We start from the raw sequence: 140,000 nt of genomic DNA, 5'->3' as shown, positions 1-140,000 counted from the left end.
AACATATTCATCCTACTAACTCACTGTCATAGTGATGGTTCTATAATACAATACAACATATTCATCCTACTAACTCACTGTCATAGTGATGGTTCTATATTACAATACAACATATTCATCCTACTAACTCACTGTCATAGTGATGGTTCTATATTACAACATATTCATCCTACTAACTCACTGTCATAGTGATGGTTCTATATTACAACATATTCATCCTACTAACTCACTGTCATAGTGATGGTTCTATATTACAATACAACATATTCATCCTACTAACTCACTGTCATAGTGATGGTTCTATAATACAATACAACATATTCATCCTACTAACTCACTGTCATAGTGATGGTTCTATATTACAACATATTCATCCTACTAACTCACTGTCATAGTGATGGTTCTATATTACAACATATTCATCCTACTAACTCACTGTCATAGTGATGGTTCTATAATACAACATATTCATCCTACTAACTCACTGTCATAGTGATGGTTCTATATTACAACATATTCATCCTACTAACTCACTGTCATAGTGATGGTTCTATATTACAACATATTCATCCTACTAACTCACTGTCATAGTGATGGTTCTATAATACAACATATTCATCCTACTAACTCACTGTCATAGTGATGGTTCTATATTACAACATATTCATCCTACTAACTCACTGTCATAGTGATGGTTCTATATTACAACATATTCATCCTACTAACTCACTGTCATAGTGATGGTTCTATATTACAACATATTCATCCTACTAACTCACTGTCATAGTGATGGTTCTATATTACAACATATTCATCCTACTAACTCACTGTCATAGTGATGGTTCTATATTACAACATATTCATCCTACTAACTCACTGTCATAGTGATGGTTCTATATTACAATACAACATATTCATCCTACTAACTCACTGTCATAGTGATGGTTCTATAATACAACATATTCATCCTACTAACTCACTGTCATAGTGATGGTTCTATATTACAACATATTCATCCTACTAACTCACTGTCATAGTGATGGTTCTATATTACAACATATTCATCCTACTAACTCACTGTCATAGTGATGGTTCTATATTACAATACAACATATTCATCCTACTAACTCACTGTCATAGTGATGGTTCTATAATACAACATATTCATCCTACTAACTCACTGTCATAGTGATGGTTCTATATTACAACATATTCATCCTACTAACTCACTGTCATAGTGATGGTTCTATATTACAACATATTCATCCTACTAACTCACTGTCATAGTGATGGTTCTATAATACAACATATTCATCCTACTAACTCACTGTCATAGTGATGGTTCTATATTACAATACAACATATTCATCCTACTAACTCACTGTCATAGTGATGGTTCTATAATACAACATATTCATCCTACTAACTCACTGTCATAGTGATGGTTCTATATTACAACATATTCATCCTACTAACTCACTGTCATAGTGATGGTTCTATATTACAACATATTCATCCTACTAACTCACTGTCATAGTGATGGTTCTATATTACAACATATTCATCCTACTAACTCACTGTCATAGTGATGGTTCTATATTACAATACAACATATTCATCCTACTAACTCACTGTCATAGTGAGGGTTCTATATTACAATACAACATATTCATCCTACTAACTCACTGTCATAGTGATGGTTCTATATTACAACATATTCATCCTACTAACTCACTGTCATAGTGATGGTTCTATATTACAACATATTCATCCTACTAACTCACTGTCATAGTGATGGTTCTATATTACAACATATTCATCCTACTAACTCACTGTCATAGTGATGGTTCTATATTACAATACAACATATTCATCCTACTAACTCACTGTCATAGTGATGGTTCTATATTACAATACAACATATTCATCCTACTAACTCACTGTCATAGTGATGGTTCTATATTACAATACAACATATTCATCCTACTAACTCACTGTCATAGTGATGGTTCTATATTACAACATATTCATCCTACTAACTCACTGTCATAGTGATGGTTCTATATTACAATACAACATATTCATCCTACTAACTCACTGTCATAGTGATGGTTCTATATTACAACATATTCATCCTACTAACTCACTGTCATAGTGATGGTTCTATATTACAACATATTCATCCTACTAACTCACTGGCATAGTGATGGTTCTATATTACAACATATTCATCCTACTAACTCACTGTCATAGTGATGGTTCTATATTACAATACAACATATTCATCCTACTAACTCACTGTCATAGTGATGGTTCTATATTACAACATATTCATCCTACTAACTCACTGTCATAGTGATGGTTCTATAATACAACATATTCATCCTACTAACTCACTGTCATAGTGAGGGTTCTATATTACAATACAACATATTCATCCTACTAACTCACTGTCATAGTGATGGTTCTATATTACAACATATTCATCCTACTAACTCACTGTCATAGTGATGGTTCTATATTACAATACAACATATTCATCCTACTAACTCACTGTCATAGTGATGGTTCTATATTACAACATATTCATCCTACTAACTCACTGTCATAGTGATGGTTCTATATTACAATACAACATATTCATCCTACTAACTCACTGTCATAGTCATGGTTCTATATTACAACATATTCATCCTACTAACTCACTGTCATAGTGATGGTTCTATATTACAACATATTCATCCTACTAACTCACTGTCATAGTGATGGTTCTATATTACAATACAACATATTCATCCTACTAACTCACTGTCATAGTGATGGTTCTATATTACAACATATTCATCCTACTAACTCACTGTCATAGTGATGGTTCTATATTACAATACAACATATTCATCCTACTAACTCACTGTCATAGTGATGGTTCTATATTACAATACAACATATTCATCCTACTAACTCACTGTCATAGTGATGGTTCTATATTACAATACAACATATTCATCCTACTAACTCACTGTCATAGTGATGGTTCTATATTACAACCTATTCATCCTACTAACTCACTGTCATAGTGATGGTTCTATATTACAATACAACATATTCATCCTACTAACTCACTGTCATAGTGATGGTTCTATATTACAACATATTCATCCTACTAACTCACTGTCATAGTGATGGTTCTATATTACAACATATTCATCCAACTAACTCACTGTCATAGTGATGGTTCTATATTACAACATATTCATCCTACTAACTCACTGTCATAGTGATGGTTCTATATTACAACATATTCATCCTACTAACTCACTGTCATAGTGATGATTCTATAACACAATACAACATATTCATCCTACTAACTCACTGTCATAGTGATGGTTCTATATTACAACATATTCATCCTACTAACTCACTGTCATAGTGATGGTTCTATATTACAACATATTCATCCTACTAACTCACTGTCATAGTGATGGTTCTATATTACAATACAACATATTCATCCTACTAACTCACTGTCATAGTGATGGTTCTATAATACAACATATTCATCCTACTAACTCACTGTCATAGTGATGGTTCTATATTACAACATATTCATCCTACTAACTCACTGTCATAGTGATGGTTCTATATTACAACACAACATATTCATCCTACTAACTCACTGTCATAGTGATGATTCTATAACACAACACAACATATTCATCCTACTAACTCACTGTCATAGTGATGGTTCTATATTACAATACAACATATTCATCCTACTAACTCACTGTCATAGTGATGGTTCTATATTACAATACAACATATTCATCCTACTAACTCACTGTCATAGTGATGGTTCTATAATACAACATATTCATCCTACTAACTCACTGTCATAGTGATGGTTCTATATTACAATACAACATATTCATCCTACTAACTCACTGTCATAGTGATGGTTCTATAATACAACATATTCATCCTACTAACTCACTGTCATAGTGATGGTTCTATATTACAACATATTCATCCTACTAACTCACTGTCATAGTGATGGTTCTATATTACAACACAACATATTCATCCTACTAACTCACTGTCATAGTGATGATTCTATAACACAACACAACATATTCATCCTACTAACTCACTGTCATAGTGATGGTTCTATATTACAATACAACATATTCATCCTACTAACTCACTGTCATAGTGATGGTTCTATATTACAATACAACATATTCATCCTACTAACTCACTGTCATAGTGATGGTTCTATAATACAACATATTCATCCTACTAACTCACTGTCATAGTGATGGTTCTATATTACAATACAACATATTCATCCTACTAACTCACTGTCATAGTGATGGTTCTATATTACAACATATTCATCCTACTAACTCACTGTCATAGTGATGGTTCTATATTACAACATATTCATCCTACTAACTCACTGTCATAGTGATGGTTCTATATTACAACATATTCATCCTACTAACTCACTGTCATAGTGATGGTTCTATAATACAACATATTCATCCTACTAACTCACTGTCATAGTGATGGTTCTATATTACAATACAACATATTCATCCTACTAACTCACTGTCATAGTGATGGTTCTATATTACAATACACCATATTCATCCTACTAACTCACTGTCATAGTGATGGTTCTATATTACAATACAACATATTCATCCTACTAACTCACTGGCATAGTGATGGTTCTATATTACAACATATTCATCCTACTAACTCACTGTCATAGTGATGGTTCTATAATACAATACAACATATTCATCCTACTAACTCACTGTCATAGTGATGGTTCTATATTACAACATATTCATCCTACTAACTCACTGTCATAGTGATGGTTATATAATACAACATATTCATCCTACTAACTCACTGTCATAGTGATGGTTCTATATTACAATACAACATATTCATCCTACTAACTCACTGTCATAGTGATGGTTCTATAATACAACATATTCATCCTACTAACTCACTGTCATAGTGATGGTTCTATATTACAATACAACATATTCATCCTACTAACTCACTGTCATAGTGATGGTTCTATATTACAACATATTCATCCTACTAACTCACTGTCATAGTGATGGTTCTATATTACAACATATTCATCCTACTAACTCACTGTCATAGTGATGGTTCTATATTACAACATATTCATCCTACTAACTCACTGTCATAGTGATGGTTCTATAATACAACATATTCATCCTACTAACTCACTGTCATAGTGATGGTTCTATATTACAATACAACATATTCATCCTACTAACTCACTGTCATAGTGATGGTTCTATATTACAATACACCATATTCATCCTACTAACTCACTGTCATAGTGATGGTTCTATATTACAATACAACATATTCATCCTACTAACTCACTGTCATAGTGATGGTTCTATATTACAATACAACATATACATCCTACTAACTCACTGTCATAGTGATGGTTCTATATTACAATACAACATATTCATCCTACTAACTCACTGTCATAGTGATGGTTCTATAATACAACATATTCATCCTACTAACTCACTGTCATAGTGATGGTTCTATATTACAACATATTCATCCTACTAACTCACTGTCATAGTGATGGTTCTATAATACAACATATTCATCCTACTAACTCACTGTCATAGTGATGGTTCTATAATACAACATATTCATCCTACTAACTCACTGTCATAGTGATGGTTCTATATTACAACATATTCATCCTACTAACTCACTGTCATAGTGATGGTTCTATATTACAACATATTCATCCTACTAACTCACTGGCATAGTGATGGTTCTATATTACAACATATTCATCCTACTAACTCACTGTCATAGTGATGGTTCTATATTACAATACAACATATTCATCCTACTAACTCACTGTCATAGGGATGGTTCTATATTACAATACAACATATTCATCCTACTAACTCACTGGCATAGTGATGGTTCTATATTACAACATATTCATCCTACTAACTCACTGTCATAGTGATGGTTCTATATTACAATACAACATATTCATCCTACTAACTCACTGTCATAGTGATGGTTCTATAATACAACATATTCATCCTACTAACTCACTGTCATAGTGATGGTTCTATATTACAACATATTCATCCTACTAACTCACTGGCATAGTGATGGTTCTATATTACAACATATTCATCCTACTAACTCACTGTCATAGTGATGGTTCTATAATACAACATATTCATCCTACTAACTCACTGTCATAGTGATGGTTCTATATTACAATACAACATATTCATCCTACTAACTCACTGTCATAGTGATGGTTCTATATTACAATACAACATATTCATCCTACGAACTCACTGTCATAGTGATGGTTCTATATTACAATACAACATATTCATCCTACTAACTCACTGTCATAGTGATGGTTCTATATTACAATACAACATATTCATCCTACTAACTCACTGTCATAGTGATGGTTCTATATTACAACATATTCATCCTACTAACTCACTGTCATAGTGATGGTTCTATATTACAACATATTCATCCTACTAACTCACTGTCATAGTGATGGTTCTATATTACAACATATTCATCCTACTAACTCACTGTCATAGTGATGGTTCTATATTACAATACAACATATTTATCCTACTAACTCACTGTCATAGTGATGGTTCTATAATACAACATATTCATCCTACTAACTCACTGTCATAGTGATGGTTCTATATTACAATACAACATATTCATCCTACTAACTCACTGTCATAGTGATGGTTCTATAATACAACATATTCATCCTACGAACTCACTGTCATAGTGATGGTTCTATATTACAACATATTCATCCTACTAACTCACTGTCATAGTGATGGTTCTATATTACAACATATTCATCCTACTAACTCACTGTCATAGTGATGGTTCTATATTACAATACAACATATTCATCCTACTAACTCACTGTCATAGTGATGGTTCTATATTACAATACAACATATTCATCCTACTAACTCACTGGCATAGTGATGGTTCTATATTACAACATATTCATCCTACTAACTCACTGTCATAGTGATGGTTCTATAATACAACATATTCATCCTACTAACTCACTGTCATAGTGATGGTTCTATATCACAACATATTCATCCTACTAACTCACTGTCATAGTGATGGTTCTATAATACAATACAACATATTCATCCTACTAACTCACTGGCATAGTGATGGTTCTATAATACAATACAACATATTCATCCTACTAACTCACTGTCATAGTGATGGTTCTATAATACAACATATTCATCCTACTAACTCACTGTCATAGTGATGGTTCTATAATACAACATATTCATCCTACTAACTCACTGTCATAGTGATGGTTCTATATTACAACATATTCATCGTACTAACTCACTGTCATAGTGATGGTTATATATTACAACATATTCATCCTACTAACTCACTGGCATAGTGATGGTTCTATATTACAATACAACATATTCATCCTACTAACTCACTGTCATAGTGATGGTTCTATATTACAACATATTCATCCTACTAACTCACTGTCATAGTGATGGTTCTATATTACAACATATTCATCCTACTAACTCACTGTCATAGTGATGGTTCTATATTACAATACAACATATTCATCCTACTAACTCACTGTCATAGTGATGGTTCTATATTACAATACAACATATTCATCCTACTAACTCACTGTCATAGTGATGGTTCTATAATACAATACAACATATTCATCCTACTAACTCACTGTCATAGTGATGGTTCTCTATTACAACATATTCGTCCTACTAACTCACTGTCATAGTGATGGTTCTATATTACAACATATTCATCCTACTAACTCACTGTCATAGTGATGGTTCTATATTACATCATATTCGTCCTAGGATGTGTAAAAAGCCTCAATGTGTTGGTGTCAATGTGCTTGTTGTGTGTCTGTGTGTATTTGAATTGGGTAGGATTTGTGTGTTTTTTTGTCTTGTGTTAGTGTGTTGTGTTGCAGCTTTATTTTGTGCTTACATGATGGTGTGAATATGCAGTGTTTGTGGTTGATTGTGTTTGTGGTAATTGCGCCGGTTGAAGCTGGTTTAGCGTGAATTGGTTTGTCTTAAATGTGCAGCAGGCTCTGTATTAATGTGTTGATGTTTTCCTGGTCAAGTCAAAGTCCTAGAATGTAGAGACTCTGTATTAATTTTACCTGGTCAGGTTGAACCCCAGAATGTAGAGACTGTATTAATGTGTTGATGTTACCTGGTCAGGTTGAACCCCAGAATGTGGAGACTGTATTAATGTGTTGATGTTACCTGGTCAGGTTGAACCCCAGAATGTAGAGACTGTATTCATGTGTCGATGTTACCTAGTCAGGTTGAACCCCAGAATGTGGAGACTGTATTAATGTGTTGATGTTACCTGGTCAGGTTGAACCCCAGAATGTAGAGACTGTATTCATGTGTCGATGTTACCTAGTCAGGTTGAACCCCAGAATGTGGAGACTGTATTAATGTGTTGATGTTACCTGGTCAGGTTGAACCCCAGAATGTAGAGACTGTATTAATGTTACCTGGTCAGGTTGAACCCCAGAATGTGGAGACTGTATTAATGTGTTGATGTTACCTGGTCAGGTTGAACCCCAGAATGTGGAGACTGTATTAATGTGTTGATGTTACCTGGTCAGGTTGAACCCCAGAATGTAGAGACTGTATTCATGTGTCGATGTTACCTAGTCAGGTTGAACCCCAGAATGTGGAGACTGTATTCATGTGTTGATGTTACCTAGTCAGGTTGAACCCCAGAATGTAGAGACTGTATTAATGTGTTGATGTTACCTGGTCAGGTTGAACCCCAGAATGTAGAGACTGTATTAATGTTACCTGGTCAGGTTGAACCCCAGAATGTGGAGACTGTATTAATGTGTTGATGTTACCTGGTCAGGTTGAACCCCAGAATGTAGAGACTGTATTAATGTGTTGATGTTACCTGGTCAGGTTGAACCCCAGAATGTAGAGACTGTATTAATGTTAACTGGTCAGGTTGAAGCCCAGAATGTGGAGACTGTATTAATGTGTTGATGTTACCTGGTCAGGTTGAACCCCAGAATGTAGAGACTGTATTAATGTGTTGATGTTACCTGGTCAGGTTGAACCCCAGAATGTGGAGACTGTATTAATGTGTTGATGTTACCTGGTCAGGTTGAAGCCCAGAATGTAGAGACTGTATTAATGTGTTGATGTTACCTGGTCAGGTTGAACCCCAGAACGTGGAGACTGTATTAATGTGTTGATGTTACCTAGTCAGGTTGAAGCCCAGAATGTAGAGACTGTATTCATGTGTTGATGTTACCTGGTCAGGTTGAACCCCAGAATGTAGAGACTGTATTAATGTGTTGATGTTACCTGGTCAGGTTGAACCCCAGAACATGGAGACTGTATTAATGTGTTGATGTTACCTGGTCAGGTTGAACCCCAGAATGTAGAGACTGTATTAATGTTACCTGGTCAGGTTGAAGCCCAGAATGTGGAGACTGTATTAATGTGTTGATGTTACCTGGTCAGGTTGAACCCCAGAATGTGGAGACTGTATTAATGTGTTGATGTTACCTGGTCAGGTTGAACCCCAGAATGTGGAGACTGTATTAATGTGTTGATGTTACCTGGTCAGGTTGAACCCCAGAATGTAGAGACTGTATTAATGTGTTGATGTTACCTGGTCAGGTTGAAGCCCAGAATGTAGAGACTGTATTAATGTGTTGATGTTACCTGGTCAGGTTGAACCCCAGAATGTGGAGACTGTATTAATGTGTTGATGTTACCTGGTCAGGTTGAACCCCAGAATGTAGAGACTGTATTAATGTTACCTGGTCAGGTTGAAGCCCCAGAATGTAGAGACTGTATTAATGTGTTGATGTTACCTGGTCAGGTTGAACCCCAGAATGTGGAGACTGTATTAATGTGTTGATGTTACCTGGTCAGGTTGAAGCCCCAGAACGTAGAGAAGGTACTGCAGGAGTTTGGTAACAGAGCCAGGAAGATGGAGGGAGAGAAGCTGGGTCTGGAAGACTTTGCCCACTACCTTGATGTCCCTGTGTCAGACATGCTCAGAGACATCTTCTCCCTCTTCAACGAGGTAAGGAAACACTGAATATAATATCATCCCATTAGGACATTTGAAGGCCTAAATTACAAGTATCTCAACTTCCTGTTTTCCCTATATTGTGTATTTTAATATTGAAATACAGATTTCGATATTAGATTTCGATATTAGACATAGATTTCAATATTATATACTAGATTTAGATATAGGCATTAGATTTAGACATTCGATTTAGACATTAGATTTAGGCATTAGATTTAGACATTAGATTTAGACATTAGATTTAGATATTAGATTTAGACATTAGATTTAGACATTAGATTTAGACATTAGATTTAGATATTAGATTTAGATATTAGATTTAGACATTAGATTTAGACATTAGATTTAGACATTAGATTTAGATATTAGATTTAGACATTAGATATTAGATTTAGACATTAGATTTAGATATTAGATTTAGACATTAGATTTAGATTTAGACATTAGATTTAGATATTAGATTTAGACATTAGATTTAGATATTAGATTTAAATATAAGATATTAGATTTAGATATTAGATTTAGTCATTAGATTTAAATGTAAGATTAAATTTAGACATTAGATTTAGATATAAGATTTAGACATTAGATTTAGATATTAGATTTAGACATTAGATTTAGATATTAGATTTAGACATTAGATTTAGATATTAGATTTAAATGTAATATTAAATGTAGACTTTAGATTTAGACATTAGATTTAGACATTAGATTTAAATGTAAGAAATTAGATTTAGACATTAGATTTAGATGTTAGATTTAAATGTAAGATATTAGATTTAGACATTAGATTTAGATGTTAGATTTAAATGTAAGATTCTAGATTTAGACATTAGATTTAGATATTAGATTTAAATGTAAGATTTAGACATTAGATTTAGACATTAGATTTAGACATTAGACTTTAGACATTAGATTTAGACATTAGATTTAGACATTAGATTTAGACATTAGATTTAGACATGTGCTTTGCCAGATTCCTTCTAACCGGTAACTCTTCACTCTGTTCTTCTCTCTTCTCCTCCAGCAGGAAGACAACATGATAGACATCAGAGAATATGTCATCGCCTTATCGGTGGTATGCAGACCTGCTAAAACACTGGAGACCATGAAACTGGCCTTCAAGGTACGTTCTGCTCCAGCTCTGGTTTCACGCTCTTGTCAAGGTGTCTTTCAGAGGGCCTACGACCACTGATATTTCAGCCATTTTCCATCTGAGAGGATGTACTAATGACCTACGGTGTGAGTTGTAGAGTGTGTGTAGATATGAACAGATGGTCTGTGCGCCAGCCGGCTCAGTGGCTGTGAGTGAGATATGAAGGGCTCAGGGTCATCTAATGTGTGTTGGTTATTATTTGCATATATCCCAGATGTTTGAGGCGGAGGAGGACGGTGCGATCACAGTGGCTGAGTTGGCCTGCATCCTAAAGACGGAGTTAGGAGTAGCTGACCTCAACGTCTCGCGTCTCTTCGCTGCTATCGACACAGAGGACACAGGGAAACTCACCTTCGGTAAGAAACGACATGTCTTAGCTTGTACTGGGCCATCCTTCTGTTTAGCTGTTGTGGTGGCTAATTTCTGCATTACCAAATGAGGAGAGTTACAAACTTCACACACCAGTCAGAGTTATACTTAAACTACATCTTTAATAATTAAGAGCTTTGCAAAAGCACTTTGACTTTTAATGATGCGCTATCTCTAATGCAACCATTGAAAAGTGATTACACAAAAGTACAAAGATCTTTTATAGCCAAGATACACCCCTCTCAACGTACATGACGAACCACAGATCTTAGAGACAGTTCACAAAGGGACTTTATATTTGAGAAAGGAGTATCCCTTAGCCAGATAACATTCGCTATAAATGATCATTCAGTTTGGTCTCTAAGACGAGGTTCTAAACTCGTTCCTGGTACTTCATAGTACAAAAACACCAACTCATCCAATGGCATATATCAATTGTCAACTCTAGATACTCCCATCTCAAGTAAACCCCCTCTTGACCCCACTCCTGGACAAGCTCACTGAGGGGAGTGACTTGCGCACAGACATTGTGGAGACAAATAATTGGTTCCACATTAATCACGCCATCCCTTCACATGGTTTAAGAATAGTTAAAGACACATTCACATATGTAGACAATGTTCCATTCTGTCCTCTTCCCTTTCTGATATTCTGCATAGCACCAGAGACATGTAAAAGACAAGCCTGACCTCTCCCCTCTCTGGGCCCCAAGTGACTGAGCCCCAGCTAAGGGAAAAGTGCAACTGCCAACATTCATTATCCAAAGGGATACATTCTAATGACAAGTATCTCACATAAGCATATTATGCAAATAAAACATCTTAATTATCTATGTTACCCAACTAATTCTGATTCATCCGCCACACTGTTCTTGGGAGTATACGCCTGGGATGATTTTAGAACGCAACAAAGAATATGTCAAAGTTATGTTGTGTCTGTAATCTCTAGTTCATTTGTAAATATTAGGAGTGTGCCCATCTTTGTAAACATGTACTTGTTTCCAAGTGTGTTAATGGTAGGTTACTGTATTTAACTTGCTTGGAATAACCTTACCTTTGTGTCTGGCGCCCTCCTGTGGTGGTAACAGACAAGTTCAGGAGCTTTGCAGAGCAGCACCCAAACTTCAGTGAGGACTACCTGTCCACAGACAATACAGGCCGTAACGGCTGTCCTCACCAGCCCAGCGCCACGCCCAACGCCAAGCCTCAGACCAATGGCTTCTGCCCTGACTTCAGCCCGCGAGTCAACCACCACGACACAACGACGGACGGCTCAGTGAAGAAACACAACTGAGTCTGATCGCCACCTCAGGATCCACCTCTCCTGGTGAGAGAGTGGTGGTGGTGGGGGTTGTTAATGGGCTATATGTATGGTCAGTCAGATACACACACACACACACACACACACACACACACACACACACACACACACACACACACACACCCCCCCTGAGAAATGTAACCCTTATTAACCGTATTCATAATGTTTATACAGTTCATTTGATCTTGGTGATCTGACGTTGTTGTTTTAGCTGAGTTTTTCTGTATTTGTTCTGAGGAAGGAACATGCATTTCAATGCCAAAAAGATGGCTAATGACGATCGAGGAGAAATGAAGCGTGAAACACTTGAAGGGCAACACTTATTACGTTTCCTCCATGTTGGGGTTTGGGAGTGGTCGAGAGAAAACACCCCAGCCAGGGAAGGGACAACACCCCAGCCAGGGAAGGGACAACACCCCAGCCAGTGAAGGGACAACACCCCAGCCAGGGAAGGGACAACACCCCAGCCAGTGAAGGGACAACACCCCAGCCAGGGAAGGGACAACACCCCAGCCAGTGAAGGGACAACACCCCAGCCAGGGAAGGGACAACACCCCAGCCAGTGAAGGGACAACACCCTAGCTAGTGAAGGGACAACACCCCAGCCAGTGAAGGGACAACACCCCAGCCAGTGAAGGGACAACACCCCAGCCAGGGAAGGGACAACACCCCAGCCAGTGAAGGGACAACACCCCAGCCAGGGAAGGGACAACACCCCAGCCAGTGAAGGGACAACACCCCAGCCAGGGAAGGGACAACACCCCAGCCAGTGAAGGGACAACACCCCAGCCAGTGAAGGGATAACACCCCAGCCAGTGAAGGGACAACACCCCAGCCAGTGAAGGGATAACACCCCAGCCAGTGAAGGGACAACACCCCAGCCAGGGAAGGGAACTATAGTTTTGAGTGAATTCAGTGTTTCTATTTGTTTTATCTTCTTCTATCTAATAGAAGTGGCCATTTTAAATGGAAGGTTTGAGTCTGCATGGTGCTTTACTGTCAGTGAGCAGTATTGAGGGAGTGTGACTGAATAGAACAGCCTTGAAGCACCAGTGACATTGTCTTCGGCCACTTTGGCTTTGATTGAACTTTTGAGGTGCAATATGGCTGATGTAAGATGTAGGATCTTAATTTGAGCCAGTTTGCTACAGCAGGAAAATAATCCTGTAGCAACAGGAAATGTGAATTATTATATGGATTATAATTAATGGTAATTGTTGGGAAGGTTAATACATCAATATATAAAATAAGGGAAAATAAAGTCTAACATTTCTAAGTGGAAATTACAAACTTCAAAAGCCATTTTAAACCTAAAATACACTATACATTTTAAATGCAGGAAAGTTCTCCTGAAACAGGGTGATCAAAGGAAGATCCTACACCTGTAAAATGGGTCAGATTTAAGGTGTGATATGGCTGATATCAGAGGGGTCAGATTTAAGGTGTGATATGGCTGATATCAGAGGGGTCAGATTTAAGGTGTGATATGGCTGATATCAGAGGGGTCAGATTTAAGGTGTGATATGGCTGATATCAGAGGGTCAGATATAAGGTGTGATATGGCTGATATCAGAGGAGTCAGATTTAAGGTGTGATATGGCTGATATCAGAGGAGTCAGATTTAAGGTGTGATATGGCTGATATCAGAGGGTCAGATATAAGGTGTGATATGGCTGATATCAGAGGAGTCAGATTTAAGGTGTGATATGGCTGATATCAGAGGAGTCAGATTTAAGGTGTGATATGGCTGATATCAGAGGGGTCAGATTTGACCAGAGACCCCTAAGGGCCCTATGTAGGGAACAGGGTGTCATTAGACACTGACCCATGGTTCCTCTCTCCTCCCTGGCCATTAGAGACTGACCCATGGTTCCTCTCTCCTCCCTGGCCATTAGAGACTGACCCATGGTTCCTCTCTCCTCCCTGGCCATTAGAGACTGACCCATGGTTCCTCTCTCCTCCCTGGCCATTAGAGACTAACCCATGGTTCCTCTCTCCTCCCTGGCCATTAGAGACTGACCCATGGTTCCTCTCTCCTCCCTGGCCATTAGAGACTGACCCATGGTTCCTCTCTCCACCCTGGCCATTAGAGACTGACCCATGGTTCCTCTCTCCTCCCTGGCCATTAGAGACTAACCCATGGTTCCTCTCTCCTCCCTGGCCATTAGAGACTGACCCATGGTTCCTCTCTCCTCCCTGGCCATTAGAGACTGACCCATGGTTCCTCTCTCCTCCCTGGCCATTAGAGACTGACCCATGGTTCCTCTCTCCTCCCTGGCCATTAGAGACTGACCCATGGTTCCTCTCTGGACACATCTGTTTTCATCTTCACACGACCCTCACAGCTCTATTTCTCCAGTGAGATATACAGAGCTATTTTTCAATGTCAAAATGTACTAATATACTGTTACAGACCAAAAACGTTGGGAGTTAGTGTGCTGTTAACTGGTGGTAGTAGTGCCCAGAATAGAACCAGAGGTGGTTAAGACTTTAAGGGAAAACAGAATAGAACCAGCAGTGGTTAAGGCTTTAAGGGAAAACAGAATAGAACCAGCAGTGGTTAAGGCTTTAAGGGAAAACAGAATAGAACCAGCAGTGGTTAAGGCTTTAAGGGAAAACAGAATAGAACCAGCAGTGGTTAAGGCTTTAAGGGAAAACAGAATAGAACCAGCAGTGGTTAAGGCTTTAAGGGAAAACAGAATAGAACCAGCAGTGGTTAAGGCTTTAAGGGAAAACAGAATAGAACCAGCAGTGGTTAAGGCTTTAAGGGAAAACAGAATAGAACCAGCAGTGGTTAAGGCTTTAAGGGAAAACAGAATAGAACCAGCAGTGGTTAAGACTTTAAGGGAAAACAGAATAGAACCAGCAGTGGTTAAGGCTTTAAGGGAAAACAGAATAGATCCAGTGGTTAAGGCTTTAAACCAGAGGTTATATCATCTTTTTGCTGAATGTGTACCTTTTATGGTGCATTTCCTCAACAATGCATTTAGTTTTTAGCATACAGTGGCCAAAAGTTGTATTTTCTCCAGAGAAACCTCCTCATGCCTTCCATTGTAATAGAGCATGTTGATAGGTTATTATGTTAGCCCACTCTAACCCATACACGCTCCCATTTCAACCTGGTAACGTTGTGATGAGGTTATTATGTTAGCCCACTCTAACCCATACACACTCCCATTTCAACCTGGCAACGCTGTGATGAGGTTATTATGTTAGCCCACTCTAACCCATACACACTCCTATTTCAACCTGGTAACGTTGTGATGAGGCTAAGCGTACTACTACTACTTGGGGGCTGGATAGATTAAATATGACTTTCAGCATCACTGCTGTTAATTATTTCTCCTTATTTTATCTCATGTACTGCGCCTTCGGAAAGTATTCACACCCCTTGACTTTTTCCACATTTTGTTAAGTTACAGCCTTATTCTAAAATTGATAAAATTGTTTTTTTCCCCTCATCAATCTACACACAATACCCCCCCATAATGACAAAGCAAAAACAGGTTTTTAGAAATGTTTGCAAATTTATATAATTTTTTTTAACTGAAATATCACATTTACATAAGTATTCAGACCCTTTACTCAGTACTTTGTTGAAGCACCTTTGGCAGCGATTACAGACTCAAGTCTTCTTGGGTGTGACGCTACAAGCTTGGCACACCTGTATTTGGGGAGTTTCTCCCATTCTTCTCTGCAGATCCTCTCAAGCTCTGTCAGGTTGGATGGGGAGCATCGCTGCACAGCTATTTTCATGTCTCTCCAGAGATGTTTGATCGGGTTCAAGTCCGGGCTCTGGCTGGCCGACTCAAGGACATTCAGAGACTTGTCTCGAAGCCACTCCTGCGTTGTCTTGGGGTCGTTGTCCTGTTGGAAGATGAACCGTCACCCCAGTCTGAGGTCCTCAGCGCTCTGGAGCAGGTTTTCATCAAGGATCTCTCTGTACTTTGCTCCATTCATCTTCCCCTCAATCCCGACTAGTCTCCCAGTCCCTGCCGCTGAAAAACATCCTCACAGCATGATGCTGCCACCACCATGCTTCACCGTAGGGATGGTGCCAGGTTTATTCCAGACGTGATAATAGTACGGAGAAGAAATGTATGAAATGTATGCACTCGCTACTGTAAGTCGCTGTAAGGGTTGTCGTACGGAGTAGACCAAGGTGCAGCGGGAACGTGTATACTCATCTTCTTTTTTATTAGTGAAGAAGGAAAAACAAACAGCGTATACAAAAACAAACGAACGACACTAAACAGTCCCGTCAGGTGCAACATACACTAAACAGGAAGAAACTACCCACAATTCCCATTACAAAAAAAACCCCTATACATAGGACCTTCAATCAGAGGCAACGAGGAAAAGCTGCCTCCAATTGAAGGCCAAATCAATAAACTAAACATAGAACTAGAAAGACTAGACTAGAACATAGAAATATACTAACATAGAACATAGCCCAAAACCCCCGGAATAATCTAAACAAACACCCCTCTACATAAACACGTACCCCGACACCACACAAAACAAACACCACCCTGCCACGTCCTGACCAAACTACAATAACAAATAGCCCCTTCACTGGTCAGAACGTGACAGTCGCTCTGGATAAGAGCGTCTGCTAAATGACTAAAATGTAATATGTAAATGTCATTCAGGCCAAAGAGTTCAATCTTGGTTTCATCAGACCAGAGAATCTTGTTTCTCATGGTCTGCGAGTCCTTTTTGGGGCCTTTTGGCAAACTCCAAGCGGGCTGTCATGTACCTTTAACTGAGGAGTTTCGTCCGTCTGGCCATTCTACCATAAAGGCCTGATTGGTGGAGTGCTGCAGAGATGGTTGTCCTTCTGGAAGGTTCTCCCATCTCCACAGAGGAACTCTGGAGCTCTGTCAGAGTGACCATCGGGTTCTTGGTCACCTCCCTGACCAAGGCTCTTCTCCCCCGGTTGCTCAGTTTGGCCGGGCGGCCAGCTCTAGGAAGAGTCTTGGTGGTTCCAAACTTCTTCCATTTAAGAATGATGGAGGCCATGGTGTTCTTGGGAACCTTCAATGCTGCGGAAATGTTTTGGTACCCTTCCCCAGATCTGTACCTTGATACAATCATGTCTCTGAGCTCTACAGACAATTCCTTCGACCTCATGGCTTGGTTTTTGCTCTGACATGCTCTGTCAACTGCGTGACCATGTATAGACAGGTGTGTGCCTTTCCAAATCATGTCCAATCAATTGAATTTACCACAGGTGGACTCCAGTCAAGTTGTAGAAACATCTCAAGGATGATCAATGGAAACAGGATGCACCTGAGCTCAATTTAAAGTCTCATAGCAAAGGGTCTGAATACTTATGTAAATAAGGTTTTTGTGTTTTTTTATTTTGAATAAATTAGCAAACATTTCTAAAAACCTGTTTTCTCTTTGTCATTATGGGGGGTATTGTGATGTCATTATGGGGTATTGTGATGTCATTATGTCAGTGAGCAGTATTGAGGGAGTGTGACTGAATAGAACAGCCTTGAAGCACCAGTGACATTGTCTTCGGCCACTTTGGCTTTCATTGAACTTTTGAGGTGCAATATGGCTGATGTAAGATGTAGGATCTTAATTTGAGACAGTTTGCTACAGCAGGAAAATAATCCTGTAGCAACAGGAAATGTGAATTATTATATGGATTATAATTAATGGTAATTGTTGGGAAGGTTAATACATCAATATATAAAATAAGGGAAAATAAAGTCTAACATTTCTAAATGGAAATTACAAACTTCAAAAGCCATTTTAAACCTAAAATACACTATAATTTTAAATGCAGGAAAGTTCTCCTGAAACAGGGTGATCAAAGGAAGATCCTACACCTGTAAAATGGGTCAGATTTAAGGTGTGATATGGCTGATAGAGGGGTCAGATTTAAGGTGTGATATGGCTGATATCAGAGGGGTCAGATTTAAGGTGTGATATGGCTGATATCAGAGGGGTCAGATTTAAGGTGTGATATGGCTGATATCAGAGGAGTCAGATTTAAGGTGTGATATGGCTGATATCAGAGGGGTCAGATTTGACCAGAGACCCCTAAGGGCCCTATGTAGGGAACAGGGTGTCATTAGACACTGACCCATGGTTCCTCTCTCCTCCCTGGCCATTAGAGACTGACCCATGGTTCCTCTCTCCTCCCTGGCCATTAGAGACTGACCCATGGTTCCTCTCTCCACCCTGGCCATTAGAGACTGACCCATGGTTCCTCTCTCCTCCCTGGCCATTAGAGACTGACCCATGGTTCCTCTCTCCTCCCTGGCCATTAGAGACTGACCCATGGTTCCTCTCTCCTCCCTGGCCATTAGAGACTGACCCATGGTTCCTCTCTCCTCCCTGGCCATTAGAGACTAACCCATGGTTCCTCTCTCCACCCTGGCCATTAGAGACTGACCCATGGTTCCTCTCTCCTCCCTGGCCATTAGAGACTGACCCATGGTTCCTCTCTCCTCCCTGGCCATTAGAGACTGACCCATGGTTCCTCTCTCCTCCCTGGCCATTAGAGACTAACCCATGGTTCCTCTCTCCTCCCTGGCCATTAGAGACTGACCCATGGTTCCTCTCTCCACCCTGGCCATTAGAGACTGACCCATGGTTCCTCTCTCCTCCCTGGCCATTAGAGACTAACCCATGGTTCCTCTCTCCTCCCTGGCCATTAGACACTGACCCATGGTTCCTCTCTGGACACATCTGTTTTCATCTTCACACGACCCTCACAGCTCTATTTCTCCAGTGAGATATACAGAGCTATTTTTCAATGTCAAAATGTACTAATATACTGTTACAGACCAAAAACGTTGGGAGTTAGTGTGCTGTTAACTGGTGGTAGTAGTGCCCAGAATAGAACCAGAGGTGGTTAAGACTTTAAGGGAAAACAGAATAGAACCAGCAGTGGTTAAGGCTTTAAGGGAAAACAGAATATAACCAGCAGTGGTTAAGGCTTTAAGGGAAAACAGAATAGAACCAGCAGTGGTTAAGGCTTTAAGGGAAAACAGAATAGAACCAGCAGTGGTTAAGGCTTTAAGGGAAAACAGAATAGAACCAGCAGTGGTTAAGGCTTTAAGGGAAAACAGAATAGAACCAGCAGTGGTTAAGGCTTTAAGGGAAAACAGAATAGAACCAGCAGTGGTTAAGACTTTAAGGGAAAACAGAATAGAACCAGCAGTGGTTAAGGCTTTAAGGGAAAACAGAATAGATCCAGTGGTTAAGGCTTTAAACCAGAGGTTATATCATCTTTTTGCTGAATGTGTACCTTTTATGGTGCATTTCCTCAACAATGCATTTAGTTTTTAGCATACAGTGGCCAAAAGTTGTATTTTCTCCAGAGAAACCTCCTCATGCCTTCCATTGTAATAGAGCATGTTGATAGGTTATTATGTTAGCCCACTCTAACCCATACACGCTCCCATTTCAACCTGGTAACGTTGTGATGAGGTTATTATGTTAGCCCACTCTAACCCATACAGGCTCCCATTTCAACCTGGTAACGTTGTGATGAGGTTATTATGTTAGCCCACTCTAACCCATACACACTCCCATTTCAACCTGGCAACGCTGTGATGAGGTTATTATGTTAGCCCACTCTAACCCATACACACTCCCATTTCAACCTGGCAACGCTGTGATGAGGTTATTATGTTAGCCCACTCTAACCCATACACACTCCTATTTCAACCTGGTAACGTTGTGATGAGGCTAAGCGTACTACTACTACTTGGGGGCTGGATAGATTAAATATGACTTTCAGCATCACTGCTGTTAATTATTTCTCCTTATTTTATCTCATGTACTGCGCCTTCGGAAAGTATTCACACCCCTTGACTTTTTCCACATTTTGTTAAGTTACAGCCTTATTCTAAAATTGATAAAATTGTTTTTTTCCCCTCATCAATCTACACACAATACCCCCCCATAATGACAAAGCAAAAACAGGTTTTTAGAAATGTTTGCAAATTTATATAATTTTTTTTAACTGAAATATCACATTTACATAAGTATTCAGACCCTTTACTCAGTACTTTGTTGAAGCACCTTTGGCAGCGATTACAGACTCAAGTCTTCTTGGGTGTGACGCTACAAGCTTGGCACACCTGTATTTGGGGAGTTTCTCCCATTCTTCTCTGCAGATCCTCTCAAGCTCTGTCAGGTTGGATGGGGAGCATCGCTGCACAGCTATTTTCATGTCTCTCCAGAGATGTTTGATCGGGTTCAAGTCCGGGCTCTGGCTGGCCGACTCAAGGACATTCAGAGACTTGTCTCGAAGCCACTCCTGCGTTGTCTTGGGGTCGTTGTCCTGTTGGAAGATGAACCGTCACCCCAGTCTGAGGTCCTCAGCGCTCTGGAGCAGGTTTTCATCAAGGATCTCTCTGTACTTTGCTCCATTCATCTTCCCCTCAATCCCGACTAGTCTCCCAGTCCCTGCCGCTGAAAAACATCCTCACAGCATGATGCTGCCACCACCATGCTTCACCGTAGGGATGGTGCCAGGTTTATTCCAGACGTGATAATAGTACGGAGAAGAAATGTATGAAATGTATGCACTCGCTACTGTAAGTCGCTGTAAGGGTTGTCGTACGGAGTAGACCAAGGTGCAGCGGGAACGTGTATACTCATCTTCTTTTTTATTAGTGAAGAAGGAAAAACAAACAGCGTATACAAAAACAAACGAACGACACTAAACAGTCCCGTCAGGTGCAACATACACTAAACAGGAAGAAACTACCCACAATTCCCATTACAAAAAAAACCCCTATACATAGGACCTTCAATCAGAGGCAACGAGGAAAAGCTGCCTCCAATTGAAGGCCAAATCAATAAACTAAACATAGAACTAGAAAGACTAGACTAGAACATAGAAATATACTAACATAGAACATAGCCCAAAACCCCCGGAATAATCTAAACAAACACCCCTCTACATAAACACGTACCCCGACACCACACAAAACAAACACCACCCTGCCACGTCCTGACCAAACTACAATAACAAATAGCCCCTTCACTGGTCAGAACGTGACAGTCGCTCTGGATAAGAGCGTCTGCTAAATGACTAAAATGTAATATGTAAATGTCATTCAGGCCAAAGAGTTCAATCTTGGTTTCATCAGACCAGAGAATCTTGTTTCTCATGGTCTGCGAGTCCTTTTTGGGGCCTTTTGGCAAACTCCAAGCGGGCTGTCATGTACCTTTAACTGAGGAGTTTCGTCCGTCTGGCCATTCTACCATAAAGGCCTGATTGGTGGAGTGCTGCAGAGATGGTTGTCCTTCTGGAAGGTTCTCCCATCTCCACAGAGGAACTCTGGAGCTCTGTCAGAGTGACCATCGGGTTCTTGGTCACCTCCCTGACCAAGGCTCTTCTCCCCCGGTTGCTCAGTTTGGCCGGGCGGCCAGCTCTAGGAAGAGTCTTGGTGGTTCCAAACTTCTTCCATTTAAGAATGATGGAGGCCATGGTGTTCTTGGGAACCTTCAATGCTGCGGAAATGTTTTGGTACCCTTCCCCAGATCTGTACCTTGATACAATCATGTCTCTGAGCTCTACAGACAATTCCTTCGACCTCATGGCTTGGTTTTTGCTCTGACATGCTCTGTCAACTGCGTGACCATGTATAGACAGGTGTGTGCCTTTCCAAATCATGTCCAATCAATTGAATTTACCACAGGTGGACTCCAGTCAAGTTGTAGAAACATCTCAAGGATGATCAATGGAAACAGGATGCACCTGAGCTCAATTTAAAGTCTCATAGCAAAGGGTCTGAATACTTATGTAAATAAGGTTTTTGTGTTTTTTTATTTTGAATAAATTAGCAAACATTTCTAAAAACCTGTTTTCTCTTTGTCATTATGGGGGGTATTGTGATGTCATTATGGGGTATTGTGATGTCATTATGGGGTATTGTGGTGTCATTATGGGGTATTGTGTGTAGATTGATGAGGAAAACATTTTATTTAATCAGTTTTAGAATATGGCTGTAACGTAACGAAATGTGGAAAAAGTCAAGGGGTCTGAATACTTTCCGAATGCCACTGTATATCTTCTGTATCTATCTATCATCTATCTATCTCCCCTGTCATCTTTCATGTGTGACTAAATGTTTGTCACGTCATGAAGCCAACTGTATCCTGTATCAGAGTAAATAACCCACGAACACTAGAGAAGCTTTAACCAAGTTTAATTCTTCCCAAAGGTTCTGTACAGCTGGAATCATCCAGATATTTATATCCCACTTAAGACCCTCCCTCTGTCCAATCCTTACAGTTTAGGCCCAACAGGAAGAAGGTAACCAGATACTAAACCCTGATTACTCCCTTAAGGGGAACTGACCTCACCCTTCATTTGCTGACTTCAACCCCTCCTTCACCTAATCCACAGATGTCCATCTGTCTTCCCTGTATCAAAACATCGCTCTCCTCTCCTCCATCAAACACATTCCAAAGCCTTCTGGCTTTCTACAGAGAACCCTTAACTTTCTCCTTTGATTCTATGCTTCTTCTCTATCATTTATTTAATATCTCAATGTTGAAAATGTCGAACCCAACAATACATTAGTTCATCTGGCGCTGAAGGACAAGTATTTACACAGTGTCCGCACCTTTTTAAGTCTGCACCTTGATTAATGCACTATCAACAACTAGTAAAGGTCCAAATAGCTTGTGGGGGATCAATTTATTTCTCCGTTGGAGGTACACCGCCCAAACTTATTCTGGGCCGAAATTATAAATACTCTCATTAAGGAGTATTTAAATGTTAAGACATTACATTTTGTATAATGGGACGTTTTATTTTATGCTCTCCACGTATTATCGTCCTCCGACACCGCGTGACATTCGATGTTTCCTCTTCTGTGGTTGTTAATTTTGCCCTGTGGATTAACATAATCACTTATTCTAGGTGTTTTAACTCACCGAGTCATGTATTTTATATAAAAGCTGTTTTAATTCTAACTTTCTCTGAAATGTGTTGCTCTTTTCAATCAGTTGTGGACAATTGAGGGGAATCTTTTTTTGAGGGTAAATACTACTGTAGGTAGACTAGACTTGCTGGTAGAAATGTATGCTGGGTGGGAAGACCAAGGAAGATGCTGTAAACTGTATTTCTCCTTAGTTAGTATGTTGTCTTCCGACAGATGGCGTCATTGTAACGCGACTGCACTGAATGTAGTGCACTATGTAGGGAATAGGGCCCTGTCCTAATGTAGTGCACTATGTAGGGAATAGGGCCCTGTCCTAATGTAGTGCACTATGTAGGGAATAGGGCCCTGTCCTAATGTAGTGCACTATGTAGGGAATAGGGCCCTGGTCTAATGTAGTGCACTATGTAGGGAATAGGGCCCTGGTTTAATGTAGTGCACTATATAGGGAATAGGGCCCTGTCCTAATGTAGTGCACTATATAGGGAATAGGGCCCTGTCCTAATGTAGTGCACTATATAGGGAATAGGGCCCTGTCCTAATGTAGTGCACTATATAGGGAATAGGGCCCTGTCCTAATGTAGTGCACTATATAGGGAATAGGGCCCTATCCTAATGTAGTGCACTATGTAGGGAATAGGGCCCTGTCCTAATGTAGTGCACTATATAGGGAATAGGGTCTTGTCCTAATGTAGTGCACTATATAGGGAATAGGGTCTTGTCCTAATGTAGTGCACTATATAGGGAATAGGGTCTTGTCCTAATGTAGTGCACTATATAGGGAATAGGGCCCTGTCCTAATGTAGTGCACTATATAGGGAATAGGGCCCTGTCCTAATGTAGTGCACTATATAGGGAATAGGGCCCTGGTCTAATGTAGTGCACTATATAGGGAATAGGGTGCCATCCGGTACATAGCCTGTCTATCTATCCACTGTTAATAACCTGAATGTTACTATAGAGGTCTATTGGACTGGTGACTGTTTCTATAGAGAAGGGGTTTGCCATCTAAAAGAGCCATGGATTCGGAATACAAGTTTCTATAACACATTCTTATACCATGTCTATCGCTTACATAACCATACCCCCCCACCCCCAACGAAGGCTTTATAATGGAAGCAATATTTGACATCATTCACCGTCTCTCAACTTCTTCTCCTTGTGAAGAGTTCAAATGATATGTATTTTTGAATATTCCAAATGCGGGCATTTTGTGAATTTCTGGTAATACGTAAATGATTTTTATTTTTTAATTTCCCTGCCTGCCGTGAGCAAAATGTGATCTTTTATCCTGTGGATTGTGCTGATGCTCAAAGTAAGCCTGTTCTTGTTCCTTTGTATAATGAACGGAATAGATTTGTGTTGTATTACTCAAACATAGCCTCAAAATCAATTGTTAATATAACTGTTGTTGTTCTTATTATTATTATTGACTGCTTTAGACACAAAATGCATATTTTAAAAAACCAATAGCCTTGAATCTATTTATTTATCTATCTATGGTTTTCATGATTATAAAAAGAGAATGTATAGACAATCTGTCATCATTAAAAAAGCTACTAAAATCGCTGATATAACAAATGTACTTAAATCATGATTTCCATAACAATATTGTGTTATTAGTGCTCCTATAACAAGCTGTGACCCTGGTCAAAGTGTACAAGGTTGAACAATAGTTGTGTGTGTTAAGCCTTGAGGTGCAGATCCCCTGCCATATGACAGGCCTACGCACCAACCTAGCCAGACTGGATCCACACATTTTTAATGGGACTTTTTGTTGTTATTGTTGTTGCTAGAATTCACCACCACAGTTACTTTATCTGTTCTCCGTGAATATGTTTATACCGGTTTGTTTTATAATGTATTTGTGTTTACACTTTAGATTGGATTCTCTCTCTTTTTTTTCTCTTTTTTTTCCTCCTGAAGAAATGTGACTGTTGCTTCTCATTTCATGGTATATATTACTGTGGCCATGCTTGTATTATCTTTCATATTTGTTATTAAATGGAACACATAACAACAGAGATCTGTAATTCCAGTTGGGGGGCTTGTATCCCCACGTTCACCTCCCCCATTTATTTTTTTGTAAAGAAAGAGATCTGTGTACTATATTTAGCTCAGTTTTGTAGAACTGTGTCGTCTCAGGATCTTTGACGTGTTCTAACACAAGCTTGGTAACTGTTTAACTGTTTAACGGTTTAACGGTTTAACGGACCAGGAAGAGGAAGCTTCTGAATGGCTTATTCAAGGAAAAGTCAACACAGATGTTTTCGTTTGGATTCTTTAGGTAGCTGTGAAATTAAGACTCTCTGACTGAAACGTCAAAAAGGTTGTTGTTTAAAACAAAAGTTGGTCCACCTAGTTCGCCTACTATTGATTCATTCAATCATGTTGTCTGTCTATTGTTTTAAATATCTCACAACATACAAGAATCATTCTGTTTCTATCGTTTTTTTAAATGGTTCCCGAAGACAAACCGTAAGAGCTGATATCTTATTTATGCTACTACTACTGCTGCCTGCTTCTTCTGTGTCCCACACTGAACTGAAGACGAAACATCTACCTGTGTAATGTCGGTCCCACACTGAACTGAAGACGAAACATCTACTTGCGTAATGTGTGTCCCTCTGGACTGATTCCTAGCTAGCTAGCTTTCTGATGGTTCCTCTGGACTGATTCCTAGCTAGCTAGCTTTCTGATGGTTCCTCTGGACTGATTCCTAGCTAGCTGGCTTTCTGATGGTTCCTCTGGACTGATTCCTAGCTAGCTAGCTTTCTGATGGTTCCTCTGGACTGATTCCTAGCTAGCTAGCTTTCTGATGGTTCCTCTGGACTGATATCTAGCTAGCTAGCTTTCTGATGGTTCCTCTGGACTGATTCCTAGCTAGCTAGCTTTCTGATGGTTCCTCTGGACTGATTCCTAGCTAGCTGGCTTTCTGATGGTTCCTCTGGACTGATTCCTAGCTAGCTAGCTTTCTGATGGTTCCTCTGGACTGATTCCTAGCTAGCTAGCTTTCTGATGGTTCCTCTGGACTGATTCCTAGCTAGCTAGCTAGCTTTCTGATGGTTCCTCTGGACTGATATCTAGCTAGCTGGCTTTCTGATGGTTCCTCTGGACTGATTCCTAGCTAGCTAGCTTTCTGATGGTTCCTCTGGACTGATACCTAGCTAGCTAGCTGGCTTTCTGATGGTTCCTCTGGACTGATTCCTAGCTAGCTGGCTTTCTGATGGTTCCTCTGGACTGATTCCTAGCTAGCTAGCTTTCTGATGGTTCCTCTGGACTGATTCCTAGCTAGCTGGCTTTCTGATGGTTCCTCTGGACTGATACCTAGCTAGCTAGCTTTCTGATGGTTCCTCTGGACTGATTCCTAGCTAGCTAGCTTTCTGATGGTTCCTCTGGACTGATTCCTAGCTAGCTAGCTTTCTGATGGTTCCTCCGGACTGATTCCTAGCTAGCTAGCTAGCTTTCTGATGGTTCCTCTGGACTGATTCCTAGCTAGCTAGCTTTCTGATGGTTCCTCTGGACTGATTCCTAGCTAGCTGGCTTTCTGATGGTTCCTCTGGACTGATTCCTAGCTAGCTAGCTAGCTTTCTGATGGTTCCTCTGGACTGATTCCTAGCTAGCTAGCTTTCTGATGGTTTCTCTGGACTGATACCTAGCATGCTAGCTTTCTGATGGTTTTGCTGTGTGGACCAGGATCATGCTGAATTTGCTGTTCTTTCTCTCTACATATTTCTCTTTTCTCTTGAGTTTTATTTGTAATGTACTTAAACAGTCATTTACTGCAAGATACTTTGAAATGTCTGTTTGGGACAGCTATGATGATATAACTTGTCAATGTGACTCTTTAATAAAACATTTAAAAACATTTAACACCAGGTTTCTGTGTTCTGGTTGTTAATTCTGTGTTTCTTAATGTAATGCCGTTAGTCTGGGTTCTATGTAGACTGGTGTTCTATGTAGACTGGTGTTCTATGTAGTCTGGGTTCTCTACAGACTGGTGTTCTATGTAGACTGGTGTTCTATGTAGTCTGGGTTCTATGCAGACTGGTGTTCTATGTAGTCTGGGTTCTATGCAGACTGGTGTTCTATGAGGTTGAAAACAGTTGTTGACAAACGGCACACGTCTGTCTCCCTCTTGAGGCCACAACTAACCACAGATGGGGGGGTGTCTGTTCATTACCACCTTGAATGGCCGCTCTCCTCTGTTGAACTACAATAACACCGAATTATATCATAGATTATGTTTATTTAATCCAATAACAGGGAACTCCCTTTTTTTATTGTGTCCTGAGGAAACAACCTGGTCTCAGGGCAATATGTAGGATTTGGTACGTACATTTGTTTCCCTCCATTTAGTATGATACGTTACGTTAGGTTACGTTATGAATGGAATAGCAGTTGTACAATACCATATAAATTAGATGATGTATAGTATTATACGTCTTTCTCTGAGACCAGGCTGCTTGTTGCATCATAACAACAAAGAAGAATTACTTGAAAATGTACGTTGCTGATTAGAAGGGCTAACAACAAAGGTTAGGAGAATTTACATATCAGGTTAGGTGAATTAGATTAGGGGGAATGGGTTCGCTAAAATGTTACTGTTGTTTGTAATGATGTAACATACAGTATCACACTTAGTGGAGGCGCACAAATGTACTTCAGATGGCCAATGTGAGTCCAGTCTGGAGGACTGTATCAACAGCACCATAACCCCCAGTCATTTCAGATCAACCTATTGTTGATCAGAGCTCCCCAACCTCTGCCCAGAACTTTGAAATGATGTCAATATTTCCCATTTCTACTACGGTTCATGATGACATATATATATATATATATATATATATATATATATATACGCACATATATATATATATATATATATATATATATATATATATATATATATATATATATATATACACACCACCCTTCATTTGGACAGCCATTGATCACAGCTCATTTACTGATGCAGGTTGTCCTCCACTGACAACATGCTAACAGCTGAGGACGTGAGGTTGATGTGTTGTTGTTGACGTGTTGTTGTTGACGTGTTGTGGTTGACGTGTTGTTGTTGACGTGTTGTTGTTGACGTGTTGTAGACGTGTTGTTGTTGACGTGTTGTTGTTGACGTGTTGTTGTTGACGTGTTGTTGTTGTTGACGTGTTGTTGTTGACGTGTTGTGGTTGACGTGTTGTTGTTGTTGACGTGTTGTTGTTGACGTGTTGTTGTTGACGTGTTGTTGTTGACGTGTTGTCCCTCTGTGTCATAGAAAAGCCCAAACAGGGAACCTCAACAGGGTTATGTACAACGCCGTAACTCAACGGTTAAGACAGTGATTTAACGATTGTTACCGTTGATATATCTCCCAACTCACTCCGTAATATCCATCACCATATCCACCACTGTTACAGGGCCTGAGTGGGATCTCATTAGAGCAGGCACAGCAGCTCCGTTCCAACTGCCATCCTCATTCCCTATATAGTGCACTAGAAAAGAAATGCACTAGGAAATAGGATGCCATTTGAGACTTACCCAAGTATCATTAGATCTCAGAGAAAATAAATAGCTTGGTGGTGTTTGGCTGAAAACAAAAGCTGGGAGAAACCAGTAGCTTTCAGCATGTGTAACCTGGTTCATGCCCCGGCGTTCTCATGGTGGGAGAGGAAACGCCATCTCAAGGGGAACACTTACTGGACGGAGGCTTTTTATAGTTTTATTTATTTATTTCTTTATTTTAACCCTTTTTTCGTGGGATCCAATTGGTAGTTACAGTCTTGTCTCATCGCTTTAACTCCCGTACGGACTCAGGAGAGGAGAAGATGGAGAGCCGTGCGTCCTCCGAAACACGACCCAACCTGCTTCTTCTGCCGGCCAAACCCTCCCCTAACCCGGACGACGCTGGGACAATTGTACGCCGCCCCATGGGTTTCCCGGTTGCGGCCCGGCTGCGACAGAATCTCTAGTGGCACAGCTAGCAGTGAGATGCAGTGCCTTGTGGGGCAGTGGTCTATCTTTATATAGTTCACTCTATTATAACATCATTCACTACTGTAATTTACTGGGAATTATAACATCATTCACTACTGTAATTTACTGGGAATTATAACATCATTCACTACTGTAATTTACTGGGAATTATAACATCATTCACTACTGTAATTTACTGGGAATTATAAAATCATTCACTACTGTAATTTACTGGGAATTATAACATCATTCACTACTGTAATTTACTGGGAATTATAAAATCATTCACTACTGTAATTTACTGGGAATTATAACATCATTCACTACTGTAATTTACTGGGAATTATAACATCATTCACTACTGTAATTTACTGGGAATTATAACATCATTCACTACTGTAATTTACTGGGAATTATAACATCCTTCACTACTGTAATTTACTGGGAATTATAACATCCTTCACTACTGTAATTTACTGGGAATTATAACATCCTTCACTACTGTAATTTACTGGGAATTATAACATCATTCACTACTGTAATTTACTGGGAATTATAACATCATTCACTACTGTAATTTTTTTATCTGCACTACTGACTTTAACTGTATGTCATAGATTTTACTTGAAGAATTGACATACTCTAGATACTTAATTGAGGATATTTTGTGAAAGACCAATGGCGTGGAGTTACTCTTGTTAAAATGTCTCATTCATTTCTCAACCAAGTCTTTTTCATGTCTATTTTCTGGACAGAAACCAGGTCAGTAGCAGTCAGTCAGTGTCCCGGACAATAGAACCACCTCCAGGACTGTCTGGGACCACTGGCTTTAGCCATGACTCCACGGAGAAAGAATGTACATTGTTTCCCTGCATGTCAAGCTGTCGCAAACACACACACGCGCACATACACAGACGCACACGCCCACACACACACAGACACACCACTGTCAACAACAACTATAGAATATATGCTAGCAGCAACACGAGCTACGCCACAACATAATAATCACACGTTTCTATGTCGTTCTCATGGAGAACACTTGCAGCGTGCTTGGTCAACAGCAACTGAATGAATGGACCTCTGGCCCTTGTTTCCCCGTGTTCCTGTTGTTGCCTAGAGAGATCCCATCAGTGACAACATGATACAGAATGGAACCATCCATCAGGTTGTGTCACAAATGACCCCCCCCCCCCCCCCCTATTTCCCATAGGGTTCTGGTCTAAATTAGTGCACTACATAGGGAATAGGGTGCTGTTGGGAACACGGTACCTGTCTGTTAGTAGCATGATGAGATGGTAATAGTTATGTATCACGTTGGGACAGGATCCTCGTCTCAGTCCTCTGGACCACAGCTGTTGTGTTACGGAGACAGTGGGCCGCATATCAAATGGTTCTGGTCTAAAGTAGTGCACTATGTAGGGAATAGGGTGCCATTTTGGGATGCACATAGGGAAACAGCCCACTGGATTACTGTTCTGTCCTGGCCTGTTCCTGTCCAGTCTTACATGTCATACCACATCTATCCAATCATATAGCTCAATATGAAACCATTTGTGATTGGATGTGGTGTGTTGATTGATCAGGTTTTTAAGAGAATGATTGTGTGTTTTTTGGTTGTAATGTGAAATGTTTATCATACCTGGTAGTTCATTACAGCCGTGGTTCTCTGATCCTGAGTCATAAATATCAGCCTTGGAAGGTGTGTTATTACTGTGCTGTTTGATGCCCCTGTTTGGAGACGACGGGGGAACTTAGTGTCGACACTGATTGTATTAGAGGACTATCAGACATTATAATGGAATGAGATGTACTTTCCTAATGACACAGGGGCCCCCCAGGGCTGTGTCCTCAGCCCTCTGCTGTACTCCCTGTTCACCCACAAACTGACTCAACACAGAGGCCCCCCAGGGCTGTGTCCTCAGCCCTCTGCTGTACTCCCTGTTCACCCACAAACTGACTCAACACAGGGGCCCCCAGGGCTGTGTCCTCAGCCCTCTGCTGTGCTCCCTGTTCACCCACACCTGACTCAACACAGAGGCCCCCCAGGGCTGTGTCCTCAGCCCTCTGCTGTGCTCCCTGTTCACCTGCGTAGCTTTGTACAACACCAACTTCATCATCAAGTTTTCTGACGACACCACAGTTGTAAGCTTGATAACCAACAACAACGAGTCAGCCTGTAGGGAGGAGGTAAGTAAACTGGCATTGTGGTGCCAGGACAACAACATCTCCCTAAACGTCAGAAAAACAATGAATTTATTCTAATGAGACATTTCCTTTATGTTAATACTATTTTTTATTAGTTCTTATTGTTTTAGTTGTCCAGAAGGAACCTGCAGTAATCATTTAGTTGTCCAGTAGGAACCTGCAGTAATCATTTAGTTGTCCAGTAGGAACCTGCAGTAATCATTTAGTTGTCCAGTAGGAACCTGCAGTAATCATTTAGTTGTCCAGTAGGAACCTGCAGTAATCATTTAGTTGTCCAGTAGGAACCTGCAGTAATCATTTAGTTGTCCAGTAGGAACCTGCTGTAATCATTTAGTTGTCCAGTAGGAACCTGCAGTAATCATTTAGTTGTCCAGTAGGAACCTGCAGTAATCATTTAGTTGTCCAGTAGGAACCTGCAGTAATCATTTAGTTGTCCAGTAGGAACCTGCAGTAATCATTTAGTTGTACAGTAGGAACCTGCAGTAATCATTTAGTTGTCCAGAAGGAACCTGCAGTAATCATTTAGTTGTCCAGTAGGAACCTGCAGTAATCATTTAGTTGTCCAGTAGGAACCTGCAGTAATCATTTAGTTGTCCAGTAGGAACCTGCAGTAATCATTTAGTTGTCCAGTAGGAACCTGCAGTAATCATTTAGTTGTCCAGTAGAAACCTGCAGTAATCATTTAGTTGTCCAGAAGGAACCTGCAGTAATCATTTAGTTGTCCAGTAGGAACCTGCAGTAATCATTTAGTTGTCCAGTAGGAACCTGCAGTAATCATTTAGTTGTCCAGTAGGAACCTGCTGTAATCATTTAGTTGTCCAGTAGGAACCTGCAGTAATCATTTAGTTGTCCAGTAGGAAGCTGCAGTAATCATTTAGTTGTCCAGTAGGAACCTGCAGTAATCATTTAGTTGTCCAGTAGGAACCTGCAGTAATCATTTAGTTGTCCAGTAGGAACCTGCAGTAATCATTTAGTTGTCCAGTAGGAACCTGCAGTAATCATTTAGTTGTCCAGTAGGAACCTGCAGTAATCATTTAGTTGTCCAGTAGGAACCTGCTGTAATCATTTAGTTGTCCAGTAGGAACCTGCAGTAATCATTTAGTTGTCCAGTCGGAACCTGCAGTAATCATTTAGTTGTCCAGTAGGAACCTGCTGTAATCATTTAGTTGTCCAGTAGGAACCTGCAGTAATCATTTAGTTGTCCAGTAGGAACCTGCAGTAATCATTTAGTTGTCCAGTAGGAACCTGCTGTAATCATTTAGTTGTCCAGTAGGAACCTGCAGTAATCATTTAGTTGTCCAGTAGGAACCTGCAGTAATCATTTAGTTGTCCAGTAGGAACCTGCTGTAATCATTTAGTTGTCCAGTAGGAACCTGCAGTAATCATTTAGTTGTCCAGTAGGAACCTGCAGTAATCATTTAGTTGTCCAGTAGGAACCTGCAGTAATCATTTAGTTGTCCAGTAGGAACCTGCAGTAATCATTTAGTTGTCCAGTAGGAACCTGCAGTAATCATTTAGTTGTACAGTAGGAACCTGCAGTAATCATTTAGTTGTCCAGTAGGAACCTGCAGTAATCATTTAGTTGTCCAGTAGGAACCTGCAGTAATCATTTAGTTGTCCAGTAGGAACCTGCAGTAATCATTTAGTTGTCCAGTAGGAACCTGCAGTAATCATTTAGTTGTCCAGTAGGAACCTGCAGTAATCATTTAGTTGTCCAGTAGGAACCTGCAGTAATCATTTAGTTGTCCAGTAGGAACCTGCAGTAATCATTTAGTTGTCCAGTAGGAACCTGCAGTAATCATTTAGTTGTCCAGTAGGAACCTGCAGTAATCATTTAGTTGTCCAGTAGGAACCTGCAGTAATCATTTAGTTGTCCAGTAGGAACCTGCAGTAATCATTTAGTTGTCCAGTAGGAACCTGCAGTAATCATTTAGTTGTCCAGTAGGAACCTGCAGTAATCATTTAGTTGTCCAGTAGGAACCTGCAGTAATCATTTAGTTGGACGGTGTATGCCATGTGTATCCTGTACATAGGACTAATAAAAGTCTAGAAAAGGATGATATGTTTTGAAGACTACAGTGATCAACCACAAAGAGCAACGTCCTATAGAGCTGGAATAGCCTGCTGTTTCATCACTAATTGTACTTAATTGTCCAGCTTTTCTTCTTTCTCTGTGTGTGTGTGTGTGTGTGTGTGTGTGTGTGTGTGTGTGTGTGTGTGTGTGTGTGTGTGTGTGTGTGTGTGTGTGTGTGTGTGTGTGTGTGTGTGTGTGTGTGTGTGTTAGAGAGAGAATCAGAATGATGTGTGTGTAAATGTTTTCTTTCTATATTTGCACACAGCAACAGGTGGCAGTGTGTTGCACAGAAGATATACTGACGATCAGAAAAGGGAAAACATGACAATAAGCAAGAAGGAAGGACAGAGGACAGAGGAGAGAGAGAGAGATAGAGAGAGAGAGAGGGAGAGAGAGAGAGAGAGAGAGAGAAAGAAAGAGAGAGAGAGAAAGAGAGAGAGCGAGAAAGAGAGAGAGCGATAGAGAAAGAGAGAAAAGAAAGAGAGAGAGAGAAAGAGGAGAGCGATAGAGAGAGAGAAAGAGGGAGAGAGAGAGAGAAAGAAAGAAAGAGAGCAATAGAGAGAGAAAGAGGGAGAGAGAGAGAGAAAGAGGGAGAGAGAGAGAGAAAGAGGGAGAGCGATAGAGAGAGAGAGAAAGAGGGAGAGAGAGAGAGAGAGAAAGAAAGAGAGAGAGAGAGAGAGAAAGATGGAGAGAGAGAGAGAGAAAGAGGGAGAGCGATAGAGAGAGAAAGAAAGAGAGAGAAAGAGGGAGAGAGAGAGAAAGAAAGGGAGAGAGAGAAAGAGGGAGAGCGATAGAGAGAGAGAAAGAGGGAGAGCGATAGAGAGAGAGAAAGAGGGAGAGAAAGAAAGAGAGAGAGAGAAAGAGGGAGAGAGAGAGAGAGAGAGAAAGAGGGAGAGCAATAGAGAGAGAGAGAGAGAGAGAGAGAAAGGGGAGGGGGTTGTTGGGTTGGTCTGTCATATTTCTAGTGGTCCCACAGATCCCTCCTTACAGACTTACAGAACAACAGGTGAAACGGACCCTACAGGGCAGTCTAGTCCCCAACCCAGGGTTCCACACACCTCCGAACCCCAGATATCTCTTTCTCCTTCTCTATTCCTCTCTCTGTCTCCTCATTTGCCTCCTTGGATTCCAGGTCTGAGTTCCAACCATCCGAGGTCTTCAGTTATGTTCATCAGTAACAGAGTGTGGATGGAGGAAGAGCATCAACGCAGTAGGAATTAAATCTGGTTGAAGCTACTATTTGGAAAAGCCCACAAGGTTTTATTCCTCGTCATCTAGAAAGGTGAGTTTTTTTTGTTAACAGTTTTTTATTTATGTTTTTTATTAATTTTGTATGAATTTGTCAATATATTCTTATATTTAATATCAACAAATGAATTTACATCAATTCATGTTTTTTTTGTTTTTTCCCCAAATGATTGGCTTGGAAAATACATCCAGTAAAATATTAGTTTGTATGGATTTGAATTTCAGTGTAACGCAATTTATAGATAATGATTTGTTACAATGATGTAAAAATTTGGATTTTCAATGTGAACATTTATTTACTCAATCGTGCGTAGTGTTTTTTATTTTTAGAATTTAAACTTTGAAAATATGCAAACAATTACAGAAGGAAAACAATATTATCAACATTGTTTTCAAATGTAAATGGGTTTATTTCTATTATTATTATTATTATTATTATTGTGATGTTGGTGTCACTATCGGGGATCATTTTGACGTTAGTGTCACTACTAGTCATAATCTACTAAATTCTTCCATTTTATATTTGAGACATTTTCCTTTTATGAAAATATGGAAACGTCTCAAAGCGTTCCTGGAACAAATGAGAGTTCAGTGCCTTGCTCAGGGGCACACTGACAGATTTTTATACCTTGTCGTCTCTAACCTCTAGGCTACGTAAAAACAAAAAATGATTTGGCAACAAAAATGTTTGGACCAGTTGCTGTTAATTGATATAAAGATATGAATCCATATATGGGGATTTTGGTTGAGCACCTGGTGTTTTAGAGCCTGAACTGGCTGAGACTGCTCCGAACCAGAACAGGCTCCTGTTCACTAGGCACACAACGTGGATGGATGGGGAGGGACTACCTGTGTCCTGGGCCAATAAGAAACAAGTATTTTCACTTTCTGTTGCAACACGTTTCAAAACACTTTGCAATCGTTGTATGAGACTCAGAGGACCTCAGGAGTCTGATCACCTCCCTCTCTCTCTCCTATAAGGTGTAGGATAGAGACTGAGGCTGGTTGTATATCTGTAATGTATCTAGGGTTCCTCCTAGGCGTGTCTAAGGTCTGTCTGTGTCTGTAGCTGAATCCCTCTGCAGCCATGGAGCAGCCCGTGCTGAAAGCCAGATCGCCAGTGGGTCAGATGTGTTCCGTGGTGGCTCCCGCCTCGGCCAAGCAGCCATCCTCCGCCCCCTCTCCCTCCAACACCATGGGCCCCAAGGAGGTGAGAGACAGAGTCCCACATGGAGCCCTATTCCCTACAGTATATAGTGGTCATAGGAGGTTCCACATGGAGCCCTATTCCCTACAGTATATAGTGGTCATAGGAGGTTCCACATGGAGCCCTATTCCCTACAGTATATAGTGGTCATAGGAGGTTCCACATGGAGCCCTATTCCCTACAGTATATAGTGGTCATAGAAGGTTCCACATGGAGCCCTATTCCCTACAGTATATAGTGGTCATAGAAGGTTCCACATGGAGCCCTATTCCCTACAGTATATAGTGGTCATAGGAGGTTCCACATGGAGTCCTATTCCCTACAGTATATAGTGGCCATAGGAGGTTAAACATGGAGCCCTATTCCCTACTGATATATTAGGTGGAGTGGTTGTAGATGACATAGCTACATGACATATATTCTGATATATTAGGTAGAGTGGTTGTAGATGACATAGCTACATGACATATATTCTGATATATTAGGTGGAGTGGTTGTAGATAACAGTGACATAGCTACATGACATATATTCTGATATATTAGGTGGAATGGTTGTAGATGACATAGCTACATGACATATATTCTGATATATTAGGTGGAATGGTTGTAGATGACATAGCTACATGACATATATTCTGATATATTAGGTAGAGTGGTTGTAGATAACAGTGACATAGCTACATGACATATATTCTGATATATTAGGTGGAGTGGTTGTAGATAACAGTGACATAGCTACATGACATATACTCTGATATATTAGGTGGAATGGTTGTAGATGACATAGCTACATGACATATGTTCTGATATATTAGGTGGAGTGGTTGTAGATGACATAGCTACATGATATATATTCTGATATATTAGGTGGAGTGGTTGTAGATAACAGTGACATAGCTACATGACAAATATTCTGATATATTAGGTGGAGTGGTTGTAGATAACAGTGACATAGCTATATGACATATATTCTGATATATTAGGTGGAGTGGTTGTAGATAACAGTGACATAGCTACATGACATATATTCTGATATATTAGGTGGAGTGGTTGTAGATAACAGTGACATAGCTACATGACATATATTCTGATATATTAGGTGGAGTGGTTGTAGATGACATAGCTACATGACATATATTCTGATATATTAGGTGGAGTGGTTGTAGATAACAGTGACATAGCTACATGACATATATTCTGATATATTAGGTGGAGTGGTTGTAGATGACAGTGACATAGCTACATGACATATATTCTGATATATTAGGTGGAGTGGTTGTAGATAACAGTGACATAGCTACATGACATATATTCTGATATAATAGGTGGAGTGGTTGTAGATAACAGTGACATAGCTAAATGACATATATTCTGATATATTAGGTGGAGTGGTTGTAGATAACAGTGACATAGCTACATGACATATATTCTGATATATTAGGTAGAGTTGTTGTAGATAACAGTGACATAGCTACATGACATATATTCTGATATATTAGGTGGAGTGGTTGTAGATAACAGTGACATAGCTACATGACATATACTCTGATATATTAGGTGGAATGGTTGTAGATGACATAGCTACATGACATATATTCTGATATATTAGGTGGAGTGGTTGTAGATAACAGTGACATAGCTACATGACATATATTCTGATATATTAGGTGGAGTGGTTGTAGATAACAGTGACATAGCTACATGACATATATTCTGATATATTAGGTGGAGTGGTTGTAGATAACAGTGACATAGATACATGACATATATTCTGATATATTAGGTGGAGTGGTTGTAGATAACAGTGACATAGCTACATGACATATATTCTGATATATTAGGTGGAGTGGTTGTAGATAACAGTGACATAGCTACATGACATATATTCTGATATATTAGGTGGAGTGGTTGTAGATAACAGTGACATAGCTACATGACATATATTCTGATATATTAGGTGGAGTGGTTGTAGATAACAGTGACATAGATACATTACATATATTCTGATATATTAGGTGGAGTGGTTGTAGATAACAGTGACATAGCTACATGACATATATTCTGATATATTAGGTGGAGTGGTTGTAGATAACAGTGACATAGCTACATGACATATATTCTGATATATTAGGTGGAGTGGTTGTAGATGACATAGCTACATGACATATATTCTGATATATTAGGTGGAGTGGTTGTAGATAACAGTGACATAGCTACATGACATATATTCTGATATATTAGGTGGAGTGGTTGTAGATGGCAGTGACATAGCTACATGACATATATTCTGATATATTAGGTGGAGTGGTTGTAGATAACAGTGACATAGCTACATGACATATATTCTGATATATTAGGTGGAGTGGTTGTAGATGACATAGCTACATGACATATATTCTGATATATTAGGTGGAGTGGTTGTAGATGACATAGCTACATGACATATATTCTGATATATTAGGTGGAGTGGTTGTAGATAACAGTGACATAGCTACATGACATATATTCTGATATATTAGGTGGAGTGGTTGTAGATGACATAGCTACATGACATATATTCTGATATATTAGGTGGAGTGGTTGTAGATGACATAGCTACATGACATATATTCTGATATATTAGGTGGAGTGGTTGTAGATGACATAGCTACATGACATATATTCTGATATATTAGGTGGTGTGGTTGTAGATGACATAGCTACATGACATATATTCTGATATATTAGGTGGAGTGGTTGTAGATGACATAGCTACATTACATATATTCTGATATATTAGGTGGAGTGGTTGTAGATAACAGTGACATAGCTACATGACATATATTCTGATATATTAGGTGGAGTGGTTGTAGATAACAGTGACATAGCTACATGACATATATTCTGATATATTAGGTGGAGTGGTTGTAGATGACAGTGACATAGCTACATGACATATATTCTGATATATTAGGTGGAGTGGTTGTAGATAACAGTGACATAGCTACATGACATATATTCTGATATATTCGGTGGAGTGGTTGTAGATGACATAGCTACATGACATATATTCTGATATATTAGGTGGAGTGGTTGTAGATAACAGTGACATAGCTACATGACATATATTCTGATATATTAGGTAGAGTGGTTGTAGATAACAGTGACATAGCTACATGACATATATTCTGATATATTAGGTGGAGTGGTTGTAGATGACATAGCTACATGACATATATTCTGATATATTAGGAGGAGTGGTTGTAGATGACATAGCTACATGACATATATTCTGATATATTAGGTGGAGTGGTTGTAGATAACAGTGACATAGCTACATGACATATATTCTGATATATTAGGTGGAGTGGTTGTAGATGACATAGCTACATGACATATATTCTGATATATTAGGTGGAGTGGTTGTAGATAACAGTGACATAGCTACATGACATATATTCTGATATATTAGGTGGAGTGGTTGTAGATAACAGTGACATAGCTACATGACATATATTCTGATATATTAGGTGGAGTGGTTGTAGATGACAGTGACATAGCTACATGACATATATTCTGATATATTAGGTGGAGTGGTTGTAGATAACAGTGACATAGCTACATGACATATATTCTGATATATTCGGTGGAGTGGTTGTAGATGACATAGCTACATGACATATATTCTGATATATTAGGTGGAGTGGTTGTAGATAACAGTGACATAGCTACATGACATATATTCTGATATATTAGGTAGAGTGGTTGTAGATAACAGTGACATAGCTACATGACATATATTCTGATATATTAGGTGGAGTGGTTGTAGATGACATAGCTACATGACATATATTCTGATATATTAGGAGGAGTGGTTGTAGATGACATAGCTACATGACATATATTCTGATATATTAGGTGGAGTGGTTGTAGATAACAGTGACATAGCTACATGACATATATTCTGATATATTAGGTGGAGTGGTTGTAGATGACATAGCTACATGACATATATTCTGATATATTAGGTGGAGTGGTTGTAGATAACAGTGACATAGCTACATGACATATATTCTGATATATTAGGTGGAGTGGTTGTAGATGACAGTGACATAGCTACATGACATATATTCTGATATATTAGGTGGAGTGGTTGTAGATGACATAGCTACATGACATATATTCTGATATATTAGGTGGTGTGGTTGTAGATGACATAGCTACATGACATATATTCTGATATATTAGGTGGAGTGGTTGTAGATGACATAGCTACATGACATATATTCTGATATATTAGGTGGAGTGGTTGTAGATAACAGTGACATAGCTACATGACATATATTCTGATATATTAGGTGGAGTGGTTGTAGATGACATAGCTACATGACATATATTCTGATATATTAGGTGGAGTGGTTGTAGATGACATAGCTACATGACATATATTCTGATATATTAGGTGGAGTGGTTGTAGATAACAGTGACATAGCTACATGACATATATTCTGATATATTAGGTAGAGTGGTTGTAGATAACAGTGACATAGCTACATGACATATATTCTGATATATTAGGTGGAGTGGTTGTAGATGACAGTGACATGACATATATTCTGATATATTAGGTGGAGTGGTTGTAGATAACAGTGACATAGCTACATGACATATATTCTGATATATTAGGTGGAGTGGTTGTAGATGACATAGCTACATGACATATATTCTGATATATTAGGAGGAGTGGTTGTAGATGACATAGCTACATGACATATATTCTGATATATTAGGTGGAGTGGTTGTAGATAACAGTGACATAGCTACATGACATATATTCTGATATATTAGGTGGAGTGGTTGTAGATGACATAGCTACATGACATATATTCAGACATATTAGGTGGAGTGGTTGTAGATGACATAGCTACATGACATATATTCTGATATATTAGGTGGAGTGGTTGTAGATGACATAGCTACATGACATATATTCTGATATATTAGGTGGAGTGGTTGTAGATAACAGTGACATAGCTACATGACATATATTCTGATATATTAGGTGGAGTGGTTGTAGATGACATAGCTACATGACATATATTCTGATATATTAGGTGGAGTGGTTGTAGATGACATAGCTACATGACATATATTCAGACATATTAGGTGGAGTGGTTGTAGATGACATAGCTACATGACATATATTCTGATATATTAGGTGGAGTGGTTGTAGATAACAGTGACATAGCTACATGACATATATTCTGATATATTAGGTGGAGTGATTGTAGATGACATAGCTACATGACATATATTCTGATATATTAGGTGGAGTGGTTGTAGATGACATAGCTACATTACATATATTCTGATATATTAGGTGGAGTGGTTGTAGATAACAGTGACATAGCTACATGACATATATTCTGATATATTAGGTGGAGTGGTTGTAGATGGCAGTGACATAGCTACATGACATATATTCTGATATATTAGGTGGAGTGGTTGTAGATAACAGTGACATAGCTACATGACATATATTCTGATATATTAGGTGGAGTGGTTGTAGATGACATAGCTACATGACATATATTCTGATATATTAGGTGGAGTGGTTGTAGATGACATAGCTACATGACATATATTCTGATATATTAGGTGGAGTGGTTGTAGATAACAGTGACATAGCTACATGACATATATTCTGATATATTAGGTGGAGTGGTTGTAGATGACATAGCTACATGACATATATTCTGATATATTAGGTGGAGTGGTTGTAGATGACATAGCTACATGACATATATTCTGATATATTAGGTGGAGTGGTTGTAGATGACATAGCTACATGACATATATTCTGATATATTAGGTGGTGTGGTTGTAGATGACATAGCTACATGACATATATTCTGATATATTAGGTGGAGTGGTTGTAGATGACATAGCTACATTACATATATTCTGATATATTAGGTGGAGTGGTTGTAGATAACAGTGACATAGCTACATGACATATATTCTGATATATTAGGTGGAGTGGTTGTAGATAACAGTGACATAGCTACATGACATATATTCTGATATATTAGGTGGAGTGGTTGTAGATGACAGTGACATAGCTACATGACATATATTCTGATATATTAGGTGGAGTGGTTGTAGATAACAGTGACATAGCTACATGACATATATTCTGATATATTCGGTGGAGTGGTTGTAGATGACATAGCTACATGACATATATTCTGATATATTAGGTGGAGTGGTTGTAGATAACAGTGACATAGCTACATGACATATATTCTGATATATTAGGTAGAGTGGTTGTAGATAACAGTGACATAGCTACATGACATATATTCTGATATATTAGGTGGAGTGGTTGTAGATGACATAGCTACATGACATATATTCTGATATATTAGGAGGAGTGGTTGTAGATGACATAGCTACATGACATATATTCTGATATATTAGGTGGAGTGGTTGTAGATAACAGTGACATAGCTACATGACATATATTCTGATATATTAGGTGGAGTGGTTGTAGATGACATAGCTACATGACATATATTCTGATATATTAGGTGGAGTGGTTGTAGATAACAGTGACATAGCTACATGACATATATTCTGATATATTAGGTGGAGTGGTTGTAGATAACAGTGACATAGCTACATGACATATATTCTGATATATTAGGTGGAGTGGTTGTAGATGACAGTGACATAGCTACATGACATATATTCTGATATATTAGGTGGAGTGGTTGTAGATAACAGTGACATAGCTACATGACATATATTCTGATATATTCGGTGGAGTGGTTGTAGATGACATAGCTACATGACATATATTCTGATATATTAGGTGGAGTGGTTGTAGATAACAGTGACATAGCTACATGACATATATTCTGATATATTAGGTAGAGTGGTTGTAGATAACAGTGACATAGCTACATGACATATATTCTGATATATTAGGTGGAGTGGTTGTAGATGACATAGCTACATGACATATATTCTGATATATTAGGAGGAGTGGTTGTAGATGACATAGCTACATGACATATATTCTGATATATTAGGTGGAGTGGTTGTAGATAACAGTGACATAGCTACATGACATATATTCTGATATATTAGGTGGAGTGGTTGTAGATGACATAGCTACATGACATATATTCTGATATATTAGGTGGAGTGGTTGTAGATAACAGTGACATAGCTACATGACATATATTCTGATATATTAGGTGGAGTGGTTGTAGATGACAGTGACATAGCTACATGACATATATTCTGATATATTAGGTGGAGTGGTTGTAGATGACATAGCTACATGACATATATTCTGATATATTAGGTGGTGTGGTTGTAGATGACATAGCTACATGACATATATTCTGATATATTAGGTGGAGTGGTTGTAGATGACATAGCTACATGACATATATTCTGATATATTAGGTGGAGTGGTTGTAGATAACAGTGACATAGCTACATGACATATATTCTGATATATTAGGTGGAGTGGTTGTAGATGACATAGCTACATGACATATATTCTGATATATTAGGTGGAGTGGTTGTAGATGACATAGCTACATGACATATATTCTGATATATTAGGTGGAGTGGTTGTAGATAACAGTGACATAGCTACATGACATATATTCTGATATATTAGGTAGAGTGGTTGTAGCTAACAGTGACATAGCTACATGACATATATTCTGATATATTAGGTGGAGTGGTTGTAGATGACAGTGACATGACATATATTCTGATATATTAGGTGGAGTGGTTGTAGATAACAGTGACATAGCTACATGACATATATTCTGATATATTAGGTGGAGTGGTTGTAGATGACATAGCTACATGACATATATTCTGATATATTAGGAGGAGTGGTTGTAGATGACATAGCTACATGACATATATTCTGATATATTAGGTGGAGTGGTTGTAGATAACAGTGACATAGCTACATGACATATATTCTGATATATTAGGTGGAGTGGTTGTAGATGACATAGCTACATGACATATATTCAGACATATTAGGTGGAGTGGTTGTAGATGACATAGCTACATGACATATATTCTGATATATTAGGTGGAGTGGTTGTAGATGACATAGCTACATGACATATATTCTGATATATTAGGTGGAGTGGTTGTAGATAACAGTGACATAGCTACATGACATATATTCTGATATATTAGGTGGAGTGGTTGTAGATGACATAGCTACATGACATATATTCTGATATATTAGGTGGAGTGGTTGTAGATGACATAGCTACATGACATATATTCAGACATATTAGGTGGAGTGGTTGTAGATGACATAGCTACATGACATATATTCTGATATATTAGGTGGAGTGGTTGTAGATAACAGTGACATAGCTACATGACATATATTCTGATATATTAGGTGGAGTGATTGTAGATGACATAGCTACATGACATATATTCTGATATATTAGGTGGAGTGGTTGTAGATGACATAGCTACATTACATATATTCTGATATATTAGGTGGAGTGGTTGTAGATAACAGTGACATAGCTACATGACATATATTCTGATATATTAGGTGGAGTGGTTGTAGATAACAGTGACATAGCTACATGACATATATTCTGATATATTAGGTGGAGTGGTTGTAGATGACAGTGACATAGCTACATGACATATATTCTGATATATTAGGTGGAGTGGTTGTAGATAACAGTGACATAGCTACATGACATATATTCTGATATATTCGGTGGAGTGGTTGTAGATGACATAGTTACATGACATATATTCTGATATATTAGGTGGAGTGGTTGTGGATAAGAGTTACATAGCTACATGACATATATTCTGATATATTAGGTGGAGTGGTTGTAGATGACATAGCTACATGACATATATTGTGATATATTAGGTGGAGTGGTTGTAGATAACAGTGACATAGCTACATGACATATATTCTGATATATTAGGTGGAGTGGTTGTAGATGACAGTGACATAGCTACATGACATATATTCTGATATATGAGGTGGAGTGGTTGTAGATGACATAGCTACATGACATATATTCTGATATATTAGGTGGAGTGGTTGTAGATAAGAGTGACATAGCTACATGACATATATTCTGATATATTAGGTGGAGTGGTTGTAGATGACAGTGACATAGCTACATGACATATATTCTGATATATTAGGTGGAGTGGTTGTAGATGACATAGCTACATGACATATATTCTGATATATTAGGTGGAGTGGTTGTAGATAACAGTGACATAGCTACATGACATATATTCTGATATATTAGGTAGAGTGGTTGTAGATAACAGTGACATAGCTACATGACATATATTCTGATATATTAGGTGGAGTGGTTGTAGATGACATAGCTACATGACATATATTCTGATATATTAGGAGGAGTGGTTGTAGATGACATAGCTACATGACATATATTCTGATATATTAGGTGGAGTGGTTGTAGATAACAGTGACATAGCTACATGACATATATTCTGATATATTAGGTGGAGTGGTTGTAGATGACATAGCTACATGACATATATTCTGATATATTAGGTGGAGTGGTTGTAGATAACAGTGACATAGCTACATGACATATATTCTGATATATTAGGTGGAGTGGTTGTAGATGACAGTGACATAGCTACATGACATATATTCTGATATATTAGGTGGAGTGGTTGTAGATGACATAGCTACATGACATATATTCTGATATATTAGGTGGTGTGGTTGTAGATGACATAGCTACATGACATATATTCTGATATATTAGGTGGAGTGGTTGTAGATGACATAGCTACATGACATATATTCTGATATATTAGGTGGAGTGGTTGTAGATGACATAGCTACATGACATATATTCTGATATATTAGGTGGAGTGGTTGTAGATGACATAGCTACATGACATATATTCTGATATATTAGGTGGAGTGGTTGTAGATAACAGTGACATAGCTACATGACATATATTCTGATATATTAGGTAGAGTGGTTGTAGATAACAGTGACATAGCTACATGACATATATTCTGATATATTAGGTGGAGTGGTTGTAGATGACAGTGACATGACATATATTCTGATATATTAGGTGGAGTGGTTGTAGATAACAGTGACATAGCTACATGACATATATTCTGATATATTAGGTGGAGTGGTTGTAGATGACATAGCTACATGACATATATTCTGATATATTAGGAGGAGTGGTTGTAGATGACATAGCTACATGACATATATTCTGATATATTAGGTGGAGTGGTTGTAGATAACAGTGACATAGCTACATGACATATATTCTGATATATTAGGTGGAGTGGTTGTAGATGACATAGCTACATGACATATATTCAGACATATTAGGTGGAGTGGTTGTAGATGACATAGCTACATGACATATATTCTGATATATTAGGTGGAGTGGTTGTAGATGACATAGCTACATGACATATATTCTGATATATTAGGTGGAGTGGTTGTAGATAACAGTGACATAGCTACATGACATATATTCTGATATATTAGGTGGAGTGGTTGTAGATGACATAGCTACATGACATATATTCTGATATATTAGGTGGAGTGGTTGTAGATGACATAGCTACATGACATATATTCAGACATATTAGGTGGAGTGGTTGTAGATGACATAGCTACATGACATATATTCTGATATATTAGGTGGAGTGGTTGTAGATAACAGTGACATAGCTACATGACATATATTCTGATATATTAGGTGGAGTGGTTGTAGATAACAGTGACATAGCTACATGACATATATTCTGATATATTAGGTGGAGTGGTTGTAGATGACATAGCTACATGACATATATTCTGATATATTAGGTGGTGTGGTTGTAGATGACATAGCTACATGACATATATTCTGATATATTAGGTGGAGTGGTTGTAGATGACATAGCTACATGACATATATTCTGATATATTAGGTGGAGTGGTTGTAGATAACAGTGACATAGCTACATGACATATATTCTGATATATTAGGTGGAGTGGTTGTAGATGACATAGCTACATGACATATATTCTGATATATTAGGTGGAGTGGTTGTAGATGACATAGCTACATGACATATATTCTGATATATTAGGTGGAGTGGTTGTAGATAACAGTGACATAGCTACATGACATATATTCTGATATATTAGGTAGAGTGGTTGTAGATAACAGTGACATAGCTACATGACATATATTCTGATATATTAGGTGGAGTGGTTGTAGATGACAGTGACATGACATATATTCTGATATATTAGGTGGAGTGGTTGTAGATAACAGTGACATAGCTACATGACATATATTCTGATATATTAGGTGGAGTGGTTGTAGATGACATAGCTACATGACATATATTCTGATATATTAGGAGGAGTGGTTGTAGATGACATAGCTACATGACATATATTCTGATATATTAGGTGGAGTGGTTGTAGATGACATAGCTACATGACATATATTCTGATATATTAGGTGGAGTGGTTGTAGATGACATAGCTACATGACATATATTCAGACATATTAGGTGGAGTGGTTGTAGATGACATAGCTACATGACATATATTCTGATATATTAGGTGGAGTGGTTGTAGATAACAGTGACATAGCTACATGACATATATTCTGATATATTAGGTGGAGTGGTTGTAGATGACATAGCTACATGACATATATTCTGATATATTAGGTGGAGTGGTTGTAGATGACATAGCTACATGACATATATTCTGATATATTAGGTGGAGTGGTTGTAGATAACAGTGACATAGCTACATGACATATATTCTGATATATTAGGTGGAGTGGTTGTAGATGACATAGCTACATGACATATATTCTGATATATTAGGTGGAGTGGTTGTAGATGACATAGCTACATGACATATATTCTGATATATTAGGTGGAGTGGTTGTAGATGACATAGCTACATGACATATATTCTGATATATTAGGTGGAGTGGTTGTAGATGACATAGCTACATGACATATATTCTGATATATTAGGTGGAGTGGTTGTAGATAACAGTGACATAGCTACATGACATATATTCTGATATATTAGGTGGAGTGGTTGTAGATGACATAGCTACATGACATATATTCTGATATATTAGGTGGAGTGGTTGTAGATGACATAGCTACATGACATATATTCTGATATATTAGGTGGAGTGGTTGTAGATGACATAAGCTACATGACATATATTCTGATATATTAGGTGGTGGGGTTGTAGATGACATAGCTACATGACATATATTCTGATATATTAGGTGGAGTGGTTGTAGATGACATAGCTACATTACATATATTCTGATATATTATGTGGAGTGGTTGTAGATAACAGTGACATAGCTACATGACATATATTCTGATATATTAGGTGGAGTGGTTGTAGATAACAGTGACATAGCTACATGACATATATTCTGATATATTAGGTGGAGTGGTTGTAGATGACAGTGACATAGCTACATGACATATATTCTGATATAATAGGTGGAGTGGTTGTAGATAACAGTGACATAGCTACATGACATATATTCTGATATATTAGGTGGAGTGGTTGTAGATAACAGTGACATAGCTACATGACATATATTCTGATATATTAGGTGGAGTGGTTGTAGATGACAGTGACATAGCTATATGACATATATTCTGATATAATAGGTGGAGTGGTTGTAGATAACAGTGACATAGCTACATGACATATATTCTGATATATTAGGTGGAGTGGTTGTAGATGACATAGCTACATGTCATATATTCAGACATATTAGGTGGAGTGGTTGTAGATGACATAGCTACATGACATATATTCTGATATATTAGGTGGGGTGGTTGTAGATGACAGTGACATAGCTACATGAAATATATTCTGATATATTAGGTGGAGTGGTTGTAGATGACATAGCAACATGACATATATTCTGATATATTAGGAGGAGTGGTTGTAGATGACATAGCTACATGACATATATTCTGATATATTAGGTGGAGTGGTTGTAGATAACAGTGACATAGCTACATGACATATATTCTGATATATTAGTTGGAGTGGTTGTAGATAACAGTGACATAGCTACATGACGTATATTCTGATATATTAGGTGGAGTCGTTGTAGATGACAGTGACATAGCTACATGACATATATTCTGATATATTAGGTGGAGTGGTTGTAGATGACATAGCTACATGACATATATTCTGATATATTAGGTGGAGTGGTTGTAGATGACATAGCTACATGACATATATTCTGATATATTAGGTGGTGTGGTTGTAGATGACAGTGACATAGCTACATGACATATATTCTGATATATTAGGTGGAGTGGTTGTAGATGACATAGCTACATGACATATATTGTGATATATTAGGTGGAGTGGTTGTAGATGACATAGCTACATGACATATATTCTGATATATTAGGTGGAGTGGTTGTAGATAACAGTGACATAGCTACATGACATATATTCTGATATATTAGGTGGAGTGGTTGTAGATGACATACCTCCATGACATATATTCTGATATATTAGGTGGAGTGGTTGTAGATGACATAGCTACATGACATATATTCTGATATATTAGGTGGAGTGGTTGTAGATAACAGTGACATAGCTACATGACATATATTCTGATATATTAGGTGGAGTGGTTGTAGATGACAGTGACATAGCTACATGACATATATTCTGATATATTAGGTGGAGTGGTTGTAGATGCATAGCTACATGACATATATTCTGATATATTAGGTGGAGTGGTTGTAGATGACATAGCTACATGACATATATTCTGATATATTAGGTGGAGTGGTTGTAGATAACAGTGACATAGCTACATGACATATATTCTGATATATTAGGTGGAGTGGTTGTAGAAAAAAGTGACATAGCTACATTACATATATTCTGATATATTAGGTGGAGTGGTTGTAGATGACAGTGACATAGCTACATGACATATATTCTGATATATTAGGTGGAGTGGTTGTAGATGACATAGCTACATGACATATATTCTGATATATTAGGTGGAGTGGTTGTAGTTGACATATCTACATGACATATATTCTGATATATTAGGTGGAGTGGTTGTAGATGACATAGCTACATGACATATATTCTGATATATTAGGTGGAGTGGTTGTAGATAACAGTGACATAGCTACATGACATATATTCTGATATATTAGGTGGAGTGGTTGTAGAAAAAAGTGACATAGCTACATTACATATATTCTGATATATTAGGTGGAGTGGTTGTAGATGACAGTGACATAGCTACATGACATATATTCTGATATATTAGGTGGAGTGGTTGTAGATGACATAGCTACATGACATATATTCTGATATATTAGGTGGAGTGGTTGTAGTTGACATATCTACATGACATATATTCTGATATATTAGGTGGAGTGGTTGTAGATAACAGTGACATAGCTACATGACATATATTCTGATATATTAGGTGGAGTGGTTGTAGATCACAGTGACATAGCTACATGACATATATTCTGATATATTAGGTGGAGTGGTTGTAGATAACAGTGACATAGCTACATGACATATATTCTGATATATTAGGTGGAGTGGTTGTAGATGACATAGCTACATGACATATATTCTGATATATTAGGTGGAGTGGTTGTAGATGACATAGCTACATGACATATATTCTGATATATTAGGTGGAGTGGTTGTAGATGACATAACTACATGACATATATTCTGATATATTAGGTGGAGTGGTTGTAGATGACATAGCTACATGACATATATTCTGATATATTAGGTGGAGTGGTTGTAGATAACAGTGACATAGCTACATGACATATATTCTGATATATTAGGTGGAGTGGTTGTAGATAACAGTGACATAGCTACATGACATATATTCTGATATATTAGGTGGAGTGGTTGTAGATCACAGTGACATAGCTACATGACATATATTCTGATATATTAGGTGGAGTGGTTGTAGATAACAGTGACATAGCTACATGACATATATTCTGATATATTAGGTGGAGTGGTTGTAGATGACATAGCTACATGACATATATTCTGATATATTAGGTGGAGTGGTTGTAGATGACATAGCTACATGACATATATTCTGATATATTAGGTGGAGTGGTTGTAGATGACATAACTACATGACATATATTCTGATATATTAGGTGGAGTGGTTGTAGATGACATAGCTACATGACATATATTCTGATATATTAGGTGGAGTGGTTGTAGATGACATAGCTACATGACATATATTCTGATATATTAGGTGGAGTGGTTGTAGATAACAGTGACATAGCTACATGACATATATTCTGATATATTAGGTGGAGTGGTTGTAGATGACATAGCTACATGACATATATTCTGATATATTAGGTGGAGTGGTTGTAGATGACATAGCTACATGACATATATTCTGATATATTAGGTGGAGTGGTTGTAGATGACATAAGCTACATGACATATATTCTGATATATTAGGTGGTGTGGTTGTAGATGACATAGCTACATGACATATATTCTGATATATTAGGTGGAGTGGTTGTAGATGACATAGCTACATTACATATATTCTGATATATTAGGTGGAGTGGTTGTAGATAACAGTGACATAGCTACATGACATATATTCTGATATATTAGGTGGAGTGGTTGTAGATAACAGTGACATAGCTACATGACATATATTCTGATATATTAGGTGGAGTGGTTGTAGATGACAGTGACATAGCTACATGACATATATTCTGATATAATAGGTGGAGTGGTTGTAGATAACAGTGACATAGCTACATGACATATATTCTGATATATTAGGTGGAGTGGTTGTAGATGACATAGCTACATGACATATATTCAGACATATTAGGTGGAGTGGTTGTAGATGACATAGCTACATGACATATATTCTGATATATTAGGTGGGGTGGTTGTAGATGACAGTGACATAGCTACATGAAATATATTCTGATATATTAGGTGGAGTGGTTGTAGATGACATAGCAACATGACATATATTCTGATATATTAGGAGGAGTGGTTGTAGATGACATAGCTACATGACATATATTCTGATATATTAGGTGGAGTGGTTGTAGATAACAGTGACATAGCTACATGACATATATTCTGATATATTAGTTGGAGTGGTTGTAGATAACAGTGACATAGCTACATGACGTATATTCTGATATATTAGGTGGAGTCGTTGTAGATGAAAGTGACATAGCTACATGACATATATTCTGATATATTAGGTGGAGTGGTTGTAGATGACATAGCTACATGACATATATTCTGATATATTAGGTGGAGTGGTTGTAGATGACATAGCTACATGACATATATTCTGATATATTAGGTGGAGTGGTTGTAGATGACATAGCTACATGACATATATTCTGATATATTAGGTGGATTGGTTGTAGATAACAGTGACATAGCTACATGACATATATTCTGATATATTAGGTTGGATTGGTTGTAGATGACAGTTACATAGATATATGACATATATTCTGATATATTACGTGGAGTGGTTGTAGATGACATAGCTACATGACATATATTCTGATATATTAGGTGGAGTGGTTGTAGATGACATAGCTACATGACATATATTCTGATATATTAGGTGGAGTGGTTGTAGATGACAGTGACATAGCTACATGACATATATTCTGATATATTAGGTGGAGTGGTTGTAGATGACATAGCTACATGACATATATTCTGATATATTAGGTGGAGTGGTTGTAGATGACATAGCTACATGACATATATTCTGATATATTAGGTGGAGTGGTTGTAGATAACAGTGACATAGCTACATGACATATATTCTGATATATTAGGTGGAGTGGTTGTAGATGACATAGCTACATGACATATATTCTGATATATTAGGTGGAGTGGTTGTAGATGACAGTGACATAGCTACATGACATATATTCTGATATATTAGGTGGAGTGGTTGTAGATGACATAGCTACATGACATATATTCTGATATATTAGGTGGAGTGGTTGTAGATGACATAGCTACATGACATATATTCTGATATATTAGGTGGAGTGGTTGTAGATGACATAGCTACATGACATATATTCTGATATATTAGGTGGAGTGGTTGTAGATGACATAAGCTACATGACATATATTCTGATATATTAGGTGGTGTGGTTGTAGATGACATAGCTACATGACATATATTCTGATATATTAGGTGGAGTGGTTGTAGATGACATAGCTACATTACATATATTCTGATATATTAGGTGGAGTGGTTGTAGATAACAGTGACATAGCTACATGACATATATTCTGATATATTAGGTGGAGTGGTTGTAGATAACAGTGACATAGCTACATGACATATATTCTGATATATTAGGTGGAGTGGTTGTAGATGACAGTGACATAGCTACATGACATATATTCTGATATAATAGGTGGAGTGGTTGTAGATAACAGTGACATAGCTACATGACATATATTCTGATATATTAGGTGGAGTGGTTGTAGATGACATAGCTACATGACATATATTCAGACATATTAGGTGGAGTGGTTGTAGATGACATAGCTACATGACATATATTCTGATATATTAGGTGGGGTGGTTGTAGATGACAGTGACATAGCTACATGAAATATATTCTTATATATTAGGTGGGGTGGTTGTAGATGACATAGCAACATGACATATATTCTGATATATTAGGAGGAGTGGTTGTAGATGACATAGCTACATGACATATATTCTGATATATTAGGTGGAGTGGTTGTAGATAACAGTGACATAGCTACATGACATATATTCTGATATATTAGTTGGAGTGGTTGTAGATAACAGTGACATAGCTACATGACGTATATTCTGATATATTAGGTGGAGTCGTTGTAGATGACAGTGACATAGCTACATGACATATATTCTGATATATTAGGTGGAGTGGTTGTAGATGACATAGCTACATGACATATATTCTGATATATTAGGTGGAGTGGTTGTAGATGACATAGCTACATGACATATATTGTGATATATTAGGTGGAGTGGTTGTAGATGACATAGCTACATGACATATATTCTGATATATTAGGTGGAGTGGTTGTAGATAACAGTGACATAGCTACATGACATATATTCTGATATATTAGGTGGAGTGGTTGTAGATGACATAGCTCCATGACATATATTCTGATATATTAGGTGGAGTGGTTGTAGATGACATAGCTACATGACATATATTCTGATATATTAGGTGGAGTGGTTGTAGATAACAGTGACATAGCTACATGACATATATTCTGATATATTAGGTGGAGTGGTTGTAGATGACAGTGACATAGCTACATGACATATATTCTGATATATTAGGTGGAGTGGTTGTAGATGCATAGCTACATGACATATATTCTGATATATTAGGTGGAGTGGTTGTAGATGACATAGCTACATGACATATATTCTGATATATTAGGTGGAGTGGTTGTAGATAACAGTGACATAGCTACATGACATATATTCTGATATATTAGGTGGAGTGGTTGTAGAAAAAAGTGACATAGCTACATTACATATATTCTGATATATTAGGTGGAGTGGTTGTAGATGACAGTGACATAGCTACATGACATATATTCTGATATATTAGGTGGAGTGGTTGTAGATGACATAGCTACATGACATATATTCTGATATATTAGGTGGAGTGGTTGTAGTTGACATATCTACATGACATATATTCTGATATATTAGGTGGAGTGGTTGTAGATAACAGTGACATAGCTACATTACATATATTCTGATATATTAGGTGGAGTGGTTGTAGATCACAGTGACATAGCTACATGACATATATTCTGATATATTAGGTGGAGTGGTTGTAGATAACAGTGACATAGCTACATGACATATATTCTGATATATTAGGTGGAGTGGTTGTAGATGACATAGCTACATGACATATATTCTGATATATTAGGTGGAGTGGTTGTAGATGACATAGCTACATGACATATATTCTGATATATTAGGTGGAGTGGTTGTAGATGACATAGCTACATGACATATATTCTGATATATTAGGTGGAGTGGTTGTAGATGACAGTGACATAGCTACATGAAATATATTCTTATATATTAGGTGGAGTGGTTGTAGATGACATAGCAACATGACATATATTCTGATATTTTAGGAGGAGTGGTTGTAGATGACATAGCTACATGACATATATTCTGATATATTAGGTGGAGTGGTTGTAGATAACAGTGACATAGCTACATGACATATATTCTGATATATTAGTTGGAGTGGTTGTAGATAACAGTGACATAGCTACATGACGTATATTCTGATATATTAGGTGGAGTCGTTGTAGATGACAGTGACATAGCTACATGACATATATTCTGATATATTAGGTGGAGTGGTTGTAGATGACATAGCTACATGACATATATTCTGATATATTAGGTGGAGTGGTTGTAGATGACATAGCTACATGACATATATTCTGATATATTAGGTGGTGTGGTTGTAGATGACAGTGACATAGCTACATGACATATATTCTGATATATTAGGTGGAGTGGTTGTAGATGACATAGCTACATGACATATATTGTGATATATTAGGTGGAGTGGTTGTAGATGACATAGCTACATGACATATTTTCTGATATATTAGGTGGAGTGGTTGTAGATAACAGTGACATAGCTACATGACATATATTCTGATATATTAGGTGGAGTGGTTGTAGATGACATAGCTCCATGACATATATTCTGATATATTAGGTGGAGTGGTTGTAGATGACATAGCTACATGACATATATTCTGATATATTAGGTGGAGTGGTTGTAGATAACAGTGACATAGCTACATGACATATATTCTGATATATTAGGTGGAGTGGTTGTAGATGACAGTGACATAGCTACATGACATATATTCTGATATATTAGGTGGAGTGGTTGTAGATGCTTAGCTACATGACATATATTCTGATATATTAGGTGGAGTGGTTGTAGATGACATAGCTACATGACATATATTCTGATATATTAGGTGGAGTGGTTGTAGATAACAGTGACATAGCTACATGACATATATTCTGATATATTAGGTGGAGTGGTTGTAGAAAAAAGTGACATAGCTACATGACATATATTCTGATATATTAGGTGGAGTGGTTGTAGATGACAGTGACATAGCTACATGACATATATTCTGATATATTAGGTGGAGTGGTTGTAGATGACATAGCTACATGACATATATTCTGATATATTAGGTGGAGTGGTTGTAGTTGACATATCTACATGACATATATTCTGATATATTAGGTGGAGTGGTTGTAGATAACAGTGACATAGCTACATGACATATATTCTGATATATTAGGTGGAGTGGTTGTAGATCACAGTGACATAGCTACATGACATATATTCTGATATATTAGGTGGAGTGGTTGTAGATAACAGTGACATAGCTACATGACATATATTCTGATATATTAGGTGGAGTGGTTGTAGATGACATAGCTACATGACATATATTCTGATATATTAGGTGGAGTGGTTGTAGATGACATAGCTACATGACATATATTCTGATATATTAGGTGGAGTGGTTGTAGATGACATAGCTACATGACATATATTCTGATATATTAGGTGGAGTGGTTGTAGATGACATAGCTACATGACATATATTCTGATATATTAGGTGGATTGGTTGTACATAACAGTGACATAGCTACATGACATATATTCTGATATATTAGGTTGGATTGGTTGTAGATGACAGTTACATAGCTATATGACATATATTCTGATATATTACGTGGAGTGGTTGTAGATGACATAGCTACATGACATATATTCTGATATATTAGGTGGAGTGGTTGTAGATGACATAGCTACATGACATATATTCTGATATATTAGGTGGAGTGGTTGTAGATGACAGTGACATAGCTACATGACATATATTCTGATATATTAGGTGGAGTGGTTGTAGATGACATAGCTACATGACATATATTCTGATATATTAGGTGGAGTGGTTGTAGATGACATAGCTACATGACATATATTCTGATATATTAGGTGGAGTGGTTGTAGATAACAGTGACATAGCTACATGACATATATTCTGATATATTAGGTGGAGTGGTTGTAGATGACATAGCTACATGACATATATTCTGATATATTAGGTGGAGTGGTTGTAGATGACAGTGACATAGCTACATGACATATATTCTGATATATTAGGTGGAGTGGTTGTAGATGACATAGCTACATGACATATATTCTGATATATTAGGTGGAGTGGTTGTAGATGACATAGCTACATGACATATATTCTGATATATTAGGTGGAGTGGTTGTAGATAACAGTGACATAGCTACATGACATATATTCTGATATATTAGGTGGAGTGGTTGTAGATGACAGTGACATAGCTACATGACATATATTCTGATATATTAGGTGGAGTGGTTGTAGATGACATAGCTACATGACATATATTCTGATATATTAGGTGGAGTGGTTGTAGATGACATAGCTACATGACATATATTCTGATATATTAGGTGGAGTGGTTGTAGATGACATAGCTACATGACATATATTCTGATATATTAGGTGGATTGGTTGTAGATAACAGTGACATAGCTACATGACATATATTCTGATATATTAGGTTGGATTGGTTGTAGATGACAGTTACATAGATATATGACATATATTCTGATATATTACGTGGAGTGGTTGTAGATGACATAGCTACATGACATATATTCTGATATATTAGGTGGAGTGGTTGTAGATGACATAGCTACATGACATATATTCTGATATATTAGGTGGAGTGGTTGTAGATGACAGTGACATAGCTACATGACATATATTCTGATATATTAGGTGGAGTGGTTGTAGATGACATAGCTACATGACATATATTCTGATATATTAGGTGGAGTGGTTGTAGATGACATAGCTACATGACATATATTCTGATATATTAGGTGGAGTGGTTGTAGATAACAGTGACATAGCTACATGACATATATTCTGATATATTAGGTGGAGTGGTTGTAGATGACATAGCTACATGACATATATTCTGATATATTAGGTGGAGTGGTTGTAGATGACAGTGACATAGCTACATGACATATATTCTGATATATTAGGTGGAGTGGTTGTAGATGACATAGCTACATGACATATATTCTGATATATTAGGTGGAGTGGTTGTAGATGACATAGCTACATGACATATATTCTGATATATTAGGTGGAGTGGTTGTAGATGACATAGCTACATGACATATATTCTGATATATTAGGTGGAGTGGTTGTAGATGACATAAGCTACATGACATATATTCTGATATATTAGGTGGTGTGGTTGTAGATGACATAGCTACATGACATATATTCTGATATATTAGGTGGAGTGGTTGTAGATGACATAGCTACATTACATATATTCTGATATATTAGGTGGAGTGGTTGTAGATAACAGTGACATAGCTACATGACATATATTCTGATATATTAGGTGGAGTGGTTGTAGATAACAGTGACATAGCTACATGACATATATTCTGATATATTAGGTGGAGTGGTTGTAGATGACAGTGACATAGCTACATGACATATATTCTGATATAATAGGTGGAGTGGTTGTAGATAACAGTGACATAGCTACATGACATATATTCTGATATATTAGGTGGAGTGGTTGTAGATGACATAGCTACATGACATATATTCAGACATATTAGGTGGAGTGGTTGTAGATGACATAGCTACATGACATATATTCTGATATATTAGGTGGGGTGGTTGTAGATGACAGTGACATAGCTACATGAAATATATTCTTATATATTAGGTGGGGTGGTTGTAGATGACATAGCAACATGACATATATTCTGATATATTAGGAGGAGTGGTTGTAGATGACATAGCTACATGACATATATTCTGATATATTAGGTGGAGTGGTTGTAGATAACAGTGACATAGCTACATGACATATATTCTGATATATTAGTTGGAGTGGTTGTAGATAACAGTGACATAGCTACATGACGTATATTCTGATATATTAGGTGGAGTCGTTGTAGATGACAGTGACATAGCTACATGACATATATTCTGATATATTAGGTGGAGTGGTTGTAGATGACATAGCTACATGACATATATTCTGATATATTAGGTGGAGTGGTTGTAGATGACATAGCTACATGACATATATTGTGATATATTAGGTGGAGTGGTTGTAGATGACATAGCTACATGACATATATTCTGATATATTAGGTGGAGTGGTTGTAGATAACAGTGACATAGCTACATGACATATATTCTGATATATTAGGTGGAGTGGTTGTAGATGACATAGCTCCATGACATATATTCTGATATATTAGGTGGAGTGGTTGTAGATGACATAGCTACATGACATATATTCTGATATATTAGGTGGAGTGGTTGTAGATAACAGTGACATAGCTACATGACATATATTCTGATATATTAGGTGGAGTGGTTGTAGATGACAGTGACATAGCTACATGACATATATTCTGATATATTAGGTGGAGTGGTTGTAGATGCATAGCTACATGACATATATTCTGATATATTAGGTGGAGTGGTTGTAGATGACATAGCTACATGACATATATTCTGATATATTAGGTGGAGTGGTTGTAGATAACAGTGACATAGCTACATGACATATATTCTGATATATTAGGTGGAGTGGTTGTAGAAAAAAGTGACATAGCTACATTACATATATTCTGATATATTAGGTGGAGTGGTTGTAGATGACAGTGACATAGCTACATGACATATATTCTGATATATTAGGTGGAGTGGTTGTAGATGACATAGCTACATGACATATATTCTGATATATTAGGTGGAGTGGTTGTAGTTGACATATCTACATGACATATATTCTGATATATTAGGTGGAGTGGTTGTAGATAACAGTGACATAGCTACATTACATATATTCTGATATATTAGGTGGAGTGGTTGTAGATCACAGTGACATAGCTACATGACATATATTCTGATATATTAGGTGGAGTGGTTGTAGATAACAGTGACATAGCTACATGACATATATTCTGATATATTAGGTGGAGTGGTTGTAGATGACATAGCTACATGACATATATTCTGATATATTAGGTGGAGTGGTTGTAGATGACATAGCTACATGACATATATTCTGATATATTAGGTGGAGTGGTTGTAGATGACATAGCTACATGACATATATTCTGATATATTAGGTGGAGTGGTTGTAGATGACAGTGACATAGCTACATGAAATATATTCTTATATATTAGGTGGAGTGGTTGTAGATGACATAGCAACATGACATATATTCTGATATTTTAGGAGGAGTGGTTGTAGATGACATAGCTACATGACATATATTCTGATATATTAGGTGGAGTGGTTGTAGATAACAGTGACATAGCTACATGACATATATTCTGATATATTAGTTGGAGTGGTTGTAGATAACAGTGACATAGCTACATGACGTATATTCTGATATATTAGGTGGAGTCGTTGTAGATGACAGTGACATAGCTACATGACATATATTCTGATATATTAGGTGGAGTGGTTGTAGATGACATAGCTACATGACATATATTCTGATATATTAGGTGGAGTGGTTGTAGATGACATAGCTACATGACATATATTCTGATATATTAGGTGGTGTGGTTGTAGATGACAGTGACATAGCTACATGACATATATTCTGATATATTAGGTGGAGTGGTTGTAGATGACATAGCTACATGACATATATTGTGATATATTAGGTGGAGTGGTTGTAGATGACATAGCTACATGACATATTTTCTGATATATTAGGTGGAGTGGTTGTAGATAACAGTGACATAGCTACATGACATATATTCTGATATATTAGGTGGAGTGGTTGTAGATGACATAGCTCCATGACATATATTCTGATATATTAGGTGGAGTGGTTGTAGATGACATAGCTACATGACATATATTCTGATATATTAGGTGGAGTGGTTGTAGATAACAGTGACATAGCTACATGACATATATTCTGATATATTAGGTGGAGTGGTTGTAGATGACAGTGACATAGCTACATGACATATATTCTGATATATTAGGTGGAGTGGTTGTAGATGCTTAGCTACATGACATATATTCTGATATATTAGGTGGAGTGGTTGTAGATGACATAGCTACATGACATATATTCTGATATATTAGGTGGAGTGGTTGTAGATAACAGTGACATAGCTACATGACATATATTCTGATATATTAGGTGGAGTGGTTGTAGAAAAAAGTGACATAGCTACATGACATATATTCTGATATATTAGGTGGAGTGGTTGTAGATGACAGTGACATAGCTACATGACATATATTCTGATATATTAGGTGGAGTGGTTGTAGATGACATAGCTACATGACATATATTCTGATATATTAGGTGGAGTGGTTGTAGTTGACATATCTACATGACATATATTCTGATATATTAGGTGGAGTGGTTGTAGATAACAGTGACATAGCTACATGACATATATTCTGATATATTAGGTGGAGTGGTTGTAGATCACAGTGACATAGCTACATGACATATATTCTGATATATTAGGTGGAGTGGTTGTAGATAACAGTGACATAGCTACATGACATATATTCTGATATATTAGGTGGAGTGGTTGTAGATGACATAGCTACATGACATATATTCTGATATATTAGGTGGAGTGGTTGTAGATGACATAGCTACATGACATATATTCTGATATATTAGGTGGAGTGGTTGTAGATGACATAGCTACATGACATATATTCTGATATATTAGGTGGAGTGGTTGTAGATGACATAGCTACATGACATATATTCTGATATATTAGGTGGATTGGTTGTACATAACAGTGACATAGCTACATGACATATATTCTGATATATTAGGTTGGATTGGTTGTAGATGACAGTTACATAGCTATATGACATATATTCTGATATATTACGTGGAGTGGTTGTAGATGACATAGCTACATGACATATATTCTGATATATTAGGTGGAGTGGTTGTAGATGACATAGCTACATGACATATATTCTGATATATTAGGTGGAGTGGTTGTAGATGACAGTGACATAGCTACATGACATATATTCTGATATATTAGGTGGAGTGGTTGTAGATGACATAGCTACATGACATATATTCTGATATATTAGGTGGAGTGGTTGTAGATGACATAGCTACATGACATATATTCTGATATATTAGGTGGAGTGGTTGTAGATAACAGTGACATAGCTACATGACATATATTCTGATATATTAGGTGGAGTGGTTGTAGATGACATAGCTACATGACATATATTCTGATATATTAGGTGGAGTGGTTGTAGATGACAGTGACATAGCTACATGACATATATTCTGATATATTAGGTGGAGTGGTTGTAGATGACATAGCTACATGACATATATTCTGATATATTAGGTGGAGTGGTTGTAGATGACATAGCTACATGACATATATTCTGATATATTAGGTGGAGTGGTTGTAGATAACAGTGACATAGCTACATGACATATATTCTGATATATTAGGTGGAGTGGTTGTAGATGACAGTGACATAGCTACATGACATATATTCTGATATATTAGGTGGAGTGGTATAGAAAAAAGTGACATAGCTACATGACATATATTCTGATATATTAGGTGGAGTGGTTGTAGATGACAGTGACATAGCTACATGACATATATTCTGATATATTAGGTGGAGTGGTTGTAGTTGACATATCTACATGACATATATTCTGATATATTAGGTGGAGTGGTTGTAGATAACAGTGACATAGGTACATGACATATATTCTGATATATTAGGTGGAGTGGTTGTAGATCACAGTGACATAGCTACATGACATATATTCTGATATATTAGGTGGAGTGGTTGTAGATAACAGTGACATAGCTACATGACATATATTCTGATATATTAGGTGGAGTGGTTGTAGATGACATAGCTACATGACATATATTCTGATATATTAGGTGGAGTGGTTGTAGATGACATAGCTACATGACATATATTCTGATATATTAGGTGGAGTGGTTGTAGATGACATAGCTACATGACATATATTCTGATATATTAGGTGGAGTGGTTGTAGATGACATAGCTACATGACATATATTCTGACATATTAGGTGGAGTGGTTGTAGATGACATAGCTACATGACATATATTCTGATATATTAGGTGGAGTGGTTGTAGATGACATAGCTACATGACATATATTCTGATATATTAGGTGGAGTGGTTGTAGATAACAGTGACATAGCTACATGACATATATTCTGATATATTAGGTTGGATTGGTTATAGATGACAGTTACATAGCTATATGACATATATTCTGATATATTACGTGGAGTGGTTGTAGATGACATAGCTACATGACATATATTCTGATATATTAGGTGGAGTGGTTGTAGATGACATAGCTACATGACATATATTCTGATATATTAGGTGGAGTGGTTGTAGATGACATAGCTACATGACATATATTCTGATATATTAGGTGGAGTGGTTGTAGATGACATAGCTACATGACATATATTCTGATATATTAGGTGGAGTGGTTGTAGATAACAGTGACATAGCTACATGACATATATTCTGATATATTAGGTGGAGTGGTTGTAGATGACATAGCTACATGACATATATTCTGATATATTAGGTGGAGTGGTTGTAGATAACAGTGACATAGCTACATGACATATATTCTGATATATTAGGTGGAGTGGTTGTAGATGACATAGCTACATGACATATATTCTGATATATTAGGTGGAGTGGTTGTAGATGACATAGCTACATGACATATATTCTGATATATTAGGTGGAGTGGTTGTAGATGACATAGCTACATGACATATATTCTGATATATTAGGTGGAGTGGTTGTAGATAACAGTGACATAGCTACATGACATATATTCTGATATATTAGGTGGAGTGGTTGTAGATGACATAGCTACATGACATATATTCTGATATATTAGGTGGAGTGGTTGTAGATAACAGTGACATAGCTACATGACATATATTCTGATATATTAGGTGGAGTGGTTGTAGATGACATAGCTACATGACATATATTCTGATATATTAGGTGGAGTGGTTGTAGATGACATAGCTACATGACATATATTCTGATATATTAGGTGGAGTGGTTGTAGATGACATAGCTACATGACATATATTCAGATATATTAGGTGGTGTAGTTGTAGATGACATAGCTACATGACATATATTCTGATATATTAGGTGGAGTGGTTGTAGATGACATAGCTACATTACATATATTCTGATATATTAGGTGGAGTGGTTGTAGATAACAGTGACATAGCTACATGACATATATTCTGATATATTAGGTGGAGTGGTTGTAGATAACAGTGACATAGCTACATGACATATATTCTGATATATTAGGTGGAGTGGTTGTAGATGACAGTGACATAGCTACATTACATATATTCTGATATATTAGGTGGAGTGGTTGTAGATGACAGTGACATAGCTACATGACATATATTCTGATATATTACGTGGAGTGGTTGTAGATGACATAGCTACATGACATATATTCTGATATATTAGGTGGAGTGGTTGTAGATGACATAGCTACATGACATATATTCTGATATATTAGGTGGAGTGGTTGTAGATGACATAGCTACATGACATATATTCTGATATATTAGGTGGAGTGGTTGTAGATGACATAGCTACATGACATATATTCTGATATATTAGGTGGAGTGGTTGTAGATAACAGTGACATAGCTACATGACATATATTCTGATATATTAGGTGGAGTGGTTGTAGATGACATAGCTACATGACATATATTCTGATATATTAGGTGGAGTGGTTGTAGATAACAGTGACATAGCTACATGACATATATTCTGATATATTAGGTGGAGTGGTTGTAGATGACATAGCTACATGACATATATTCTGATATATTAGGTGGAGTGGTTGTAGATGACATAGCTACATGACATATATTCTGATATATTAGGTGGAGTGGTTGTAGATAACAGTGACATAGCTACATGACATATATTCTGATATATTAGGTGGAGTGGTTGTAGATGACATAGCTACATGACATATATTCTGATATATTAGGTGGAGTGGTTGTAGATGACATAGCTACATGACATATATTCTGATATATTAGGTGGAGTGGTTGTAGATGACATAGCTACATGACATATATTCTGATATATTAGGTGGTGTGGTTGTAGATGACATAGCTACATGACATATATTCTGATATATTAGGTGGAGTGGTTGTAGATGACATAGCTACATTACATATATTCTGATATATTAGGTGGAGTGGTTGTAGATAACAGTGACATAGCTACATGACATATATTCTGATATATTAGGTGGAGTGGTTGTAGATAACAGTGACATAGCTACATGACATATATTCTGATATATTAGGTGGAGTGGTTGTAGATGACAGTGACATAGCTACATGACATATATTCTGATATAATAGGTGGAGTGGTTGTAGATAACAGTGACATAGCTACATGACATATATTCTGATATATTCGGTGGAGTGGTTGTAGATGACATAGCTACATGACATATATTCTGATATATTAGGTGGAGTGGTTGTGGATAAGAGTTACATAGCTACATGACATATATTCTGATATATTAGGTGGAGTGGTTGTAGATGACATAGCTACATGACATATATTGTGATATATTAGGTGGAGTGGTTGTAGATAACAGTGACATAGCTACATGACATATATTCTGATATATTAGGTGGAGTGGTTGTAGATGACAGTGACATAGCTACATGACATATATTCTGATATATGAGGTGGAGTGGTTGTAGATGACATAGCTACATGACATATATTCTGATATATTAGGTGGAGTGGTTGTAGATAAGAGTGACATAGCTACATGACATATATTCTGATATATTAGGTGGAGTGGTTGTAGATGACAGTGACATAGCTACATGACATATATTCTGATATATTAGGTGGAGTGGTTGTAGATGACATAGCTACATGACATATATTCTGATATATTAGGTGGAGTGGTTGTAGATAACAGTGACATAGCTACATGACATATATTCTGATATATTAGGTAGAGTGGTTGTAGATAACAGTGACATAGCTACATGACGTATATTCTGATATATTAGGTGGAGTGGTTGTAGATGACAGTGACATGACATATATTCTGATATATTAGGTGGAGTGGTTGTAGATAACAGTGACATAGCTACATGACATATATTCTGATATATTAGGTGGAGTGGTTGTAGATGACATAGCTACATGACATATATTCTGATATATTAGGTGGAGTGGTTGTAGATAACAGTGACATAGCTACATGACATATATTCTGATATATTAGGTGGAGTGGTTGTAGATGACAGTGACATAGCTACATGACATATATTCTGATATATTAGGTGGAGTGGTTGTAGATGACATAGCTACATGACATATATTCTGATATATTAGGTGGTGTGGTTGTAGATGACATAGCTACATGACATATATTCTGATATATTAGGTGGAGTGGTTGTAGATGACATAGCTACATGACATATATTCTGATATATTAGGTGGAGTGGTTGTAGATAACAGTGACATAGCTACATGACATATATTCTGATATATTAGGTGGAGTGGTTGTAGATGACATAGCTACATGACATATATTCTGATATATTAGGTGGAGTGGTTGTAGATGACATAGCTACATGACATATATTCTGATATATTAGGTGGAGTGGTTGTAGATGACATAGCTACATGACATATATTCTGATATATTAGGTGGAGTGGTTGTAGATAACAGTGACATAGCTACATGACATATATTCTGATATATTAGGTAGAGTGGTTGTAGATAACAGTGACATAGCTACATGACATATATTCTGATATATTAGGTGGAGTGGTTGTAGATGACAGTGACATGACATATATTCTGATATATTAGGTGGAGTGGTTGTAGATAACAGTGACATAGCTACATGACATATATTCTGATATATTAGGTGGAGTGGTTGTAGATGACATAGCTACATGACATATATTCTGATATATTAGGAGGAGTGGTTGTAGATGACATAGCTACATGACATATATTCTGATATATTAGGTGGAGTGGTTGTAGATAACAGTGACATAGCTACATGACATATATTCTGATATATTAGGTGGAGTGGTTGTAGATGACATAGCTACATGACATATATTCTGATATATTAGGTGGAGTGGTTGTAGATAACAGTGACATAGCTACATGACATATATTCTGATATATTAGGTGGAGTGGTTGTAGATGACATAGCTACATGACATATATTCTGATATATTAGGTGGAGTGGTTGTAGATGACATAGCTACATGACATATATTCAGACATATTAGGTGGAGTGGTTGTAGATGACATAGCTACATGACATATATTCTGATATATTAGGTGGAGTGGTTGTAGATAACAGTGACATAGCTACATGACATATATTCTGATATATTAGGTGGAGTGGTTGTAGATGACATAGCTACATGACATATATTCTGATATAATAGGTGGAGTGGTTGTAGATGACATAGCTACATGACATATATTCTGATATATTAGGTGGAGTGGTTGTAGATAACAGTGACATAGCTACATGACATATATTCTGATATATTAGGTGGAGTGGTTGTAGATGACATAGCTACATGACATATATTCTGATATATTAGGTGGAGTGGTTGTAGATGACATAGCTACATGACATATATTCTGATATATTAGGTGGAGTGGTTGTAGATGACATAAGCTACATGACATATATTCTGATATATTAGGTGGTGTGGTTGTAGATGACATAGCTACATGACATATATTCTGATATATTAGGTGGAGTGGTTGTAGATGACATAGCTACATTACATATATTCTGATATATTAGGTGGAGTGGTTGTAGATAACAGTGACATAGCTACATGACATATATTCTGATATATTAGGTGGAGTGGTTGTAGATAACAGTGACATAGCTACATGACATATATTCTGATATATTAGGTGGAGTGGTTGTAGATGACATAAGCTACATGACATATATTCTGATATATTAGGTGGTGTGGTTGTAGATGACATAGCTACATGACATATATTCTGATATATTAGGTGGAGTGGTTGTAGATGACATAGCTACATGACATATATTCAGACATATTAGGTGGAGTGGTTGTAGATGACATAGCTACATGACATATATTCTGATATATTAGGTGGGGTGGTTGTAGATGACAGTGACATAGCTACATGAAATATATTCTGATATATTAGGTGGAGTGGTTGTAGATGACATAGCAACATGACATATATTCTGATATATTAGGAGGAGTGGTTGTAGATGACATAGCTACATGACATATATTCTGATATATTAGGTGGAGTGGTTGTAGATAACAGTGACATAGCTACATGACATATATTCTGATATATTAGTTGGAGTGGTTGTAGATAACAGTGACATAGCTACATGACGTATATTCTGATATATTAGGTGGAGTCGTTGTAGATGACAGTGACATAGCTACATGACATATATTCTGATATATTAGGTGGAGTGGTTGTAGATGACATAGCTACATGACATATATTCTGATATATTAGGTGGAGTGGTTGTAGATGACATAGCTACATGACATATATTCTGATATATTAGGTGGTGTGGTTGTAGATGACAGTGACATAGCTACATGACATATATTCTGATATATTAGGTGGAGTGGTTGTAGATGACATAGCTACATGACATATATTGTGATATATTAGGTGGAGTGGTTGTAGATGACATAGCTACATGACATATATTCTGATATATTAGGTGGAGTGGTTGTAGATAACAGTGACATAGCTACATGACATATATTCTGATATATTAGGTGGAGTGGTTGTAGATGACATAGCTCCATGACATATATTCTGATATATTAGGTGGAGTGGTTGTAGATGACATAGCTACATGACATATATTCAGATATATTAGGTGGAGTGGTTGTAGATAACAGTGACATAGCTACATGACATATATTCTGATATATTAGGTGGAGTGGTTGTAGAAAAAAGTGACATAGCTACATTACATATATTCTGATATATTAGGTGGAGTGGTTGTAGATGACAGTGACATAGCTACATGACATATATTCTGATATATCAGGTGGAGTGGTTGTAGATGACATAGCTACATGACATATATTCTGATATATTAGGTGGAGTGGTTGTAGTTGACATATCTACATGACATATATTCTGATATATTAGTTGGAGTGGTTGTAGATAACAGTGACATAGCTACATGACGTATATTCTGATATATTAGGTGGAGTCGTTGTAGATGACAGTGACATAGCTACATGACATATATTCTGATATATTAGGTGGAGTGGTTGTAGATGACATAGCTACATGACATATATTCTGATATATTAGGTGGAGTGGTTGTAGATGACATAGCTACATGACATATATTCTGATATATTAGGTGGTGTGGTTGTAGATGACAGTGACATAGCTACATGACATATATTCTGATATATTAGGTGGAGTGGTTGTAGATGACATAGCTACATGACATATATTGTGATATATTAGGTGGAGTGGTTGTAGATGACATAGCTACATGACATATATTCTGATATATTAGGTGGAGTGGTTGTAGATAACAGTGACATAGCTACATGACATATATTCTGATATATTAGGTGGAGTGGTTGTAGATGACATAGCTCCATGACATATATTCTGATATATTAGGTGGAGTGGTTGTAGATGACATAGCTACATGACATATATTCAGATATATTAGGTGGAGTGGTTGTAGATAACAGTGACATAGCTACATGACATATATTCTGATATATTAGGTGGAGTGGTTGTAGAAAAAAGTGACATAGCTACATTACATATATTCTGATATATTAGGTGGAGTGGTTGTAGATGACAGTGACATAGCTACATGACATATATTCTGATATATTAGGTGGAGTGGTTGTAGATGACATAGCTACATGACATATATTCTGATATATTAGGTGGAGTGGTTGTAGTTGACATATCTACATGACATATATTCTGATATATTAGGTGGAGTGGTTGTAGATAACAGTGACATAGCTACATGACATATATTCTGATATATTAGGTGGAGTGGTTGTAGATCACAGTGACATAGCTACATGACATATATTCTGATATATTAGGTGGAGTGGTTGTAGATAACAGTGACATAGCTACATGACATATATTCTGATATATTAGGTGGAGTGGTTGTAGATGACATAGCTACATGACATATATTCTGATATATTAGGTGGAGTGGTTGTAGATGACATAGCTACATGACATATATTCTGATATATTAGGTGGAGTGGTTGTAGATGACATAGCTACATGACATATATTCTGATATATTAGGTGGAGTGGTTGTAGATAACAGTGACATAGCTACATGACATATATTCTGATATATTAGGTTGGATTGGTTGTAGATGACAGTTACATAGCTATATGACATATATTCTGATATATTATGTGGAGTGGTTGTAGATGACATAGCTACATGACATATATTCTGATATATTAGGTGGAGTGGTTGTAGATGACATAGCTACATGACATATATTCTGATATATTAGGTGGAGTGGTTGTAGATGACAGTGACATAGCTACATGACATATATTCTGATATATTAGGTGGAGTGGTTGTAGATGACATAGCTACATGACATATATTCTGATATATTAGGTGGAGTGGTTGTAGATGACATAGCTACATGACATATATTCTGATATATTAGGTGGAGTGGTTGTAGATAACAGTGACATAGGTACATGACATATATTCTGATATATTAGGTGGAGTGTTTGTAGATCACAGTGACATAGCTACATGACATATATTCTGATATATTAGGTGGAGTGGTTGTAGATAACAGTGACATAGCTACATGACATATATTCTGATATATTAGGTGGAGTGGTTGTAGATGACATAGCTACATGACATATATTCTGATATATTAGGTGGAGTGGTTGTAGATGACATAGCTACATGACATATATTCTGATATATTAGGTGGAGTGGTTGTAGATGACATAGCTACATGACATATATTCTGATATATTAGGTGGAGTGGTTGTAGATGACATAGCTACGTGACATATATTGTGATATATTAGGTGGAGTGGTTGTAGATGACATAGCTACATGACATATATTCTGATATATTAGGTGGAGTGGTTGTAGATAACAGTGACATAGCTACATGACATATATTCTGATATATTAGGTGGAGTGGTTGTAGATGACATAGCTACATGACATATATTGTGATATATTAGGTGGAGTGGTTGTAGATGACATAGCTACATGACATATATTCTGATATATTAGGTGGAGTGGTTGTAGATAACAGTGACATAGCTACATGACATATATTCTGATATATTAGGTGGAGTGGTTGTAGATGACATAGCTCCATGACATATATTCTGATATATTAGGTGGAGTGGTTGTAGATGACATAGCTACATGACATATATTCAGATATATTAGGTGGAGTGGTTGTAGATAACAGTGACATAGCTACATGACATATATTCTGATATATTAGGTGGAGTGGTTGTAGAAAAAAGTGACATAGCTACATTACATATATTCTGATATATTAGGTGGAGTGGTTGTAGATGACAGTGACATAGCTACATGACATATATTCTGATATATTAGGTGGAGTGGTTGTAGATGACATAGCTACATGACATATATTCTGATATATTAGGTGGAGTGGTTGTAGTTGACATATCTACATGACATATATTCTGATATATTAGGTGGAGTGGTTGTAGATAACAGTGACATAGCTACATGACATATATTCTGATATATTAGGTGGAGTGGTTGTAGATCACAGTGACATAGCTACATGACATATATTCTGATATATTAGGTGGAGTGGTTGTAGATAACAGTGACATAGCTACATGACATATATTCTGATATATTAGGTGGAGTGGTTGTAGATGACATAGCTACATGACATATATTCTGATATATTAGGTGGAGTGGTTGTAGATGACATAGCTACATGACATATATTCTGATATATTAGGTGGAGTGGTTGTAGATGACATAGCTACATGACATATATTCTGATATATTAGGTGGAGTGGTTGTAGATGACATAGCTACATGACATATATTCTGATATATTAGGTGGAGTGGTTGTAGATAACAGTGACATAGCTACATGACATATATTCTGATATATTAGGTTGGATTGGTTGTAGATGACAGTTACATAGCTATATGACATATATTCTGATATATTATGTGGAGTGGTTGTAGATGACATAGCTACATGACATATATTCTGATATATTAGGTGGAGTGGTTGTAGATGACATAGCTACATGACATATATTCTGATATATTAGGTGGAGTGGTTGTAGATGACAGTGACATAGCTACATGACATATATTCTGATATATTAGGTGGAGTGGTTGTAGATGACATAGCTACATGACATATATTCTGATATATTAGGTGGAGTGGTTGTAGATGACATAGCTACATGACATATATTCTGATATATTAGGTGGAGTGGTTGTAGATAACAGTGACATAGGTACATGACATATATTCTGATATATTAGGTGGAGTGTTTGTAGATCACAGTGACATAGCTACATGACATATATTCTGATATATTAGGTGGAGTGGTTGTAGATAACAGTGACATAGCTACATGACATATATTCTGATATATTAGGTGGAGTGGTTGTAGATGACATAGCTACATGACATATATTCTGATATATTAGGTGGAGTGGTTGTAGATGACATAGCTACATGACATATATTCTGATATATTAGGTGGAGTGGTTGTAGATGACATAGCTACATGACATATATTCTGATATATTAGGTGGAGTGGTTGTAGATGACATAGCTACGTGACATATATTCTGATATATTAGGTGGAGTGGTTGTAGATGACATAGCTACATGACATATATTCTGATATATTAGGTGGAGTGGTTGTAGATAACAGTGACATAGCTACATGACATATATTCTGATATATTAGGTTGGATTGGTTATAGATGACAGTTACATAGTTATATGACATATATTCTGATATATTACGTGGAGTGGTTGTAGATGACATAGCTACATGACATATATTCTGATATATTAGGTGGAGTGGTTGTAGATGACATAGCTACATGACATATATTCTGATATATTAGGTGGAGTGGTTGTAGATGACAGTGACATAGCTACATGACATATATTCTGATATATTAGGTGGAGTGGTTGTAGATGACATAGCTACATGACATATATTCTGATATATTAGGTGGAGTGGTTGTAGATAACAGTGACATAGCTACATGACATATATTCTAATATATTAGGTGGAGTGGTTGTAGATGACAGTGACATAGCTACATGACACATATTCTGATATATTAGGTGGAGTGGTTGTAGATGACATAGCTACATGACATATATTCTGATATATTAGGTGGAGTGGTTGTAGATGACATAGCTACATGACATATATTCTGATATATTAGGTGGAGTGGTTGTAGATGACATAGCTACATGACATATATTCTGATATATTAGGTAGAGTGGTTGTAGATAACAGTGACATAGCTACATGACATATATTCTGATATATTAGGTGGAGTGGTTGTAGATGACAGTGACATAGCTACATGACATATATTCTGATATATTAGGTGGAGTGGTTGTAGAAAAAAGTGACATAGCTATATGACATATATTCTGATATATTAGGTGGAGTGGTTGTAGATGACAGTGACATAGCTACATGACATATATTCTGATATATTAGGTGGAGTGGTTGTAGATGACATAGCTACATGACATATATTCTGATATATTAGGTGGAGTGGTTGTAGTTGACATATCTACATGACATATATTCTGATATATTAGGTGGAGTGGTTGTAGATAACAGTGACATAGGTACATGACATATATTCTGATATATTAGGTGGAGTGGTTGTAGATCACAGTGACATAGCTACATGACATATATTCTGATATATTAGGTGGAGTGGTTGTAGATAACAGTGACATAGCTACATGACATATATTCTGATATATTAGGTGGAGTGGTTGTAGATGACATAGCTACATGACATATATTCTGATATATTAGGTGGAGTGGTTGTAGATGACATAGCTACATGACATATATTCTGATATATTAGGTGGAGTGGTTGTAGATGACATAGCTACATGACATATATTCTGATATATTAGGTGGAGTGGTTGTAGATGACATAGCTACATGACATATATTCTGACATATTAGGTGGAGTGGTTGTAGATGACATAGCTACGTGACATATATTCTGATATATTAGGTGGAGTGGTTGTAGATGACATAGCTACATGACATATATTCTGATATATTAGGTGGAGTGGTTGTAGATAACAGTGACATAGCTACATGGCATATATTCTGATATATTAGGTTGGATTGGTTATAGATGACAGTTACATAGCTATATGACATATATTCTGATATATTACGTGGAGTGGTTGTAGATGACATAGCTACATGACATATATTCTGATATATTAGGTGGAGTGGTTGTAGATGACATAGCTACATGACATATATTCTGATATATTAGGAGGAGTGGTTGTAGATGACATAGCTACATGACATATATTCTGATATATTAGGTGGAGTGGTTGTAGATAACAGTGACATAGCTACATGACATATATTCTGATATATTAGTTGGAGTGGTTGTAGATAACAGTGACATAGCTACATGACGTATATTCTGATATATTAGGTGGAGTCGTTGTAGATGACAGTGACATAGCTACATGACATATATTCTGATATATTAGGTGGAGTGGTTGTAGATGACATAGCTACATGACATATATTCTGATATATTAGGTGGAGTGGTTGTAGATGACATAGCTACATGACATATATTCTGATATATTAGGTGGTGTGGTTGTAGATGACAGTGACATAGCTACATGACATATATTCTGATATATTAGGTGGAGTGGTTGTAGATGACATAGCTACATGACATATATTGTGATATATTAGGTGGAGTGGTTGTAGATGACATAGCTACATGACATATATTCTGATATATTAGGTGGAGTGGTTGTAGATAACAGTGACATAGCTACATGACATATATTCTGATATATTAGGTGGAGTGGTTGTAGATGACATAGCTCCATGACATATATTCTGATATATTAGGTGGAGTGGTTGTAGATGACATAGCTACATGACATATATTCAGATATATTAGGTGGAGTGGTTGTAGATAACAGTGACATAGCTACATGACATATATTCTGATATATTAGGTGGAGTGGTTGTAGAAAAAAGTGACATAGCTACATTACATATATTCTGATATATTAGGTGGAGTGGTTGTAGATGACAGTGACATAGCTACATGACATATATTCTGATATATCAGGTGGAGTGGTTGTAGATGACATAGCTACATGACATATATTCTGATATATTAGGTGGAGTGGTTGTAGTTGACATATCTACATGACATATATTCTGATATATTAGTTGGAGTGGTTGTAGATAACAGTGACATAGCTACATGACGTATATTCTGATATATTAGGTGGAGTCGTTGTAGATGACAGTGACATAGCTACATGACATATATTCTGATATATTAGGTGGAGTGGTTGTAGATGACATAGCTACATGACATATATTCTGATATATTAGGTGGAGTGGTTGTAGATGACATAGCTACATGACATATATTCTGATATATTAGGTGGTGTGGTTGTAGATGACAGTGACATAGCTACATGACATATATTCTGATATATTAGGTGGAGTGGTTGTAGATGACATAGCTACATGACATATATTGTGATATATTAGGTGGAGTGGTTGTAGATGACATAGCTACATGACATATATTCTGATATATTAGGTGGAGTGGTTGTAGATAACAGTGACATAGCTACATGACATATATTCTGATATATTAGGTGGAGTGGTTGTAGATGACATAGCTCCATGACATATATTCTGATATATTAGGTGGAGTGGTTGTAGATGACATAGCTACATGACATATATTCAGATATATTAGGTGGAGTGGTTGTAGATAACAGTGACATAGCTACATGACATATATTCTGATATATTAGGTGGAGTGGTTGTAGAAAAAAGTGACATAGCTACATTACATATATTCTGATATATTAGGTGGAGTGGTTGTAGATGACAGTGACATAGCTACATGACATATATTCTGATATATTAGGTGGAGTGGTTGTAGATGACATAGCTACATGACATATATTCTGATATATTAGGTGGAGTGGTTGTAGTTGACATATCTACATGACATATATTCTGATATATTAGGTGGAGTGGTTGTAGATAACAGTGACATAGCTACATGACATATATTCTGATATATTAGGTGGAGTGGTTGTAGATCACAGTGACATAGCTACATGACATATATTCTGATATATTAGGTGGAGTGGTTGTAGATAACAGTGACATAGCTACATGACATATATTCTGATATATTAGGTGGAGTGGTTGTAGATGACATAGCTACATGACATATATTCTGATATATTAGGTGGAGTGGTTGTAGATGACATAGCTACATGACATATATTCTGATATATTAGGTGGAGTGGTTGTAGATGACATAGCTACATGACATATATTCTGATATATTAGGTGGAGTGGTTGTAGATGACATAGCTACATGACATATATTCTGATATATTAGGTGGAGTGGTTGTAGATAACAGTGACATAGCTACATGACATATATTCTGATATATTAGGTTGGATTGGTTGTAGATGACAGTTACATAGCTATATGACATATATTCTGATATATTATGTGGAGTGGTTGTAGATGACATAGCTACATGACATATATTCTGATATATTAGGTGGAGTGGTTGTAGATGACATAGCTACATGACATATATTCTGATATATTAGGTGGAGTGGTTGTAGATGACAGTGACATAGCTACATGACATATATTCTGATATATTAGGTGGAGTGGTTGTAGATGACATAGCTACATGACATATATTCTGATATATTAGGTGGAGTGGTTGTAGATGACATAGCTACATGACATATATTCTGATATATTAGGTGGAGTGGTTGTAGATAACAGTGACATAGGTACATGACATATATTCTGATATATTAGGTGGAGTGTTTGTAGATCACAGTGACATAGCTACATGACATATATTCTGATATATTAGGTGGAGTGGTTGTAGATAACAGTGACATAGCTACATGACATATATTCTGATATATTAGGTGGAGTGGTTGTAGATGACATAGCTACATGACATATATTCTGATATATTAGGTGGAGTGGTTGTAGATGACATAGCTACATGACATATATTCTGATATATTAGGTGGAGTGGTTGTAGATGACATAGCTACATGACATATATTCTGATATATTAGGTGGAGTGGTTGTAGATGACATAGCTACGTGACATATATTCTGATATATTAGGTGGAGTGGTTGTAGATGACATAGCTACATGACATATATTCTGATATATTAGGTGGAGTGGTTGTAGATAACAGTGACATAGCTACATGACATATATTCTGATATATTAGGTTGGATTGGTTATAGATGACAGTTACATAGTTATATGACATATATTCTGATATATTACGTGGAGTGGTTGTAGATGACATAGCTACATGACATATATTCTGATATATTAGGTGGAGTGGTTGTAGATGACATAGCTACATGACATATATTCTGATATATTAGGTGGAGTGGTTGTAGATGACAGTGACATAGCTACATGACATATATTCTGATATATTAGGTGGAGTGGTTGTAGATGACATAGCTACATGACATATATTCTGATATATTAGGTGGAGTGGTTGTAGATAACAGTGACATAGCTACATGACATATATTCTAATATATTAGGTGGAGTGGTTGTAGATGACAGTGACATAGCTACATGACACATATTCTGATATATTAGGTGGAGTGGTTGTAGATGACATAGCTACATGACATATATTCTGATATATTAGGTGGAGTGGTTGTAGATGACATAGCTACATGACATATATTCTGATATATTAGGTGGAGTGGTTGTAGATGACATAGCTACATGACATATATTCTGATATATTAGGTAGAGTGGTTGTAGATAACAGTGACATAGCTACATGACATATATTCTGATATATTAGGTGGAGTGGTTGTAGATGACAGTGACATAGCTACATGACATATATTCTGATATATTAGGTGGAGTGGTTGTAGAAAAAAGTGACATAGCTATATGACATATATTCTGATATATTAGGTGGAGTGGTTGTAGATGACAGTGACATAGCTACATGACATATATTCTGATATATTAGGTGGAGTGGTTGTAGATGACATAGCTACATGACATATATTCTGATATATTAGGTGGAGTGGTTGTAGTTGACATATCTACATGACATATATTCTGATATATTAGGTGGAGTGGTTGTAGATAACAGTGACATAGGTACATGACATATATTCTGATATATTAGGTGGAGTGGTTGTAGATCACAGTGACATAGCTACATGACATATATTCTGATATATTAGGTGGAGTGGTTGTAGATAACAGTGACATAGCTACATGACATATATTCTGATATATTAGGTGGAGTGGTTGTAGATGACATAGCTACATGACATATATTCTGATATATTAGGTGGAGTGGTTGTAGATGACATAGCTACATGACATATATTCTGATATATTAGGTGGAGTGGTTGTAGATGACATAGCTACATGACATATATTCTGATATATTAGGTGGAGTGGTTGTAGATGACATAGCTACATGACATATATTCTGACATATTAGGTGGAGTGGTTGTAGATGACATAGCTACGTGACATATATTCTGATATATTAGGTGGAGTGGTTGTAGATGACATAGCTACATGACATATATTCTGATATATTAGGTGGAGTGGTTGTAGATAACAGTGACATAGCTACATGACATATATTCTGATATATTAGGTTGGATTGGTTATAGATGACAGTTACATAGCTATATGACATATATTCTGATATATTACGTGGAGTGGTTGTAGATGACATAGCTACATGACATATATTCTGATATATTAGGTGGAGTGGTTGTAGATGACATAGCTACATGACATATATTCTGATATATTAGGTGGAGTGGTTGTAGATGACAGTGACATAGCTACATGACATATATTCTGATATATTAGGTGGAGTGGTTGTAGATGACATAGCTACATGACATATATTCTGATATATTAGGTGGAGTGGTTGTAGATGACATAGCTACATGACATATATTCTGATATATTAGGTGGAGTGGTTGTAGATAACAGTGACATAGCTACATGACATATATTCTGATATATTAGGTGGAGTGGTTGTAGATGACATAGCTACATGACATATATTCTGATATATTAGGTGGAGTGGTTGTAGATAACAGTGACATATCTACATGACATATATTCTAATATATTAGGTGGAGTGGTTGTAGATGACAGTGACATAGCTACATGACATATATTCTGATATATTAGGTGGAGTGGTTGTAGATGACATAGCTACATGACATATATTCTGATATATTAGGTGGAGTGGTTGTAGATGACATAGCTACATGACATATATTCTGATATATTAGGTGGAGTGGTTGTAGATGACATAGCTACATGACATATATTCTGATATATTAGGTAGAGTGGTTGTAGATAACAGTGACATAGCTACATGACATATATTCTGATATATTAGGTGGAGTGGTTGTAGATGACAGTGACATAGCTACATGACATATATTCTGATATATTAGGTGGAGTGGTTGTAGAAAAAAGTGACATAGCTATATGACATATATTCTGATATATTAGGTGGAGTGGTTGTAGATGACAGTGACATAGCTACATGACATATATTCTGATATATTAGGTGGAGTGGTTGTAGATGACATAGCTACATGACATATATTCTGATATATTAGGTGGAGTGGTTGTAGTTGACATATCTACATGACATATATTCTGATATATTAGGTGGAGTGGTTGTAGATAACAGTGACATAGGTACATGACATATATTCTGATATATTAGGTGGAGTGGTTGTAGATCACAGTGACATATCTACATGACATATATTCTGATATATTAGGTGGAGTGGTTGTAGATAACAGTGACATAGCTACATGACATATATTCTGATATATTAGGTGGAGTGGTTGTAGATGACATAGCTACATGACATATATTCTGATATATTAGGTGGAGTGGTTGTAGATGACATAGCTACATGACATATATTCTGATATATTAGGTGGAGTGGTTGTAGATAACAGTGACATAGCTACATGACATATATTCTGATATATTAGGTGGAGTGGTTGTAGATGCCATAGCTACATGACATATATTCTGATACATTAGGTGGAGTGGTTGTAGATAACAGTGACATAGCTACATGACATATATTCTTATATATTAGGTGGAGTGGTTGTTGATGACAGTGACATAGCTACATGACATATATTCTGATATATTAGGTGGAGTGGTTGTAGATGACATAGCTACATGACATATATTCTGATATATTAGGTGGAGTGGTTGTAGATGACATAGCTACATGACATATATTCTGATATATTAGGAGGAGTGGTTGTAGATGACATAGCTACATGACATATATTCTGATATATTAGGTGGAGTGGTTGTAGATAACAGTGACATAGCTACATGACATATATTCTGATATATTAGGTGGAGTGGTTGTAGATGACAGTGACATAGCTATATGACATATATTCTGATATATTAGGTGGAGTGGTTGTAGATGACATAGCTACATGACATATATTCTGATATATTAGGTGGAGTGGTTGTAGATGCCATATCTACATTACATATATTCTGATATATTAGGTGGAGTGGTTGTAGATGACAGTGACATAGCTACATGACATATATTCTGATATATTAGGTGGAGTGGTTGTAGATGACATAGCTACATGACATATATTCTGATATATTAGGTGGAGTGGTTGTAGATGACATAGCTACATGACATATATTCAGATATATTAGGTGGAGTGGTTGTAGATAACAGTGACATAGCTACATGACATATATTCTGATATATTAGGTGGAGTGGTTGTAGATGACATAGCTACATGACATATATTCTGATATATTAGGTGGAGTGGTTGTACATAACAGTGACATAGCTACATGACATATATTCTAATATATTAGGTGGAGTGGTTGTAGATGACAGTGACATAGCTACATGACATATATTCTGATATATTAGGTGGAGTGGTTGTAGATGACATAGCTACATGACATATATTCTAATATATTAGGTGGAGTGGTTGTAGATGACATAGCTACATGACATATATTCTGATATATTAGGTGGAGTGGTTGTAGATGACATAGCTACATGACATATATTCTGATATATTAGGTGGAGTGGTTGTAGATGACATAGCTACATGACATATATTCTGATATATTAGGTGGAGTGGTTGTAGATAACAGTGACATAGCTACATGACATATATACTGATATATTAGGTGGAGTGGTTGTAGATGACAGTGACATAGCTACATGACATATATTCTGATATATTAGGTGGAGTGGTTGTAGATGACATAGCTACATGACATATATTCTGATATATTAGGTGGAGTGGTTGTAGATGACAGTGACATAGCTACATTACATATATTCTGATATATTAGGTAGAGTGGTTGTAGATAACAGTGACATAGCTACATGACATATATTCTGATATATTAGGTGGAGTGGTTGTAGATAACAGTGACATAGCTACATGACATATATTCTGATATATTAGGTGGAGTGGTTGTAGATGACATAGCTACATGACATATATTCTGATATATTAGGTGGAGTGGTTGTAGATAACAGTGACATAGCTACATGACATATATTCTGATATATTAGGTGGAGTGGTTGTAGATGACAGTGACATAGCTACATGACATATATTCTGATATATTAGGTGGAGTGGTTGTAGATGACATAGCTACATGACATATATTCTGATATATTAGGTGGAGTGGTTGTAGATGACATAGCTACATGACATATATTCTGATATATTAGGTGGAGTGGTTGTAGATAACAGTGACATAGCTACATGACATATATTCTGATATATTAGGTGGAGAGGTTGTAGATGACAGTGACATAGCTACATGACATATATTCTGATATATTAGGTGGAGTGGTTGTAGATGACATAGCTACATGACATATATTCTGATATATTAGGTGGTGTGGTTGTAGATGACATAGCTACATGACATATATTCTGATATATTAGGTGGAGTGGTTGTAGATGACAGTGTCATAGCTACATGACATATATTCTGATATATTAGGTTGGAGTGGTTGTAGATAACAGTGACATAGCTACATGACATATATTCTGATATATTAGGTGGAGTGGTTGTAGATGACATAGCTACATGACATATATTCTGATATATTAGGTGGAGTGGTTGTAGATGACATAGCTACATGACACATATTCTGATATATTAGGTGGAGTGGTTGTAGATAACAGTGACATAGCTACATGACATATATTCTGATATATTAGGTGGAGTGGTTGTAGATGACATAGCTACATGACATATATTCTGATATATTAGGTGGAGTGGTTGTAGATAACAGTGACATAGCTACATGACATATATTCTAATATATTAGGTGGAGTGGTTGTAGATGACAGTGACATAGCTACATGACATATATTCTGATATATTAGGTGGAGTGGTTGTAGATGACATAGCTACATGACATATATTCTGATATATTAGGTGGAGTGGTTGTAGATGACATAGCTACATGACATATATTCTGATATATTAGGTGGAGTGGTTGTAGATGACATAGCTACATGACATATATTCTGATATATTAGGTGGAGTGGTTGTAGATAACAGTGACATAGCTACATGACATATATTCTGATATATTAGGTGGAGTGGTTGTAGATGACAGTGACATAGCTACATGACATATATTCTGATATATTAGGTGGAGTGGTTGTAGATGACATAGCTACATGACATATATTCTGATATATTAGGTGGAGTGGTTGTAGATGACAGTGACATAGCTACATTACATATATTCTGATATATTAGGTAGAGTGGTTGTAGATGACATAGCTACATGACATATATTCTGATATATTAGGTGGAGTGGTTGTAGATAACAGTGACATAGCTACATGACATATATTCTGATATATTAGGTGGAGTGGTTGTAGATGACATAGCTACATGACATATATTCTGATATATTAGGTGGAGTGGTTGTAGATAACAGTGACATAGCTACATGACATATATTCTGATATATTAGGTGGAGTGGTTGTAGATAACAGTGACATAGCTACATGACATATATTCTGATATATTAGGTGGAGTGGTTGTAGATGACATAGCTACATGACATATATTCTGATAAATTAGGTGGAGTGGTTGTAGATGACATAGCTACATGACCTATATTCTGATATATTAGGTGGAGTGGTTGTAGATGACAGTGACATAGCTACATGACATATATTCTGATATATTAGGTGGAGTGGTTGTAGATGACATAGCTACATGACATATATTCTGATATATTAGGTGGAGTGGTTGTAGATAACAGTGACATAGCTACATGACATATTTTCTGATATATTAGGTGGAGTGGTTGTAGATGACAGTGACATAGCTACATGACATATATTCTGATATATTAGGTGGAGTGGTTGTAGATGACATAGCTACATGACATATATTCTGATATATTAGGTGGAGTGGTTGTAGATGACAGTGACATAGCTACATTACATATATTCTGATATATTAGGTGGAGTGGTTGTAGATGACATAGCTACATGACATATATTCTGATATATTAGGTGGAGTGGTTGTAGATAACAGTGACATAGCTACATGACATATATTCTGATATATTAGGTGGAGTGGTTGTAGATGACATAGCTACATGACATATATTCTGATATATTAGGTGGAGTGGTTGTAGATAACAGTGACATAGCTACATGACATATATTCTGATATATTAGGTGGAGTGGTTGTAGATAACAGTGACATAGCTACATGACATATATTCTGATATATTAGGTGGAGTGGTTGTAGATGACATAGCTACATGACATATATTCTGATAAATTAGGTGGAGTGGTTGTAGATGACATAGCTGCATGACATATATTCTGATATATTAGGTGGAGTGGTTGTAGATGACAGTGACATAGCTACATGACATATATTCTGATATATTAGGTGGAGTGGTTGTAGATGACATAGCTACATGACATATATTCTGATATATTAGGTGGAGTGGTTGTAGATGACATAGCTACATGACATATATTCTGATATATTAGGTGGAGTGGTTGTAGATAACAGTGACATAGCTACATGACATATATTCTGATATATTAGGTGGAGTGGTTGTAGATGACAGTGACATAGCTACATGACATATATTCTGATATATTAGGTGGAGTGGTTGTAGATGACATAGCTACATGACATATATTCTGATATATTAGGTGGAGTGGTTGTAGATAACAGTGACATAGCTACATGACATATATTCTGATATATTAGGTGGAGTGGTTGTAGATGACAGTGACATAGCTACATGACATATATTCTGATATATTAGGTGGAGTGGTTGTAGATGACATAGCTACATGACATATATTCTGATATATTAGGTGGAGTGGTTGTAGATGACATAGCTACATGACATATATACTGATATATTAGGTGGAGTGGTTGTAGATAACAGTGACATAGCTACATGACATATATTCTAATATATTAGGTGGAGTGGTTGTTGATGACATAGCTACATGACATATATTCTGATATATTAGGTGGAGTGGTTGTAGATGACATAGCTACATGACATATATTCTGATATATTAGGTGGAGTGGTTGTAGATAACAGTGACATAGCTACATGACATATATTCTGATATATTAGGTGGAGTGGTTGTAGATGACAGTGACATAGCTACATGACATATATTCTGATATATTAGGTGGAGTGGTTGTAGATGACATAGCTACATGACATATATTCTGATATATTAGGTGGAGTGGTTGTAGATGACAGTGACATAGCTACATTACATATATTCTGATATATTAGGTGGAGTGGTTGTAGATGACATAGCTACATGACATATATTCTGATATATTAGGTGGAGTGGTTGTAGATAACAGTGACATAGCTACATGACATATATTCTGATATATTAGGTGGAGTGGTTGTAGATGACATAGCTACATGACATATATTCTGATATATTAGGTGGAGTGGTTGTAGATAACAGTGACATAGCTACATGACATATATTCTGATATATTAGGTGGAGTGGTTGTAGATAACAGTGACATAGCTACATGACATATATTCTGATATATTAGGTGGAGTGGTTGTAGATGACATAGCTACATGACATATATTCTGATAAATTAGGTGGAGTGGTTGTAGATGACATAGCTGCATGACATATATTCTGATATATTAGGTGGAGTGGTTGTAGATGACAGTGACATAGCTACATGACATATATTCTGATATATTAGGTGGAGTGGTTGTAGATGACATAGCTACATGACATATATTCTGATATATTAGGTGGAGTGGTTGTAGATGACATAGCTACATGACATATATTCTGATATATTAGGTGGAGTGGTTGTAGATAACAGTGACATAGCTACATGACATATATTCTGATATATTAGGTGGAGTGGTTGTAGATGACAGTGACATAGCTACATGACATATATTCTGATATATTAGGTGGAGTGGTTGTAGATGACATAGCTACATGACATATATTCTGATATATTAGGTGGAGTGGTTGTAGATAACAGTGACATAGCTACATGACATATATTCTGATATATTAGGTGGAGTGGTTGTAGATGACAGTGACATAGCTACATGACATATATTCTGATATATTAGGTGGAGTGGTTGTAGATGACATAGCTACATGACATATATTCTGATATATTAGGTGGAGTGGTTGTAGATGACATAGCTACATGACATATATACTGATATATTAGGTGGAGTGGTTGTAGATAACAGTGACATAGCTACATGACATATATTCTAATATATTAGGTGGAGTGGTTGTTGATGACATAGCTACATGACATATATTCTGATATATTAGGTGGAGTGGTTGTAGATGACATAGCTACATGACATATATTCTGATATATTAGGTGGAGTGGTTGTAGATGACATAGCTACATGACATATATTCTGATATATTATGTGGAGTGGTTGTAGATGACATAGCTACATGACATATATTCTGATATATTAGGTGGAGCTGATTCTGGTGAAGGAGCACAACGGGGTCCAGTTCACCACCTCCTCGTTGGTCAGCCCTGCTGGACACCCCCACGGCCACGGCCATGCTCTGGGCCCCAGTCACGGACACACCCCTGTCCCTGGAGAAGAGAGGGAGACCTGGGGGAAGAAGATCGACTTTCTCCTGTCGGTGATAGGGTTCGCTGTGGACCTGGCCAACGTGTGGAGGTTCCCCTATCTCTGCTATAAGAACGGAGGAGGTGAGATGGAGGGAGTGTGTGGAGGTTCCCCTATCTCTGCTATAAGAACGGAGGAGGTGAGATGGAGGGAGGGAGTGTGTGGAGCTTCCCCTATCTCTGTTATAAGAACGGAGGAGGTGAGATGGAGGGAGGGAGTGTGTGGAGGTTCCCCTATCTCTGTTATAAGAACATAGGTGAGATGGAGGGAGGGAGTGTGTGGAGGTTCCCCTATCTCTGTTATAAGAACGGATGAGGTGAGATGGATGGAGGGAGTGTGTGGAGGTTCCCCTATCTCTGTTGTAAGAACGGAGGAGGTGAGAAGGAGCGAGGGAGTGTGTGGAGGTTCCCCTATCTCTGTTATAAGAACGGAGGAGGTGAGATGGAGGGAGGGAGTGTGTGGAGGTTCCCCTATCTCTGCTATAAGAACGGAGGAGGTGAGATGGAGGGAGGGAGTGTGTGGAGGTTCCCCTATCTCTGCTATAAGAACGGAGGAGGTGAGATGGAGGGAGGGAGTGTGTGGAGGTTCCCCTATCTCTGTTATAAGAACGGAGGAGGTGAGATGGAGGGAGGGAGTGTGTGGAGGTTCCCCTATCTCTGTTATAAGAACGGAGGAGGTGAGATGGAGGGAGGGAGAGAGAAAGAGAGATGGAGAGAAAGACAAAGAAAGAGAGAGATATTCTGCACAGATTCTGTCAGACCTGGGCCTTGACAGTAAATCAGTAAGACAAAAATAATGGTGTTCCAAAAAAGGTCCAGTCGCCAGGACCACAAATACAAATTCCATCTAGACACCGTTGTCCTAGAGCACACAAAAAACTATACATACCTCGGCCTAAACATCAGCACCACAGGTAACTTCCACAAAGCTGTGAACGATCTGAGATACAAGGCAAGAAGGCCCTTCTATGCCATCAATTCGACATACCAATTAGGATTTGGCTAAAAATACTTGAATCAGTTATAGAACCCATTGCCCTTTATGGTTGTGAGGTCTGGTGTCCGCTAATTATACCCACTACATTTCAAAATCCAGAAAATAGACATTAAATTCTACAACCACCTAAAAGGAAGTGATTCCCAAACCATCCATAAGAAATCCATCACCTACAGAGAGATGAACCTGGAGAAGCAAGCTGGTCCTGGGGCTCTGTTCACAAACACAAACAGACCCCACAGAGCCCCAGGACAGCAACACAATTAGAACCAACCAAATAATGAGAAAACAAAAAGATAATTACGTGAGACATTGGAAAGAATTAACAGAAAATCAAAGCAAACTAAAATGCTATTTGGCCCCTAAACAGAGAGTACACAGTGGCAGAATACCTGACCACTGTGACTGACCCAAACTTAAGGAAAGCTCTTGACTATGTACAGACTCAGTTGAGCATAGCCTTGCTATTGAGAAATGTCGCCGTAGGCAGACCTGACTTTCAAGAGAAGACAGGGCTATGTGCACACTGTCCACAAAATGAGGTGGAAACTGAGCTGCACTTCCTAACCTCCTGCCAAATGTAGGACCATATTAGAGACACATATTTCCCCTCAGATTAAACAGACACAAATCCAATTTTGATAAACTCCCATATCTATCTGGGTGAAATACCACAGTGTGACATCACAGCAGCAAGATTTGTGACCTGTTGCCACAAGAAAAGGTCAACCAGTGAAGAACAAACACCATTGTAAATACAACCCATATTTATGTTTATTTATTTTCCCTTTTGTACTTTAACCATTTGCACATCGTTACAACACTGTATATATACATAATATGACATTTGAAATGTCTTTATTGTTTTGGAACTTTTGTGAGTGTAATGTTTACTGTTCATTTTTATTGTTTATTTGACTTTTATTTATCCATTTCACTTGCTTTGACAATGTAAACATATGTTTCCCATGCCAATAAAGCCCCTTGAATTGAATTGAATTGAGAAGAGAGAGAGAGAGAGAGAGAGAGAGAGAGAGAGAGAGAGAGAGAGAGACAGGGAGAGAGAGAGAGAGAGAGAGAGAGAGAGAGAGAGAGGAGACAGAGAGAGAGACAGAGAGACAGGGAGACAGAGAGAGAGACAGAGAGACAGGGAGACACAGAGAGAGAGAGAGAGAGAGAGAGAGAGACAGAGAGAGAGAGAGAGAGAGAGAGAGACAGAGAGAGAGAGAGAGAGAGAGAGAGAGAGGATGATGAATCCTTATCTATGTGTGTTTGAGCAGGCGGTAGGGATGATGGGGTGTGTGAGACCTTACCCTTTAAAGATTAAAGAGATCTCCCCAGCTGATCAAACTGCTGATTGTCTACAACAATTAGTTCCACCTATTACGGTTGTTTAACACAGAACGCTAACTGAGTTGGTCAAATAACAGTATAGCATTTTGTTCTTGCATTTTCATTATTTTGCAGGATGTTGGTTCAATTCAATTTCAATTCAATTTCATCATACATGCATATGAATGTGCTATGCATGGTAATGAATGTTTAATGAAGCCCTTAAGTAGGTTCCATTTAAATAAGATGTCCCTACCGTTATTGTCATGTATTGTCATGTCTAGCCTCAGACTCTCAGGCTCAACTAGATCAGAATGGAAAGGATGGCCGGGCAAGACTATGTCATTCATCCTGTCCTGTCCCTCTGCCTTCAAAATAAGCTTTCCTGGTCCCCTACCTGTTCCTATCAATGCTCTAAGTATGGTTATGCCTGTGTTATGAAGCCCTTATGCGCCTTATGAAGCCCTGTGCCGTATAGGAGCGTTCCTGGTGCCCTACCAGTTCTTCATGCAGATAGCAGACATGCTTATGAATTGCTTATGTATAGGTTATGACTGTGTTATAAAGCCATTATGTAGGTACTCTCTCTGTCCTCTATATGAGCGTTCCTGGTGCCCTACCTGTTCTTCATGGTGATACCGCTATGTATAGGCTATGAATGTGTTATGAAGGCATTATGTATGTACTATGTCATGTCATCCTGTCCTGTGTCTCTGTCCCCTGTAGGAGCGTTCCTGGTGCCCTACCTGTTCTTCATGGTGATAGAATGTTGTATTGTTATGAATATGCTATGTACTGTATGTGTTATGAAGCCTTAATGTAGCCTTATGTCTCTCTATTCCCTGTAGGAGCGTTCCTGGTGCCCTACCTGTTCTTTATGGTGATAGAATGTTGTATTGTTATGAATATGCTATGTACTGTATGTGTTATGAAGCCTTAATGTAGCCTTATGTCTCTCTATTCCCTGTAGGAGCGTTCCTGGTGCCCTACCTGTTCTTCATGGTGATAGCAGGCATGCCTCTGTTCTATATGGAACTGGCTCTGGGACAATACAACAGAGAGGGCGCTGCTGGCGTCTGGAAGATCTGCCCCATATTCAAAGGTAGGAGAGAGAGACAGAGAGAGAGAGAGTGTGTGTGTGTGTGTGTGTGTGTGTGTGTGTGTGTGTGTGTGTGTGTGTGTGTGTGTGTGTTGTGTGTGTGTGTGTGTGTGTGTGTGTGTGTGTGTGTGAGTGTGTGTGTGTGTGTGTGTGTGTGTGTGTGTGTTAAGATAACTACCATTGTTTATACCCAAACAACGCCAGTCAGATGGAAGACTGAAAATTGGCTTTTAGAGTCTCTCTGTCTTTGGTGATAAACCCATTTTGGGCCAATCTTCCCGTACTTTCCAACACATCGATAAACACTCCGGTGAGCGGAAACCATCCAATTAACATGACAAGTGTCAAAAGAAGAAATGTGACCTTCTCTGTCACATTCTAACACCCCCCCCACCCATCATAACCACAGTGCTGCAGGCGGTGCTCTGGACCCCCCCCCCCCTCCATCATAACCACGGTGCTGCAGGCGGTGCTCTGGACCCCCCCCCCCCCCCTCCATCATAACCACGGTGCTGCAGGCGGTGCTCTGGACACCCCCCCCCCCCCTCCATCATAACCACGGTGCTGCAGACGGTGCTCTGGACCACCCCTCCATCATAACCACGGTGCTGCAGACGGTGCTCTGGACGCCCCTCCTCCATCATAACCACGGTGCTGCAGGCGGTGCTCTGGACCCCCCCCCCCCTCCATCATAACCACGGTGCTGCAGGCGGTGCTCTGGACCCCCCCCCCCCCCTCCTCCATCATAACCACGGTGCTGCAGACGGTGCTCTGGACCCCCCCCTCCTCCATCATAACCACGGTGCTGCAGACGGTGCTCTGGACCCCCCCTCCATCATAACCACGGTGCTGCAGATGGTGCTCTGGACCCCCCCCTCCTCCATCATAACCACGGTGCTGCAGGCGGTGCTCTGGACCCCCCCTCCATCATAACCACGGTGCTGCAGACGGTGCTCTGGACCCTCCATCATAACCACGGTGCTGCAGACGGTGCTCTGGACCCCCCCCCCCCCCCCCCCATCATAACCACGGTGCTGCAGACGGTGCTCTGGACCCCCCCCCCCCTCCATCATAACCACGGTGCTGCAGACGGTGCTCTGGACCCCCCCCCTCCTCCATCATAACCACGGTGCTGCAGACGGTGCTCTGGACCCCCCCCCCTCCATCATAACCACGGTGCTGCAGACGGTAATCTGGACCCCCCCCCCCCCCTCCATCATAACCACGTTGCTGCAGACGGTAATCTGGACCCCCCCCTCCTCCATCATAACCACGGTGCTGCAGACGGTGCTCTGGACCCCCCTCCTCCATCATAACCACGGTGCTGCAGACGGTGCTCTGGACCCCACCCCGCCATCATAACCACGGTGCTGCAGACGGTGCTCTGGACCCCCCCCCTCCTCCATCATAACCACGGTGCTGCAGACGGTGCTCTGGAACCCCCCTCCTCCATCATAACCACGGTGCTGCAGACGGTGCTCTGGACCCCCTCCTCCATCATAACCACGGTGCTGCAGGCGGTGCTCTGGACCCCTCCTCCATCATAACCACGGTGCTGCAGACGGTGCTCTGGACCCCCCCCCCCCTCCTCCATCATAACCACGGTGCTGCAGACGGTGCTCTGGACCCCCCTCCTCCTCCATCATAACCACGGTGCTGCAGATGGTGCTCTGGACCCCCCCCTCCTCCATCATAACCACGGTGCTGCAGACGGTGCTCTGGAACCCCCCTCCTCCATCATAACCACGGTGCTGCAGACGGTGCTCTGGACCCCCTCCTCCATCATAACCACGGTGCTGCAGGCGGTGCTCTGGACCCCTCCTCCATCATAACCACGGTGCTGCAGACGGTGCTCTGGACCCCCCCCCCCTCCTCCATCATAACCACGGTGCTGCAGACGGTGCTCTGGACCCCCCTCCTCCTCCATCATAACCACGGTGCTGCAGATGGTGCTCTGGACCCCCCCCTCCTACATCATAACCACGGTGCTGCAGGCGGTGCTCTGGACCCCCCCCCCTCCTCCATCATAACCGCGGTGCTGCAGACGGTGCTCTGGACCCCCCCCCCCCCCCCATCATAACCACGGTGCTGCAGACGGTAATCTGGACCCCCCCCCCCCTCCATCATAACCACGGTGCTGCAGACGGTAATCTGGACCCCCCCCCCCCTCCTCCATCATAACCACGGTGCTGCAGACGGTGCTCTGGACCCCCCTCCTCCATCATAACCACGGTGCTGCAGACGGTGCTCTGGACCCCACCCCGCCATCATAACCACGGTGCTGCAGACGGTGCTCTGGACCCCCCCCCCCTCCTCCATCATAACCACGGTGCTGCAGACGGTGCTCTGGAACCCCCCTCCTCCATCATAACCACGGTGCTGCAGACGGTGCTCTGGACCCCCTCCTCCATCATAACCACGGTGCTGCAGGCGGTGCTCTGGACCCCTCCTCCATCATAACCACGGTGCTGCAGATGGTGCTCTGGACCCCCCCCCTCCTCCATCATAACCACGGTGCTGCAGACGGTGCTCTGGACCCCCCCCCCCCCTCCTCCATCATAACCACGGTGCTGCAGATGGTGCTCTGGACCCCCCCCTCCTCCATCATAACCACGGTGCTGCAGGCGGTGCTCTGGACCCCCCCCCCCCCCCCCCCCCTCCATCATAACCACGGTGCTGCAGACGGTGCTCTGGACCCCTCCCTCCTCCATCATAACCACGGTGCTGCAGACGGTGCTCTGGACCCCCCCCTCCTCCATCATAACCACGGTGCTGCAGACGGTGCTCTGGACCACCCCCCCCCTCCTCCATCATAACCACGGTGCTGCAGACGGTGCTCTGGACCCCCTCCTCCTCCATCATAACCACGGTGCTGCAGGCGGTGCTCTGGACCCCCCCCCCCCCATCATAACCACGGTGCTGCAGACGGTGCTCTGGACCCCCCTCCCTCCTCCATCATAACCACGGTGCTGCAGACGGTGCTCTGGACCCCCCTCCTCCATCATAACCACGGTGCTGCAGGCGGTGCTCTGGACATTGATCTGCTGTTGTTGACCTGTCACTATTTAATGTGTTTACTGTCTGGGGGAGGTTTCATAGTCTCTCCACTTAAAGGTTTCAGTGTAACGTAGTGAGGTAAAGTCCTTGTTTCAATGGTGTTTCTGTTTTTAATCAAATCAAAACAAATTTTATTAGTCACATGCGCCCGAATACAACAGGTGTAGACCTTACAGTGAAATGCCCAATACAACAGGTGTAGTAGACCTTACAGTGAAATGCTGAATACAACAGGTGTAGTAGACCTTACAGTGAAATGCTGAATACAACAGGTGTAGTAGACCTTACAGTGAAATGCTGAATACAACAGGTGTTGTAGACCTTACAGTGAAATGCTGAATACAACAGGTGTAGTAGACCTTACAGTGAAATGCTGAATACAACAGGTGTAGTAGACCTTACAGAGAAATGCTGAATACAACAGGTGTAGTAGACCTTACAGAGAAATGCTGAATACAACAGGTGTAGACCTTACAGTGAAATGCTGAATACAACAGGTGTAGTAGACCTTACAGTGAAATGCTGAATACAACAGGTGTAGTAGACCTTACAGTGAAATGCTGAATACAACAGGTGTAGTAGACCTTACAGTGAAATGCTGAATACAACAGATGTTGTAGACCTTACAGTGAAATGCTGAATACAACAGGTGTAGTAGACCTTACAGTGAAATGCTGAATACAACAGGTGTAGTAGACCTTACAGAGAAATGCTGAATACAACAGGTGTAGTAGACCTTACAGAGAAATGCTGAATACAACAGGTGTAGTAGACCTTACAGTGAAATGCTGAATACAACAGGTGTAGTAGACCTTACAGTGAAATGCTGAATACAACAGGTGTAGTAGACCTCACAGTGAAATGCCTGACTACAACAGGTGTAGTAGACCTTACAGTGAAATGCTGAATACAACAGGTGTAGTAGACCTTACAGTGAAATGCTGAATACAACAGGTGTAGTAGACCTTACAGTGAAATGCTGAATACAACAGGTGTAGTAGACCTTACAGTGAAATGCTGAATACAACAGGTGTAGTAGACCTTACAGTGAAATGCTGAATACAACAGGTGTAGTAGACCTCACAGTGAAATGCTGAATACAACAGGTGTAGTAGACCTCACAGTGAAATGCTTACTTACGAGTCCCTAACCAACAATGCAGTTAAAAGAAATACGGATAAGAATAAGAAATAAAACAAGTAATTAAAGAGCAGCAGTAAATAACAATAGCGAGACTATATACAGGGGGTACCGGTACAGAGTCAATGTGGAGGCTATATACAGGGGGTACTGGTACAGAGTCAATGTGGAGACTATATACAGGGGGTACCGGTACAGAGTCAATGTGGAGACTATATACAGGGGGGTACCAGTACAGAGTCAATGTGGAGGCTTTATATAGGGGGTACCGGTACAGAGTCAATGTGGAGGCTATATACAGGGGGTACTGGTACAGAGTCAATGTGGAGGCTATATACAGGGGGTACCGGTACAGAGTCAATGTGTGGGGGCACCGGTTAGTTGAGGTAATATGTACATGTAGGTATAGTTATTAGTGGCTATGCATAGATGATAACATCAAACCAAGTTTGAAGGCAGCCGGTCTTTCCATCCATCCAACCACCCACCCACCCACCCACCCACCCGCCCAACCACCCAGCCATCCATCCAGCCACCCATCCACCCACTCACCCAGCCAACCACCCAGCCACCCACCCAACCACCCACCCATGCCATCCATCCATCCAGCCATTCATCCAGCCAACCACCCACCCAGCCATCCGATCCATCCAGCCATTCATCCAGCCAACCACCCACCCAGCCAGCCATCCAGCCATCCAGCCAACCACCCATCCATCCAGCCATCCATCCATCCATCCATCCATCCATCCAGCCACCCACCCAGCCATCCATCCATCCAGCCATCCAGCCATCTATCCTTTCATCCATCCGCCAGTCTATCTGTCTCTATCTTAGTGTCCCTGACTGAGTGTCAGTATTGGATGTTAACGTTTTAATCAGCAGTCTCACATGCACCCAGCCCCCTAGCTGAGACAGAGAGAATAGCAGCTGTCACTCAACAGGGAATCGCTGCAATTACATCTGATCCACATATTTATTTTTCCTAACGATCAATGTTTTGAAAAGACGACATGATCACTGGTGATGCTAATGATTCTGCCTCAATAAATATCACTTCTTCTAGATGAAAAAGAGCCAGGACATCATATCGCCATCAGAATGAAAGAGATGGACACCAGTTAGTCCTAAAGGTTATGATGAAAGTGAACAGTAGAGCGTGGACACGGTGCTAAATGCTCAGAAAGGGCAGATCTGGGGATAAATAAAGCGTAGAGAGGAGACCGCAGAGGCCAACCTTTAGAAAGTTTGTCTTGTTATTTTTTTAAGCGCTCTTTAAATTCTGTGTTATCAAGTCTTCTGCCTAGTTTACTTGTGAAGTATTATGTAAATATGTAAGAATTTAGAGTGTTGACGTTCAAAGTAGGTGGTTTTATTTGAGGTATCCAGGAGCAGATATGACCTTTGGCCTTTGTGATACTTCCAGCTGATATCAATTATTTACTGTGATATTTTGCCCTGTTTTGTGTTTTCTGTCTACCTCTGCTATAGTCTGAGCCTGTATTCTAAACCATTGTGATCTTGAACTATGACCTTTCACCTTTCGCCTTTTCCCCAGGTGTTGGTTTCACAGTGATCCTGATCAGTCTGTATGTGGGCTTCTACTACAACGTGATTATAGCCTGGGCCCTGTTCTACCTGTTCTCTTCCTTCACCGGGGAGCTACCCTGGGTCCACTGCAACAACACCTGGAACAGCCCCAACTGCTCGGACCTCTGGGCCTTCAACAACTCCCTCAACGACACACACAAGTCCACCCCCGCAGCCGAGTACTTTGAGTGAGTCTTGTGTTTCGTCTCTAGATCCAAGTCTGAACAGAGACTGTTGACTTCTTTCTTAAAGTATTGTTGCTTTGTTCATGTCAAGTATGGGCATTTTGAGAGGGACCAGCTTCACCTTTTTCTCTCTTTGGCATTAAATTACACAAATGTGCACATTCATAATCAGACTTTATTTGAAACCTGGACCCAGAAGACATTGTGCCTGAGAGAGCCAGAGGTTCACATCCTGGTCTATGTGTATCCATACCTTCATTCTCCTGGTCGTCCATGGAGATACTGTATCCATGTCTTCATACTCCTGGTCGTCCATGGAGATACTGTATCCATGTCTTCATACTCCTGGTCGTCCATGGAGATACTGTATCCATGTCTTCATTCTCCTGGTCGTCCATGGAGATACTGTATCCATGTCTTCATTCTCCTGGTCGTCCATGGAGATACTGTATCCATGTCTTCATACTCCTGGTCGTCCATGGAGATACTGTATCCATGTCTTCATTCTCCTGGTCGTCCATGGAGATTCTGTATCCATGTCTTCATACTCCTGGTTGTCCATGGAGATACTGTATCCATGTCTTCATTCTCCTGGTCGTCCATGGAGATACTGTATCCATGTGTCTATACTCCTGGTCGTCCATGGAGATACTGTATCCATGTGTCTATACTCCTGGTCGTCCATGGAGATACTGTATCCATGTGTCTATACTCCTGGTCGTCCATGGAGATACTGTATCCATGTCTTCATTCTCCTGGTCGTCCATGGAGATACTGTATCCATGTCTTCATTCTCCTGGTCGTCCATGGAGATACTGTATCCATGTCTTCATACTCCTGGTCGTCCATGGAGATTCTGTATCCATGTCTTCATTCTCCTGGTCGTCCATGGAGATACTGTATCCATGTCTTCATTCTCCTGGTCGTCCATGGAGATACTGTATCCATGTCTTCATACTCCTGGTCGTCCATGGAGATACTGTATCCATGTCTTCATTCTCCTGGTCGTCCATGGAGATACTGTATCCATGTCTTCATTCTCCTGGTCGTCCATGGAGATACTGTATCCATGTCTTCATTCTCCTGGTCGTCCATGGAGATACTGTATCCATGTCTTCATACTCCTGGTCGTCCATGGAGATACTGTATCCATGTGTCTATACTCCTGGTCGTCCATGGAGATACTGTATCCATGTGTCTATACTCCTGGTCGTCCATGGAGATACTGTATCCATGTCTTCATACTCCTGGTCGTCCATGGAGATACTGTATCCATGTGTCTATACTCCTGGTCGTCCATGGAGATACTGTATCCATGTCTTCATACTCCTGGTCGTCCATGGAGATACTGTATCCATGTCTTCATACTCCTGGTCGTCCATGGAGACACTGTATCCAGTGTTCTTGTTAGATTAACAGGTGTCTCATATTTTTAGCAAAGGCGGTTTGTTTTGACAATTCAGGCCTGTCATGGAGTCATGGACAGACAGGCAGTCACTATCTTTATCTCCACCTGGGAGCAATTTCATCTAGTCTGAGTCAAGGCCATTCAGTTGACACAAAGGTATCCTCTTCTTCTTCTTCTTCTTTTACTTCTACTACTTCTTCTTCTTCTTCTTCTACTACTACTACTTCTTCTTCTTCTACTACTACTACTACTTCTTCTACTTCTACTACTTCTTCTTCTACTTCTACTACTTCTACTACTTCTTCTTCTTCTTCTTCTACTTCTACTACTTCTTCTTCTTCTTCTTCTACTACTACTACTTCTTCTTCTACTTCTACTACTTCTTCTTCTTCTTCTTCTACTACTACTTCTTCTTCTACTTCTACTACTTCTTCTTCTTCTTCTACTACTTCTACTACTTCTTCTTCTACTTCTACTACTTCTTCTTCTTCTTCTTCTTCTACTACTACTACTTCTTCTTCTACTTCTACTACTTCTTCTTCTTCTTCTTCTACTACTACTACTTCTTCTTCTACTTCTACTACTTCTTCTTCTTCTTCTTCTACTACTACTTCTTCTTCTTCTTCTACTTCTACTACTTCTTCTTCTTCTTCTACTACTTCTACTACTTCTTCTTCTTCTTCTTCTACTTCTACTACTTCTTCTTCTTCTTCTTCTACTTCTACTACTTCTTCTTCTTCTTCTTCTACTGCTACTACTTCTTCTTCTTCTTCTACTACTTCTTCTTCTTCTTCTTCTACTTCTACTACTACTTCTTCTTCTTCTTCTTCTACTACTACTACTTCTTCTTCTTCTACTTCTACTACTTCTTCTACTTCTACTACTTCTTCTTCTTCTTCTACTACTACTACTACTTCTTCTTCTTCTTCTACTTCTTCTACTTCTTCTTCTTGTTCTACTTCTACTACTTCTTCTACTTCTACTACTTCTTCTTCTTCTTCTTCTACTACTACTTCTTCTTCTTCTACTTCTTCTACTTCTTCTTCTTGTTCTACTTCTACTACTTCTTCTACTTCTACTACTTCTTCTTCTTCTTCTACTACTACTTCTACTACTTCTTCTTCTTCTTCTACTACTTCTTCTTCTTCTTCTACTACTTCTACTACTTCTACTACTTCTTCTTCTACTACTACTTCTTCTTCTTCTTCTACTACTACTACTTCTTCTTCTACTTCTACTACTTCTTCTTCTTCTTCTACTTCTACTACTTCTTCTACTTCTACTACTTCTACTTCTTCTACTTCTTCTCCTTTTCCTATTATTCTACTTCTTCTACTTCTACCTCTTCTTCTACTTCTTCTCTTCTCTTCATTCTTAGTTGATAGTTACTGCAGTATTTCTCCACTTAGTATGATGTGTTGTTAGTTATAGGTTGTTAGTTAGTTGTTGTGGTTAGTCATTGGTAACAGTGTGCTGTGTTTTTAGTTGTAGGTTGTTAGTTGTTATAACCTGTTATAACTGTTATGTTCCAGGCGTGGGGTGCTCCACCTACAAGACAGTGAGGGTATAGCTGACCTGGGTCTGTTAGTTACCTAGCTGTTAGTTTATTAATTGTTATAACCTGTTATAACTGTTATGTTCCAGGTGTGGGGTGCTCCACCTACAGGACAGTGAGGGTATAGTTGACCTGGGTCTGTTAGTTACCTAGCTGTTACTTGATTAGTTGTTATAACCTGTTATAACTGTTATGTTCCATGCGTGGGGTGCTCCACCTACAGGACAGTGAGGGTATAGCTGACCTGGGTCTGTTAGTTACCTAGCTGTTAGTTGATTAGTTGTTATAACCTGTTATAACTGTTATGTTCCAGGCGTGGGGTGCCCCACCTACAGGACAGTGAGGGTATAGCTGACCTGGGTCTGTTAGTTACCTAGCTGTTAGTTGATTAATTGTTATAACCTGTTATAACTGTTATGTTCCAGGCGTGGGGTGCTCCACCTACAGGACAGTGAGGGTATAGCTGACCTGGGTCTGTTAGTTACCTAGCTGTTAGTTGATTAGTTGTTATAACCTGTTATAACTGTTATGTTCCAGGCGTGGGGTGCTCCACCTACAGGACAGTGAGGGTATAGCTGACCTGGGTCTGTTAGTTACCTAGCTGTTAGTTGATTAATTGTTATAACCTGTTATAACTGTTATGTTCCAGGCGTGGGGTGCTCCACCTACAGGACAGTGAGGGTATAGCTGACCTGGGACTGCCTCGTTGGCAGCTGACATCCTGTCTAGCTGTGGTCATCGTGGTTCTGTACTTCAGCCTCTGGAAGGGGGTCAAGACCTCAGGGAAGGTAGGTGGCCCTCTGAATCTGTAGTGGCTCCATATCAACCTATTTTAAGTGTACATAAATATATCTCTTTGCTGAAATGTAGTACTTTTATCTAAAAATAGTGAAATTGTGTCACTGTTGACTGACATTTTGTAAGATGGCTGCCACGGTCCTCAGCATCCAAATCTGTGATGGCTCCATATGTAAATGTTTCAGGGTACATAAATGTACATCTGTCTCAAATGTGGTTCGTTTGTCATAAAATGTCCACTCGTTCTGGATATTAAAGCTCTGGCCTGGCCCAGTGAGCAGAACAGAACACCAGAACAGGGCCACTACCTGTAGCTTTATGAGCAGGGTATTAAGTCCTGGCCTAGAACATAATAGAGTGGGCCAGGTTGTTGAGTCCATGTGTGTAGAACAGAACAGAGATGGGCCAGGTTATGAGTCCATGTGTATAGAACAGAACAGAGTGGGCCAGGTTGTTGAGTCCATGTGTATAGAACAGAACAGAGATGGGCCAGGTTGTTGAGTCCATGTGTGTAGAACAGAACAGAGATGGGCCAGGTTATGAGTCCATGTGTATAGAACAGAACAGAGTGGGCCAGGTTGTTGAGTCCATGTGTATAGAACAGAACAGAGATGGGCCAGGTTGTTGAGTCCATGTGTATAGAACAGAACAGAGATGGGCCAGGTTGTTGAGTCCATGTGTATAGAACAGAACAGAGATGGGCCAGGTTGTTGAGTCCATGTGTATAGAACAGAACAGAGATGGGCCAGGTTGTTGAGTCCATGTGTATAGAACAGAGTGGGCCAGGTTGTTGAGTCCATGTGTTCCTGTGCAGGTGGTGTGGATCACAGCCACCATGCCCTACGTGGTCCTGACTGTCCTGCTGCTGCGTGGTGTCACCCTCCCTGGAGCCATGGATGGCATTAAGGCCTACCTCAGCGTCGACTTCCTACGACTCTGTGAGCCTCAGGTAAGACTGGGGGAGAGGGGGGAGAGACAGAGAGATAGGGGGGACAGGAAGGAGTGAGAGAAAGAGAAAGATTGGGAGACTGAGAGACAGAGAATGAGAGACAGAGAGAGAGAGAGAGAGAGAGAGACAGAGAGAGAGAGAGAGAGAAAGAGAGAGAGAGAGAGAGAGAGAGAGAGAGAGAGAGAGAGAGAGAGAGAGAGAGAGAGAGAGAGAGAGAGAAAGATTGGGAGACAGAGACAGAGAGAGAGAGAGAGAGAGAGAGAGAGAGAGAGAGAAAGAGAGGAGAGAAAGAGAGAGAGAAAAACGAGAGAGAGAGGACAATAGGGAGATCAAAGGGAAGTATTCAGAGGTGATAAAAGTCTGTTTCCTTATTGATTTTCACAGACACACTAGTATTACAGCGCTGGTCCAGTCCTTGTCTCTCACAGACACACTAGTATTACAGCGCTGGTCCAGTCCTTGTCTCTCACAGACACACTAGTATTACAGCGCTGGTCCAGTCCTTGTCTCTCACAGACACACTAGTATTACAGCGCTGGTCCAGTCCTTGTCTCTCACAGACACACTAGTATTACAGCGCTGGTCCAGTCCTTGTCTCTCACAGACACACTAGTATTACAGCGCTGGTCCAGTCCTTGTCTCTCACAGACACACTAGTATTACAGCGCTGGTCCAGTCCTTGTCTCTCACAGACACACTAGTATTACAGCGCTGGTCCAGTCCTTGTCTCTCACAGACACACTAGTATTACAGCGCTGGTCCAGTCCTTGTCTCTCACAGACACACTAGTATTACAGCGCTGGTCCAGTCCTTGTCTCTCACAGACACACTAGTATTACAGCGCTGGTCCAGTCCTTGTCTCTCACAGACAGCGCTGGTCCAGTCCTTGTCTCTCACAGACACACTAGTATTACAGTGCTGGTCCAGTCCTTGTCTCTCACAGACACACTAGTATTACAGTGCTGGTCCAGTCCTTGTCTCTCACAGACACACTAGTATTACAGCGCTGGTCCAGTCCTTGTCTCTCACAGACACACTAGTATTACAGCGCTGGTCCAGTCCTTGTCTCTCACAGACACACTAGTATTACAGCGCTGGTCCAGTCCTTGTCTCTCACAGACACACTAGTATTACAGTGCTGGTCCAGTCCTTGTCTCTCACAGACACACTAGTATTACAGCGCTGGTCCAGTCCTTGTCTCTCACAGACACACTAGTATTACAGCGCTGGTCCAGTCCTTGTCTCTCACAGACACACTAGTATTACAGCGCTGGTCCAGTCCTTGTCTCTCACAGACACACTAGTATTACAGCGCTGGTCCAGTCCTTGTCTCTCACAGACACACTAGTATTACAGTGCTGGTCCAGTCCTTGTCTCTCACAGACACACTAGTATTACAGCGCTGGTCCAGTCCTTGTCTCTCACAGACAGCGCTGGTCCAGTCCTTACAGCGCTGGTCCAGTCCTTGTCTCTCACAGACACACTAGTATTACAGCGCTGGTCCAGTCCTTGTCTCTCACAGACACACTAGTATTACAGCGCTGGTCCAGTCCTTGTCTCTCACAGACAGCGCTGGTCCAGTCCTTGTCTCTCACAGACACACTAGTATTACAGCGCTGGTCCAGTCCTTGTCTCTCACAGACACACTAGTATTACAGTGCTGGTCCAGTCCTTGTCTCTCACAGACACACTAGTATTACAGCGCTGGTCCAGTCCTTGTCTCTCACAGACAGCGCTGGTCCAGTCCTTGTCTCTCACAGACACACTAGTATTACAGCGCTGGTCCAGTCCTTGTCTCTCACAGACACACTAGTATTACAGTGCTGGTCCAGTCCTTGTCTCTCACAGACAGCGCTGGTCCAGTCCTTACAGCGCTGGCTGCCTTAATCAACATCCACAGCGCCCGGGGAACAGTGGGTTAACTGCCTTGTTCAGGGGAACAGTGGGTTAACTGCCTTGTTCAGGGGAACAGTGGGTTAACTGCCTTGTTCGGGGGAACAGTGGGTTAACTGCCCTATTCAGGGGAACAGTGGGTTAACTGCCTTGTTCAGGGGAACAGTGGGTTAACTGCCTTGTTCAGGGGAACAGTGGGTTAACTGCCTTGTTCGGGGGAACAGTGGGTTAACTGCCTTGTTCGGGGGAACAGTGGGTTAACTGCCTTATTCAGGGGAACAGTGGGTTAACTGCCTTGTTCAGGGGAACAGTGGGTTAACTGCCTTGTTCAGGGGAACAGTGGGTTAACTGCCTTGTTCAGGGGAACAGTGGGTTAACTGCCTTGCTCAGGGGAACAGTGGGTTAACTGCCTTGTTCAGGGGAACAGTGGGTTAACTGCCTTGTTCAGGGGAACAGTGGGTTAACTGCCTTGTTCAGGGGAACAGTGGGTTAACTGCCTTGTTCAGGGACAGAATGACAGCTTGGAGATTCGTTCGAGCAATCTTTTGGTTACTGGCCCAACGCTCTAACCACTAGGCTACCTGCATATATATACAGTATATATATATATCGTATATGTGTGTGTGTGTGTGTGTGTGTGTGTGTGTGTGTGTGTGTGTGTGTGTGTGTGTGTGTGTGTGTGTGTGCGCGTGTGTGTGTGTGAGAGAGAGAGAGAGTTATGCTGATGTTTATTGCTGTATTTTAAAGCCACAAGTATTCTTTCAGTGCAGGAAAATATAAGGTTCATTATAAACAATTTAATATTTCAGTATCCATGAAATCCCGACTGATGAAATGTATATATGAATCATTTGCCTTAATAGGGGCGCTGTAAGAATCTCCAGCTGTTTCCCCCCCCCCCTCCACTAGCAACGCACGACCGCTAAGGACTCAAAGCAGCAATTTGAGAATTAGATTAGACACATGCATGCAGCAACAATTTGCTAAATTACCCCGTATTCACAAGTGTCTTTCATCTTTCTGTTGAACGAGTTTCCTGCAATTATCTCTGATAACAGCCTTTTTCTCCCCGTGTCTTTTGTCCTCTGTCCCCCGGCCGTTTGTTGTGTAGGTCTGGATAGACGCTGCCACTCAGATCTGCTTCTCTTTGGGAGTCGGGTTTGGAGTGCTAATAGCGTTCTCCAGCTATAACAAATTCAGCAACAACTGCTATAGGTAAGCTAGAAGCCCAGAACAAACCAGGCCGTGTCCCAAATAGCACCCTATTCACTATATAGTGCACTACTTTAGACTAGGACCCATAGGGCTCTGGTTGAAAGTAGTGCACTATGTAGGGAATAGGGTGATATTTGGTATGCTGCCTCAGTGTTGATAGTCTCTAATAGAGAGGATGACAGAGGGGACAAACTGCTGCTGAGCTGGTGAATTACAATACCTTTGAAGCCCCTTACCTACTGGCCATGTCTTTAACACCAGTCTGTTCTATAGAGGACAGTATTACCTACTGGCCATGTCTTTAACACCAGTCTGTTCTATAGAGGACAGTATTACCTACTGGCCATGTCTTTAACACCAGTCTGTTCTATAGAGGACAGTAATACCTACTGGCCATGTCTTTAACACCAGTCTGTTCTATAGAGGACAGTATTACCTACTGGCCATGTCTTTAACACCAGTCTGTTCTATAGAGGACAGTAATACCTACTGGCCATGTCTTTAACACCAGTCTGTTCTATAGAGGACAGTATTACCTACTGGCCATGTCTTTAACACCAGTCTGTTCTATAGAGGACAGTATTACCTACTGGCCATGTCTTTAACACCAGTCTGTTCTATAGAGGACAGTAATACCTACTGGCCATGTCTTTAACACCAGTCTGTTCTATAGAGGACAGTATTACCTACTGGCCATGTCTTTAACACCAGTCTGTTCTATAGAGGACAGTATTACCTACTGGCCATGTCTTTAACACCAGTCTGTTCTATAGAGGACAGTATTACCTACTGGCCATGTCTTTAACACCAGTCTGTTCTATAGAGGACAGTATTACCTACTGGCCATGTCTTTAACACCAGTCTGTTCTATAGAGGACAGTAATACCTACTGGCCATGTCTTTAACACCAGTCTGTTCTATAGAGGACAGTATTACCTACTGGCCATGTCTTTAACACCAGTCTGTTCTATAGAGGACAGTATTACCTACTGGCCATGTCTTTAACACCAGTCTGTTCTATAGAGGACAGTATTACCTACTGGCCATGTCTTTAACACCAGTCTGTTCTATAGAGGACAGTAATACCTACTGGCCATGTCTTTAACACCAGTCTGTTCTATAGAGGACAGTATTACCTACTGGCCATGTCTTTAACACCAGTCTGTTCTATAGAGGACAGTAATACCTACTGGCCATGTCTTTAACACCAGTCTGTTCTATAGAGGACAGTAATACCTACTGGCCATGTCTTTAACACCAGTCTGTTCTATAGAGGACAGTATTACCTACTGGCCATGTCTTTAACACCAGTCTGTTCTGGATCTACCAGGTATGTGAATATGTTCTTGTTATCTACACTCTCTCTTCCAGAGATGCCATAATCACCAGTTCCATCAACTCCCTCACCAGCTTCTTCTCTGGCTTCGTCATCTTCTCCTTCCTGGGTTACATGTCCCATAAACACAGCGTGCCACTGGACAAGGTGGCTACCGACGGTCAGTAGTCTTAATGCTCTGGACAAGGTGACCACAGACGGTCAGTAGTCTTAATGCTCTGGACAAGGTGACCACAGACGGTCAGTAGTCTTAATGCTCTGGACAAGGTGACCACAGACGGTCAGTAGTCTTAATGCTCTGGACAAGGTGGCCACCGACGGTCAGTAGTCTTAATGCTCTGGACAAGGTGGCCACAGACAGTCAGTAGTCTTAATGCTCTGGACAAGGTGGCCACCGACGGTCAGTAGTCTTAATGCTCTGGACAAGGTGACCACAGACGGTCAGTAGTCTTAATGCTCTGGACAAGGTGGCCACCGACGGTCAGTAGTCTTAATGCTCTGGACAAGGTGGCCACAGACAGTCAGTAGTCTTAATGCTCTGGACAAGGTGACCACAGACGGTCAGTAGTCTTAATGCTCTGGACAAGGTGACCACAGACGGTCAGTAGTCTTAATGCTCTGGACAAGGTGACCACAGACTGTCAGTAGTCTTAATGCTCTGGACAAGGTGACCACAGACGGTCAGTAGTCTTAATGCTCTGGACACTTTTCTCAGATAATGATGGAGACCTGAAATTATTGTTTTGTTCTTTATAAAAAAAATAGTTAGATGTATTGACATTTCCAATAGATTTTTCAGCCAGTCATTATTTGTGTGTGGGATCTCTAAATTGATGTCATGTCCACTTGTCTTTCTGACATGCAATATTAAATGTTGTTTATCTACATCAAAATGTTTAGCTGCTCTGGGCTTGGTGTCAGGGCTGATTGGAAATCTATATGTGTTTATCAGCACAAATCAATCATGTGGTCGACATTGTCACCGCTGTTGATTAAACAAATGATTAAACAAAAGTCATGTCAATGTGATCTAGCTGTTTGATTAACACTAGATAACTAAATCATTCATCTGTGTTGTTGTGTCCCATACAGGTCCTGGTCTGGTGTTCATCATCTACCCAGAGGCCATTGCAACATTACCAGGATCATCAGTGTGGGCAGTTATCTTCTTCATCATGTTGTTGACTCTGGGCATCGACAGTGCTGTGAGTACACCGCTCACCATTATAGAACAAACTATGAACTGATGAACCTCCAGTTTCTGAGGTGCCAACATGCTACAGGATAGCAGTGACAAACCCTACTCCTGGGGAGATAACAGGTGTGCAGGCTTTTAGTCCGACCCAGCAGAATCAGGACTGGCTAGTCCTGCTATAGGTGAAGTGCAAGGACCAAGTTCAGCTAAATTACGGTGTTCTATGTTCTATGGTCTCTGATTCTGTGTTCTATGTTCTATGTTCTGTGCTCTGTGCTCTGTGTTCTGTGTTCTGTTTCTGGTCTTTAGATGGGAGGGATGGAGTCAGTGATCACAGGATTGATGGATGAGTTCAAGTTTCTCCACAAACACCGGGAACTCTTCACCCTCTTCATCGTTGTGTCCACCTTCCTCATCTCACTGTTCTGTGTCACTAATGTAAGTGGACGAAAAAGGTGTGTGTAAAGTTATTTCTCAAGCATCTAAGGAATTTGCATGAATGACACATGGCTAATATGAGACATCAAATGGAACCTCTCCTCTCCTCTCCTCTCCTCTCCTCTCCTCTCCTCTCCTCTCCTCTCCTCTCCTCTCCTCTCCTCTCCTCTCCTCTCCTCTCCTCTCCTCTCCTCTCCTCTCTTCTCTTCTCTCTCCTCTCCAGGGTGGTATCTACGTGTTCACTCTGCTGGACCATTTTGCTGCTGGGACATCCATTCTCTTTGGAGTGCTTATTGAGGCCATCGGCATCGCCTGGTTCTACGGTGAGGAGGGGGGAGGAGGGGAGAGGAGGTGGGGGGAGGATGGGAGAGGAAGAGGAGAGGAGAGGAGAGGAGAGGAGAGGAAGAGGGGAGGAGCAGGAGGAGGGGGAAGGAGCGGAACGAGGAAAGTGACAGGAAGGGGTGCTCCTGCCTAGTTATACGGGGAGGTGTAGGGAGTAGGAGGATGCGTAGCGGGAGGAGAAGGGACTCCTTCCTGATTCTACAGAAGAAGAGGGTTAAGGAGGAGATGGGATGGAGGACTACTATCTAATTCTACAGAAGAAGAGGGTTAAGGAGGAGATGGGATGGGAGGACTACTATCTAATTCTACAGAAGAAGAGGGTTAAGGAGGAGATGGGATGGGAGGACTACTATCTAATTCTACAGAAGAAGAGGGTTAAGGAGGAGATGGGATGGAGGACTACTATCTAATTCTACAGAAGAAGAGGGTTAAGGAGGAGATGGGATGGGAGGACTACTATCTAATTCTACAGAAGAAGAGGGTTAAGGAGGAGATGGGATGGGAGGACTACTATCTAATTCTACAGAAGAAGAGGGTTAAGGAGGAGATGGGATGGGAGGACTACTATCTAATTCTACAGAAGAAGAGGGTTAAGGAGGAGATGGGATGGAGGACTACTATCTAATTCTACAGAAGAAGAGGGTTAAGGAGGAGATGGGATGGGAGGACTACTATCTAATTCTACAGAAGAAGAGGGTTAAGGAGGAGATGGGATGGGATGGGGGGAAGGGGACTCCTGTCTTGTTTTACAGAAGAAGAGGAGTGAGGATGGGTGAGTAGGGAGTGGGGGGAGTGAGGAGGGAGGAGGAGGGAGGGAGGAAGAGGTGAGGAGGGGAGACTCTTAGCTCTTCATGGCCAGCCAAGCTGATGCCCTATTAGGCCAGTGATAGGGTCTGATGGGATATCAGTCTGGATATTCCTCTGCTGTGCCGCCATGCAACACCATCTCATTAGCTGTCAGAGGACCGGGACGTAAAAAGCCTGTCTCTGGTGTGTATCTGCCACTCAGAGTGTATGGTCCATATTACTATTTAGTGTTTAGGTGTTTGGAGTGGACAGAGACATATTAGAGCCAAATAATAGTGTATTGATATTGAATATCTGAGGTCAACATCCCAGTCTGTGGTGTAAAGATTGACTTTTTGTTGGTCTATTGTGGTTCTGATGATACTTGGATGTCAGAAAATTACACATTAGTTTCCTAATCTCTATAAAAGAGATTGTCTATGGACAAGGTATGACAGCAATCCATACTTTGGTTTTATTTCCCTGACACTGTTTCCAAATGCTAACATTTTAGCATTTGTGTCACAAATCCCATTCAAGTCATGGATACCGATAATAGCGTTTCCCGAGCATCATTTTCAAATCATCTGAAAGTATCTCAAATTGATTGTGGAGCCCAACAAAGTCACTTATAAGATAATTCCATCCAATTGACGCCAGATTTTCATGCGAATATTCTAAAATCGGCATAATACGCATAAAACAATATGCTAATTTTCCCACCAGAGATGTGTTTACATCAAATTGACTTGTTTGGCGCCGACAGAGATGGCCGCCTCGCTTCGCGTTCTTAGGAAACTATGCAGTATTTCGTTTTTTTACGTATTATTTCTTACACTGTTACCCCAGGAAATCTTAGGTTTTATTACATACAGCCGGGAGGAACTATTGGATATAAGAGCAACGTCAACTCACCAACATTACGACCAGGAATACGACTTTCCCGAAGCGGATCCTCTGTTTGGTCCACCACCCAGGACAATGGATCGGATCCCAGAAGGCGACCCAAAACAACGGCGCCGCAGAAGGGGAAGATGGAGCGGTCTTCTGGTCAGGCTCCGTAGACGGACACATCGCCCACCGCTCCCGAGTATACTACTCGCCAATGTCCAGTCTCTTGACAACAAGGTAGATGAAATTCGAGCAAGGGTTGCCTTCTAGAGAGACATCAGAGATTGTAACATTCTCTGTTTCACGGAAACATGGCTCACTCGGGATACGTTATCAGAGTCAGTACAGCCAACCGGTTTCTTCACGCATCGCACCAACAGAAACAAACATCTCTCTGGTAAGAAGAAGGGCGGGGGTGTATGCCTTATGATTAACGAGACGTGGTGTGATCATAACAACATACAGGAACTCAAGTCCTTCTGTTCACCTGACTTAGAATTCCTCACAATCAAATGCCGACCGCATTATCTACCAAGAGAATTCTCTTCGATTATAATCACAGCCATGTATATCTCCCTCAAACAGACACCTCGACTCCCTAAATTGTTTCCTCGGCTCCCTAAATTGTATCAGCATATTGAATGCGCTACCCGGCTGGCAACACCCTGGATCATTACCTCTCTAATTTCCGCGATGCATACAAAGCCCTGTCCCGCCCTCCTTTCGGAAAATCTGACCACGGCTCCATTTTGTTGCTCCCAGCCTATAGACAGAAAGTAAAACAGGAAACGCCTGCGCTCAGGTCTGTTCAACGCTGATCTGACCAATCTGATTCCACGCTTCAAGATTGCTTCGATCACGTGGACTGGGATATGTTCCGGATAGCATCGGACAATAACATTGATGTATACGCTGGTGAGCGAGTTTATTAGCAAGTGCATTGGTGGCTGCTGCTGTCACGCCCTGACCTTAGATTGCCGTTTATTTTCTCTATTTTGGTTAGGTCAGGGTGTGATTTGGGTGGGCATTCTAGATTTTGTATTTCTATGTGTTTATCATTGTCTCTGATTAGGAACCATACTTAGGCAGCCCTTTTTCCACCTTTAGTTGTGGGATCTTGTTTTTGTGTAGCTGCCTTTGAGCAGCCCCAGAACGTCACGTTCTCGGTTTTTCTCCTGTTTGTTGTTTTGGTGAGTTTCATTTTCATTAAAAGATGTGGAATTCCATGCACGCTGCTCCTTGGTTTATTTATGATCGGGAGTTCGAAGATAGAGTGACAGCTGCCAACATACTGACTAATCTCTAGCCACTTTAATCATTAAAAATTGGGTGTAATTAATGTATCACTAGCCACTTTAATAATAAAAAATTGGATGTAATAAATGTATCACTAGCCACTTTAAACAATGCCACTTTATATAATGTTTACATACCCTACATTACTCATCTTACATGTATAAACTGTACTCTTTACCATCTACTGCATCTTGCCTATGCTGTTCGGCCATCGCTCATCCATATATTTATATGTACATATTCTTAATCATTCCGTTACACTTGTGTGTATAAGGTAGTTGTTGTGAAATTGTTAGATGACTTGTTAGATATTACTGCACGGTCGGAATTAGAAGCAAAAGCATTTAGCTACACTCGCATTAACACCTGCTAACCATGTGTATGAGACCAATAACATGTGATTTGATTTGATTTCTGACTTGTTGCAGATAAAAGGCTTTTGCTGTTCGATTCCCATGTACTGAACAAACAAATTTCCATCACATTTTCAACTTCACTGATGGTTTTGTCACAACAAATGTTGCGTTATATGTTGTGTGTGTGGGGCGGGGAAGGGATGTGTGTGTGTGTGTGTGTGTGTGTGTGTGTGTGTGTGTGTGTGTGTGTGTGTGTGTGTGTGTGTGTGTGTGTGTGTGTGTGTGTGTGTGTGTGTGGTGTGTGTGTGTGTGTGTGGTGTGTGCGTACATGTGTGCATTCGTGCGTGTGTTTGTGTATGTCTAACCAGCCTTGTGGCTCTGGGGTCAGTGTGGTCAGCTTGCTGCCCTGCCATGGTGGCCTCAGCCTGAGAGGGCGGACTACTTTAGCCCCAGGCTTCTCCGGGCCTTTTCCCTGGCTCCATCTCTACTGACAGGTGGCTGTGGCCCCCTGTGCCCCTCCACAGGAACAGCTGCCTGCTCTCCATAGGCTGCAGTCACATTGGGATTGTGCCTGGGCTTTGAGAAGTGCCTCCCAGGCAAGGAACAAAGAGAGAAGGTTGAGTGAGGAGTAACCTAGACGAGGAAAGGGACTTGATGCTGGTGGTATTAAACACGCTACCCAGAATGTTAATATCCTTGTATTTCAAATGTACTGTCGTTTCCTCAAAACGAGAGAACACAAAGTAACGCAACATTGTTGACAACTATTGTTCATCCTCAAGGCTTCCTGTCTGCTGTGGTATAAACTTCCCCTTTCCCTCTCTTTGCTCTGTGAATGACTACTCAAGGGTTTTGATCAGGGTAAAGGTTCAATTCGAATGAAAAGGTAGTCAATTCAGGAAGTGATTTGATTTTAAACTTCAAAAATGGAAAAAAATACGTTTGAAATAAATAGCTTTTACTTTTAAGTCTATTGAGAAGTCATTGAAAATAGATGGTCTTTTTTTAAACTATATACTTCCTGAATTGACAGCTTTCAAATTGAATTGAAATTTGAATTGACCCCAACCCTGGTTTTAATGACGAACCGTCACACGTTTTTAACTGCTATGGTTTGAACTATTCCCTTCAGGAGTGGATCGCTTCAGTGATGACATTGAGGAGATGATCGGACAGAGACCAGGCCTGTACTGGAGACTGTGCTGGAAGTTTGTCAGCCCATGCTTCCTCCTGGTGAGTTCATAAAGAGAGAAACACCTGGGTCAAACATGTCAAATACCTTTAGTTTACCTGGTGCAATGGAACCAGTTGAATAGTCCATGCAGCTCTCACTCATGCACACCAAGGTCTAGGCACTAACTACAGTTTGCTAGCTTCAGTAGAGGCTAGTCCATAAATGTCCTTATGACTTGAAACAGGAAGTGTCCTAACCCCAAACCCTCTGTTTCTCCAGTTCATGGTGGTGGTGAGCTTCGCGACCTTTAACCCTCCTAACTACGGGACGTACACGTTTCCCATATGGGCCAACATGATTGGCTGGTGTTTGGCTATATCCTCCATGACCATGGTGCCTCTCTATGCCATCTACAAGATGTGCACCTTACCTGGGAAGTTCTGTGATGTAAGTCTGCTTCATATAAGTCTGGTTTATATAAGTCTGGTTTATATAAGTCTGATGTTTAACAGAGCCATAACAGAGCCATCTGCCAGATGTGCACCTTACCTGGGAAGTTCTGTGATGTAAGTCTGGTTTATATAAGTCTGGTTTATATAAGTCTGATTTTTAATAGAGCCATAACAGAGCAATCTACAAGATGTGAACCTTACCTGGAAAGTTATGTGATGTAAGTCTGGTTTATATAAGTCTGGTTTATATAAGTCTGGTTTATATAAGTCTGATTTATATCAAATCAAATTGTATTGGTCACATACACATGGTTAGCAGATGTTATTGTGAGTGTAGTGAAATGCTTGTGCTTCTAGTCCGACAGTGCAGCAGTATCTAACAGGTAATATCTAACAATTCCACATCAAAACCTAATACACACGATCTAGTAAAGGAATGGGATGAGAATATATAAGTATAAAATATATGGATGAGCAGTGACAGAGTGGCTAAGATGCAATAGATAGTAAAGAATAGATAGTGAAGGATACAGTATACAGTAGATACATATGAGATGAGTAATGCGAGATATGTAAACATTCTTAAAGTAGCATTACTAAAGTGACTAGTGTTCCATTTATTAAAGTCGCCAATGATATCAAGTCTGTAGGTAGGCAGCCACCTCTCTGTGCTAGTGATGGCTGTTTAACAATCTGATGGCCTTGAGATAGAAGCTGTTTTTCAGTCTCTCGGTCTCAGCTTTGATGCACCTGTACTGACCTCGCCTTCTGGATGGAAGCGGGGTGAACAGGCAGCGGATCGGGTGGTTGATGTCCTTGATGATCTTTTTTGCCTTCCTGTTACATCGGGTGTTGAAGGTGGCCTGGAGGGCAGGTAGTTTGCCCCCGGTGATGTGTTGTGCAGACCTCACCACCCTCTGGAGAGCCCTGCGGTTGTGGGCGGTGCAGTTGCCGTATCAGGTGGTGATACAGCCCGACAGGATGCTCTCGATTGTGCATCTGTAAAAGTTAGTGAGGGTTTTCGGTGACAAGGCACTTTTTTTCAGCCTCCTGAGGTTGAAGAAGCGCTGTTGCGCCTTCTTCACCACGCTGTCTGTGTGGGTGGACCATTTCAGTTTGTGATGTGTAAACCAAGGAACTTAAAACTTTCCACCTTCTCCACTACTGTCCCGTCGATGTGGATAGGGGGATGCTCCCTCTGCTGTTTCCTGAAGTCCACAATCAGCTCTTTTGTTTTGTTGACATTGAGTGTGAGGTTATTTTCCTGACACTACACTCCGAGGGCCCTCACCTCCTCCCTGTAGGTCGTCTCGTCGTTGGTGGTAATCAAGTCTACCACTGTAGTGATGTCTGCAAACTTGATGATTGAGTTGGAGACGTGCATGGCCATGCAGTCGTGGGTGAACAGGGAGTACAGGAGGGGGCTGAGCATGCACCCTTGTGGGGCCCCAGTGTTGAGGATCAGTGGAGTGGAGATGTTGTTTCCTACCTTCACCACCTGGTGGCTGCCCGTCAGAAAGTCCAGAACCCAGTTGCACAGGGCGGGGTCGAGACCCAGGGTCTCAAGCTTGATGATGAGCTTGGAGGAACTATGGTGTTAAATACTGAGCTGTAGTCGATGAACAGCATTCTTACATAGGTATTCCTCTTGTCCAGATGGGATAGGGCAGTGTGCAATGTGATGGCGATTGCATCGTCTGTGGACCTAAGTCGTAGAATTCTTGGTTATCTTCGTGAACCCTAGCTAACAAGTTGAATTAGTAATACAAAATTTGGTTTAATTACTTATTTACTAAATACCTAAACAATCACACAGAATTACACATACACAGGATGGGTCATACATTGATTACTAATGATGTCATAAAGGAATTGTTCCTAGCGGATGGAACAGATATGATGGCTGGTTCCACAAAGAAAGGGGGTTGGGTTTTGAATGAAAGCGCGGGAAGACTGAGGAACAAAGGAATTTGGTCTCTGATCGGACCTTGTAAAGCTATGCTATCGTAAATACAGAATCTTATGCATTCTAAATAACCGCCCATTTGGAAAAGGAATATTTACTCTGAGCTGTGCTTCAATAGGTTGGTCGTAGATGGAAGGCCGTGTTGCCCAACAGAGATCTTCCTGTCCTCTGAAGAATGTCTGGTAGAATGGATGACAACTGATCTGGTATCATATTCTTTAAGTACCAACACATATTTTCAACTGGTTGGATTACCGAAATATGGTTCCTCTCCCCCCACCTTTTTGATGTTACCAGACTCTCTCTCTATGTTAACAAAGGGCTTTCCAAGAGTCTCTCTGTAGAGTAGAGAGAGCGGAAAGGGGGGAAGGTATTTATGGGCGTCATAAACCTGACCAACAGGCCAACGTCATCACAGCTACTCTGGTGATTTAGCAGACACCTTTAACCAAAGTGATGCCCACTTTTATCCACATCAATGCACAGAAATGTCAACACTGACACTGACACATATATATTCGGGTATGTGAGCAATATGGCTGATGAGCTATAACATCACCAGTAAATATGAATATCCAGCTTGGTAATGCACAATGACTTGTATAAGGAAGACAAGTTAGTTTCTTTGGTAACTGATTCCCGTGCTGTCTTCCTGTAGAGACTGGCCTACGCCATAACGCCTGAGCACGAACACCACTTGGTGGATAACGGAGAAGTTAGGAGGTTTACGGTAAGCTGCTCTTCACTATTTACTTGACGTTACTTAACCTTCCCTACTTACCTTACCTTACCTTACCTTACCTTACCTTACCTTACCTTACCTTACCTTACCTTACCTTACCTTACCTTACCTTACCTTACCTTACCTTACCTTACCTTACCTTACCTTACCTTACCTTACCTTACCTTACCTTAGTGTATTTATTGTCCTTTCCCATTGGTTTCCACAGCTCCAACACTGGATGGTGATCTGAGCCCAGGAAGAATACAGAGATGTCCATTCACATGGAGGATGGAGGGATAGAGGGAGGGATGGATGGATAGAGAGAGGGAGGGATGGATGGATAGAGAGAGGGAGGGATAGAGGGAGGGATGGATGGAGAGATAGAGGGAGGGATAGAGGGAGGGATGGATGGAGAGAGAGAGGGAGGGATAGAGGGAAGGATGGATGGAGAGAGGGAGGGATAGAGGGAGGGATGGATGGAGAGAGAGCTGGATAGATGGATGGATAGAGAGAGAGAGGGATAGAGGGAGGGATGGATGGATGGATGGATAGAGAGATGGAGGGATAGAGGGAGGGATGGATGGAGAGAGGGATGGATGGATGGATGGATGGATAGAGAGATGGAGGGATAGAGGGAGGGATGATGGATAGAGAGATGGAGGGATGGATGGAGAGAGGGATGGATGGATGGATGGATAGAAGGAGGCACAGCAGACATGTGAGGAGAGTATATACCGTAACAAGAGGAGAGAGGAGTGTTTGAAATGCCAACCAAGCTGTCAAATCGTAGTGGTCTTTAATTTCCTCAATGGACGTGTGGTTGTGTGCTGTGATCTAGATCAGGATGTTGGTGACGTTCGGTCAAAACATCACTAAATATCAACCTTAAACTATGACTGTTATGATTATGGATAATACACCAATATATTGATGTTTATTTTGTGAGCTGAGAAAAATCTGAGCGTTTGGTTAGTGTAAAATCCTGATGAAATATCATATGATTATCTGTTGTAGAGGTAACTAAGAGAAATAGTATTTATTACAGAAACCACATGTCATAGCCAATAACAAAATTACATTCCTGCATTTAACTGTATCTGAAAGTGTACATGTTTTAAATGAAGTTTGTTACAACACATAACCGTTATATAGTAAGCTAGATTTTTATATTTTGCCAACAGTTTCCTTTGACACTTGAAAAATGTGTTGTTACTTCTCCTGTGAAAATGTTTCCAAATGTACCGTGGGTCCAAAATGATTGACACCCTTGATAAAGATGAGAAAAAATAAATATTAAATAAATGATTTAAATACTGAGCTACATTGTATGCTAATTTTATTTATTATATTATTTTATACTAAAACAATTGCTCAGAGAAAGAGATTTTGTTTAACAAGTAATACTTTTTCCTCAAAGGTAGGGGTCAAAATAATTGACACACATGTCTTGGTACTGGGTAAAGTTCATGATGCCGTTAACCTTAACAAGGATCCCAGGACTAGTGGAAGCTAAATAGCCCCATAATATCACAGATCCACCACCATATTTTACAGTAGGTAAAGAGCTCTATTTTCATGTCAACCAACAAATGTATACACCTATAATTTGATACATGGCACTGGCACTTGGACTGGAACCGGTGCTGTGGTCAGATGCTATGAATAAATAAATAATACATATCTTTGGCCAATCACACGCATAAGCAGAAAAGAACCCCATACCTACTGTAAAATACTGTGCTGGAGCTTTGGTGTTATGGGACTAAATTGCTTCCACTGGTCCAAGAGCTGGTCCAAGAACTTTACCCAGTACCAAGACCTTTTAGCCAAAAACCCTCGTTGTCTCTGCCAGGAGGCTGAAACTTGGCCACAAGTAGATCTTCCAGCAAGACGATAACCCCAAGCGCACATCAAAATCCACAAAGAAATGATTCATTAGCCACAAAATCAACATTTTTTGCAATGTCCCTCTCAGTCTCCAGACTTGAACCCTATTGAAAACCTGTGGTGTGAATTGAAGAGAGCCAGTCCCATAAGCACAGACAGAGGACATCAAGGATCTGAAAGATATTCTGTATGGAGGACTGTTCTAAGATCCCTCCTAATGTGTTCTAGAATCTCAGAAAACATTCTAGAATCGGTCTCAGTACATTTATCCTCACAGGGTGTTCTAGAATCTCAGAAAACATAGTAGAATAAGTCTCAGTACATTTATCCTCACAGGGTGTTCTGAATCTCAGAAAACATTCAGTGGCGGAATATTTGCACGGTTAGACATTGAAAAGTATTGAAAACAAGGGGTGTCAATAAATTTGACCGATACTTTTGAGAAAACATTCTCTGAGCAATTGTATTAGTATAAATAATGTAATTTCCCAATTTGTTAGAACATTCAATATAGCTCAGTATTTTAATAATTTATTTTATACAGTAATCTTTTGCTCAGCTTTATCAAGGGTGTCAATAATTTCAGGGTGTATATTGTATTATTATGGCAACTTAAGCAACACAAAATGACCTGCGTTTAGTAACAAAACTCTTCAGATCTATCATGAGCTACCAAGTGGTGCGGTGGTCTAAGGCACTGCATCTCAGTGCTAGAGGTGTCACTACAGACACCCTGGTTCAATTCCAGGCTGTATCACAACCAGCCGTGATTGGGAGTCCCATAGGGTGGTGCACAATTGGCCCAGCGTCGTCCGGGTTTGGCCGGTGTAGGCTGTCATTGTAAATAAGTTTGCTCTTAACTGACTTGCCTAGTTAAATTAAAAAACATATATATTAAATAGAAGCTTGACTTAACTTAAATAAATTCCAGAAGGACTGTCTTTGAAAAGATAGTTCAAAATGCTAAAATCTATTTTTTTTAAGCGATCGCAATATATACGACTTTCCAGACAGCCGCTAAGATAGCATGCTAGTTGTCTCAAGCCATGTGTTCCATTTATCCAATAAATATGACCAATACAGTTCATTATGAATACCATGGACAGTTAGAAAAAGATACATGTTTGGCCCCCATAAATAATGAGCTGTATTAAATGGACTGACCTCAACCCAAGACATTAGCTGTCTTAAATAGCACTTTAGTCCCTATATAGTACACTGCTTTTGACCAGAGCCCTAGTCAAATATAGTTCCCTGAATAGGGAATAGGGTGCATCCAACATTATAGTTTAGTGCAATACTGTAGTGCACCAGAATCCAAGTAAACCAAAGACAACTGACGTGGACACAGAGATATATCTAATGAGGGGGGCTTATATAGTCCTGTTTCTCTGGATGTACACATTGGTAACTTGTACGAGGTGTGAAATTGAAATTCGTTGTTTTTGTTGTTGTTGGATATCTCATTCCCCTGAGAGTGGGCAGAACAAAATATTTTCACCTTGTCGTCTCGGGGATTCGATCCGGAAATCTTTTAATTGCAGGCCCAAACGCGCCTAACCACCAGGCTACCTACCTGATCTATGGTTCCCCCTGTTACAGAGATAATACAGAGTTACTGATCTATGGTTCCCCTGTTACAGAGATAATACAGAGTTAATGAAGATGTCTTATTTATTGGCACCTCTATTTGACCTAGATCATTTGTGTGTATGTATTGATTTGTAGGCTACGTGTGCCTTTTTAAAAAATGTATGTAGTTTTGTCCTTGAGCTGTTCTTGTCTATTAATGTCCTGTATTATGTCATGTTTCATGTTCTGTGTGGACCCCAGGAAGAGGAGCTGCTGCTTTAGCAGTAACTAATGGGGATCCATAATAAAATACCAAACATCAAAATGTGTTGGGTAACATGGCCATAGCCCTCCATCACATGTCACTTAACAGGCTATTTTGAAACAGAAAACGGCTAACAGACAATTATCTGAATTTCTCTACAAAGCACATAAGGTTTAATTGTTAACAGGAAAGTGTTAAAATATTCAAGACTGTTTAAAAGCAGATTTTTTTATTTTAAACGACATATGTACTGTAATCTATTACGCATATTCTGTATACTGTATTTGTGTAATTCAATTTAACTTTTAGAGGGGCTTCTATTGTCCTACGATGGTATTAAATGTAATTTTTAGATGGGCTTGTATTGACTTGAGATGGTATTAAATGTAACTTTTAGAGGGCTTGTATTGTCTTGAGATGGTATTAAATGTAACTTTTAGAGGGCTTGTATTGTCTTGAGATGGTATCAAATGTAACTTTTAGATGGGCTTGTATTGACTTGAGATGGTATTAAATGTAACTTTTAGAGGGGTTTCTATTGTCTTGAGATGGTATCAAATGTAACTTTTAGATGGGCTTGTATTGTCTTGAGATGGTATCAAATGTAACTTTTGGAGGGGCTTGTATTGTCTTGAGATGGTATCAAATGTAACTTTTGGAGGGGCTTGTATTGTCTTGAAATGGTATCAAATGTAACTTTTGGAGGGGCTTGTATTGTCTTGAAATGGTATCAAATGTAACTTTTAGAGGGCTTGTATTGTCTTGAGATGGTATCAAATGTAACTTTTGGAGGGGCTTGTATTGTCTTGAGATGGTATCAAATGTAACTTTTGGAGGGGCTTGTATTGTCTTGAGATGGTATCAAATGTAACTTTTGGAGGGGCTTGTATTGTCTTGAGATGGTATGAAATGTAAGATGGTCTTGAGATGGTATTTGACAAGCTGTTTATGTGCTCATGCTGAGGAGGAAGTGGTGCCTTGTGGTGTTATATTTTCTACTGTAAATCACAAAAATACTAAATAAACGTTGCCAGGTGACCTAAAATCTTCAATATAATTTTTTTTTTTTTAGATATTCTCTCATTCTCTCTCTCACTCTCTCTCTCTCTCATTCTCTCTCTCTCTCTCTCTCACTCTCTCTCTCTGTCTCTCTGTCTCTCTGTCTGTCTCTCTCTCTCTCTCTCTCTCTGTCTCTCTCTGTCTCTCTCTCTCTGTCTCTCTCTGTCTCTCTCTCTCTCTCTCTCTCTCTCTCTCTCTCTGTCTCTCTCTCTCTGTCTCTCTCTCTCATTCTCTCTGTCTCTCTCTCTCTCTCTCTCTCGCTCTCTCTGTCTCTCTCTCTCTCTCTCTCCCTGTCTCTCTCATTCTCTCTCTCTCTGTCTCTCTCTCTCTCTCTCTCTCTCTCTCTGTCTCTCTCTCTCTCTCTCTCTCTCTCTCTCTCTCTCTGTCTCTCTCTCTCTCTCTGTCTCTCTCTCTCTCTCTCTCTCTCTCTGTCTCTCTCTCACTCTCTCTCTGTCTCTCTCTGTCTCTCTGTCTCTGTCTGTCTCTCTCTCTCTCTCATCATAAGTAGTGCATTATACAGAGTGAAGAGGGTCTTATATTGAAAACCTGTGTATATGATGTGTCGTGTCTTTGGGGGTACCATTAAACTGAAGATATGTTTATCAATTAGCTCCCTGTAATTATTATCACGCGATTAAACTGATTAATCGTTTAATTGTAATTAACTAGGAGATCGGGGCACCAAGGAGAATATTCAGATTACAAAGCTATAATTTTCCTAATATAACTTTCCTGTACTATAATATTATATTCTATTATAGTATAGGCCGATTATCTTCTGGTTTAAATGGTGTATTTACCTCGAGTCCAGTCTCATTCCAAACGTCGTAAATTGTTGTATCTGCACGAACCCAGTCTTTACTAAAATCATCCATACATCAATTGTCTTAAAATCATTTATTTACTACACTAAGTAATTAACAGAAAAAACATACAAACAGTAATTATCGTCACAAAGGATTGGTATAGGAATGTGCCCTTGTGGGCTAAACAGGCAGGTCGGCCTGTTGAACAATGGATCATAAAAGGTCAGCTGTGGCAGTTACACAGAGTTCATTAATATTAACAATTGACAATTGAAGGCTCACTCATTCGGGAACAATTGCAATCAATATATATTTACGCTCATGTGTCGTCGTGATCCTTGTTCGAGAGTTCTGTTCTGTTGGGGAGTTTTGTCTGCGTTCTCTCTCTCTCTCTCGGTTAGAATGGATCTTTCAGAGCGACATTCATTAATGTCGTCATCGAATGGTTGTTTCGTTGGTCTTCGCGTTCAATGATATAATTTACTTAGCTGCAGACTAATAATTAATATCAAAGACTTGTTCTTATTCTGTCAGTATCGATAGTCTAAAAGTTAACCACGTGGTATGGTTCACTTTCAGTAGAGGAATTGGAAGGTAAAACCTATTAGCCAACGGAGTGTAGGCCTGGTCTGAAGAAATGTAAATCAGGGGGTGTTTTATAGTGCCCATAGAACAGCTTGTCAAATGACGCCTGGTCCTGTATGGGTCCCTGGGGGCGTGCCTATGACTGAGTTAGATTTGGTTACAGAAATACAATTCTATCACATTACATCAGTACATAGCATCTCAATGTCTTACAAAAGCTTTATCCTTATAAATACATTCTATACAACCATTATGATGCTATTATATAAACAGTTTTATAGTAATATGGCTATATTGTCTCTTCTGAGTATCACAAAATTGTACCAAGCGGATCAGTTCGTAGCTGGATTCTTCACCAATCTTCCATACCTTCTCCAGAACACAAAATGTCGCTTGGCTCTCCAGTTCTATGAGTTGGAAGAATTTCCTGTGTCTCTCTATGGGCCATGTGGCCAGAGACTCTCCTGGAATTTTAGAGTTTTTACGACCCTTTACACACAGGGTGGATTGGGGGAAGGTAGGGGGGGTGGTGCAAAAGGGAGGGGGTCAACTGTCCTCCCTGTACCAAAAGAGGCCAACGTCATGACAGATGTATATGTACATGAGTTCCATAGTGCCCTCCATCTCACCTTTCCTAAACGTATTTTGGTCAGATGCCCCCATGAGCCATAATGCACCTCCACCTGCAGTGGGTAGTGCAACCAGCCTCTGGACAATCCAATCAAATCCAATGTTAAACTTGGGGTCCCTGCGGGACGGTTGAGCTAACGTAGGCTAATGCGATTAGCATGAGGTTGGAAGTAACAAGAACATTTCCCAGGACATAGACATATCTGTTATTGGCTGGAAGCTTAAATTCTTGTTAATCTAACGGTACTGTCCAATTTACAGTAGTTATTACAGTGAAAGAATACAATGCTATTGTTTGAGGAGAGTGCACAGTTTTGTACATGAAAAGTTACTAAGAAACAAATTAGGCACATTTGGGCAGTCTTGATACAACATTTTGAACAGAAATGCAATGGTTCCTTGGATCAGTCTAAAACTTTTCACATACACTACTGCCATCTAGTGGACAATATCTAAATTGCACCTGGGCTGGAATAATACATTATGGCCTTTCTCTTGCATTTCAAAGATGTTGGTACAAACAAAAATAATACAAAACTGTCACGTCCTGGCCAGTTTAAAGGTTAATTAGTATTGTAGTTTGGTCAGGACGTGGCAGAGGGTATTTGTTTTATGTGGTTCAGGGTGGTGTGTTTTGTAAAAAGGGTGTTTGATTTAGTAATTCCGGGTTTTGGTTTATGTCTAGGTAGTTCTATGTGGAGTCTAGTGAGTGTATGTCTATGTTTGATTAATTGGGGTTGGGACTCTCAGTTGAAGGCAGGTGTTGTCTATCTGCGTTTGATTGAGAGTCCCATATAGTAGGGTGTGTTTGTGTTTGCTTTTGTGGGTGATTGTTCTGTGTTTAGCCTAGTGCCTTACCAGACTGGCAGTTTGTGAATCGTTCGTTTTCTTGTTTGTTGTTTTTGTGTTCGTTTTGAAGTGAATAAATGTTCAAAATGAACAATCACATACCTGCTGCGTATTGGTCTACCTTTTCCGACGATGATTTCGTTATATCGTCAGAAGACGAAGAAATCCCTGACAAAAACAGGTTTTTTTTTCTTTGTATTATCTTTTACCAGATCTAATGTGTTATATTCGCCTACATTCCTTTCACATTTCCACAAACTGCAAAGTGTTTCTTTTCAAATGGTACAAAGAAAATGCATATCCTTGCTTCAGGGCCTGAGCTACAGGCAGTTAGATTTAGGTATGTCATTTTAGGCGAAAATTGAAAAAAAGGGGCCGATCCTTAAGAGGTTTTAAGGAAAGGAGTCACTTCAGAAAAATATATGTTTTTGTTTAATAGATAATATACACCAATAATATAATAAAATATTAGGATGTTAAGGACAGGACTCACTTCAGACAAGTGTTTGCTTTTGATTGATAACCCCCCCCACTTAAACAGACAGAGAGAGAGAAGCCAAGGGGGTCAACATTTAGGCCAGAGACCTTTATCTGGAGCGCAACCCAATCAACAGAACATGACCTTTATCTGGAGAGCAACCCAATCAACAGAACATTATCTTTATCTGGAGAGCAACCCAATCAACAGAACATTATCTTTATCTGGAGCGCAACCCAATCAACAGAACATAGACCTTATATCTGACAGTCAAACTGTCAATACACTGTCCTGCATCCCTTCAACAACTCTTCAGACAAACACAGGCTACAGACAATTATGTTTGATCTATACAAAATGACTAACTGAAATAGGTTTTCTCTTTAAGACAAGATAGACATTAAAGTCATGTTTGATCAATACAAAATGACTAACTGAAATAGGTTTTCTCTTTAAGACAAGATAGACATTAAAGTCATGTTTGCCAGAAGGAAAACATCAACAGCTCAGTAAAAGTAATTGGTTTGGCCTTTTCCAGATATCTGGAACGGTCCTGAATTCACTCAGTTCATTATGTGAGGAGTCACAATACACTACACTACACTACACTACACTACACTACACTACAATACAACACAATACAATACACTACACTACACTACACTACACTACACTACAACACAACACAATACAATACAACACAATACAACACAATACAACACAATACAATACAATACAATACAATACAATACAATACAATACAATACAATACAATACACTACACTACACTACACTACACTACACTACAATACAATACACTACAATACAATACAATACAATACAATACAATACAATACAATACAACACAATACAACATAACTCAACACAACAAAAGCACACCACACCACACCACAACAAAACACACCACAACAAAACACACCACAACAAAACACACCACAACAAAACACACCACAACAAAACAAAAGAACACCACACCACACCACACCACACCACACCACACCACACCCCACCACAACAAAGAACACCACACCACAACAAAACAAAAGAACACCACACCACACCACCACCCCACACCACACCACACCACACCACACCCCACCACAACAAAGAACACCCCACCACAACAAAGAACACCACACCACACCACACCACAACAAAGAACACCAAACAACACAACACAATACAAACAATGTGGATGTGTCAGAAAATGATCTGCCAGCTGCTGGTAGAGGGGTCAATATCAACACCAGAAAACATTTAAGAAGTATTGATACTACTGATCATTTAAAAAGCATGACAACAAGCATCTTATTTTTTTAAGTAGGGAAGAAGGAGGAGGGGGCTGAAGACACCATAATAACCTGATTGATTTGTCATTTTCAGGTTATATTGATTTGACTACACAATGCAGCCAACTGATTATGGATGAGAGAACAGTGTTTGGAGAGGAGCAGGAGCAGGAGGATTTTCATAAGTGATGCACGGACGGGGATCCGTGGGAAATTACACTGTGATTGTGACTGTTTATGTCATCGTAATCTGTCATCATCTTCTGCTCTCTCTCTCTCCCCTACTCTCTATTCCTCTCTCTCTCCTTCTTTCTCTCCCTCTTTCTCTCTCTCTCTCTCTCCTCCACTGTTGTCAGGGCAGAACAATTACGCAGCACTTTGAGTCTACATCTAATAACCACCTCTAGGATAGGGTTTAACTGCTGTCATTACTACATCTAATAACCACCTCTAGGATAGGGTTTAACTGCTGTCATTACTACATCTAATAACCACCTCTAGGATAGGGTTTAACTGCTGTCATTACTACATCTAATAGCCACCTCTAGGATAGGGTTTAACTGCTGTCATTACTACATCTAATAACCACCTCTAGGATAGGGTTTAACTGCTGTCATTACTACATCTAATAACCACCTCTAGGATAGGGTTTAACTGCTGTCATTACTACATCTAATAACCACCTCTAGGATAGGGTTTAACTGCTGTCATTACTACATCTAATAACCACCTCTAGGATAGGGTTTAACTGCTGTCATTACTACATCTAATAACCACCTCTAGGATAGGGTTTAACTGCTGTCATTACTACATCTAATAACCACCTCTAGGATAGGGTTTAACTGCTGTCATTACTACATCTAATAACCACCTCTAGGATAGGGTTTAACTGCTGTCATTACTACATCTAATAACCACCTCTAGGATAGGGTTTAACTGCTGTCATTACTACATCTAATAACCACCTCTAGGATAGGGTTTAACTGCTGTCATTACTACATCTAATGACCACCTCTAGGATAGGGTTTAACTGCTGTCATTACTACATCTAATGACCACCTCTAGGATAGGGTTTAACTGCTGTCATTACTACATCTAATAACCACCTCTAGGATAGGGTTTAACTGCTGTCATTACTACATCTAATAACCACCTCTAGGATAGGGTTTAACTGCTGTCATTACTACATCTAATAACCACCTCTAGGATAGGGTTTAACTGCTGTCATTACTACATCTAATAACCACCTCTAGGATAGGGTTTAACTGCTGTCATTACTACATCTAATAACCACCTCTAGGATAGGGTTTAACTGCTGTCATTACTACATCTAATAACCACCTCTAGGATAGGGTTTAACTGCTGTCATTACTATATCTAATAACCACCTCTAGGATAGGGTTTAACTGCTGTCATTACTACATCTAATAACCACCTCTAGGATAGGGTTTAACTGCTGTCATTACTACATCTAATAACCACCTCTAGGATAGGGTTTAACTGCTGTCATTACTACATCTAATAACCACCTCTAGGATAGGGTTTAACTGCTGTCATTACTACATCTAATAACCACCTCTAGGATAGGGTTTAACTGCTGTCATTACTACATCTAATAACCACCTCTAGGATAGGGTTTAACTGCTGTCATTACTACATCTAATAACCACCTCTAGGATAGGGTTTAACTGCTGTCATTACTACATCTAATAACCACCTCTAGGATAGGGTTTAACTGCTGTCATTACTATATCTAATAACCACCTCTAGGATAGGGTTTAACTGCTGTCATTACTACATCTAATAACCACCTCTAGGATAGGGTTTAACTGCTGTCATTACTACATCTAATAACCACCTCTAGGATAGGGTTTAACTGCTGTCATTACTACATCTAATAACCACCTCTAGGATAGGGTTTAACTGCTGTCATTACTACATCTAATAACCACCTCTAGGATAGGGTTTAACTGCTGTCATTACTACATCTAATAACCACCTCTAGGATAGGGTTTAACTGCTGTCATTACTACATCTAATAACCACCTCTAGGATAGGGTTTAACTGCTGTCATTACTACATCTAATAACCACCTCTAGGACAGGGTTTAACTGCTGTCATTACTACATCTAATAACCACCTCTAGGATAGGGTTTAACTGCTGTCATTACTACATCTAATAACCACCTTTAGGATAGAGTTTAACTGCTGTCATTACTACATCTAATAACCACCTCTAGGATAGAGTTTAAATGCTGTCATTACTACATCTAATAACCACCTCTAGGATAGGGTTTAACTGCTGTCATTACTACATCTAATAACCACCTCTAGGATAGGGTTTAACTGCTGTCATTACTACATCTAATAACCACCTCTAGGATAGGGTTTAACTGCTGTCATTACTACATCTAATAACCACCTCTAGGATAGGGTTTAACTGCTGTCATTACTACATCTAATAACCACCTCTAGGATAGGGTTTAACTGCTGTCATTACTACATCTAATAACCACCTCTAGGAGAGGGTTTAACTGCTGTCATTATTACATCTAATAGCCACCTCTAGGATAGGGTTTAACTGCTGTCATTACTACATCTAATAACCACCTCTAGGATAGGGTTTAACTGCTGTCATTACTACATCTAATAACCACCTCTAGGATAGAGTTTAACTGCTGTCATTACTACATCTAATAACCACCTCTAGGATAGAGTTTAAATGCTGTCATTACTACATCTAATAACCACCTCTAGGATAGGGTTTAACTGCTGTCATTACTACATCTAATAACCACCTCTAGGATAGGGTTTAACTGCTGTCATTACTACATCTAATAACCACCTCTAGGATAGGGTTTAACTGCTGTCATTACTACATCTAATAACCACCTCTAGGATAGGGTTTAACTGCTGTCATTACTATATCTAATAACCACCTCTAGGATAGGGTTTAACTGCTGTCATTACTACATCTAATAACCACCTCTAGGATAGGGTTTAACTGCTGTCATTACTACATCTAATAACCACCTCTAGGATAGGGTTTAACTGCTGTCATTACTACATCTAATAACCACCTCTAGGATAGTGTTTAACTGCTGTCATTACTACATCTAATAACCACCTCTAGGATAGGGTTTAACTGCTGTCATTACTACATCTAATAACCACCTCTAGGATAGGGTTTAACTGCTGTCATTACTACATCTAAATAACCACCTCTAGGATAGGGTTTAACTGCTGTCATTACTATATCTAATAACCACCTCTAGGATAGGGTTTAACTGCTGTCATTACTACATCTAATAACCACCTCTAGGATAGGGTTTAACTGCTGTCATTACTACATCTAATAACCACCTCTAGGATAGGGTTTAACTGCTGTCATTACTACATCTAATAACCACCTCTAGGATAGGGTTTAACTGCTGTCATTATTACATCTAATAACCACCTCTAGGATAGGGTTTAACTGCTGTCATTACTACATCTAATAACCACCTCTAGGATAGGGTTTAACTGCTGTCATTACTACATCTAATAACCACCTCTAGGATAGGGTTTAACTGCTGTCATTACTACATCTAATAACCACCTCTAGGACAGGGTTTAACTGCTGTCATTACTACATCTAATAACCACCTCTAGGATAGGGTTTAACTGCTGTCATTACTACATCTAATAACCACCTTTAGGATAGAGTTTAACTGCTGTCATTACTACATCTAATAACCACCTCTAGGATAGAGTTTAAATGCTGTCATTACTACATCTAATAACCACCTCTAGGATAGGGTTTAACTGCTGTCATTACTACATCTAATAACCACCTCTAGGATAGGGTTTAACTGCTGTCATTACTACATCTAATAACCACCTCTAGGATAGGGTTTAACTGCTGTCATTACTACATCTAATAACCACCTCTAGGATAGGGTTTAACTGCTGTCATTACTACATCTAATAACCACCTCTAGGATAGGGTTTAACTGCTGTCATTACTACATCTAATAACCACCTCTAGGATAGGGTTTAACTGCTGTCATTACTACATCTAATAACCACCTCTAGGATAGGGTTTAACTGCTGTCATTACTACATCTAATAACCACCTCTAGGATAGTGTTTAACTGCTGTCATTACTACATCTAATAACCACCTCTAGGATAGGGTTTAACTGCTGTCATTACTACATCTAATAGCCACCTCTAGGATAGGGTTTAACTGCTGTCATTACTACATCTAATAACCACCTCTAGGACAGGGTTTAACTGCTGTCATTACTACATCTAATAACCACCTCTAGGATAGGGTTTAACTGCTGTCATTACTACATCTAATAACCACCTCTAGGATAGAGTTTAACTGCTGTCATTACTACATCTAATAACCACCTCTAGGATAGATTTTAAATGCTGTCATTACTACATCTAATAACCACCTCTAGGATAGGGTTTAACTGCTGTCATTACTACATCTAATAACCACCTCTAGGATAGGGTTTAACTGCTGTCATTACTACATCTAATAACCACCTCTAGGATAGGGTTTAACTGCTGTCATTACTACATCTAATAACCACCTCTAGGATAGGGTTTAACTGCTGTCATTACTACATCTAATAACCACCTCTAGGATAGGGTTTAACTGCTGTCATTACTACATCTATTAACCACCTCTAGGATAGTGTTTAACTGCTGTCATTATTACATCTAATAACCACCTCTAGGATAGGGTTTAACTGCTGTCATTACTACATCTAATAACCACCTCTAGGATAGGGTTTAACTGCTGTCATTACTACATCTAATAACCACCTCTAGGATAGGGTTTAACTGCTGTCATTACTACATCTAATAACCACCTCTAGGAGAGGGTTTAACTGCTGTCATTATTACATCTAATAGCCACCTCTAGGATAGGGTTTAACTGCTGTCATTACTACATCTAATAACCACCTCTAGGACAGGGTTTAACTGCTGTCATTACTACATCTAATAACCACCTCTAGGATAGGGTTTAACTGCTGTCATTACTACATCTAATAACCACCTCTAGGATAGAGTTTAACTGCTGTCATTACTACATCTAATAACCACCTCTAGGATAGAGTTTAAATGCTGTCATTACTACATCTAATAACCACCTCTAGGATAGGGTTTAACTGCTGTCATTACTACATCTAATAACCACCTCTAGGATAGGGTTTAACTGCTGTCATTACTACATCTAATAACCACCTCTAGGATAGGGTTTAACTGCTGTCATTACTATATCTAATAACCACCTCTAGGATAGGGTTTAACTGCTGTCATTACTACATCTAATAACCACCTCTAGGATAGGGTTTAACTGCTGTCATTACTACATCTAATAACCACCTCTAGGATAGGGTTTAACTGCTGTCATTACTACATCTAATAACCACCTCTAGGATAGGGTTTAACTGCTGTCATTACTACATCTAATAACCACCTCTAGGATAGGGTTTAACTGCTGTCATTACTACATCTAATAACCACCTCTAGGATAGGGTTTAACTGCTGTCATTACTACATCTAATAACCACCTCTAGGATAGGGTTTAACTGCTGTCATTACTACATCTAAATAACCACCTCTAGGATAGGGTTTAACTGCTGTCATTACTATATCTAATAACCACCTCTAGGATAGGGTTTAACTGCTGTCATTACTACATCTAATAACCACCTCTAGGATAGGGTTTAACTGCTGTCATTACTACATCTAATAACCACCTCTAGGATAGGGTTTAACTGCTGTCATTACTACATCTAATAACCACCTCTAGGATAGGGTTTAACTGCTGTCATTATTACATCTAATAACCACCTCTAGGATAGGGTTTAACTGCTGTCATTACTACATCTAATAACCACCTCTAGGATAGGGTTTAACTGCTGTCATTACTACATCTAATAACCACCTCTAGGATAGGGTTTAACTGCTGTCATTACTACATCTAATAACCACCTCTAGGACAGGGTTTAACTGCTGTCATTACTACATCTAATAACCACCTCTAGGATAGGGTTTAACTGCTGTCATTACTACATCTAATAACCACCTTTAGGATAGAGTTTAACTGCTGTCATTACTACATCTAATAACCACCTCTAGGATAGAGTTTAAATGCTGTCATTACTACATCTAATAACCACCTCTAGGATAGGGTTTAACTGCTGTCATTACTACATCTAATAACCACCTCTAGGATAGGGTTTAACTGCTGTCATTACTACATCTAATAACCACCTCTAGGATAGGGTTTAACTGCTGTCATTACTACATCTAATAACCACCTCTAGGATAGGGTTTAACTGCTGTCATTACTACATCTAATAACCACCTCTAGGATAGGGTTTAACTGCTGTCATTACTACATCTAATAACCACCTCTAGGATAGGGTTTAACTGCTGTCATTACTACATCTAATAACCACCTCTAGGATAGGGTTTAACTGCTGTCATTACTACATCTAATAACCACCTCTAGGATAGTGTTTAACTGCTGTCATTACTACATCTAATAACCACCTCTAGGATAGGGTTTAACTGCTGTCATTACTACATCTAATAGCCACCTCTAGGATAGGGTTTAACTGCTGTCATTACTACATCTAATAACCACCTCTAGGACAGGGTTTAACTGCTGTCATTACTACATCTAATAACCACCTCTAGGATAGGGTTTAACTGCTGTCATTACTACATCTAATAACCACCTCTAGGATAGAGTTTAACTGCTGTCATTACTACATCTAATAACCACCTCTAGGATAGATTTTAAATGCTGTCATTACTACATCTAATAACCACCTCTAGGATAGGGTTTAACTGCTGTCATTACTACATCTAATAACCACCTCTAGGATAGGGTTTAACTGCTGTCATTACTATATCTAATAACCACCTCTAGGATAGGGTTTAACTGCTGTCATTACTACATCTAATAACCACCTCTAGGATAGGGTTTAACTGCTGTCATTACTACATCTAATAACCACCTCTAGGATAGGGTTTAACTGCTGTCATTATTACATCTAATAACCACCTCTAGGATAGGGTTTAACTGCTGTCATTACTACATCTAATAACCACCTCTAGGATAGGGTTTAACTGCTGTCATTACTACATCTAATAACCACCTCTAGGATAGGGTTTAACTGCTGTCATTACTACATCTAATAACCACCTCTAGGATAGGGTTTAACTGCTGTCATTACTACATCTAATAACCACCTCTAGGATAGGGTTTAACTGCTGTCATTACTACATCTAATAACCACCTCTAGGATAGGGTTTAACTGCTGTCATTACTACATCTATTAACCACCTCTAGGATAGTGTTTAACTGCTGTCATTATTACATCTAATAACCACCTCTAGGATAGGGTTTAACTGCTGTCATTACTACATCTAATAACCACCTCTAGGATAGGGTTTAACTGCTGTCATTACTACATCTAATAACCACCTCTAGGATAGGGTTTAACTGCTGTCATTACTACATCTAATAACCACCTCTAGGAGAGGGTTTAACTGCTGTCATTATTACATCTAATAGCCACCTCTAGGATAGGGTTTAACTGCTGTCATTACTACATCTAATAACCACCTCTAGGACAGGGTTTAACTGCTGTCATTACTACATCTAATAACCACCTCTAGGATAGGGTTTAACTGCTGTCATTACTACATCTAATAACCACCTCTAGGATAGAGTTTAACTGCTGTCATTACTACATCTAATAACCACCTCTAGGATAGAGTTTAAATGCTGTCATTACTACATCTAATAACCACCTCTAGGATAGGGTTTAACTGCTGTCATTACTACATCTAATAACCACCTCTAGGATAGGGTTTAACTGCTGTCATTACTACATCTAATAACCACCTCTAGGATAGGGTTTAACTGCTGTCATTACTACATCTAATAACCACCTCTAGGATAGGGTTTAACTGCTGTCATTACTATATCTAATAACCACCTCTAGGATAGGGTTTAACTGCTGTCATTACTACATCTAATAACCACCTCTAGGATAGGGTTTAACTGCTGTCATTACTACATCTAATAACCACCTCTAGGATAGGGTTTAACTGCTGTCATTACTACATCTAATAACCACCTCTAGGATAGTGTTTAACTGCTGTCATTACTACATCTAATAACCACCTCTAGGATAGGGTTTAACTGCTGTCATTACTACATCTAATAACCACCTCTAGGATAGGGTTTAACTGCTGTCATTACTACATCTAATAACCACCTCTAGGATAGGGTTTAACTGCTGTCATTACTACATCTAATAACCACCTCTAGGATAGGGTTTAACTGCTGTCATTACTACATCTAATAACCACCTCTAGGATAGGGTTTAACTGCTGTCATTACTACATCTAATGACCACCTCTGGGATAGGGTTTAACTGCTGTCATTACTACATCTAATAACCACCTCTAGGATAGGGTTTAACTGCTGTCATTACTACATCTAATAACCACCTCTAGGATAGGGTTTAACTGCTGTCATTACTACATCTAATAACCACCTCTAGGATAGGGTTTAACTGCTGTCATTACTACATCTAATAACCACCTCTAGGAGAGGGTTTAACTGCTGTCATTATTACATCTAATAACCACCTCTAGGATAGGGTTTAACTGCTGTCATTACTACATCTAATAACCACCTCTAGGATAGGGTTTAACTGCTGTCATTACTACATCTAATAACCACCTCTAGGATAGGGTTTAACTGCTGTCATTACTACATCTAAGAACCACCTCTAGGATAGGGTTTAACTGCTGTCATTACTACATCTAATAACCACCTCTAGGATAGGGTTTATCTGCTGCTGTCATTACTACATCTAATAACCACCTCTAGGATAGGGTTTAACTGCTGTCATTATTACATCTAATAACCCCCTCTAAGATAGGGTTTAACTGCTGTCATTATTACATCTAATAACCCCCTCTAGGATAGGGTTTAACTGCTGTCATTACTACATCTAATAACCACCTCTAGGATAGGGTTTAACTGCTGTCATTACTACATCTAATAACCACCTCTAGGATAGGGTTTAACTGCTGTCATTACTACATCTAATAACCACCTCTAGGATAGGGTTTAACTGCTGTCATTACTACATCTAATAACCACCTCTAGGATAGTGTTTAACTGCTGTCATTACTACATCTAATAACCACCTCTAGGATAGGGTTTAACTGCTGTCATTACTACATCTAATAACCACCTCTAGGATAGGGTTTAACTGCTGTCATTACTACATCTAATAACCACCTCTAGGATAGGGTTTAACTGCTGTCATTACTACATCTAATAACCACCTCTAGGATAGGGTTTAACTGCTGTCATTACTACATCTAATAACCACCTCTAGGATAGGGTTTAACTGCTGTCATTACTACATCTAATAACCACCTCTAGGAGAGGGTTTAACTGCTGTCATTATTACATCTAATAACCACCTCTAGGATAGGGTTTAACTGCTGTCATTACTACATCTAATAACCACCTCTAGCATAGGGTTTAACTGCTGTCATTACTACATCTAAATAACCACCTCTAGGATAGGGTTTAACTGCTGTCATTACTACATCTAATAACCACCTCTAGGATAGGGTTTAACTGCTGTCATTACTACATCTAATAACCACCTCTAGGATAGGGTTTAACTGCTGTCATTACTACATCTATAACCACCTCTAGGATAGGGTTTAACTGCTGTCATTACTACATCTAATAACCACCTCTAGGATAGGGTTTAACTGCTGTCATTACTACATCTAAATAACCACCTCTAGGATAGGGTTTAACTGCTGTCATTACTACATCTAATAACCACCTCTAGGATAGGGTTTAACTGCTGTCATTACTACATCTAATAACCACCTCTAGGATAGGGTTTAACTGCTGTCATTACTACATCTAATAACCACCTCTAGGATAGGGTTTAACTGCTGTCATTACTACATCTAATAACCACCTCTAGGATAGGGTTTAACTGCTGTCATTACTACATCTAATAACCACCTCTAGGATAGGGTTTAACTGCTGTCATTACTACATCTAATAACCACCTCTAGGATAGAGTTTAACTGCTGTCATTACTACATCTAATAACCACCTCTAGGATAGAGTTTAAATGCTGTCATTACTACATCTAATAACCACCTCTAGGATAGGGTTTAACTGCTGTCATTACTACATCTAATAACCACCTCTAGGATAGGGTTTAACTGCTGTCATTACTACATCTAATAACCACCTCTAGGATAGGGTTTAACTGCTGTCATTACTACATCTAATAACCACCTCTAGGATAGGGTTTAACTGCTGTCATTACTATATCTAATAACCACCTCTAGGATAGGGTTTAACTGCTGTCATTACTACATCTAATAACCACCTCTAGGATAGGGTTTAACTACTGTCATTACTACATCTAATAACCACCTCTAGGATAGGGTTTAACTGCTGTCATTACTACATCTATTAACCACCTCTAGGATAGTGTTTAACTGCTGTCATTACTACATCTAATAACCACCTCTAGGATAGGGTTTAACTGCTGTCATTACTACATCTAATAGCCACCTCTAGGATAGGGTTTAACTGCTGTCATTACTACATCTAATAACCACCTCTAGGACAGGGTTTAACTGCTGTCATTACTACATCTAATAACCACCTCTAGGATAGGGTTTAACTGCTGTCATTACTACATCTAATAACCACCTCTAGGATAGGGTTTAACTGCTGTCATTACTACATCTAATAACCACCTCTAGGATAGGGTTTAACTGCTGTCATTACTACATCTAATAACCACCTCTAGGATAGGGTTTAACTGCTGTCATTACTACATCTAATAACCACCTCTAGGATAGGGTTTAACTGCTGTCATTACTACATCTAATAGCCACCTCTAGGATAGGGTTTAACTGCTGTCATTACTACATCTAATAACCACCTCTAGGATAGGGTTTAACTGCTGTCATTACTACATCTAATAACCACCTCTAGGATAGGGTTTAACTGCTGTCATTACTACATCTAATAACCACCTCTAGGATAGGGTTTAACTGCTGTCATTACTACATCTAATAACCACCTCTAGGATAGGGTTTAACTGCTGTCATTACTACATCTAATAACCACCTCTAGGATAGGGTTTAACTGCTGTCATTACTACATCTAATAACCACCTCTAGGATAGTGTTTAACTGCTGTCATTACTACATCTAATAACCACCTCTAGGATAGGGTTTAACTGCTGTCATTACTACATCTAATAGCCACCTCTAGGATAGGGTTTAACTGCTGTCATTACTACATCTAATAACCACCTCTAGGACAGGGTTTAACTGCTGTCATTACTACATCTAATAGCCACCTCTAGGATAGGGTTTAACTGCTGTCATTACTACATCTAATAACCACCTCTAGGACAGGGTTTAACTGCTGTCATTACTACATCTAATAACCACCTCTAGGATAGGGTTTAACTGCTGTCATTACTACATCTAATAACCACCTCTAGGATAGGGTTTAACTGCTGTCATTACTACATCTAATAACCACCTCTAGGATAGGGTTTAACTGCTGTCATTACTACATCTAATAACCACCTCTAGGATAGGGTTTAACTGCTGTCATTACTACATCTAATAACCACCTCTAGGATAGGGTTTAAATGCTGTCATTACTACATCTAATAACCACCTCTAGGATAGGGTTTAACTGCTGTCATTACTACATCTAATAACCACCTCTAGGATAGGGTTTAACTGCTGTCATTACTACATCTAATAACCACCTCTAGGATAGGGTTTAACTGCTGTCATTACTACATCTAATAACCACCTCTAGGATAGGGTTTAACTGCTGTCATTACTACATCTAATAACCACCTCTAGGATAGGGTTTAACTGCTGTCATTACTACATCTAATAACCACCTCTAGGATAGGGTTTAACTGCTGTCATTACTACATCTAATAACCACCTCTAGGATAGTGTTTAACTGCTGTCATTACTACATCTAATAACCACCTCTAGGATAGGGTTTAACTGCTGTCATTACTACATCTAATAGCCACCTCTAGGATAGGGTTTAACTGCTGTCATTACTACATCTAATAACCACCTCTAGGACAGGGTTTAACTGCTGTCATTACTACATCTAATAACCACCTCTAGGATAGGGTTTAACTGCTGTCATTACTACATCTAATAACCACCTCTAGGATAGAGTTTAACTGCTGTCATTACTACATCTAATAACCACCTCTAGGATAGAGTTTAAATGCTGTCATTACTACATCTAATAACCACCTCTAGGATAGGGTTTAACTGCTGTCATTACTACATCTAATAACCACCTCTAGGATAGGGTTTAACTGCTGTCATTACTACATCTAATAACCACCTCTAGGATAGGGTTTAACTGCTGTCATTACTATATCTAATAACCACCTCTAGGATAGGGTTTAACTGCTGTCATTACTACATCTAATAACCACCTCTAGGATAGGGTTTAACTGCTGTCATTACTACATCTAATAACCACCTCTAGGATAGGGTTTAACTGCTGTCATTACTACATCTAATAACCACCTCTAGGATAGGGTTTAACTGCTGTCATTACTACATCTAATAACCACCTCTAGGATAGGGTTTAACTGCTGTCATTACTACATCTAATAACCACCTCTAGGATAGGGTTTAACTGCTGTCATTACTACATCTAATAACCACCTCTAGGATAGGGTTTAACTGCTGTCATTACTACATCTAATAACCACCTCTAGGATAGGGTTTAACTGCTGTCATTACTACATCTAATAACCACCTCTAGGAGAGGGTTTAACTGCTGTCATTATTACATCTAATAGCCACCTCTAGGATAGGGTTTAACTGCTGTCATTACTACATCTAATAACCACCTCTAGGACAGGGTTTAACTGCTGTCATTACTACATCTAATAACCACCTCTAGGATAGGGTTTAACTGCTGTCATTACTACATCTAATAACCACCTCTAGGATAGAGTTTAACTGCTGTCATTACTACATCTAATAACCACCTCTAGGATAGAGTTTAAATGCTGTCATTACTACATCTAATAACCACCTCTAGGATAGGGTTTAACTGCTGTCATTACTACATCTAATAACCACCTCTAGGATAGGGTTTAACTGCTGTCATTACTACATCTAATAACCACCTCTAGGATAGGGTTTAACTGCTGTCATTACTACATCTAATAACCACCTCTAGGATAGGGTTTAACTGCTGTCATTACTATATCTAATAACCACCTCTAGGATAGGGTTTAACTGCTGTCATTACTACATCTAATAACCACCTCTAGGATAGGGTTTAACTGCTGTCATTACTACATCTAATAACCACCTCTAGGAGAGGGTTTAACTGCTGTCATTATTACATCTAATAACCACCTCTAGGATAGGGTTTAACTGCTGTCATTACTACATCTAATAACCACCTCTAGGATAGGGTTTAACTGCTGTCATTACTACATCTAATAACCACCTCTAGGATAGGGTTTAACTGCTGTCATTACTACATCTAATAACCACCTCTAGGATAGGGTTTAACTGCTGTCATTACTACATCTAATAACCACCTCTAGGATAGGGTTTAACTGCTGTCATTACTACATCTAATAACCACCTCTAGGATAGGGTTTAACTGCTGTCATTACTACATCTAATAACCACCTCTAGGATAGTGTTTAACTGCTGTCATTACTACATCTAATAACCACCTCTAGGATAGGGTTTAACTGCTGTCATTACTACATCTAATAGCCACCTCTAGGATAGGGTTTAACTGCTGTCATTACTACATCTAATAACCACCTCTAGGACAGGGTTTAACTGCTGTCATTACTACATCTAATAACCACCTCTAGGATAGGGTTTAACTGCTGTCATTACTACATCTAATAACCACCTCTAGGATAGAGTTTAACTGCTGTCATTACTACATCTAATAACCACCTCTAGGATAGAGTTTAAATGCTGTCATTACTACATCTAATAACCACCTCTAGGATAGGGTTTAACTGCTGTCATTACTACATCTAATAACCACCTCTAGGATAGGGTTTAACTGCTGTCATTACTACATCTAATAACCACCTCTAGGATAGGGTTTAACTGCTGTCATTACTATATCTAATAACCACCTCTAGGATAGGGTTTAACTGCTGTCATTACTACATCTAATAACCACCTCTAGGATAGGGTTTAACTGCTGTCATTACTACATCTAATAACCACCTCTAGGATAGGGTTTAACTGCTGTCATTACTACATCTAATAACCACCTCTAGGATAGGGTTTAACTGCTGTCATTACTACATCTAATAACCACCTCTAGGATAGGGTTTAACTGCTGTCATTACTACATCTAATAACCACCTCTAGGATAGGGTTTAACTGCTGTCATTACTACATCTAATAACCACCTCTAGGATAGGGTTTAACTGCTGTCATTACTACATCTAATAACCACCTCTAGGATAGGGTTTAACTGCTGTCATTACTACATCTAATAAC

At 39.1% G+C, this 140,000-nt stretch overlaps 2 protein-coding genes across 2 annotated transcripts in view; both read left to right on the top strand.

Moving 5' to 3' along the window:
- Positions 1–27,865, top strand: part of LOC106592264 (lysophosphatidylcholine acyltransferase 1) — a 114,654-nt gene extending 86,789 nt beyond the window's left edge. The window contains exons 11-14 of the mRNA XM_082974961.1: positions 10,053–10,206; positions 11,243–11,341; positions 11,586–11,727; positions 12,828–27,865. Of these exons, the coding sequence (XP_082831087.1) occupies positions 10,053–10,206; positions 11,243–11,341; positions 11,586–11,727; positions 12,828–13,033 (601 nt within the window). The 3' untranslated portion in view covers positions 13,034–27,865. The remainder of the gene's footprint in view (positions 1–10,052; positions 10,207–11,242; positions 11,342–11,585; positions 11,728–12,827) is intronic.
- An 8,696-nt stretch (positions 27,866–36,561) lies between these two features.
- On the top strand, positions 36,562–116,274 carry LOC106573237 (sodium-dependent dopamine transporter). Its single transcript, XM_082975980.1, has 15 exons — positions 36,562–36,698; positions 87,578–87,824; positions 91,040–91,171; positions 96,924–97,143; positions 100,753–100,891; positions 101,716–101,850; positions 104,855–104,958; positions 106,330–106,454; positions 107,387–107,499; positions 107,799–107,927; positions 108,151–108,250; positions 112,731–112,831; positions 113,052–113,219; positions 115,849–115,920; positions 116,141–116,274. The coding sequence occupies exons 1-15, from the start codon at positions 36,576–36,578 to the stop codon at positions 116,162–116,164; spliced, it is 1,932 nt and encodes a 643-aa protein (XP_082832106.1). The 5' UTR covers positions 36,562–36,575; the 3' UTR covers positions 116,165–116,274.
- The last annotated feature ends 23,726 nt before the right edge of the window (positions 116,275–140,000 follow it).

This window comes from Salmo salar, chromosome 05, assembly GCF_965601325.2.
Source record: "Salmo salar chromosome 05, fSalSal1, whole genome shotgun sequence".
Lineage (NCBI taxonomy): Eukaryota > Metazoa > Chordata > Actinopteri > Salmoniformes > Salmonidae > Salmo > Salmo salar.
Note: the sequence above shows the minus strand (reverse complement) of the source record. Positions and strands in the feature narration are given on the sequence as shown.

Bases quoted from the DNA above. Each gene is read 5' to 3' on its own strand.
- LOC106573237 (XM_082975980.1), top strand. From the start codon at position 36,576: ATGGAGCAGCCCGTGCTGAAAGCCAGATCGCCAGTGGGTCAGATGTGT. The intron at 101,851-104,854 runs GTAAGACTGGGG...TTTGTTGTGTAG, and splicing joins TACGACTCTGTGAGCCTCAG to GTCTGGATAGACGCTGCCAC. The intron at 113,220-115,848 runs GTAAGTCTGCTT...GTCTTCCTGTAG, and splicing joins TACCTGGGAAGTTCTGTGAT to AGACTGGCCTACGCCATAAC.